Source organism: Epinephelus fuscoguttatus, linkage group LG17 (genome assembly GCF_011397635.1).
Source record: "Epinephelus fuscoguttatus linkage group LG17, E.fuscoguttatus.final_Chr_v1".
Lineage (NCBI taxonomy): Eukaryota > Metazoa > Chordata > Actinopteri > Perciformes > Serranidae > Epinephelus > Epinephelus fuscoguttatus.
This window is the reverse complement of record NC_064768.1, coordinates 1,826,140-1,970,318: the sequence shown is the minus strand read 5'-3', so window position 1 is coordinate 1,970,318 and position 144,179 is coordinate 1,826,140. Positions and strand designations below refer to the sequence as shown.

Below are 144,179 nucleotides of genomic sequence, written 5' to 3'. Positions count from 1 at the left end.
TTGTTGTTGACATGTAAACACTGTCCATTTCTCCCATTTCTCTTGTCATCGCTCCTCTTGAGTCCTTATCCTGTGGGTAAGAATTCGTACACATATATTTCTTTCACAATTTTTAGCCATTCATCTTGTGCTGGTGGTTCTGCCTTATACCATGTCTTCTTGATGGCCTTTTTACAGGCTCCCAACAAGATTTTCATCAGGTATCTGTCTTCTCTTAACACAATTCCTCCTGCCATATATACAATACCATGCATGATCTAGGTATATCATAACCCAAAATTTTAATAATAACCATATGAACATTTACCCAAAACTGCACAATTTCAGGACAGAGTCAAAATACATGAGTATGATCCATGTTTATTGCCCCACATCTTCTCCAACATGGTTGTGCTGTAGACAAGTATTTTGTTCTAAATTTTGGGTGTAATAAAGAATCTGATTATAATCTCCCAACAGTGCTCTCTTCAAGTGCGAGAGGATGTTGTAGACTATTGTGTTCTCCAAATATGCACCACCCACTTTTTACAATCTGTTCCCTCTGGGAATTACAGATGTGGCAACTGTACCCAGTGTAACGTCACACACAAAACTTCTACTTTCAATCATCCACGGACTGGCAAGTCTTTCAACATCAAGGGTGTGATTTTATGTAACACTAAAAATGTTATTTATTTGCTTAAGTGCCCGTGTGGCCTGGCATATGTCGGTAAAATTTTAATTTAATCCCCCTGAGGGAAATTCAATTTTTTCACTCCGTTGTCATTAACCCTCAGTAGCTGGTATGATGTTGCATTTGATTTTTTTCTGCTACTACTGTGTGAGCCATGTTCTCATGTTTGTCTGCATCTGTCATATCGCTGTGGGTTTGATACTTACTTGTTAGAGGCCCCTCTACAGTACATTTTTTTTTCCCTTTAATGTCACATAAGTTTCTGATGGTCTTCACCTGATGATTTCTTCATGCGATACTTAGAATGTGTGTGTGATATATTTATATTTACATTTGCACTGCAGGTCTTATACCTGCGCATATTCTCTCAAAATATTCTCTAAAAGAATTTTGTATAGTGGTATTTTGGTATTTTTGCATTGTATTGTACTTTGATCTTTTGAATTGTATCTATGCATGCATGTATTTTCCTATGCTTGTGCATAGATATATTTGAATTATATGTACATGCATTTTTTTCCTGATTTATTTTTTCACACCTGTGGTTTATCGCCTGAGTGTGTCAGGTGACCCTAAGGGGTTGTACATATGGAGGTGCGTATCCACATTCACTTCATGTCTGAAGAAGGGCAGGAGCCCGAAACGTTACATCAAATACATTCTTCAAGGAGCAGCTTCTGGTGTGCGGACTTTATCTTTTATTTCATTTTTACTCTAAATATGCAACCATTCATCTTTTGTAATATTCACACACAATTCTTTTTCCCATTTCAGCTCTACATTTAGTGTCGTGTTTCCTCTTCTCTCTAATAAACATTGATGTAGTGTAGATATTATTTTGTATTTCCTTGATTTGTAAACTCCAATTATGGTTCTAATTATTCCATTTTCATCCAAATTTACAGTAAGCGTTATTTCTCTGCCATTGTTTCGATGGTCCAGAAGCACATTTAGATTAGTTCAGTTAAGCTCAGTTTGAGTAATAGATAAGGAATAGAAAATAACCTTGCCCCCACCCAGCTAGGTTTCTCTTTCTTCTCACTTTGATTTAGTTTATTATTTTCATGCCAAATATATTTGTATGTGTATTTGTCTGTAACGCATGTTGTGTGTCTAAATAGTGATGCCGTCGTTTTGTCGGCGCTTGTGTAGTTGCAGCCTTCTCTGATCTGTGTGTGAGCTCTTTGATGTGTGTATGCCTGCATGAGTGTCTGGACACGTTGGAGTGAGTGAGAAAGTGGAGCCGTGTCTGCTGGTGAAAGCCATTGTTGCCGTCTGTTGGTCGTTGAAGACATGAAGAGGAGTTTCGGGACTGTTCCTGCCTGGTGTGCAGATCAACGCTGGCTGAGAGTCGCTAGCTAGCTAGAGCTAAGCTAGCTAGAGCTAAGCTAGCTAGCCGTCGTTGCAAAACTTTACTGTGGACTACAAACTCTGTAGCCGGCTCCTTCAACGGACAGTCACACCCCCCCTCATCTTCAGTTTCACCTGCTCCCCCTCTACACCTGGGACTTTCATCTTTCCTGGACATCATCGCTGCACGAGCTCCAACCCCTGGGCATCTGGTACCATAGCATAGGATTAGCATAGGGACTTAGCATAGTTACCTTAGGCTATTTAGTATAGGGTTTAGTTAGGATAATATTGTGTATTGTATTTCATGTGTGTCTATTCATCTAGCTTCTAATTAAAGGTACAGTTTGTTATTTCTTTATCCCTGTGTCCCTCCCCCAGTTATTTAGTAGAGTGTCCACCTTTCCAAATTACATATAATATTATACATAGAGGTATGCCGGTGGCTTTACATCGCCGTTTCTAATTGGTTTGTAGGTTTAGCAGTCATAATATTTAGTTTAGTGAGTCAAAGTAAGTATACAGTCCTTTCAGTTTAATTTAATTTCGTTGCTGTAGCATGAGCTGTAACAATTTTGGTCCTTCGAGCCGGATTCAAACCTGGTAGAGCTACTATGGCTAGCGGTGGTGGACACTCAGATAGTAAGCCTAGGTCCAATGAGACTAGGCTCCTCGAGATAGTAAGACGTCAAGAAGAAGCTGCCCTAGAGAGAGAGCGATGTCAGGAAGAGGCTGCCTTAGAGAGAGAGAGGATGCAAGCCCAAGCTATGTCACAGCAAGCTGAACGCGCCTCATTCGCAAGGCAGAATGACAGCACCGCGAGACAGTCTCTACAGTTAATGGGCGCAGTCCTACAGAACCTCACGCCATGCTCTTCAGCCCGATCTTCGAAGAGAACGTCATGTAGGACTTCGAGAGACCATTCCCTGAGTAACCAGAGCGAAATGGAGCACGATGAAGAGGAACAGGCACTGGACAGAAGGAGGGAGGAACAAAACGGAGTTAGACCACAGAATCTTCGTCTAGAAGTGCACGCGGAGGAGCAGCAAAGGCAAACAACGTTCCCACTCCTCAGTCCTGACTTTGACCAGATGAACGCCTCCACACCAGTCTCATGTCTCCCCCTACGATCCAGCAGTCGCCAGCTACAGCAGCCCCTGTGGCCAACGGTCCATCAGGACCCACACAGGTTAGTACAGCGGCACCTCCCACGAACCCCCAACCCTCACATCAGAGTAACCTGGTTCCGGTGACCCCTGTCCTGCCAACCTATCAGTCAGTACCCCCACACATGGAGGGACCCACCTTTCCTGACTTTAATGTCGAGGACAGAGCCCAATACTTGGAGCTGCGCATGTGTTTGGACTCTCTCCTTAACGACTCCCACAACGAGAAGTACAAGTACACCATCTTGCTGCGGCACGTCAAGGTTCCTAGAGCACGAGCACTGATCTCAGCCTTTGGTTGGTCAAACACCCCATACTCTGAATCCATAGAGGCCCTAGATGACCGCTACGGGCGCCCATGGGACTTCATCCTAGCAGAGACCTCAGCCATCGAGGCCCTCCCGCCGATTCGTGACAACCAAGCTTTGGATGATCTGTTCGTCAAGATGCAGTACCAAGTGGGGATGCTGAGATGTCAAGGTAAGGAAGGACTTCATGAGCTTAACAGCAGTTCCAGTGTGCAACAAATCCTGGATAAGCTCCCCCCATTCCGTCAGGAGAGATTCAGACGCCACCAGAATCGCCTCCACCCCCACAAGCCGGGGTCCTCTTTGAACGAACTTGCAACCTTCCTGCGGGAGGAGGTCCACAGCCTCAGTCTCGACACACTCCAGCCAGAACCTGCCTCCCGGGAGAAGAAAGGTAAGATGGTAAGATACGTGCTGACGTATTGCAGTAAGCGAGTTGTGTCATTTCCGGTGTTTCTGTGACAGCGTCTCTGTACTGCTCTGGTGAATTCCACTTGCCTGCTTTCTCACCTCAGTTGCTTTAACGCTGCTTTTACGTCTACTTCAAGTCATAACCCACACTGGTTCTGTTTAAGCACCTATAGCTCTCCTCCTTTCTACGACTTTCTCGCTAATCTCTTAGCTGTTGTTTGCACGCTCTTAGCCTTGTTAGCTACATTAGCTTAGCCATGGCTTCTCCTTCTCCTGCTCTTTCTTGCCCGGTGTGTCAAATGTTCAGTTATGCCTCTGCCTCCTTTAGCGACAGTGGTAATTGTAACAAGTGTAGCTTATTTGCTGCGTTGGAGGCGAGGCTTAGTGAATTAGAAGCGCGGCTCCGCACCATGGAAAACCATTCAGCAGCTGCGGTAGTTAGCCAGCCCCCTGTAGCCGGTGCGGAGCCACATAGCATAGCCTTAGCCTCTGCTAACTGTCCTCCAGTAACTCCCGTTCAGCCGGGAGGTTGGGTTACGGTTCGCCAGAAGCACAGCTCCAAGCCGAAGCCCACGGCTCACCACCAGCCTGTTCACGTTTCCAACCGCTTTTCCCCACTCAGCGACACCCGCTGAGGATAAAACTCTGGTTATTGGCAGCTCTATTCTGAGAAACGTGAAGTTAGCAACACCAGCGGCCATAGTCAAATGTATCCCTGGGGCCAGAGCGGGCGACATTGAATCAAATTTAAAGCTGCTGGCTAAAGCTAAACGTAGATTCAGTAAGATTGTTATTCACGTCGGCGGCAATGACACCCGGTTACGCCAATCGGAGGTCACTAAAATTAATATTGCTTCGGTGTGTGAATACGCAAAAACGATGTCGGACTCCGTAGTTTTCTCTGGACCCCTCCCAAATCTGACCAGTGATGACATGTTTAGCCGCATGTCATCATTTAACCGCTGGCTGTCCAGGTGGTGTCCAGCAAACGATGTGGGTTTTGTTAATAATTGGCAAACTTTCTGGGGAAAACCTGGTCTTATTAGGAGAGACGGCATTCATCCCACTTTGGATGGAGCTGCTCTCATTTCTAGGAACCTGGCAAACTTTATTAGTAATTTAAATCCCTGACAACCCAGAGTTGAGACCAGGACTCGGAGACGCAGTCCTAAACGCCTCTCTGAGCTTCTAGTTCAGTTACCCAGCCATAGTTTTAATAGTTTTATACAAACGGTGTCTGTCCCCCGACCGCCTAAATTATCTAAATCTAAAATTAAACAAAGAGGAGTTGTGCATAACAACCTCATAAAAATTAAAACCTCTTCTGTGACAGAAAGACAAAACAGGAGAATTAAATGCGGACTGTTGAATATCAGGTCTCTATCTTCTAAAGCAGTGTTAGTAAACGAATTAATATCAGATAATCATATTGATTTACTCAGTCTCACTGAAACCTGGCTGTGTCAAGATGAATATGTCAGTCTAAATGAGTCCACTCCTCCCAGTCATAATAATACCCACATTCCTCGAGGCAGCGGCCGAGGAGGGGGAGTTGCAGCCATTTTTAACTCTAGCCTGTTAATCAATCCTAAACCTAAACTAGATTATAATTCATTTGAAAGCCTCGTTCTTAGTCTTTTACACCCGACCTGGAAAACCTCGCAGCCACTTTTATTTGTTATAGTGTACCGTGCTCCTGGCCCGTATTCTGAATTTTTATCTGAATTCTCAGAGTTTTTATCCAGTTTAGTTCTTAAATCAGATAAAGTTATTATTGTAGGCGATTTTAACATTCATGTTGACGTTGATAATGACTCCCTGGCTACCGCGTTTATCTCATTATTAGACTCCATTGGCTTCAGTCAGGGTGTACATGAACCCACTCACTGTTTTAACCATACCCTCGATCTAGTTCTGACGTATGGAATTGAAATTGATAATCTAAAAGTCTTTCCACAGAATCCCTCGCTATCGGATCATTATCTGATTACTTTTGATTTCTTTTTACTCGATTACACACCACTCAGCAACAGTTACTATATTAGATGTTTATCAGATAGTGCTGTCGCAAAACTTAAGGAAAAGATTACTTCGTTAAATTCAATACCAATACCTTCAGTAACAGAGGTTTCCCGTGCCGACTTTAACCTCTCCCGAATTGATCATTTTGTTGATAGCACCGTAGGCTCGCTACGAACAACGCTCGACTCTGTAGCTCCTCTTAAAAAGAAGTTAAAAAAACAAAGAAAGTTTGCTCCTTGGTATAACTCTCAAACCCGTAAGTTAAAACAAATATCGCGAAAATTTGAAAGGAATTGGCGATTAACCAAACTGGAAGAATCTCGTTTAATCTGGACAGACAGTCTCAAAACTTATAAGAGGGGCCTCCGCAATGCCAGAGCAAACTATTACTCAGCTCTAATAGAAGACAATAAGAACAACCCCAGGTTTCTTTTCAGCACTGTAGTAAGGCTGACTGAGAGTCAAAGCTCTATTGAGCCTTGTATTCCCTTAGCCCTTAGCTGTAATGATTTTATGAGCTTTTTTAATGACAAAATTCTAACTATTAGAGGCAAAATTCATGACCTCCTGCCCTCAGATAGTACCTATCTAACCTCAAACACAGCTGTAAAATCTAATATATATTTAGATTGCTTCTCTCCAATTTCTCTTCAAGAATTGACTGCAGTGATTTCTTCATCCAAATCATCAACGTGTCTCTTAGACCCCATCCCAACTAGGCTACTTAAGGAGGTCTTTCCTTTAGTTAACACTCATATATTAGATATGATCAATATATCCTTATTAACAGGCTATGTACCACAGTCTTTTAAGATAGCTGTAATTAAACCTCTACTAAAAAGCCCACCCTGGATCCAGAGGTGTTAGCCAATTATAGACCAATATCTAATCTTCCCTTTATGTCAAAGATCCTTGAGAAAGTAGTCGACCAGCTGTGTGATTTTCTCCAGGATAATAATTTATTTGAGGAATTTCAGTCAGGATTTAGAGTACATCATAGCACTGAGACAGCTCTAGTTAAAATTACAAATGACCTTCTGATTGCTTCAGACAAAGGACTCGTCTCTGTACTTGTTTTATTAGATCTTAGTGCGGCGTTTGACACAATTGACCATCAAATTCTACTGCAGAGACTGGATCACTTAATTGGCTTAAAAGGTTCAGCACTAAGCTGGTTTAAATCTTATTTATCTGATCGTTTTCAATTTGTTGGCGTTAAAAATGAACCGCCTTACGTACTAAAGTTTGTTTTGGAGTTCCAAGGTTCTGTGCTCGGACCAATCCTGTTTACTCTATATATGCTTCCTTTAGGTAACATCATTAGAAATCACTCTATAAATTTCCATTCTTATGCGGATGATACTCAGTTGTATTTATCAATGAAGCCAGAAGAAAGCAATCAATTAACTAAACTCCATAACTGCCTTAAAGACATAAAAACTTGGATGAGCACCAATTTCCTGATGTTAAATTCAGACAAAACTGAAGTTATTGTTCTTGGCCCCAAACAACTCAGAGACTCTTTATCTGATGACATAGTTTCTCTAGATGGCATTGCTCTGGCCCCTGCCACTACCGTAAGAAACCTCGGAGTAATATTTGATCAAGATTTGTCTTTTAATTCTCATTTAAAGCAAACCTCACGGACTGCATTTTTTCATCTGTGTAATATTGCGAAAATTAGGCCTATCCTGACCTGAAAAGATGCAGAAAAATTGGTCCACGCTTTTGTTACCTCAAGGCTGGATTACTGTAACTCTCTATTATCAGGTAGCTCTAGTAAGTCCTTAAAAACTCTCCAGCTAATTCAGAATGCAGCAGCACGTGTACTAACAGGAACTAAGAAACGCGATCATATCTCTCCTGTTTTAGCTTCTCTGCACTGGTGTAAAATCCAGAATTGAATTTAAAATCCTACTGTTAACTTATAAAGCTCTAAATGGTCAAGCTCCGTCATATCTTAGAGAGCTCATAGTGCCATATTATCCCACCAGAACACTGCGCTCTGAGAACGCAGGGTTACTCGTGGTCCCTAAAGTCTCAAAAGTAGATCAGGAGCCAGAGCCTTCAGCTATCAGGCTCCTCTCCTGTGGAATCATCTTCCTGTTACGGTCCGGGAGGCAGACACCGTCTCCACATTTAAGACTAGACTTAAGACTTTCCTCTTTGATAAAGCTTATAGTTAGGGCTGGCTCAGGCTTGTCCTGTACCAGCCCCTAGTTAGGCTGACTTAGGCCTAGTCTGCCGGAGGACCCCTCTATAATACACCGGGCCCCTTCTCTCCTTCTCTCTCTCTCTCTCTCTCTCGTATCCTATTACTGCATCTAGCTAACCCGGCCATTCTGGATGTCACTAACTCGGCTTCTTCTCCGGAGCCTTTGTGCTCCACTGTCTCTCAGATTAACTAATATCACAGCGGTGCCTGGACAGCGTGACGTGTGTGGTTGTGCTGCTGCCGTGGTCCCACCAGATGCCTCCTGCTGCTGCTGCCATCATTAGTCATTAGTCATACTTCTTCTGTTATTATACACATATGATTATTGTCACACATGTATACTGCCAGGTATTAATACATACTTTCGACATATTGTACCGCAGTAACCAGAACTATAACTATAATATTATTACTTTCATTAATGTTGTTGTAAGCTACTGTCATTACCTGCATCTCTCTCTCTCTCTCTCTCTCTCTCTCTCTGTGTCATATGGATTACTGTTAATTTATTATGCTGATCTGTTCTGTACGACATCTATTGCACGTCTGTCCGTCCTGGAAGAGGGATCCCTCCTCAGTTGCTCTTCCTGAGGTTTCTACCGTTTTTTTTCCCCGTTAAAGGGTTTTTTTGGGGGAGTTTTTCCTTATCCGCTGTGAGGGTCTTAAGGACAGAGGGATGTCGTATGTTGTAAAGCCCTGTGAGGCAAATTGTGATTTGTGATATTGGGCTTTATAAATAAAATTGATTGATTGATTGATGGCTAAAGGACAACGGGGAACCGCAAGTGTAATGCACACCTCTGAAGACTCTGGGCGAGATCAACCTCAAGCTGCACTCAAGGAGAAAACCTCTAAGCAGAGTAAAGACAAGAAGAGCCCACACTGCCTCTATTGCGACAAGGATCACTGGTTCCACAGCTGTGAAGATTTTCACAAGTTGAGCACAGACCAGGTGAGGGAGTGGATTCAGACTGACCAAAGGTGCTGGAGATGTGCCTGGAAGGGACACAGATCGTCAGCGTGCACCTTGAAGAAGAAATGTAGTCTTTGTTCAGCTGTACATTGGGACGCCCTGCATGATGTCAACCAACGGACTAAGGAGAAATCGACTGATGAGTCCAAGCCTAGTACTAAAGAGTCCCAATGTCTGTATGTGGACCCAGCTAAGAGTGGCAGTTCAAAGGTTGTGCTGAAGGTAGTGGGAGTACACCTACACCATCACGGGCGGATGTTAGACACCTATGCTGTACTTGACGATGGTTCAGAGAGAACCCTGCTCCTACCTTCAGCAGCCCACCAGCTGGGTATCCAGGGCCCACGAGAAGTGCTGACCATCTGCACGATCCACAGAGATGTCAGGGAGATCGAAGGCGAGCAGGTCGCCTTCACTATCTCATCGGCTCATCATCCAGACAAACAGTATATGGTCAGTAATGTATTTACCAGTGAGCATATCGCCCTCTCACAGTACGACGACCCTATTGCACAGCTCCGGGACAAACACAGACATCTCCGCAACCTGCCAATACCACCAATCGGTGGAGCAACACCAACACTGCTGATTGGCTCTGACTACGTCGATCTCATCACCCCAGATACGGTCTACCTAGGACCCAGAGGATGTCCTGCCACAGTCAGAACCAGACTGGGATGCACCCTGCAAGGTCCGTTCCACATCTCGAACCAGAGACCAGTGCCAACCAAGTGCCTCTACAGCAAAGTGACTTCGACGGATGCGGCACTGCTCAATCACGTGAAGCGACTGTGGCAATTAGACACTCTTCCATTCAAAAATGAGAAACAAATGGTTCGGTCAAAGGAGCATAAATATGCTGTGGCCCTCCTGGAGAAGAAGACCGTCAGAGTCAACATCGGAGGTGTACAGAGGTACGCCACCCCACTACTGAGAAGGGAGGACATGCCCACTCTGCATGTCCCTAAGGAGGTGGTAAGCAATTACCTTAAGAACACCGAAAGAAGACTAGCCAGAGATCCTCACCAAGCTAAGATCTACAGGGAGGAGATCAACAAGTTGGTGACTGCTGGTTACGTGAGGAAACTCGAGAGCAACAAGGCTGGAGAGACCAAGGAGGCCTGGTACTTACCACACCATAAGGTCACCCACAATGGAAAAGACCGGGTGGTCTTCAACTGCAGTTTCCAGGTCGGCAAGCAGTGTCTCAACAGCTACCTACTACCTGGTCCCACCCTTGGGCCGTCACTCCTAGGGGTCCTCATCCGATTCCGCCAGGACCGTGTGGCCATCAGCGGAGATATTAAAGGGATGTTCCACCAGGTCCGGCTGCTGGAGGAGGACAAGCCCCTGCTGAGATTCCTCTGGAGAGATGACCCTACGGACGAACACCCATCGATCTACCAGTGGGAGGTGTTGCCCTTCAGAATTACATGTAGTCCATGTTGCACGACCTTTGCGCTACAGCGTCACATCTTGGAGAATCCAGCGGCTACATAGGAGGCCCGTCACACTGTGGAGAGATGTTTCTATGTAGACAACTGTCTACAGAGTGTCGCCACTGAAGGGGAGGCCCAGAGACTAGTGACGGAGCTGAGAGCGCTACTATCAGAAGGGGGTTTTGATCTACGCCAGTGGGCCAGTAACAACCCAGAGGTCCTTAGTCAGCTCCCTCCAGAAGCAAAGGCGGCTAGCAGCAAGACCTTGGTAGCGCAGGGTCCTGGAGAGGCACACGAGATGACCCTGGGGCTCATGTGGCACTTTAAGACCGACACTCTACATTACCAGAACACCCCCACTGAAATCCAACCAACCACCAGACGGAACATCTACCGCACCTTAGCCAGCCAGTATGACCCGTTGGGTTATATTCTGCCCTTCACTACCAGGGCCAAGGTGTTGGTATGGGAGCTATGGGCGAAAGAGCAAGGTTGGGACGATCTTATTCCCAGGAACCTAGCTCAGAAATGGAAAGAATGGGAGAAGGAGCTACCCACGCTCAGCAGGATCATCCTTCCGAGGAGCTACTTTCCTCCAACTGTCGACTTGAAGAACAGCAAGATTGATCTACATGTCTTCAGCGATGCCTCAGAAACGGCCTACGGGTCCATAGCCTACCTCCGAACCACAGATGGAGCCGGCGATATCCACGTGTCATTCGTGTTGGCGCGTTCCCGGGTTGCCCCCCGAAAACAACAATCGATTCCCCGTCTAGAGCTTTGTGCAGCACTAGTTGGCGCCCAGCTGGCCAGGATGGTTAGGGAAGAGCTCACCCTGCCACTGTGCAAGACAGTAATGTGGTCAGACTCTATGACGGTGATCGCCGGGCTCCAGTCGCAATCCTGTAGGTACAAGGTCTTTGTGGGAACACGGGTTTCTGAGATACAAGACCTGGTGGGGGCAGAGTGTTGGCGGTGTGTCGACACGGGCCGTAACCCGGCAGATGTCATCACGAGAGGGGCTACCCTTGACACCCTGTCACAGACGAACTCCTACAGCAACGGGCCTAATTTCCTTCTGCAGCCAGAGGAGGAATGGCCAAACCAGCCGCTTGCTATGGAGGCACCTGACGAGTCGGAGCTCAGACAATCAGTCTTCTGTGGACTAAGTCAAGCCCCAGCCTCTGAGGGCCCCAACCTGGACGAGTATACCTCACTGGAAGACCTGGAGAAGAAGATATTTCTCTGGCACCACAACGATCTCCCTGAAACGATGGATCTCAGTGCTGCGGACTATGCTGACGCAGAACTGCTTGTCTTACAGAGGGCTCAAATGGAATCCTTCCCTGAGGACCTCGAGTGTTTACGAAAGGGGAAGCCCGTCCCGTCTGCTAGCAGACTGCTGATGTTAGCCCCAGAACTCGATCCCCAGGGTCTGATCCGAGTGGGAGGCAGACTGCGACGGGCTACAAACCTGGATGAAGACGTGAAACACCCTATTGTCTTGGGGTACAAGCACCGAATCACTGAACTCATCATTCAGAAGTATGACAAGGCAGTATGCCACGCGGGAATGGAAAGGGTCTTCGCTGAGATCCGACAACGATACTGGATTCTCCGTGGGAGGAAGGCCGTCCGCCGGTTTCAGCAAACCTGTGCTGAGTGCCAGAAGTGGAGAGCTCAACCTGCTGGACCCAAGATGGCAGATTTACCACCCTGTCGCCTTAAAATAGGAGAAAAGGCATTTCATTCTACAGGAGTAGACTGTTTCGGACCATTCTCGGTCAAGAGAGGAAGACGGACCAAGAAACGATGGGGGATAGTCTATAAATGTATGACTACAAAAGTGGTGCACCTCGAGGTGTTGCATCACATGACTACTGACTCATTCCTGATGTCATTTCGAAGGTTCCAGTCCAGAAGAGGGACACCACGAACCCTCCTGTCAGACCAAGGGACGAACTTCCGAGGGGGAGAGACGGAGTTAAGAGAGACTTTTAGAGTCCATGGCAAAAGAACTGAAGAGCAAACTAGCCCCCAGCCAAGTACACTTTCAGTTCAACCCACCGAACACTCCTCACTTCTGAGGGACTTGGGAGGGGGAGGTGAGATCGATCAAGGCAGTGTTGTACACCATATTGGGTGCCCAGACAGTAACCGATGAGGTCTTCGCAACAGTTCTCACCGAGATTGAAGGTGTACTCAACTCGAAGCCTCTGGGCTACGTGTATACTGATGTAGCTGATGTCGATCCCGTGATGCCAAACTATCTCCTCATGGGGCGGCTGGACCCTACTCTTCCTCAGACTGTCTACTGCCTAACGGAGATGCAGGGACGGAGGATGTGGAGACATAGTCAGGTACTGGCCGACCAGTTCTGGTCCCACTTCCTTCTATACTATCTACCTTCCCTGCAAGCGAGACAGAAGTGGAACAAGGATAGAGAGCGTCTGGTCACGGGAACAGTGGTGATGATAGTCGACGATGTGTGGCCTGTGGGCTGCGTGGAGAAGATCATCCCAGGTGTAGATGGTAGAGTGAGGGCGGCGGAGGTTTCTGTTCGGGGGAAGACTTACACCAGGCTGGTGGCTCGACTGATTGAACTGCACGCATTCCCTGACTCCCTTCCTGATGACTAACAGACCTAGTCATGACTTACCTGATGAGACTCTGTACCGTCTCTATATTAGCTAGCTAATCCATGACTGGATTAGGGGGCGGCTGTTACGACGGTCCAGAAGCACATTTAGATTAGTTCAGTTAAGCTCAGTTTGAGTAATAGATAAGGAATAGAAAATAACCTTGCCCCCACCCAGCTAGGTTTCTCTTTCTTCTCACTTTGATTTAGTTTATTATTTTCATGCCAAATATATTTGTATGTATATTTGTCTGTAACGCATGTTGTGCCGTAGTTTTGTTGGCGCTTGTGTAGTTGCAGCCTTCTCTGATTTGTGTGCGAGCTCTTTGATGTGTGTATGACTGCGTGAGTGTCTGGACACGTTAGTGTGAGTGAGAGAGTGGAGCTGTGTCTGCTGGTGAAAGCCGTTGTTGCCGTCCGTTGGTCGTTGAAGACGTGAAGAGGAGTTTCGGGACTGTTCCTGCCTGGTGTGCAGATCAACGCCGGCTGAGAGTCGCTAGCTAGCTAGAGCTAAGCTAGCTAGCCTTCGTCGCACCACTTTACCGTGGACTACAAACTCTGTAGCCGGCTCCCTCGACGGACAGTCACACCCCCCCTCATCTTCAGTTTCACCTGCTCCCCCTCGACACCTGGGACTTTCATCTTTCCTGGACATCATCGCTGCACGAGCTCCAACCCCTGGGCATCTGGTACCATAGCATAGGATTAGCATAGGGACTGAGCATAGTTATCTTAGGCTATTTAGTATAGGGTTTAGTTAGGATAATATTGTGTATTGTATTTCATGTGTGTCTATTCATCTAGCTTCTAATTAAAGGTACAGTTTGTTATTTCTTTATCCCTGTGTCCCTCCCCCAGTTATTTAGTAGAGTGTCCACCTTTCCAAATTACATATAATATTATACATAGAGGTATGCCGGTGGCTTTACATCGCCGCTTCTAATTGGTTTGTAGGTTTAGCAGTCATAATATTTAGTTTAGTGAGTCAAAGTAAGAATACAGTCCTTTCAGTTTAATTTAATTTCATTATTGTAGCGTGAGCTGTAACAGCCATAGAAGTCCCTTAGTTGCAGATAAAGTGGTCCTGGTTGTTTCATGCATAGCTTTGTTTCAGCTCTTGAAAACTCATAACATTCCCATCCTTTATTATTGTGCAGGGCACTGTTATACAATTGTTAATTAATTGTTTGAACCTTTGGTTCGTCACTTAAGTTCTTTCTCTAATCTATATTTCCGTACTAGATTGAACCACAATTCTAATGTAAATCCAGTGACAGCATCCACCTACTGAAGTACATCCTTTACTGCATCTCTGTCTCCTATGAAGCTATGAATTTCCCTTCTTTGTACATATCATTCTAAATTTTTCCATTTTACTTCATAGTCCTTAGCACACCAATAAATTACTGGTCTAATTTGTGCTGCATAAAAGTAGTCTTTGAGGTTCAGCAATGCCATACCCCCTCTATACTTCCTAGTCTGTAATATCTTACTGTAGATTTGACTCTTGAGCTTTGTCCATTCCATATGTGGCGAGCGGTAGTGTGGTGGGAGATATCAAGATTTGGAGGTCCGACAACGCCACCTGGGGAATTGCACCCCAGGAAATCCTGAACTAAACTTCTAGATAGATAGCCAGAAGGTCGCACAGGTTCGTTTATACCACCGGGGCAAGACGGTTTTCAATTAAAACAAATTTTATTAACAAAAGCATTCAAAAGAAAATACTTAAAGTCACACACAGCTCAATAATAACATGAGTACTTGGGCAGGAATGGGGATAAGAACAGGGCTGGGGCTTACCAAGCGGCAGGGACAACCAAAATCGGGGAAGGGGGTCCTCAAATGAATCACCCAGTGACACTACACACACTCACATGCACTCCAAAACCAAAAAAGAAGGGAGGAATCGTGGAGAACGCACCACCACCAGGGGTTAAACTGCCGCCGTCAGCCCACAGCACCTGACAACAAAAGAGAACAAACAAAGTCAATAAAACATGCCCAAGAACTTAACAAAACTGGGGTAAACTAAATAAAGATTTACATAATTTAAATACACATAATCAACTAATTCAATAAACTAACGGAAAATAAGCACGGGACAACATAACTTCAATACAACAAATGAAACCAAAATACAAAAGTAAGTCTACTAAACTAAATTATAGATAACAAAGAAAACAGGTGAAATACATACTTAAAATATTTGGCTCATGGTCACTAGGCGGGGGTGAAACAGTTAGACCTCTAAGACAGAGCGGGCCGGGCAGCGGTCAGCCGCTCCGAACAGCAAACTTAGCCTGTTTGCCGCCGAACGGCCAACACAGAACAAAACAAACAGAACAAAATTACAAAATCCAAAATAACAACCAAACTAAAAGTAAAGAACCAAAAATAAAGGGAGCTGAAAGAGCCCAAACAAGTCAAAAATGAAAATGTAAAATAAACCAATTCCAAAGCAACTAAATCAAAATAATAATTAAATCAAAAGGAAAGAAAGCCAGAACGAGAGAGCCAGAGAGCCAGAGAGCCAGAGCAGCAGTGTGGCCCAGGGAATGATGGTTAATGGCGGGCCAAACAATTGCAGAACAACGCTGCAAAAACAAGAAAACCTGATATTTAGTAAATTAATTAAATAACTTAAAATAATCTTTTGACAAAAATCTCAAATAAATACATACCAGGCGCAGCAAACTCTTGGCAATCGGAGGATATGAGCCCCAGGACACAGCTCGAGTGCACAGCCTGAGAATTACGCACAGATATGAATCAGCTGAGCACTGAGAGACATATGAAACAAAAGCACAGATGCGTGGACTGACATACCAGAGTGGGCAAATAGTGACACACAGCGGGGCTCCAGCAGGTCACCCCATCCTCCCCAGCCCCCCAACAGTCAGCCACACTGCAAGGAGTGGAGATCGGGTCACCAAGGTGCGCATTACGCACATGTACACAAAAGGAAAGGTGGCAGGGCGCTTACCTGAGAGAGGAGATGGTGTGCTTTGATGGTGAACCAAACACAGGGCGCATGCCACACCAAGGAGCCTTCACGTTAAATAAAACACCATTCGAGCAGAAGAAAGAATGGGCGTGACCACACGCCTAGATATAAAGGTGTGCGTGGCGCTGCCCAATGATCACGATGGCTAGAAGCTGGCACAGTGCCCAATAGTGGCAGGGAGGAAAATCGCCTCCTGCTACATATACAAACCTTGAAATAACTTTGTCCTAGGCTTGAAATTGTTTCTAAGGGATATCTAATGACTGGAATAAGTAAAGGAGTCTTAGAAGTGTATTCATTTTAATAGTAACAATTCGTGAACTAAAATCCAGTGGAAGAGCAGCCCACCTCTCAATATCCTTTGTATTGTTCTGATCCACTTTGATATAATTGGCTTCATATAATTTATCTATTCCTGTTGTTATTGTTACCCCAAGGTATGACATTTTTTTAAAGCTCCAATCCAAATTATATTTTTGTCGTATAATTTTAGATGGGGGGTGGCACGGTGGTGTGGTGGTTAGCACTCTCGCCTCACAGCGAGAGGGTTGCCGGTTCGATCCCAGACGTGGGAGCCCTTCTGTGCAGTGTTTGCATGTTCTCCCCGTGTCAGCGTGGGTACTCTGCCTTCCTCCCACAGTCCAAAGACATGCAGATTGGGGACTAGGTTAATTGATAACTCTAAATTGTCCGTAGGTGTGAATGTGAGCGTGAATGGTTGTTTGTCTCTATGTGTCAGCTCTGCGATAGTCTGGCGACCTGTCCAGGGTGTACCCTGCCTTTCGCCCGATGTCAGCTGGGATAGGCTCCAGCCCCCCCCCGCGACCCTCAAGAGGATGAAGCGGTTAGAAGATGAATGAATGAATGAATGAATGAATTTTAGATGGGTAGTAATTCATTGTTAAAATTAGTGTTTTAGCAGGGGGCGCATCATGGAGTAGACGTATGAACCGCGAGGTCCCAACTTTTATACATAAATTAGGTATAATTCTTTTAAATGGTCTGATTAAGCCATCTTTTACTTTGATACTTGGGGAAGATTTCTGGAACAAAATGCCCCCCAAACCTCCTTAAACCGTGCAAGCTAGTAAGTTGGAGGCTAATGCTACTAGCAAGACAACTGTGGATGAAAACATGCTGCAAGCATTCCGCAAGATTGAAAAAGAAGTTATTCAAGAAAAGAACAACTGCCTATGAGAAGAGATAAAATGAGCCACCTCTCTGATTAGAAACAACAAACTTCGTGATCACGAAGAAGGACTGAATAGGCTGGATGTTTGCTTGGAGGCCATGGAAACACAATATACACAGTTAAACAGTGACAATAAAAAACTGCAAGCAAAAACTGATGATCTGGAAAACAGCGGAAGGCGATGCAATTTACACATAGGAGTACCTGAAGGTCTGTAAAATGGAAATACCACTGAATACATCGCCTGCCTTCTATATGACACACTTGTTTGCTCTGTACATGCTTCCTCTTGGAAACATTATCAGCAGGTTTGAAGATGTATCATATCATATGTACGCAGATGATATTCAGCTGTATTTTTCTTTTAATCCTTACAGGACCGACAGTCTGAATGTACTGCATGACTGTTTGTCTGCAATTAATGACTGGATGGTCAACAATTTCCTCCAGCTTAACGCTGCTAAGACCGAGGTCCTTATTGTCGCTCCTGACTGTACTGCTTCTAAGGTTGCTTGCTGTATTGGGTCCCTGAATTCAAATATCCACTCTAACCTGAGTTATTTTTGAGCAGGCCATGCACTTTGATAAACACATCCATGCGTTGACCCGTACATATGTCTTTAAATGGGTTTTTAATGTCCGGGCTGTCCAGGTGGGCGATCCTTACGCTGCCATGGTACTACTGTCAGGAAGTTTGTTCAACTTTGCCCATGTGAGCTGTTGCTGGGATCGAGGCAGGCGCTTTAGTTAGTTAACTTATTGTGTTCTCCTTTCTCTTCTGTTGTTGTTGACTCTCTTTATTTGTGAGTTGAATCACTGATTGCATGTACGGATTATAGTGCAGAGTACCTACATATCAAATAGGGGTGGAAATCGCCAGTTTCATCACGATGCAATATTATATCGATTCTATGGACAACAATACGATAGTTTCCGATCTTACAAAGTCTGCCATGAAACGATTTTGATTCAATATGATTCTGGGGTCTGCGATTGATATTAATTCAATTCAATTTTATTTATAAAGCCCAATATCACAAATCACAATTTGCCTCACAGGGCTTTACAGCATACGACATCCCTCTGTCCTTATGACCCTCACAGCGGATAAGGAAAAACTCCCCCCAAAAAAACCCTTTAACGGGGGAAAAAAACGGTAGAAACCTCAGGAAGAGCAACTGAGGAGGGATCCCTCTTCCAGGACGGACAGACGTGCAATAGATGTCGTACAGAACAGATCGGTATAACAAATTAACAGTAATCCACATGACACAATGAGACAGAGAAAGAGAGAGAGAGAGAGAGAGAGAGAGAGAGAGATGCAGGTAATGACAGTAGCTTACAACAACATTATTGAAAGTAATAATATTATAGTTGTAGTTCTGGCTACTGTGGTACAATATGTTGAAAGTATGTATTAATATCTGGCAGTATACAAGTGTGACAATAGTCATATGTGTATAATAACAGTAGAAGTATGACTAATGACTAATGATGGCAGCAGCAGCAGGAGGCATCTGGCAGGACCACGACAGCAGCACAACCACACACGTCACGCTGTCCAGGCACCGCTGTGATATGAGTTAATCTGAGAGACAGTGGAGCACAAAGGCTCCGGAGAAGAAGCCGAGTTAGTGACATCCAGAATGGCCGAGTTAGCAAGATGCAGTAATAGAATACGAGAGAGAGAGAGAGAGAGAGAGAGAGAGAGAGAGAGAGAGAGAGAGAGAGAAGGAGAGAGTGCCTGGTGTATTATAGGGGGGTCCTCCGGCAGACTAGGCCTAAGTCAGCCTAACTAGGGGCTGGTACAGGGCAAGCCTGCGCCAGCCCTAACTATAAGCTTTATCAAAGAGGAAAGTCTTAAGTCTAGTCTTAAATGTGGAGACGGTGTCTGCCTCCCGGACCGTAACAGGAAGATGATTCCACAGGAGAGGAGCCTGATAGCTGAAGGCTCTGGCTCCTGATCTACTTTGGAGACTTTAGGGACCACGAGTAACCCTGCGCTTCTCAGAGCGCAGAGTTCTGGTGGGATAATAAGGCACTATGAGCTCTCTAAGATATGACGGAGCTTGACCATTTAGAGCTTTATAAGTTAACAGTAGGATTTTAAATTCAATTCTGGATTTTACAGGAGCCAGTGCAGAGAAGCTAAAACAGGAGAAATATGATCTCGTTTCTTAGTTCCTGTTAGTACACGTGCTGCTGCATTCTGAATTAGCTGGAGAGTTTTTAAGGACTTACTAGAGCTACCTGATAATAGAGAGTTACAGTAATCCAGCCTTGAGGTAACAAAAGCGTGGACCAATTTTTCTGCATCTTTTCCAGTCAGGATAGGCCTAATTTTCGCAATATTACGCAGATGAAAAAATGCAGTCCGTGAGGTTTGTTTTAAATGAGAATTAAAAGACAAATCTTGATCAAATATTACTCCGAGGTTTCTTACGGTAGTGCTAGAGGCCAGAGCAATGCCATCTAGAGAAACTATGTCATCAGATAAAGAGTCTCTGAGTTGTTTGGGGCCAAGAACAATAACTTCAGTTTTGTCTGAATTTAACATCAGGAAATTGGTGCTCATCCAAGTTTTTATGTCTTTAAGGCAGTTATGGAGTTTAGTTAATTGATTACTTTCTTCTGGCTTCATCGATAAATACAACTGTGTATCATCCGCATAAGAATGGAAATTTATAGAGTGATTTCTAATGATGTTACCTAAAGGAAGCATATATAGAGTAAATAGGATTGGTCCGAGCACAGAACCTTGCGGAACTCCAAAACAAACTTTGGTACGTAAGGACGATTCATTATGAACATCAACAAACTGAAAACGATCAGATAAATAAGATTTAAACCAGCTTAGTGCAGAACCTTTTAGGCCAATTAAGTGATCCAGTCTCTGCAGTAGAATTTGATGGTCAATTGTGTCAAACGCCGCACTAAGATCTAATAAAACAAGTACAGAGACAAGTCCTTTGTCTGAAGCAATCAGAAGGTCATTTGTAATTTTAACTAGTGCTGTCTCAGTGCTATGATGCACTCTAAATCCTGACTGAAATTCCTCAAATAAATTATTATCATGGAGAAAATCACACAGCTGGTCTGCGACTACTTTCTCAAGGATCTTTGACATAAAGGGAAGATTAGATATTGGTCTATAGTTGGCTAACACCTCTGGATCCAGGGTGGGCTTTTTTAGTAGAGGTTTAATTACAGCTACCTTAAAAGACTGTGGTACATAGCCTGTTAATAAGGATATATTGATCATATCTAATATATGAGTGTTAACTAAAGGTAAGACCTCCTTAAGTAGCCTAGTTGGGATGGGGTCTAAGAGACACGTTGATGATTTCGATTGAAGAAATCAATGCGGTCAATTCTTGAAGAGAAATTGGGGAGAAGTAATCTAAATATATATTAGGTTTTACAGCTGTGTTTGAGATTAGATAGGTACTATCTGTAAACCTCAGCCTCAGGGTGGAGTCAGATGTCATCTCGATGAATTGGTCCTCTCCAGAATCACTGATGTCATCAAATTCACTCAGATTCTCAAAGAAATCAGTGTTTCCTTCATCAAGTCACCTGCCCCACATCTCGAGCTTTCGAGTGAATCCGCAGATCTTGTCTGCCAGTTGAGGGAGGTGCTTGTCTCTGCCTTGAAACTGAAGATTCAGTTCATTCAGCTTTCCAAATATATCACAGAGATAGGCCAGTTTCACTGAACTTGCTTGCAACTTCATGCATATTCTCCTCCTCCAAAAACACCCAAATTTCGTCTCTGAGCTCAAAGACGCGTGACAGCACTTTCCCTCGGGAGAGCCACCTGGCCTCGCTGTGGAACAACACAGCTGAATGTTTCGCTCCCATCTCCTGCGGAGAACAGATGAAATTGACCACACCAACAACATTGTTCAATACTTCGTTTATTTCAGGACTCATCTGTCGTGATGCAAGCGCTTCTCTGCGTATGACACAGTGCATCCATTGCGCATTTGGCGAGACTTGCTTGATTAGTGCCTGCAATCCTTTCTTTTTCCCTGCCATGGTCTGTGCACCGTCTGTGCAAACGCCCAGACAGTTCTCTCATTTCAGCCCATGTTCTGTCAGGTAACAGTCGAGAAGCTTAAAAAGTTCATCAGCTGTCGCTCTGCTTGGGACGTACTTGCAAAACAGCAAATCCTCATACAGTGACTCTGACGTGACAAAGCGAACATAAGCAATAAACAAGCAGTCTTTATTGCTATCAGTAGCCTCATCCACTTGTAAGGCGAAACGTTTGTCTTTCTGTTTTTCAGTGAGTTGTTCCTCCAGGTCATCTGAAATGTCACATATATGTCCATTGCAACTGTGTCATTGGAAAGAGCGACAGCCTTCAATTTTTCAGCGCTTGTCTCATCAAGCATAGTTGACACCATATCTAAAGCTGCGGGGAGTATGAGCTCCTCTGCTATCGTGTTTGGTTTCTTGCACTGGGCAATTCTGTATGCGACATTGTATGATGCCATTAGTGCTTTGCTGTTCACCAATGCAGCTTTAACAAAGCAATGTTCCTATTGACGATATTCATCAAGTTTTCTCTGAAAGAAGTTGAGTGGCTTATTGGCGTAACTGGGGTGTAATGTCTCTAAGTGTCTTCTTAATTTGTTGGGCCTCATACTGTCAGCTGCCAGAGTTTTCAGACATAAAAGACATACTGGTCTCTTGTCATTTCCCACTGCATTAACTGTGAACCTAAGAGCAAGATAGGCTTCGTCATATTTTCTTGACTTGTTATTTGGTTGATTACCGTCAGCTGAGCACTTTGTCTTGTTTGTGTCAGAAGCATCACCTGTTTTTCTTTTCATCCCTGTCAAATATCTCTCCATTCTGTAAACCGGCAGACTCTCTGTCTGGATGAAAGCACGGTTTGTTTATTGTTCCGCCAGAAAAAAGATTTTGAGAATCATTGCTTTAGAGGATGACACTGAGGATAATAGGGAGGATGGGAATGATGTCTTTGATTGTTGTGTTAATGCTTTTATCTTGTTGTTTACTTTGTTTTGTTAAAACACATTGAGGTTGTCTGTATTCACACCGTTAATCAAATGTGTCCCAAAATGTATCAGTACGATTCTTCATATTTCTCTCTTCTATAAATTCTTATGGTAATACCTACACCCTCAACTTTAGAAATTACTAGGAGCCATGTTAACTTTATAAGTTAACATTGCATATCTTCAAGAAACGTACTTAAAAAATATAGATCACTTTAAATTAGGAAAAAATGCATTGGACGAATGTTCCATTCTAAATTCAACTGTAAAGCGAGGGGTGCTGCAATCCTTATTCACAAATCTACTCCATTTGTGGTTTTGGACGGACGGCTGACCCAAATGGTCAGTATGTTGTTATGATTGGCTCATTATTTAAAACACTTTTAATTTTAGCAAATGTGTATGCCCCAATTGGGATGACAGCAATTTTTTCAGAAATTTTCTTCACTCATTACCAGGCATTGATACTCACCAATTAATTGTTGGTGGAAATATTAACACTGTTATGGATCCAGTGCTAGACTCAAAAAGATGCCTACCAACCTCAAAGTCCATGCTGATTTTATAGTTATATGGGGTTGTTGATGCTTGGCAATTTTTTCCCCATCAACCAGACAATATTAATTATTCTCTCTAGTACATCAAACATACTCACGAATTGATTTTTTTTTTGTTGATAACAAGCTACTATCCAATTTTAAAGCAACACAATGGAGGATTGTGCTTTTTACCTCATGGGGTCCCCCTAGAGATGAAAAACGGTATTGTCTGTTACAACTGTCGCAAAAATCTTTCTGCGTGTGCATTTGTTGACAAGCCAACGATACCGCTGAACTTCCTGAAACTGGCCATGTAATGCGCGATCATCATGTCTTCAGAACAGGTAAAGTGCCTTATAGCATTTTGTACATACATGATTAGGCCGATTGCTTTATTTATTTATTCATTTTCAAAACTCAGAAATGAGTTGCTCTCTGCATGTCAGGGCTGACCTCCTTCTCACAGCACACGCGCACACGTGCACACACACACACACACAAACTAAACAGAGTGAAGTCAGACAACAGCAGAGAGGCCACGGTGCAGATGAAGGAAATATAACTTCAAGATTACTCTAGTTGACAACAACTACGCTTGTTACTGTAAGTAAGTGCGATAAAACCTCTGCCACCGCTATTATGATTTACGATCGCAGTCGACACAAGCACATCGCGCTCGCGGTGCTAACAGCAAACTGTAAAAGACAAACTAAAATGAAAGCTGTCTGTATGCAGGCTAACACTTTGGGCTCTAGTTTCCTGGCGCAGCGCAGGGTGGTGCAGGATGGCGAACTCCGTGCAGAGCTAGTTTCGAGCAGAGCAACCCGAGGCACGCTCAGTTTGGTAGTTTGGCAGACCGAGGTGTGCTGAGATGGGTGTGGCGCCGCAGCAGGGGGAGGTGTCAACGGATCCAGCTTGGCGCAGTGACAGTTTCATGCCAAAAGGCGCGCTAAAAGCTTGCCATCTGAAACCAGGTCTACTGTCAGCACAGGTGGAGCGCAGCCGGTGTAAGCCGAAGTTTGGCTGACCGGCGGACAGTGCACACACGTCACCAAAACCTCACAGGCAGATTTCCAGAATATCAGGCACATTAACGATGCAGTAAATAGCCACAAAACCACTATTTAATGCAACTATCTGCAATCAGCACATAAATGTATCTCTATACCAACTGTCCCGTCACATCTGATGTCAGATCAAAGGGGACTGGCACCGTTTGGCACATTTGGCACGCGAAATGGAAACCCAACCTGATTTGATTAACACAGCTGCAAACTAATGAGTTCACATCCCTCTCAGCCAACCACAAACAGCCACAGCATCAGATAGGGAGTATATTTTCAGCAAAGAAACAGAGTGAGACTGTGAGAGAGAAAGAGAGAGCACGCGTGCACGCATGAGAGAAACGCAACATTGATTTACAATTGTGGTGACCTCCTCCCAGGCTACCTTTGCATCATCAGCCCGTGGAGGTCTGCTCGCAGTTCCGTATATTTGGACACTGCGAGCAGACCTCCCGGACCAAAATGTCAGTTTCCTCCTGGGAGGAGTTTGGCTGTCTGACGCTGCTGCTCTCTTGTGCCATGGAAAATTGAGTAAACTCTCATTACGCCTTCGCACGGCGCATTTAAGGGCGATGAGAGGGGCTCATTTGATTGGTGTGATGTGTGTAAAACCCACGCCACACCTTCTCTCCTCCCTCTTTCCGACTTGCACCGGTAGGAGGGACGGAGGTGGGCTAGAGGAGTAGCTGCGCCAGGGTGCACGGTGTGCCAAACTTACAAAATCCGCCTGGCCACACCCAGTTGGCGAAGCGCAGGTGCGCTGCGCCCCTGCCGCGCCCAGTCTGCGAAACTAGAGCCCTATATCTTAAAATGTACCTGAGAGAGCCGACCTGCAGACAGTGAGTCTCCCAAGTAGAGGGTAGCAGCAGTAACAGCGCCAGGTCACCATCGGTCGGGCATCCCTCCTCCTCTTTCAGCTCTCGCCAGCATGTGAAAGCCGGGCCAATATTAATCCTTGTTCGGGCTCTTGTTTTATCGCTCTCCCATTTTCTTTTCTTTGTCTCCTCAAACAATACCTTCACCTTCTTCCTTTTCTTTATTGCTTCAGCCATGACAACCACGAAAACCTCGCAGCCACTTTTATTTGTTATAGTGTACAGTGCTTCTGGCCCGTATTCTGAATTTGTATCTGAATTCTCAGAGTTTTTATCCAGTTTAGTTCTTAAATCAGATAAAGTTATTATTGTAGACGATTTTAACATTCATGCTGACGTTGATAATGACTCCCTGGCTACCGCGTTTATCTCATTATTAGACTCCACTGGCTTCAGTCAGGGTGTACATGAACCCACTCACTGTTTTAACCATACCCTCGATCTAGTTCTGACGTATGGAATTGCAATTGATATCCTATCAGTCTTTCCATAGAATCCCTCACTATCGGATCATTATTTGATTACTTTTGATTTCTTTTTACTCAATTACATGCCACTCAGCAACAGTTACTATAGTGCTGATAGTGCTGTTGCAAAATTTAAGGAAACGATTCCTCCGTCGCTAAATTTAATACCATGTCCTTCAATAACAGAGGTTTCCCGTACCGACTTTAACCTCTCCCGAATTGATCATCTTGTCGATAGCGCTGTAGGCTCGCTGCGAACAACACTCGACTCCGTAGCACCTCTTAAAAAGAAGTTAACAAAGCAAAGAAAGTTTGTTCCTTGGCATAACTCTCAAACCCATAAGTTAAAACAAATATCGCAAAAATTTGAAAGGAATTGGCGATTAACCAAACTGGAAGAATCTCGTTTAATCTGGACAGACAGTCTCAAAACTTATAAGAGGGACCTCCACAATGCCAGAGCAAACTATTACTCAGCTTTAATAGAAGAGAATAAGAACAACCTCAAGTTTCCTTTCAGCACTGTAGCCAGGCTGACTGAGAGTCAGAGCTCTATTGAGCCTTGTATTCCTTTAGCCCTTAGCAGTAATGATTTTATGAGCTTTTTTAATGACAAAATTCTAACTATTAGAGGCAAAATTCATGACCTCCTGTCCTCAGATAGTACCTATCTGCCCTCAAACACAGCTGTAAGACCTGATATATATTTAGATTGCTTCTCCCCGATTTCTCCTCAACAATTGACTGCAGTGAGTTCTTCATCCAAATCATCGACGTGTCTCTTAGACCCCATCCCAACTAGGCTACTTAAGGAGGTCTTTCCTTTAGTTAACACTCACTTATTAGACATGATCAATATATCTCTATTAACAGGCTATATACCACAGTCTTTTAAGGTAGCTGTAATTAAACCTCTACTAAAAAAGCCCACCCTGGATCCAGAGGTGTTAGCCAACTATAGACCAATATCTAATCTTCCCTTTATGTCAAAGATCCTTGAGAAAGTAGTCACAGACCAGCTGTGTGATTTTCTCCATGATAATAATTTATTTGAGGAATTTCAGTCAGGATTTAGAGTGCATCACAGCACTGAGACAGCACTAGTCAAAATTACAAATGACCTTCTATTTGCTTCAGACAAAGGACTTGTCTCTGTACTTGTTTTATTAGAGCTTAGTGCGGCATTTGACACAATTGACCATCAAATTCTGCTACAGAGACTGGAACATTTAATTGGTTTGTTTTGGAGTTCTGCAAGGTTCTGTGCTTGGACCAATCCTATTTACTCTATATATGCTTCCTTTAGGTAACATCATTAGAAATCACTCTATAAATTTCCATTGTTATGCGGATGACACTCAGTTGTATTTATCGATGAAGCCAGAAGAAAGTAATCAATTAACTAAACTCCATAACTGCCTTAAAGACATAAAAACCTGGATGAGCACCAATTTCCTGATGTTAAATTCAGACAAGGACTGGGACTCGTTAGGATTTTAACGATTGCGATTCCTTCCTGATTCCTTCTTAACGGTCCGATTCCTTACTGATTCCTCTTACCGATTCCTCTTACCGATTCCTACATTATATTCATTATACTTGCTTAAAAAAGTATATAATAAACACTAGGGATGCACCAAAATGAAAATTTGTGGCTGAAGCCGAAGCCGAATATTATTAAACCCTTGGCCGAATACCGAGTACCGAATACCGAATATCATTGTTTAGTTTTTCATTAGTTTTTGCAGGTGAACCCCCTCCAGATTAGTGTTGTCATGGTACTAAAATTGGGACCCACTGTGCGATACCAATGAAAATATCATGGTTCTGAGTAGTATCATGATACCACAGCGAAAATGAGGCAGATGTGCCTTTTGTCATTTATGAAAAGATGAAAATCACTTTTCTATAATACATCAATGATATGATACATCAATGGAATAAATTACTTATTGACTTATTCATACTTCAAAAACAGCATAAATAAGTGATTAACATAGGGGGGAATCAAAATAAAATAAATAAATTAAATAAAAATCAACCAGCCACCCTCCTCCCCTGACAGTCCCTTCATAAGTAATGAACAGTCCCTAAAGTGCGGTGAGGTTTGTGGGCCGTTACTGACACAAAGACAGAAATGTGAAAGGCTCGTTTCTCCTCTGACACATCACATACCTGTGTTCGGCTGGCTCAGCTGTTCAGGTACTTCTGGGCAATCATGACACCAAGAAGAGGATATTATTGGAGCCGACTTCTCCGTCGCCGGGTAAGCCGATGGCCACCGTATTTGACAGGAATACATTACTGTCTGTGTTTGTGACCCCCGTTCAACCCACAATCTGTGGGATTCGCCTTTCGTTTCTGCTGCTGGTTGAAATCTGTAGGCTGCTCGCACAGCGTGCTGAATGATTTAAGCCTATATTTGATTGCGTTTGATTGTGTTATCAAAACACGCCGTTATTATTCGGCCTTGCTTTTAACTTATTCCACTGAATACCGAATGTGTATTTTTTTTGCAATATTCGGCCAAATATATTTGGTTACCGAATATTCAGTGCATCCCTAATAAACACAAATGCAATCATACAAATACAAACTTTATTCTAACTTTATTCTAACTGTTGCACAGTACAATTCGATGAAAATACACATTTGTGTGTGGTGTGTATTTCAGATTTAGAGTTTGTATCATCTCCCTGAGAATATATAACAACAAAAAGTGATTCTCTGATTTCTACAGTAACACTATTACCTCAAATTAACCACAACAATGTAATAAACAATACTTATATGCATTCATGCTCGGGCACTGTTATTTACGTGACAACACCTGAACACAACACACGCACATTGGCTGTTTGTTTCTACCGCTCCCCTCGCTGGAAGTCTCGGACCTCCCGCCGCCAGCCTCCGCCTTGATTAAACGCTGCAAATTAAATAGAAGAGGGAGACAGGTATCTCCTATTTTATCTTATTTTGTTATATTTCTACCGCTCCCCTCGCTGGAAGCATCGGACCTCCCGCCGCCCGCTCCCGTCTCAAACTCAGAGGTCTCCCTCTCCGCTGAGCACCCGGCGCATGCCCGGCCTGTTAAATAGCCTGTAACCATGACAACTGTGTGACACAAACTCAGTGCTTTAGTGATTAGATAATGTCGGGCTCGGTTGGGTTCGGACAGAAATATGCAGCATGTGCCGCACTCCAATGGAAATGCACGTGACATTTTTGTTGTTGTTTTTTTTTTACAATCTAGGAATCGTTAGCAGGAACCGTTACGCCAAATGTGGTGGAAGCGGTTCCAGAACTGGAACTTTGGACCCGGTTCCAAAAAAGAACCGGATCCGGATCCCAACCCTAATTCAGACAAAACTGAAGTTATTGTTCTTGGCCCCAAACAACTCAGAGACTCTTTATCTGATGACATAGTTTCTCTAGATGGCATTGCTCTGGCCTCTAGGTAGCTCTAGTAAGTCTTTAAAAACTCTCCAGCTAATTCAGAATGCAGTGGCACGTGTACTAACAGGAACTAAGAAACAAGATCATATTTCTCCTGTTTTAGCTTCTCTGCACTGGCTCCCTGTAAAATCCAGAATTGAATTTAAAATCCTTCTGTTAATTTATAAAGCTCTAAATGGTCAGGCTCCGTCATATCTTAGAGAGCTCATAGTGCCTTATTATCCCACCAGAACACTGCGCTCTGAGAATGCAGGGTTATTCGTGGTCCCTAAAGTCTCCAAAAGTAGATCAGGAGCCAGAGCCGTCAGCTATCAGGCTCCTTTCATGTGGAATCATCTTCCTGTTGTGGTCCGGGAGGCAGACACCGTCTCCACCTTTAAGACTAGACTTAAGACTTTCCTCTTTGATAAAGCTTATAGTTAGGGCCGGCTCAGGCTTGCCTTGTACAAGCCCCTAGTTAGGCTGACTTAGGCCTAATCTGCCAGGAGACCTCCTATAATACACCTTCTCTCCTTCTCACTCTCTCTCTCTCATGTCCTGTTACTGCATCTTGCTAACTCGGCCGTAATACATGTCACTAACTCGGCTTCTTCTCTGGAGCCTTTGTGCTTCACTGTCTCGCAGGTTAACTCATATCGCAGTGGTGCCTGGATAGTGTGATGTGTGTGGTTGTGCTGCTGCCGTGGTCCTGCCAGATGCCTCCTGCTGCTGTTATCTTTAATCATACTTCTACTGTTATTATACACATATGATTATTGTCACATATGTATACTATCATATATTAATATATACTTTCAACATATTGTACCACAATAGCCAGCATTATAATTATAATATTATTACTCCGAGAACCGTCACCTTATCGTGGTGGAAGAGTTTGAGTGCCCTAATGACCCTAGGAGCTGTGTTGTCGGGGGCATTTCGCCCCTGGTAGGGTTTCCAATGGCAGATTGGTTCTGGGCGAAGGGTCAGACGAAGAACGGTTCAAAAGACCCTTCATGATGGAAAATAACAAGAGTTGGCGTACCCGGCCCGGAGGGTTACCGGGACTCCGCCCTGGAGCCAGGCCTGGGGCTGGGGCCCGTGGGCAAGCACCTGGTGGCCGGGCCTTCGCCCATGGGGTCCGGCCAGGCCTAGCCCGAACCGGCTACATGGGCTCATCCCCCTGCAGGCCCACCACCCACAGAGGGATCCAGAAGGGTTCGGTGCAGTGTGGATTGGGCAGCAGACCATGGCGGGGGCCTTGGCAGTCCGATCCTCAGCTACGGAAGTTGGCTCTTGGGACATGGAATGTCACATCTCTGGCGGGCAAGGAGCCGGAGCTTGTGGAAGAGGTTGAGTGCTACTGGCTAGATATAGTCAGCTTCACCTCGACACACAGTTCTGGCTCTGGAACCCAAGTCCTTGAGAGGGGTTGGACTCTCTCCTTTGCTGGAGTTCCTCCGGGTGAGAGGCGGAGGGCTGGGGTGGGCTTTCTGATAGCCCCCAGACTCTCTGCCTGTACGTTGGGGTTCACCCCAGTGGACGAAAGGGTTGTGTCCCTGCGCCTTCGGGTCGGGGAACGGGTCCTGACTGTTTTGTCTGCGCTTATGCGCCAAACAGCAGTTCAGAGTACCCGCCCTTTTTGGAGTCCCTGGGATGGGTGCTGGACAGTGCCCCAACCGGGGACTCCATTGTTCTGCTGGGGGAGTTCAACGCTCACATGGGCAATGACAGCAGGACCTGGAGGGGCGTGATTGGGAGGAACGGCCTGCCTGATTTGAACCCGAGTGGTGTGCAGTTATTGGACTTCTGTGCGGGTAACTAACACCATGTTCGAGCATAAGGATGTCCATTGGTGCATGTGGCATCAGGACAGCCTAGGTTGCAGGTCAATGATTGACTTTGTAGTCGTATCATTTGACCTGCGACCATATGTTTTGGACACTCGGGTGAAGAGAGGAGTAGAGCTGTCAACTGATCACCACCTGGTGGTGAGTTGGATCAGGTGGCAGGGGAGGATGCCGCGCAGACCTGGCAGGCCCAAATGAGCGGTGAGGGTCTGCTGGGAACGCCTGGCGGAAGAACCTGTCAAGATGATCTTCAACTCCCACCTCCGGGAGAGCTTCAACTGCGTCCCGAGGGCAGACGGGGACATTGAGTCCGAATGGGCCTTGTTCCGCTCTGCCATTGTTGAAGGCACAAGGCCGCTGGGACCAGTCACGGCGGTAACCAGCTGGTGGACACCAGAGGTGAGGGGAGCCGTCAGGCTGAAGAAGGAGGCCTACAGGGCATGGTTGGTCTGTGGGTCTCCAGAAGCAGCTGACGGGTACCGGCGGGCCAAGCGGAGCGCAGCAGCGGCAGTTGCGGAGGCAATAACTCAGGCGTGGGAGGAGTTCGGTGAGGCCATGGAGAAAGACTATCGAGGGCGGGTTGTCCAATTTCTGGGGCAGAAGTCGCCAAGGTAGTGAAGGAACTACGCAGCGGCGGAGCCCCGGGGGTGGACGAGATTCGCCCTGGATACCTCAAGGCTCTGGATGTTGTAGGGCTGTCTTGGCTGACACGCCTCTGCAACATTGCGTGGACATTGGGGGCAGTGCCTCTGGAGTGGCAGACCGGGGTGGTGGTCCCCATCTTCAAGAAAGGGGACCAAAGGGTGTGTTCCAACTACAGGGGGATCACACTCCTCAGTCTACCCGGTAAGGTCTACACCAGGGTGCTGGAGAAGAGGGTCTGGTCGATAATTGAACCTCGGATTGAGGAGGAGCAATGTGGTTTTCATCCTGGAAGCGGAACCGTGGACCAGCTCTTTACCCTTGCCAGGGTGCTGGAGGGGGCATGGGAGTTCGCCCAACCAGTCCACATGTGTTTTGTGGATTTGGAGAAGGCTTACAACCGTGTCCCCAGGGGCATCCTGTGGGGGGTGCTCCGGGAGTATGGGGTTGGTGGCCCTCTGCTAAGGGCCATCCAGTCCCTGTACTGAAGGAGCACCAGTCTGGTTAGCGTGGCCGGCAGTAAGTTGGACCTGTTCCCGGTGAGGGTTGGACTCCGCCAGGGCTGCCCTTTGTCACCGGTTCTGTTCATAACTTTCATGGACGCAATTTCTAGGCGCAGCCGAGTGGTGGAGGGTGTCAGGTTCAGTGACGGCCGAGTGTGAAGCAGCTGGGATGAGAATCAGCACCTCCAAGTCTGAGGCCAAGATACTTAAACCAAGGAGTTTAAGTATCTTGGGATCTTGTTTATGAGTGAGGGTAGGATGGAGCGGGAGATTGACAGGCGGATTGGGGCGGCGTCAGCAGTGATGTGGGCGCTTAACTGGTCCGTTGTGATGAAAAGGGAGCTTAGCCAGAAAGCGAAGCTCTCGATTTACTGGTCGATCTACGTTCCAACCCTCACCTATGGTCACGAGCTCTGGGTAGTGACCGAAAGAACGAGATCGCGAGTACAAGCGGCCGAAATGAGTTTCCTCCGCAGGGTGGCTGGGCTCAGCCTTAGAGATAGGGTGAGGAGCTCGGACATCCGGGAGGGACTCGGAGTAGAGCCGCTGCTCCTCCACATCGAGAGGAGCCAGTTGAGGAGGTTCGGGCATATGGTAAGGATGCCTCCCGGACGCCTCCCTTGGGAGGTGTTTTGGGCATGTCCAAGCGGGAGGAGACCTTGGGGCCGCCCCAGGACACGCTGGAGGGATTACATCGCCTGGCTGGCCTGGGAATGCCTCAGGGTTCCCTCGGAAGAGCTGACGGAGGTGGCTGGGGAGAGGACTGCCTGGGCTTCTTTGCTGAGGCTGCTGCCCCCGTGACCCGGACCCAGATAAGCGGAGGAAGACGAGTACGACGAGTACAAGTACTTTCATTAATGTCTCTCTCTCTGTCTCTCTTTCTGTCTCATTGTGTCATACAGATTACTGTTAATTTATCAGGTTGATCTGTTCTGTACGACATCTATTGCATGTCTGTCCGTCCTGGAAGAGGGGGGAGTTTTTTCTTATTTGCTGCAAGGGTCCTAAGGACAGAGGGATGTTGTATGCTGTAAAGCCCTGTGAGGCAAATTGTGATTTGTGATATTGGGCTTTATAAATAAAATTGATTGATTGAATTGATATTATACATTTCTGACCCAATAAGCTTTTTTCAAAACTTTGGCAGTATTTCAGGTTAAAAACTGAATATAAATAAGAGTGAAATACTTGCTTTTCATTTAAGGTCAAGATGGACCACTTGACCTATTTAGGCATCAAGGTCACACATTTACATAAAAAGTTCATTCATTCATTCATCTTCTAACCGCTTCATCCTCTTGAGGGTCACGGGGGGGCTGGAGCCTATCCCAGCTGACATCGGGCGAGAGGCAGGGTACCTCTTGCTGTGAGGCGAGAGTGCTAACCACTGCACCACCGTGCCGCCCCTACATAAAAAGTTATTTGAGAAAAATTTTACCCCACTTCTAGAATATCCCGAGTCAGATTTCAGAGATGAGATCATCTCCCATTTTCACTAATTGGATGTATTATTGTCATAAGATTGACTATTTTACCAAAATTCTTATATTTATTTAAATGTATTCCAGTTTGTCTACATGAAAAGTATTTTAATACACTGGAAAATGTATTTCTACATTTATTTGGAACAGCAAGCCCCCAAGGATCAAGACAATCTGGAGGGCTAGCTTTACCCAATTTATAGTTATACTACTGGACAGAGAATGTACGAAATATGCTTACTGGCTGGGTGCTTCATTTTTAGGGGTACTGACACGGCTCCATATTGAATAGTCATACTGTAGTAAAACCTCCCTGCCAGCTTTGCTTGGGTCATCTCTTCCTTTAGAATTGAACACTTAAAGTGCAATCCTGTGGTATATTATTCTCTCAGAATCTGGGTGCAATGTTGGAAAAGGTTTGGATTACATTCAGTGCCGATTCTGGCACCAGTTTACTCCAATCATATGTTTCCACCCTCTTTAATAGATTCTGCTTTTAAGATTTGGAACAGTAATGGTATACATAATTTTAAGGACTTGTAGGCATTTGCCTAATTTACTCAACTGACTCAAAAGTGTAATATTCCACAGACCCATTTCTTCCATTATTTACAAATTAGAAATTTCATGCGAAGCAGATATTCCCAGTTCCCAAATTTACCAGATGAAACACCTCTTACCTTTCTTGCATTTCACACAGCACTTAGAAAAAATTTGAACATCCACAACTCCTGCCTCCCTCTGAAGTCCCATCCCCCTCCACCTGCCACTCCACCTCCCTCCAAAGGCCTACTCCCCCCTCCTCCATTACGTCCTCATTACGTCCATGATAGACATAGGCGTTGGCAAGGTAATGTTAGATACACAGAAGAGGAGAGCGAATGTAACATTACAACCAAGAAAGTAAAATGCAGGTCCAGAGTTTTAAGACTCAACCGGAGTCAGTGATGACTGATGAGTTTTAGAATAAGGTCACAGTGCTAATGTTAGATAGTAGTGTTTATGTTACCAGTAAGTGGAACACACACAAGGAAGATAACATTAATGTTTCAGAGGCTACACTACAGTGGGCTAACGTTAGCCATTAGCAACTGGATGCTGTGTTGTCATAACGTTATGAACTGAACTGAACTTCTTTGTCATTATTATGCGCAGCACAAAAACAACATTTCACATACCCCAAGCAAAAACAAACAAAACAGACATGCATGGGGAATACAGCTTCTACAGGCTTGCCATAGCTTACTGTCAGGACTCAGGGACCAGAATTCGGGATGGCGGACCGATGGGATAGCGATATTTCGGTGTGGCAGCCTGTAACTGTTGGTTAAATGGCCCGTTCGGTTGGTATTCGGATAACTGGGGCTTTACTGGTATAATGCAATAGCACCACCCAGCGGTGAAACCCGTGTACACGAAAAAAATTACCCACTCTAAATATTTAGAGATTTTTGTACACGAACTCACCCCTACATTATACACTATTTTTGCACTAAAAACATACTGGACAGGAACTGTAACCAAATCACGGCCTGGTGCAGGTCGGTGCAAAAAAAAAAAAAAAAAAAAAAGCCTTGAGCAAATAGCCCCTCGTACTTTTAAATGCCTGGGGTCAAAATCGATTTTGTGAAATAAACGCCCGGGCTGCTATTTGGAAAAATATGATATATATATATATATATATATATATATATATATATTGTAAAAGCATTTTGTTCTGCTGCAGTAGACAGCCTGTCTAAATGATGTCTTGAAGCCTGTCTGATTGTATGTGGGGGTTTTTCTTCATATCGGCATGTTAAGCTTGTGTTTTCGGTCTCTGGAGACACTCCAATAAATTTGCCTATACAGTATTGTACCAAATTGGCCTTTGTTTTACTGTGTTTCATACACCAGACCCCTTGGTTATCTTCTAGAAATGAGCTTCTAATTAATTTATTTTCTTTATTTTCTGTGAAGTTAAACACATGACTAATGATAATTAAACGTCCGCTCGCTGTCCGTGGCGCTGAAATATGCGCTGAAATAGGTCCGATGTTTTCACTGCTCTCACCAAGTCGTGCATTACATGCAGACATGAGGTATTATGAATGTGAGAAACAGCTGTGAAAAACACACACATACTCATTTACATTACCAAGCGGGGACGCCCTCCCCCTCTCTGCTCCAACACTGACTGACAGCTGACTCCACTCATTCACAGTCACCACTGCCCCAGGGCCGCTACAATATGCTATCTACAGAGATAACACTGGCGATCTGAACCGGTCAGTGGCGAAAAAAAGCACTTTTATACGGGACGCATTTGCCCCCATTACCATTTTAGCTCGTTTCGCGGCTCAATACTGAACCAATTTTAGAACGAGTGGTACCCATGAATCATACGCACACATACACATGGGGAAATAGAGCCCAGGTTGAAAAATACCGAAGTTGTCCTTTAATTGCTAGACGCCTTATACTTACTAAGTGGAAGCTCACACATGCACAGTGGGTTGGTGATCTTATAAATTTTCTACACTTGGAGAAAATAAGGCCTACACTGGGTGGCTTTACAGGTGACATATATGAAATCACTAAAACTGTGTGATGTTTCATAATTGATTCTTACTTAGAGCAAATTACAATGTAGATTGGCTATAGACAACTGTGACTGATGAATAAATCTATTTGGATGAATGGATGTGTGTATCTTCCCATGTATACATGTATGTGTACTGTCATTTTAGTTTTGTTTTTTTTCTTCCCCGGTGGGAGTGTAAAAATGGACAACATGCAAGTGTTTGTATTTTGGTATTCCACTCTGGATATATTGCAGTTATACTGTTAAGAACAAGGAAAATAAAATAAATGAAATAAAAAAAGTCTTTTTCAGTCTTCATTTTGGTGAATAATAAAATAAACTCAGTTGTTTTTACTTGATAAATACAACACAGATGGGCTCTGAGAAGCTCTTGGTACGGCTTGTGTGTATGGACAGAGAAGTACCAGAACCAGAACAATGATTCAGCCTTATAGTGTGTTTCACACGTCATAAAGATTTGTTCACTATTGGAGTCTGAACATCTACCAGGTCCAGTGTTTTAGCCCTCAGACACCCTGGAGCATTCTTACATGCCTGCATGCAAACAATGAAGGATTCTGAGATGTGTCAAAATACCTAACTGTGACCGTGGATTTATCATACACCTTCACAGTTGTTCTTATTCATGACGATATTCACACCATGACAGACATTAAGTAATATTTTTGCAGGCTGCCATTTTTGAAAATCTTTGTTGTCCGCTGTTGGCAATGGCTTGGCTATTTAAAAATGGCAAGTTTGTGCACCATGTTGGGCTACTGACAGTCATCTCTGACCAGCTAGTGTTATGCAGTGTTTTAACTCCACCCCCTAGTATCAGCTAAGCTCACTAGGAACCTGGACTGAGGTTGTACCAATAAAAGTCCCAGGTCACAGATACCATCCACAATTTTTCTTGATGGCAGATACAGAAAAATAAGTGTTCCAAGTTAGTTGAATTGAATTGAACCACGCTGTACCATGCTGTGGGAATGAGGCTTTACTGCAGAATGAGGTGTGCACGTGAAGAGCAAAAACCTGACAGACCAAGCTAAAGGCACCAAAGTTCTGCCAGCTACAATACAAAGCATTCTGGGAAGTATGCCAAATAGCTAACAATGCCTTTCTTGTTCACTTGTTACACAGTGCAATCAGTTTAGTAAATACTTGGCAGGAAAGAATCATTCCTTCAACTTCCTTGAACCAACATATCTTTAAGTAGTGGAAATGAGTTTCATTCCAATGAGTGGGCAAGGACTCTATCAACGGAACATGTTGTGTGATCAGTACTGTGTTTTGTGTGTGTGTGTGTGTGTGTGTTCAACATCCTGGATTGGTGGCTCCACACAGCATACTGAAAGCCTTTTCCTGTTGCCAAGTTACTGAGGCTCAACAGAGACTATTGTCCTGTGGAATGAGCTCCACAAAGAGCGTGGCTCAAGATGATTGGTCAGGACTTTAAACCAACATCCTCGTCTCTGTGGACATCAAATGAGACTGCAGAAAACAAAAACATACATAAATTCATTTATCATGACCTGACTTTATTATAAAAGAGGTTTTGGGATCATGTCATGTCAGCTTGTCTTTGTAGGATATAGCTGTTAAGTAAAATGAAATATTTTTTGCCATTTTTAAGACCCGACAGTTTTGGTGTATTAGTCCTAGAAGTGGACTTCATGGATCAGATGGATTTGCTGATTCGAATCACTTTGTTCAGTTCAGTTCAAAAATTTTTTGTCACACACTATGGGCCGGATCTACTAAAGGTTTGCGTGTATAAAAACGTGTGCAAAGTCATTGCACATGCAAAAAAATGCACAAACTGATTTACTAACAGTGCGCACTAAGGGTTGTGTCTTTCAAAGGTGCAAAATAGCGCGTCTGCATCCAGTTAGAACGTTTGCTGCAATGAATATGCAATATGGGGCGTTTACACGTATGTGCTAGGAGGAGAAAATGTAAATATATTTAGCACACGCAAAGTGATTTATCAAACCTGAAAGCAATTTTGCAAATAGAAACTGCATCTATATTTAACACGTGTCAAAGGGAAGTGCAAATGGTTTGTATGCGTAATTGCGCACACAGGGCTGCTGTTATTGTTGCAAGAAGGAGACATTCAAATGATGAAAGAAGATGCAGAGAACGCATTTTTCACCCTTGTGTGAATATTTTTGGAATGAATGAGGAAACAGTCATTAAAACATATCACCTATCCAGGATTGCCATTTTGGAGCTGTTGGAGGATTTGGAGCCAGCCACGAGAAGGAGTCACGCAACACCTGCAATGACAAAACTCCAAAAATCTGGGTCATTCCAGCATACAGTAGCTATTGCAACTGGGATCTCCCAATCCCGTTTTTCAGATGTGTTGTCTGAAGTCCTAAATGCCATGTTGCACCGGATGGCCAGGTTTATTAGGTTTCTGCGTACTCGGCCCTCCTTGAATGAGACCAAACAAGGCTTCTTTGTAGTAGCTGGATTTCCCAGAGTTATAGGAGCGATTGACTGCACTCATGTGCAGCTTGTGCCCCCCGCAGACACTGAGCATGTGTACAGAAATTGCAAACACACGCATTCATTGAATGTGCAATTTGTGATGCCAAAGGCATCATTACCAACGTTGTGTACGGCATACATTTTAGGACATCCTCAGGTGTCAGGCTTCAGCGTCAGACCTTAGATGAAGAGGCATAAGGTCTAAGGAAAACCTCTGTCAGACGTCACACTAAATGGCCTCAGAAAAAAAGTCATCAGACCAAATGGCGTCAGAAAAAAAGACGTCAGACCAAAAGGCATCAGAAAAAAAGTCGTCAGAATAAACGGCCTCAGAAAAAAGTCATCGGACCAAAAGGTATCAGAAAAAAGTTGTCAGACCAAAAGGCATCAGAAAAAAAGTTGTCAGACTAAACGGCCTCAGAAAAAAGTTGTCAGAACAAAAGGCATCAGAAAAAAAGTTGTCAGACTAAACGGCCTCGGAAAAAAGTAATCAGACCAAAAGCATCAGAAAAGAAGACGTCAGACCAAAAGGCATCAGAAAAAAGTTGGCAGACTAAAAGGCATCAGAAAAAAAGTCATGGAGGCTGTTTAGTGTAACGTCTGACAGGGGTTTTTCTGAAACCTTATGCCTTTTCATCTAAGGTCTGACGCTTAAGCCTGACACCTGAGGATGTCCTAAAATGTATGCCGTAGTTGTGGCAAAATATCCTGGGTCAGTACACGATTCTTTTATTCTGAGAAACAGTTTTCTGTTTTCCAAGTTGCAAGATGGCGAGTTTGCAGATGGCTGGCTTGTAGGTGAGTCAATTTGTAAAATCCTTTGTAAAATAATTACATTAAAAACAAGAGCTATATTGTGAATATTGTGGAGCGCACCTTTGGAATCCTGAAGAGCAGGTTCCGTTGTTTGGATCGCACTGGAGGAGCACTGCTGTACAGGCCAGAAAAAGTGGCCCAGATTGTAGTGACCTGCTGCATGCTACATAACATCGCCAAGCCAAGCAAAGTCAGGTTTCTTTGCTGTAGCTCATTTAAGTGTAAACTGGACTCATCTACCAACACCTCTAATTCCATAGGGTTGAATTTCACTTTGCGCTTTCTCTCCAAACTCGCCATGCTGCAAACCATGAAACACGCAAAACCCTCATTTAAATAGGGTGTCTCCAACACGTTTGCACCTGTTGTCATTTACGCAAAATTCTAGATTATGCAGGCAAATTAGTACACGCAAATTGGGATCTTAGTAGATCCGGCCCTATGTAGTTTCTTTACATTTCTCCTAGGCTAAGCAGTCTAATCACTGTTCACAGGCATGTCAGCATTCACAACAGTAAGGGAACACATCATTATTTTTTTTTTTGTAATTCAAGTCTTTATTTGTTTTATCTTTGGTGTTTGACAGTGCAACATTTTACACTGTGAGACATTTCTTGTTATACACACTACATGTACCATCAGTGGCATAGAAAAACAAAAACAAAATAAAAATTCAGTATAAATAAAACCACTCGTTTTAAGGACATGTTGACAGTTACATAACTAGGAAGAATATCCATACAGCAGATTATAATGTTGGATACACTCAGAGGAAGGTATTCATGCTGCAGGCTCATCAGGCAGTGTGATGTGAGTCCAGAACAAGTCCCAGATTAGTGCCTTATTCTTGTTTCTATTGTTCATCCTGTTGAGCACAAGTTTGTATGAAGCTGTTTTTATCATAATGTTTACCCATTCTTTTAGTTCAGGGTGTTTGGGTGTTTTCCACAGTTCCACAGACAAGTATTGTCCTGGCAGCCATTGTAATCCCTGCCATGATTACAGAGAATTCTCCACAGGGCTGGTATGGGTTAGCGACTCATACTGGCAGGACCCAGCGCTGGTCAGCGTTTCTGAGTCCACCCATCATTGCTATGAAACCTCAAGGAAGAAAATACCCCCAGGGTCTGCGAGAGCGGGGGCGCAAGATGACCCATTACGGACGGATCTTACGGTGACAGACCATGGAATGGAACTGACAATGAATAGAACAACCAGCACTGCAACTGATGAACCATCAACACTGGCAGGTGTGGTGTAAAAAGACAGTTCCTGATCAAGTAGAATGGTTATATTGCATAGGTGATTAAGAAAACAAGATTATGTGACTATCATATAACCATGTTTAATGCATAAGTTTTATAATACTGAGTGTGGTGTATCTATATGTGTTCAAATATTGATATACACGTCAAAGTATTCATAATATACGCTCACATTGTATCCATATACTAAAGCACATACGCATTCAAGTGTAACCTATCATGCTTTGTGTAATGATAACACACACACATACTCAAATGTTTGTATTATCTGATACACATTAAAGGTTCATATTGCATGACAGCACATAAGGGCACAAGGGGCTGCATAAAGAAAGTCCCTAAAATTCACATGTTTTTTAAAAATAAAGTGAAAGTGAATCCGGAGCTAAGGGTGGGAAATTTGGGGAACTCCAGGCTCAAAGCGAAAGTATTACACCATTAAAAATGGGCCTGCTCATGATTGGACAAAAAGAAAAAGGTATCCACCAATAGGATTGGGTTAAAATGGGATGGATTGGCAAAAAGAGGTGGAGACACTGCTCAGTCTCCACCAGCATAAAAGGAGGTGCATTGAGAAGTGGTTTTCAGTCCAGCTCCGGGGCTTGACTCAATGAGTTGTATGTGTTAAGCTTGTGAACACATTAAACTCGATTGCATCGGACTTTGCCTGTCTCCAGTGTTTTCTTGAGTGCTGATTAGTTGATTCCATGGTAGCAGCCTGACATTTGAGGACAATTGAGAAGCATTGTTGAGGACAAGGTCGGGAGCCTACAGGCCCACTTCCAGGCACCGATTTTTGCCCCTTCACAGGAAAAAAGCTGCAGAGCTGCATTTGTGGCTGGTCAAAGTTTACAACAGAGAGGGGCCTCAAACAACATCAAGGCTTAAAGAAATGCGTTAGCAAACTTAACAAGGGGCCTTGCATTGACCAATACTTCCTAAGAAGTAGGCCAAATCAGTCGAATGAAGCCTGGAGGCAGGACAACCTCCACAGTCCTCAGGGTATCAGCACCTTGTATGAAGTTCACTATTGCATGGACCCTCCAGCAGTCTCCAGCCTGGACCTTCGCCAGCCACAGCCAGTAGCAGTCTCCAGCCCAGAGCCTAGCCAGCCACAGACAACACCATGTTCCAGGCCAGAGCCCAGCCAGCCACAGTCAGCAGCAGTCTCAGCCCAGAGCCCAGCCAGCTGCAGCCAATACCAAACTCCAGCTCAGAGCCCAGCCTGCAACATCCAGCAACAGTCTCCAACACTGAGCCCAGACAGCCGCTGCCAGCACCAGAGAGGAAGATGGAAGGAAGAAAACCTCGTATCCTGTGGCCCAAATCCAATCAGAAGAGGGAGTGGGAAACCATTGATTCAGACCTGGTTCTCCTACTAGAACAACAGAAGGGTCCAGTTGAAAGAAAGCTGGAGTACATGGGAGCCATTATTTACAGCTATGGTGCTGAGAGGTTTGGGACAACGGACAAGAATCAGAGGCAGCAGAAAGGCTTTTCAATCCAGCCGAAGTCCAGGAGGCAGCGGGAAATTGATAGGTTGGTGAAAGAAAGAAGACAATTGAGAAAGCAGTGGAGGAAGGCCACAGAGATGGAGAGAGTGGGACTTGATGCTCTACAGGCCGAAATAAAGCAGCGACTGACAAAGCTGCGAAGATCAGAGCACCTCAGACAGCAACGCAAGAGGAAAGCACGGACAAGGACTCTCTTCTACAGCAATCCCTACAGCTTTGTCAAAGGCCTTTTTGACCGAGAGAAGGGTGGGAGCCTCAAAGTGCCCATGAAAGACCTGGAGGAGCACCTGAGGAAAACTTACTCCGATGTTCTGAGGCATGACCCAGTTACCATTCCGAACGACATGCCACCAATTCATGCACCCGAACACCAAATGGACATAAGGCCCCCCACATGGAGTGAGGTGGAGAAGACCGTGAAGCAGGCAAGATCGGCATCAGCCCCTGGGCCCAATGGTATCCCGTATAGGCTCTATAAGAACACCGCCGGAGTCCTTAAACACCTCTGGAAGCTGATGAAGGTAGCATGGCAGAAGGGAGTGATACCGAAGGCGTGGCGAAGAGCCGGAGGCATCCTGATCCCCAGAGAGAAGGACTCTTCATCCATCAGCTGGTTTCGCCAGATCAGCCTGCTGAATGTAGAGGGAAAGATCTTCTTTAGTGTCCTGGCACAAAGGCTCTCTACATTCCTGCAAAGCAACAACTTTGTGGATACATCGGTGCAGAAAGCTGGGATCCAGGACTTCTCTGGATGTCTGGAGTATGCCAATATTATTTGGCAACAGATACAAACTGCCACAAAGGAACGGAGAGACCTGCATGTAGTTTTCTTAGACCTCGCCAATGCTTTTGGCTCGGTCCCTCACAAGTTCTTGTGGACGGCGTTCAGCTACTTCGGCGTCCCAAACCACATCACAGGATTGGTCAAGAGCTACTTTCGGAATCTCCAGTTCTGTGTAACAGCTGAGTACAACACCACCAGCTGGCAGCATCTGGAAATCGGCATCATGGCAGGCTGCACAATTTCCCCTCTGGCATTCGTCATGGCAATGGAGCTGATCATACGGGCATCTCGCTGGGTTGTGGGAGGTGAAAGGACCAAGAGTGGCCTGAGTCTGCCACCAATTAGAGCATACATGGACGACATGACCATCATTACAACAACAAAACCATGTACTAGACGCTTGCTGCAGAAACTCCAAGAAAACATCCAGTGGGCACGAATGGAGTTCAAGCCAAGCAAATCTCGCAGCATCTCCGTTGTTAAAGGCCAACTAACAGGCGTGCGATTCCACATCAATGATGAACCAATACCAACAGTCCTAGAGAAGCCCATTAACAGTCTTGGACGATGGTATAATGCAGACCTCAGAGACACCCAGCAACTTGAACAACTCCGGCAGGACACAGCTAACAGCCTCAGGCAGATCAACAACACTGCAATACCAGGGAAACTGAAAGTCTGGTGCTTCCAGTTTGGGCTGCTACCCAGACTCCTGTGGCCGTTGACCATGTATGAGGTCTCAATAACCCATGCCAACCGACTGGAAAGGCTGGTGAACTCACATGTGCGAAAGTGGCTCGGACTCCCCAAATGCTTCAGCAGCATCGGACTCTACAGCGACCGAGCCCTTTCACTACCAATCTCTAGCCTGGTTGAAGAGTTCAAGTGTGCCAAGGTGAGGCTAGACATGTCCCTCACCGATTCCTGGGACCCAGTAGTGAGAGGCGCTGCTCCTAGCAACAAGGAAGAAGTGGACCCCAGCCACAGCTGTGCAACAGGCCAAATCTGCTCTCCTCCATTGTGACGTAGTGGGCCACGTCCAACAAGGCAGAGGAGGCTTTGGCCTTGGAACTGTAACACCTCTCTGGCAAAAGACACCTGCAACCGAACGTCGAACCATGGTGGTAGAGGAGGTGCGCCGACAGGAGGAAGCAGCCAGACGTTCCAAAGCCGTAGCACAGGCCACACAGGGTCGCTGGATGAAATGGGAGGGCGGTGAGAAGAGGAAACTCACATGGAGCGAACTCTGGGGCATGGAATGCAACAGGTTGAGCTTCATCGTCCGAGCTACGTACGACGTGCTGCCCTCTCCCACAAACCTGCAGCTTTGGCTTGGAAAAGACCCATCCTGCCCCCTGTGTACGACCCCAGCAACGCTCAAACACATCCTGGTTGGCTGTAGGACCAGCCTCACTCCAGGCAGATACACTTGGAGACACAACCAGGTCCTCAGGTGTCTAGCTGACAAACTTGAGTGTAAGAGGGTATTCATCAACGCCCAACCCTTCAACAACCAGGATGCGCGCCGACACCCACCATCGTTTATTAGGGAGGGAGACAAGCTGAGGACCCACCCCTCAACCTCTGATCTGGGCCCACTGAATGCAGCCAGGGACTGGCAGTTCAGAGTCGACTTGGATCAGAGGCTCATTTTCCCCCCGGAGATTGCGACGACCGCCCTGCGACCAGACCTCGTCCTTTGGTCTAATTCCTCCCAGCTTGTTTACATCATTGAACTGACAGTCCCCTGGGGGGACGCCATGGAAGAAGCGTATGAGCGCAAGAGGCTGCGGTACTCCATCTTAGCAGCTGAGGCAGAGGACAGAGGCTGGAAAGTAAAGGTGCGCCCGGTGGAGGTGGGATGCAGGGGCTTTGTAGCCAGTACAACAGCAAAGCTCCTTAGGGAGGTTGGAGTCAGGGGACAGGCTTACAGACAGGCCATTAAAGAGCTGGTCAACGCTGCTGAGAGTCATTGGCTGTGGTTGAAGAGAAACGACACCATCTGGGCCGCTAAGCCAAACTGTTAACCCCCGGACACACACCCAGGCTTGATCAACCTATGGTGGGCCTGCCTCAGTGGAGGGTGTCTTGTGTTAAATGGCCCAAACACCCATCGATGCTGAGGTACACAACTGACGATGTGTCCCGGCGGTAAAGCCTCATAGCAGCCATCTTTCAAGAACTTCCCATGAATTAGAAGTGGTGCTACAAGAGGAATTGCAACATCTAGTCCTTTCAACAAACTTGATATGTTGTGTATTTGGCTTCTGTCCCCTAATAGGCATAATCTGGGTGATAATGGTACGTCACTTCCCAGCCAGTTGCTCAAATTGTCCACAACTGTCTTCCAGAAAGGTTGAATGACAGGGCACTCCCAGATGCAGTGTAACAGAGTAGCTATGTCTTTCTGACATTTCCAACACAGGTTATTATTTGTTATACCTGCTCTGTTGAGTCTTTGTGGTGTCCAGTAATACCTGTGTGTTATTTTGTATTGTGTAAATTTTCCTTTAGCTTCCCTAATGTATTTCCCATTGTTAGATATAATTCTCAGCCATTCCTCGTCACTCATCAGGCATCCCAGGTCTTTCTCCCATATTGTTTTCAGGCTCTGACAGCCATCGCTGAGTAGTTGGTTGGTTGTTCTATATAATATAGAGGCTCGGTGGCACTCAGCAGGTAACATGAGATAGTTCATGATGTGGTTTCCATCCTTGTACTGACTCCCTCAAGATTGTATTTTCTTTTTACGTCAGAGAATGACATGAACACCCCTTTTTCATTTAAGTCAGCAATATGACATAATCCATTAAGGTGCCATTCCTTCCAATATACTGATGTCTTTCCAATGCTGATCATGGGGTTATGCCACAGAGAAGAATATATTTGTTTACAATGTGATAATTTCTGCATTTTATGTATTCTGGTCCAGATCTCTTTGGAGTGAGACATAACAGGATTCAGTACATTATGTGAGGACTGAGATAATATATCAATAGGAGTAAAAGGAGATGACAGCTTATTTTCAATTGTAACCCACTCTATCTTTATTCCAGTGTTTGGCTAGTTTGACCTTTTCAAAGGAGACATAGTATAATCTTGGGTCTGGCAACCCCAGACCTCCTTTGTCCCTAGGAGAGCACATTTTACTTAAAAACGGTAACACTTTATATTAAGGTACTGTAATAAGTGTTAATTAATTCTTAATAAGCACAAATTAACAGTTAATGAGCACTTATAAGATGGTATTAGATGCTTATTAACATTAATAAGACTATGTAAGTGTTTATTACAGCATCACTGACAGTTATTATTGCTTATAGGAGCATTATAAGCACTTAATAGAAACTTTGGTAACAGTTTATAAACCTATACTAAATATTAATAAGATGTCTATTTACATTTATTATGATTTATAAGGGTTAATTACAGAATAATAATCACATTTATTACTGGTTTATAAGACACTATAAAACCCTATAAGATGAAATTAATAAGGTGTTTATTAACATTAGTAAGACCTAATGAGTGTTAATAATATTATACAACACATTTATTATTGGCTTATAAGATATTATTGGGTACTAGAACATCCTTAAGAGTTTACAGACAATTTATCAGTATTAACAAGATGTTTATTAACATTAATGAGACTATAAGAAGTTTATATAAATGCCATATTATGGTTAATAAATGCTTAATTATGCACTTATTAATAGTAAATAATGATCCTTTGTCGCTACCAGATCTAAAGTGGGAACAGTGGTGTATAAAGGTTAATAAATTAATATGCACTTATTAACAGCTCATAATGCATCTTTGCAGCTACTGGATCTAAAGTGGGAACAGTGTCTTGTTGACATTCATAAACCCTTCATTATGCACTCACTGAAGTTGATAATTCTAGGTTGTCACAGAAGCCATCGATTAGTTTATCTTTCACTTTGTGGAAGTCACCACCATCCACTTGTTTCCTGTTGAGTTTTACACCAGAGAAGGTGTTTCTGGGAAAAGGTCCCACTTCATCCAGGAACTGCTTCAGATGCTGACCTGGGACTGTCTGAAATACAGAAGAAAAAAACCTTCACTGTCACGATTGCTAAACATACACCGTAGCATATTAATTCCTCTCTAGGGAGTTTATTTTGTTTACCTGCATGGGTACAAGACACCATCTGCAATGTGAGCCCATCCCTCTGAAAGAAAAGGCTCAGAATTAAACCCATGAACATATTTAATCTAACTTGCCTTGTTTTTAATCCACAGCCTAGTACTGAATTATTCTCATAATGGTTTCACAAGAGTGATAATAAAACACTTACACACTGAGTCTGATATAAACTTCAATTGCCAAAATGTATGAAATGCTCCTTTAACCTTACTGACGGAGAGGAATGAAGTCAGGCTATGGCGTTAGCATATCAGCAGGAGTTAGCATGAACATAACACAGCCTATATCCATTAACCTGCTCAACATAACGAACAGCTCATCGATGCTCCTAACACATTCACTCTGCTCATCCTGCTTCACACATTTATTATCAGTCTTGTATCTCAACCATATGCATCTTCACACACATTTCACTCACTTTAACTCACACAGAACGTTATTAGCGACGCACTTAGGTACCGAAGCTATTTCTAGTGGCACCCTCCACAAGCCGCGACACACACACACACACACACACACACACACACACACACACATATATAAATATTAAATCTAAATCTAAATCTAAATATGAAAGCTAAATCTAAATCTAAATCTAAATGTTAAATCTAAACACTAAATCTAAATCTTAAATCTAAATCTAAATCTAAATCTAAATGTTAAATCTAAATCTAAATCTAAATCTAAATGTTAAATGTTAAATCTAAATGTTCTGGGTGAAACTAAATATTTAGCTAATATTTAGTTTGTTCAATCATTGTGTTTATAGACCTTATAAACATCAGATTAGTCTAAACGGTGATATAGTGACGTGAAAAATGTGAGATATTCATATATATATATATATATATGTAGCTAAAGTCTGCTGGTTTTCTACCCGGAAATATTTATTAACAACAAGGCGATTCCTTCCGAAGGGACATTAACAATTCAAAATACATGTCAAATAAAATTTCTCCAAACATGTTTCTTGTTATTTTAGGTAGTTATTATCACGCTAGTGTATGTTCAAGGGTTCATTTCCCCCGATAAGTTGGTTTTAATTCGTTATTTGATTCTATAAACACAGTCTGACCATCTCAAGCTTTTATTTTGGTACTTCCGGTGACCAGCAGTGTGAATTTGCATATTAGCTAAATATTTAGTTTCACCCAGAACATTTAGATTTAACATTTACCATTTAGATTTAGCATTTAGATTTAGATTTAATATTTAGATTTAATATTTAGATTTAACATTTAGATTTATATTTAGCATTTAGATTTAACATTTAGATTTAGATTTAAGATTTAGATTTAGATTTAGCATTTAGATTTGACATTTAGATTTAGATTTAGATTTAAATTTAATATTTAGATTTAACATTTAACATTTAGGTGCCACATTTAATATTTAGATTTAACTATTTAATATATTTCTAAGTTAACAAATATTGCTGTAAATGTGGTAAAAGGTGACGTCAAAAAATTTACAAAACTTTTTTAAACATTGTTTGAAGCTAAATGTGGCAAAATGTTGATGTTATTTTCAGTGTGAGCCACTTTACAAACGGCACCCCATACTCTGGGTGTTCATTATACTCAGCTTACTTGTAGGAAATTTAGAAACATGACTGGCTGCTAGTTCAAGCATGACCTTCATCTCTGTAGCTAAAGTTGCTAGCCTAATTATTACTGACTGAATGAACCGAGTACACCTCTTCTGATTAACTGCTCCGTCATTATCATAAACATCAAAATTTAGAACACACAGTCACAGTTTATAACTTTGTAAGGCCATCATGTACATGATTAGCTGAGTTGCTAGTGTTAGCTATCTAGAACTAGAACTAGCTAAAAATCAACAAGCTAGCCTATAGCCTACTTTAACAAACTAACTTTCCACAGGGGCAGCAACAGATGAAATATTGTCTTCAGAGTCCCGAAGCCAAGTGCCGCATCCTACTCCAACTGGAGCGGCACTGGAGGAGCTTGCATCAGTTTTTTCAACCATCTCAACATTGCTAGGTTCTGTGCTCTCATGAGGAGTGGTGATCATAGGTGGCGAGTGGCACCCAGTGTGACCGTCATGCAGTGAGTTGAGTGAATATCCCAGGATGCATTTTGCACAGTTTGACGATAGCCTTCACTAGTTCTTAACTTTCTGTTTAAACGATTAAAAGTAACGTCACAATTATGTCTAGATGTGATGACTTTGCAAATAACACGAATTTCAAAACATAATTGACATGCTTCGCTCTGAAGAGGTGACACTTCAAATAGCCGATTAGATGCGTTATGGACTGTATCGATAGAGAAAGTACTGCAGGCAACAGCTGAGAGAGGGAGAGGGTGGAAACAAGAAGGGGTTCCGTGTGTGTGTGTGTGTGTGTGCATGCGCGCGCGTGTGGAGCCAGATCAGGCAAGAGTACTGACAAAGAGCATGGATACCAAGAGGCGAAGCTCAATAGAACGCCCCATAGCAACAGACTCGCAGACCCGCTTGCATACAAAAACACACAGACAAACTGAAGTATATCGCTGTTAATTATGCTTACAATGCTACTCACCTCGTGATAGCTTGGTCACAGCTGCTTTTTCACATTTTTGTAAAGCAAAATATAGACTTTAAAAAAAACAAAACGAAGAAAAACGGCCTAGATGGCATCTCTACATATTACATCCACTTATCAATATTTTAACTCAAAATACATTAATGGCGACATCACATAGTCAGGAATAAAGATTTATTTACAGTTTGTACAGTAAGGGGACAGTAATAATATATAGGCTATTTTAATATGATATATTTTAATGCTAAAGCAGTAATCAGTTCTGATATAAATGGTCCAAGAGGCCATATATATAGCTGTATATATACACTTATATATATATACAGTATATGTATATATATATATGTATATATATATATACATATATACATATTTATATGTATAAGTGTTATCTTCCCTCCAAAACTGGCATATTAAATTGAAATTAAAACACCTCAGGAGTTCTCACCTGTCAGGATCCTTTGGGAAATGGTGGAAGGCCAGGTGCGGGGTGTTCCACTGATAGTTGTTGCAGTTAATTGCACTACACTGTTTTCTTTTACTTTTTTTCTGCTCTCCTTGACATCTTGCATGTTGACTGGGCGCAACAGTCCAAGCTCAACAGTCCAAAATGGCAGCAGCGTTACCGCAGCGCCCCTAGTGGCTGTTGACAAAAATTCAATGGAGCTTCGCCTCTTGGTATCCATGCTCTTTGGTACCCAGCTGCAGACAAGATGGCGGACAAGGGCGCCGCCATATATCCAGAGATATTGGATAAAGCGAGATACCCCACTCAGCTCACTTCCTGATTCAGTGACGTCAGCGCCACGCCCCCGTAGGAGACTTGCGGCAGCTCTGAATGTATTGTCGTCAATGAGAAAAATGAACGTGATCACAATTTATGGTCAATTCTTTCGCCCTATAGTCACTAAAGTAAATATTGGGTTCATTTTCCACAAGCCACACATCTTACCAACATTCTGACACTAAAGCTGCATTTTTCATCCGCACAGATCAAGAGAAAGTTAACTTTGTTTGAGCCCTGTCCGTCTCAGAAAACAAGTTCTCGCGAGATCTCGTGATCTTGATAAACAAGCGGTAAACTCAGGCGCAAAATCACAGTTAGCTTACAAACTGTTATTTACCTCTAGTAATAAATAAAAAATGCCCAAGCTTTGTTGGTTTGAGGGAGAACAGGCTCTGATTGGAGGGAGAGCTAACCACGCCCACTTAGGAGACAGGAAGAGTAACCGTTTTCTTAACATTGGATAAGCCTACGGTGGGGTGTCTCCTTTATCCAATATCTCTGATATATCCAATCCATACCGGAAGTCCATACCGGAAGTTAATCTTATTCGTGTCTATGATACTGGAAGTCCATACCGGAAGTTGCATACATACCGGAAGTCCATACCAAAAGTCAGTTTTTGTTTTGTTTTTTTTCCCCCAGAAGTCGTTTTTTAAGTCTGTTTTTTTATAGTATATATTTTAGCAATACATTTACAAACTTTGAAGCAGTCAACAATTATAAACAGCCTATATATATATATATAGCTATATATTATAAAATAAATAATAATAATATTAATAACAACAATAATACATTTATTTCAACAATTATTTTAAATACAATCATGTTTTGTTTGAAATAACATTGACCTTAACAAGTTAAACCTACAAAAATTGCAGAAAAAAAGCAAACACATGAATTTTAGTTGGGTTAATTTTTAACAAAGATTAAATAAGGTGAGCACTTTCATTTCTTGGGCTACAGTTGCAACATGCAGATTACTATCAGGTCATTCAAAACAACTGAAAACCATGGACACAACAAATGTCATACTTACTCTTACATCAATATGGTTAATTGTAACTATTTAACTATTAAATGAACATAATAATTAGATTGTCATATTGTCAGATGTATTGTATTATATTTCAGGAACACATGTAAACACAATATTACACTATTGTACTAGCAATATAAAGAAGACTTGGAGTTCTCTCTCTTTTTGTGAACAAGTTTTTATTCCAGATATCCATATCAATCTCAAAAGTAGAAAAAAAGGAAAAACAGTAAAATAATTTATTTATTTGATCTATAAAATGTAAGAAAATGGTATAAAATGTCAACCACTGTTCCACAAATCACAAGATCCCAAGATGCAGCCTAAAATGTTTTGTTTTGTCCCAAACAAATATCATTAAACATTACTGTTAAATGTAGAAGTATATGATCTCAAACACATACTTCTCATCAACATACCACGGAAATGAACTGCATTTTCCATATGGTTTTTCAGGTGCCTCTGGATCGCGCTCTCATTTTTGGTTTTAAATTTGGGGCAGAGAGGACACCCACACTCGGATGGTGAAAGGGTTGTGTGCCCCAAACTGGCTTCATCACTCAAAATAGAGGGGTGCATCTGAAAAAAAGAGAAGTCAATCAACATTGATACTGGAAAACATACTGAACATCAACCATATTTTACCGATATAAAGGACTCATGGTGGAGGAGGCACTACAGCTATTTATGTATCCACATGTGCATGTGTATTAGTGCTCTGCATTACTAAAACATAATACAAATGTATTTTTTGCAGACACCCGGGGCTATGTATACGTTATTTATCTGACCCGGTTAACCCTCGGGGTCGCTCATGTTGTATACCAGGAGACAGCTCTCGTTACTGTTTTTAGAATATCTCCGGGACAAAAAAGATGTATAGAACTTGACTGAGCAGTGCAGGGTTGAGGTTATACAAGCATTAATACACAAGGAGACCGGGTCCATGTCATTGGTTCGACAGCCCATTGGTTCGACATCCCATTAGTCCTGCTGTCTCGCGGCAGGTGTATGGTGCGCCGCGACCGGCTTGAGGCGGAGCAGGCTCACGGCTTATGTGTTTGTCACTTTCTTTTTCATTTTAACCCACACCATGATCTTTTCCTGACCCTAACCAAGTGGTTTTTGTGCCTAAACCTAACCAGACCTTAACCACAGCGCATCAGGATGATTTCAGAACGGACTTTGGAACAATGAATTTAATATGGTCGGAACAATGGGATGTCGAACCAATGGGCAGTTCCCAGAAGACCAGGCAAACCAAAAATTGGGGAAAAAAATGGCTTGTGTTCAGTGAGTGTGTGCATAGATGTTTTACACCACAACACACCAAAAAGCAGAGGAACACATATTAACCCCGCTGCAAACTACACATCGAAACTAACCAACACATCAAGCGAGGGCAGTAATAATCTCTGACCAACATTAACACTGTTTACACACAGACATTGATGAAAGGGAGCACAACAGACCATGAGCAGCTAACGTTAAGTTAATACCAATCATGCCCTTGTTTTTACACAAAAAATGTAGCTAAATCCACCATCCAGTGGTAGTAATTTGTGCATGCCGAGATTCCCCACAAAGACGTCCCCCTAATGATTTGATATATTACGTAGAATTGCATCTCAGAGAACATAACACACGTGTTAAAATATAATGAAGATGATGGCGCGTATAAACGCAGCGGCTTGTCACTCTATGCTAGTGCTAGCTACTAGCTAGTTCTGCTAGTTTTTTTTTGCTGTCCTGGAATTGTCCCAGACACATCATCTTTGTGTCCCTGTTAAGCGAATGCTTGAAGAACTCAACTGGAATCTCAATGCAGAAGAGACAAATCTTTTATTCTGAATGGTACAAAAACTTAGCAGGGGCTGGGGGAAGGGTCCGTGGAGGAGGAGGTGAAACTGTCCGCAGGGGAAAAAAAGGAACAAAAACAGGGGCTGAGGCGTGTGGCTGAGCGTGGCTGACTGGAGGAATGAGATGGCAGGGCACTAGGGAAAAACAGAAAAAGAAACAGGTTAGCACAGGCAAATCTTCCAAAGTCCGTGATCCAAAATGCTGAAGTCCAACATCCAAAAGTAGTCAAGAGAGAGAGAGAGCAAGAGTTGACAGGCTTGATCTGGGACACATGGAATGTGGGATGAATTCTCATATTGTTCGGCAGGTTGAGTCTGACAGCTGATGGATTTACAATCTTGTCAATGGTGAATGGGCCGATATACCGGGGTGCTAATTTCCGGGACTCCACTTGCAGAGGGATATTCTTGGTAGATAACCAGACAGACTGACCTGGGGTATACTGAGGGGAGGGACGGCGGCGGCGAGGAGTTAACAAGTGAGTTGTGTGAGTATTCGGCCCAGGGTAACTGTTCGCTCCAGGACTGAGGGTGTGTTTCTGTGAGACAGCGTAGAGTGTTCTCTAAACATTGGTTAGCTCTCTCGGACTGACCATTAGTTTGAGGGTGAAAACCAGAGGAGAGACTGGATGTAGCACCAACTGCTTTGCAGAATGCCTGCCAAACTTGGGAAATGAATTGTGGACCTCTATCAGTGACTATATCAGTTGGGATGCCATGGAGTCTGACCACATGCTGAACCAGAAGATCCACGGTTTCTGATGGATGGTAACTTGTTTAGAGGAATGAAGTGGGCTGCCTTGGAAAACCTGTCAACTATGGTGAGTATGGTGGTTTTACCTTTAGATGGTGGTAAACCGGTGATGAAGTCCATAGAGATGTGTGACCAGGGGCGGCTTGGAATGGGCAGGGGTTGCAGTAATCCTGGGGGGGCTTGGTGAGAGGATTTACTCCGTGCACAAGTGGGGCAAGCAGCCACAAACTCCCGTGTGTCCTTCTCCATGTTGGGCACCAGAAATGTTGGCGGATAAAGGCCGTGGTTCGATTGGCTCCAGGATGACAGGTGAGTCTTGATGAATGTCCCCACTGCAGGACCTGAGAACGGGCAGACACAGGAACATACAGTAAGCCAGGAGGGCCGTTACCTGGATCTGGTTCTGCCTCCTGTGCATCCCTCACCGCCCTTTCTACTCCCCACGTGAGCTGGCCAATCACCCGTCCAGGTGGGAGGATGGTATCTGGGGGCACTTGGGTCTCTTCCACAGAGAACTGGCGTGACAGCGCATCCGGCTTGGCATTCCTTGAGCCTGGGCGAAAAGTCAGACAGAAATTAAACCTGCTGAAAAACATCGCCCACCTGGCTTGACGGGAGTTAAGTCTCTTAGCAGACTGGATGTAGGCAAGGTTCTTATGGTCTGTCCAAACTATGAATGGAACCTCAGCTCCCTCCAACCAGTGCCTCCATTCCTCCAGGGCCAGCTTCACCGCGAGGAGCTCTCGATTACAAACATCATAGTTCTTTTCTGCAGGAGACAGACGACGAGAGAAAAAGGCACAGGGATGCAGACGTTTCTCAGGACCCACATATTGTGACAAGACAGCCCCGACCCCAGAATCAGAAGCATCTACCTCTACAATAAATTGCTTGGAGGGGTCGGGCTGTACCAAAACTGGAGCGCTGGTGAAAAGACATTTTAGTTTGTGAAATGCCATGTCAGCCTCAGGTGACCAGCAAAATCTCACATTGACAGAGGTGAGTCTGGTGAGTGGAGAGGCTACCTTACTGTAGTCCCTAATGAAACGCGTCTGTAGAAGTTAGCGAACCCCAGAAAGCTGAAGCTCCTTCCGGGACCGTGGGATGGGCCAGTCCTCCACTGCGCTGATCTTGGCTGGGTCTGCTTGCAGCTGCCCACTCTGAATCACATAACCGAGAAAGCGACACTTTCTTGACATGGAACTCACATTTTTCAGATTTCACAAAGAGTTTGTTCTCCAACAGGCGTGTCAATACCTTTCTGACGTGTAAAACATGATCCTCTTCTGTCTGGGAGAAAATGAGGATGTCGTCCAAGTACACAAAGACAAACAGGTTCAGAAAGTCTCTTAACACATCATTTATGAGAGCTTGGAATACGGCTGGGGCATTTGTGAGCCCAAAAGGCATTACCAGGTACTCAAAGTGACCTAAAGGAGTGTTGAAAGCCGTTTTCCACTCATCCCCCTCGCGAATGCGAACGAGATGGTATGCATTTCTGAGGTCCAGTTTGGAAAATATTTTGGCTCCTACCAGTGGTTCGAATGCAGAGTCAATCAACGGAAGTGGGTACTTATTTTTAACTGTGATATTGTTAAGGCCTCTGAAATCAACACATGGTCGGAGTGTTTTGTCTTTCTTTTCAACAAAGAAAAAACCTGCCCCTAGAGGTGAAGTGCTGGGTCGGATTATCCCTGCTGCTAGAGAGTCTGAGATGTAAGACTGCATGGGTTCTCTTTCAGGTCTAGACAGATTGTACAATCTACTAGTAGGTAATGGTGCACCAGATAATAAGTCGATGGAACAATCATAAGGACGATGTGGGGGCAGTGAAAGAGCCTTTTCTTTATTGAACACTTCTTTCAAATCGTGATATACTGTGGGGACATGACTCAGGTCGACACTGGGGGACTCAGGCTTCTCTGCGCTGTTGGCACCACCTGTAGGAGGCAAAGCAGATTGCAGACATGAAGAATGACAGTTGGCACTCCAAGACTCGACTCTGCCGTGTTTCCAGTCAATTTGTGGGTTGTGAAGGATTAACCAGGGGAAACCAAGCACTACTGGTGAGTGTAGGTCTGAGATTATCTTGAACTGTATGTATTCATGATGATTTCCAGAAATGAGAAGGTGTACAGGGGATGATTGGTGGGTTACCTGAGCGAAGCACTTCCCATTCAGAGCTATGGCAGGGATGGCCCTCTTTAGCGGTAGCATCTCACATCCAAGCTGAAGGGCAAAACCATGGTCGATTAAATTGTCCTCGGCCCCAGAGTCGATGAGAGCTGCCACTGAACAACTCTGGCTTCCTACAGACAGGACACTTTGCAGCTGGAGCCGAGGAGCTTGAGGGGTTTTAGGAGAGGGAGAGGGAGAGGCAGGGCTCGCCAGGACCGCCACTTTCACTGGCGAGCCGGATCTTTTGGCCGGACAGGACAGGCTGCACGAAAATGCCCCTTCTGAGAGCAGTACATGCACTCACCAGCTTGGAACCGTCGGAGGCGCTCTTGCTCGGTTAACTTGGTCCTACCCAACTGCATCGGCTCCTCCTCTGCAGCCCGGGCTGGTGGCTGCGAACCTGGACCTGTAGACTGTGGCGGTCGGGCAGGAAGTGGTGAAGATCTGGAGTTCACAGCAGGGACAGAGAAACGGGAGGACCTCTCTCGTTGTCGCTCCCTGAAACGATTATCCAATTTAATGGCGAGGGAAACCAATGAGTGCAGATCACTAGGCTCATCTCTGGCAGCTAGCTCATCTTTGATTTGGTCACTCAATCCTTTAGAAAAAACGGCTTGTAAGGCTGGTTCATTCCACTGGGAATCGGCAGCCAGAGTCCAAAAATCTACTGCGTAATCTGACACAGTGCGATTACCTTGTCTTAATTTCATTAGCCGGTTAGAAGCATTACCTTCACGGCAAGGATGATCAAATACCTCCCGAAATTGGGTCTCAAAATCCTTGTAGTAAATGGACTCAAAATCAGTCACTGAACTGATTGCCTCTGCCCAAGCCAGCGCTTTGCCTCTTAAAAGCCCCAGAACATAATGGATCTTAGATAGCTCAGAAGCAAAAGAAATTGGTCGTTGGGCAAAAATTAATCGACACTGGAGCAAAAAACCACGACACAAATCCAAATCCCCAGAAAAAGGTTCAGGGTCACTCACGTGAGTCTCTCGAGGAGTGGTGGTAGTGGGCCTGGACTCCAAATCCAAAGAAGTCTTCACAGTGGCTGCAAGGGCAGAAACTTGACGAGTTAACTCACTTACTTGAGTGGTCAGGACATGGCTGCTCTCCATCAGCACCCGTACAGACTGCTCATGTTGGTTAAGCACTGCACCTTGACTGGTTAACGCTTGTTTTAACGCTTCTGCGGATTCCATGCTTTTGGCCAGTTCGTTCTGTTAAGCGAATGCTTGAAGAACTCAACTGGAATCTCAATGCAGAAGAGACAAATCTTTTATTCTGAATGGTACAAAAACTTAGCAGGGGCTGGGGGAAGGGTCCGTGGAGGAGGAGGTGAAACTGTCCGCAGGGGAAAAAAAGGAACAAAAACAGGGCTGAGGCGTGTGGCTGAACGTGGCTGACTGGAGGAATGAGATGGCAGGGCACTAGGGAAAAACAGAAAAAGAAACAGGTTAGCACAGGCAAATCTTCCAAAGTCCGTGATCCAAAATGCTGAAGTCCAACATCCAAAAGTAGTCAAAAGTAGTCAAGACGAAATGTATTCAAAAATGTTTCAAAAAGAGCCTAGAGGGTTACCACATGTGGTCAAACAACGAACTGGCGAAGAATGGTGAGAAGAGCCAGGCTTTTGTGCTGCAGTGATGAGGGTAGATGCCAGACAGGTGTGCTGATGATAGAGGCCGAGCAGGTGTGCAGTGAACAGGAGACCGAAGGAAGCCACGCCCAGCCAAGGGCAGGGGAAACCAACTGGGTGGAGAGCTGAAGGGAGCAAGAAGAGACAAAACAAAAACAGGGCAAACAGACACCTAACAGTCCCAGTAGCAATTTTTATAGTCCCTGGGATGTCAGGACACCGTTAGTTTCGAGCCCTGAGAGCATATTAATAGTTTATTAACTTTTATACGAAAATGTTCCCACTTTAGATCCGGTAGCTGCAAAGGATCATTATTAACTATTAATAACACCTTATTAATTTAATCTGATAGGGTCTTATGGTGTTTTATAAACCAGTAATAAATGTGGGTATTATTCTATAATTAACCCTTATAAATCATAATTGATGTAAATAAACATCTTATTAATATTTAGGATAGCTTTATAAACTGTATATCAAGTTTCTATTAAGTGCTTATAATGCTCCTATATGCAATAATAACTGTGTTAATTATGCTGTAATTAACACTTATATAGTCTTATTAATGGTAATAAACCTCTTATTCTGTCTTATAAGTGCTCATTAACTGTTAATTGGTGCTTATTAAGCATTAATTAACGCTTATTACAGTACCTTAATATAAAGTGTTACCAAAAAAAACCCAAGAAAACAACTGGAATCACCACCCCGTTGTTGTATGCCTCCACACACCAGTCAAATCTCTTTTAAAACTCAAAACCTTGTAAGCACAAGAGTTAGCATGTGGGAATTAGCATAAGAATAAATAAGCATAAGAGAATCACCACCTTAATGTGGTGGAGGGGTTTGCGTGTCCCTACTCACAAGCCCAGACTGATTGTGCTGTGTTGGGGTTCTCCCCGGAGAACGAGAGGGTTGCCTTGATGCGACTGCGGGTCGCAAAGAGAAGGTCTCTGACTGTTTGTGTGTACGCACCGAACAGCAGTGCAGAGTACCCGGCCTTCTTGGGAGTCTCTTGGCGGCGTCCTGCAAGGGGTGCTGGCTCGGGACTCCATAGTTCTCCTGGGGGACTTCAACACTCACATGGACAGTGACGGAGAAACCTGGAGGGGGGTGACTGGGAGGAACGGCCTGCCTGATCTGAACCTGAGTGGTGTTTTGTTATTGGACTTCTGGGTGGCTGTGGCTCAGAGGTAGAGCGGGTCATCCACCAATCGAACGATCAGTGGTTTGATCCCCAGCTCCTCCAGTCTGCATGTCGAAGTATCCTTGAGCAAGATACTGAACCCCAAATTGCTCAATTGTTCCATCGGTGTGTGAGCGTGTTAAAACTGAGTAGCAGGTGGCACCTGGGGGGGACATGACCCCCCTCCAGTAAAGCTGTCCCCCCCAGAATAATTTGAGACACAATTAATGATTTTTGAACAATGCAGTAGTATTTATTGAAAGCACATTGTAAGCGGTGCTCATTACAATCGTGCAATAATGTGCTATTTAAATCCCCCCCTCCCATTCCTAGTAGTGGTATATCCCACACTCTTTCCAACAGGCGGGGCTAGTACTTGGCAGCAGTAGCAGTGTGTGGCTGGACTCGGCTGCCCACATCGCGCATCGCGGGGTAAGATGTACACTCACACAGACACAGTTTCACTTACACAAGTTACAACACATCCCATTTACTGTTACAACAAGCCCCAGGCCCAGGCTGATAATATAAACTGTCTACAGCATTTCTCCTGCATTGTTCAAAAGCCTACTCAATTATGAGTGCTACTAACCTAAAAGCTAATGATTAAGCTCAGAGTTTAGTGATAGTCAGAGAGGACAAGAGAGAAAGAAGAGGGAGAGGACAGGACAAGAGCAGTCAGTGGCAGAGTGGCTCGTAGCCAATGGGTACCTGTCTGGCTCTCCACCTGTCAGTGAAACAAACATGAAAGACGTGCAGTTTAACCAACGAGGAGTGGTCATTACGCGCGACTATTACGCACGGTTGTGAGGTGCGCAGCGGCAGATCTCACAGCACACTGTTTATAAACCAGTTTACTAGTTTAATTGCAGGAAATGTTTAGTTGTTAAGCCATTTCTCATAAGCACAGACATTCACTGTATATCCACTTTTCTACATGTCGCTGCTGCTGGCTTGAGTCTTGGCTCTCTCGTTATCAATAACTTGCAATGCTTAGATAAATGTTGTAAGTCCAAAAAAAGTAATTTATTTCTAACAGGTCAATAAAACAGGTTTCAAAATTCAAAGTACCTTGTAAACAAACGAAATATTCAGTATTACACATTTTCTTTGGTTGCTTTTATTTCAAACATTTTTTTTTTTATGATTTATGATAAGTTATGATTTCACTGCTGGTAAAAAAACGAACATGCTGACAGCTCAACACTGCAAGACAGGTTTCAAAGGAGAATAAGAGAGATAGAGAGAGAGAGAGAAAGAGAGACAGAGACAGAGAGAGAGAGATCAAGTGGGCGTGTAAATAGCATAATCTGATATCTTTCATCTGGAAAAAGGTAGTTATCTGATTATGAGAAATCTGATAAACAAACTTAGATTTTTGCCTGATAATTACTTTATTCATTGCATGTGTACATGTTAATTTGATTTCAATCATTTTGTTTTAAATCTGGACATGTGCAGGTGGACTCAGCCAGTGCTAAGAAAGGTCCTATGCCTGCCTGTTGGAGAGATAGAAAAGATTAAAGCATCAAATTGCGGTAAAAGATGCTGTATAAAAGACAGGCTACAACTTTTTTTCCTTGTCCCCCCCCTGAAATTATTCTCTAAAATTTTACTGTTTATTGTCCCCCCAACTAGCCACACACTGGCCCCGGCCACCAGTGTGTGGATGGGTGAATGTGACTCGTAGTGTAAAAAGCACTTTGAGTGGTCAGATGACTAGAGAGGCGCTATACAAATGCAGGTCCATCCATTTACCATTCTGTGGGAGTCATGGACTATCTATAGACGTGGACGTGCTGACGTATTGCGGTAAGCGTGTTGCGTCATTTCCGGTGTGTTCTGTGAGAACGTCTCTGTGCTGCTCTAGCAAATTCTACTAGCTTTCTTTCCGTTTTTATCCTTACTTCAGTTGCTTAACATCTAATTCAAGTCTTAACCCATACTAGTTCTGTTTAAGCACTTATAGCTATCCTCCTTTTTATGACTTTCTTGCTAATCTCTTAGCTGTTGTTTGCATGTTATTAGCCTTGTTAGTTACATTAGCTTAATAGTTAGCGATGGCTTCTCCTTCTCCTGCTCTTTCTTGCTCGGTGTGCCAGATGTTTAGTTATGCCTCTGCCTCCTTTAGCGACAGTGGTAACTGCAATAAGTGTAGTTTATTTGCTGCATTGGAGGCGATGCTCAGTGAATTAGAAACGCGGCTCTGCACCATGGAAAATCACTCAGTAGCTGTGGTAGTTAGCCAGCCCCCTGTAGCCGGTACGGAGCCACATAGCATAGCCTCTGCTAGCGGTCCCCTGGTAACCCCAGCGTAGGAGAAGCGTAGCTCCAAGCCGAAGCCCACGGTTCACCACCAGCCTGTTCATGTTTCTAACTGCTTTTCCCCACTCAGCGACACACCCGCTGAGGAGAAAACTCTGATCATTGGCAGCTCTATTCTGAGGAACGTGAAGTTAGCAACACCAGCGGCCATAGTCAATTTTTTCCCTGGGGCCAGAGCGGGCGACATTGAATCAAATTTAAAACTGCTGGCTAAAGCTAAACGTAGATTTAGTAAGATCGTTATTCACGGTGGCGGTAATGTCACCGGGTTACACCAATCGGAGGTCACTAAAATTAACGTTGCCTCGGTGTGTGAATGTGCAAAAACTATGTCGGACTCCGTAGTTTTCTCTGGACCCCTCCCAAATCTGACCACTGATGACATGTTTAGCCACGTCATCATTTAATCGCTGGCTGTCCAGGTGGTGTCCAGCAAACAATGTGGGTTTCATTAATCATTGGCAAACCTTCTGGGGAAAACCTGGTCTTATTAGGAGAGACGGCATTCATCCCACTTTGGATGGAGCTGCTCTCATATCTAGGAACCTGGCCAAGTTTATTAGTAATTCAAAACCCTGAAAACCCAGAGTTGAGACCAGGACTCAGAGTTGCAGTCCTACATGCTTCTCTGAGCTTGTAGTGCAGTTACCCACCCATAGTTTTATACAAACGGTGTCTGTCCCCCGACCACCTAAATGATCAAAATCTAAAATTAAACAAAGAGGAGTTGTGCATAACAACCTCATGAAAATTAAAACCTCTTCTGTGACAGAAAGACAAAACAAGCAGTGTTAGTAAACAAATTAATGTCAGATAATCATATTGATTTACTCAGCCTCACTGAAACCTTGCTGTGTCAAGATGAATTTGTCAGTCTAAATGAATCTACTCCTCCCAGTCATAATAATACCCACATTCTTCGAGGCAGCGGCCGAGGAGGGGGAGTTGCAGCCATTTTTAACTCTTGTCTGTTAATCAGCCCTAAACCTAAACTAGATTATAATTCATTTGAAAGCCTTGTTCTTAGTCTTTTACGTCCGACCTGGAAAACATCGCAGCCACTTTTATTTGTTATAGTGTACCGTGCTTCAGGCCCGTATTCTGAATTTGTATCTGAATTCTCAGAGTTCTTAAATCAGATAAAGTTATTATTGGAGGCGATTATAACATTCATGTTGACGTTGATAATGACTCCCTGGCTATCGTGTTTATCTCATTATTAGACTCCATTGGCTTCAGTCAGGGTGTACATGAACCCTTAACCATACCCTCGATCTAGTTCTGACGTATGGAATTGCAGTTGATAACCTAACAGTCTTTCCACAGAATCCCTCGCTATCGGATTATTATTTAGTTACTTTTGATTTCTTTTCACTCGATTACATGCCACTCAGCAACAGTTACTATACTAGATGTTTATCAGATAGTGCTGTCGCAAAATTTGAGGAAATGATTCCTCCGTTGCTAAATTTAATACCATGTCTTTCAGTAACAGAGGTTTCCTGTACTGACTTTAACCTCTCCCAAATTGATCATCTTGTCGATAGCACCATAGGCTCGCTGTGAACAACACTCGACTCCGTAGCACCTCTTAAAAAGAAGTTAACAAAGCAAAGAAAGTTTGCTCCTTGGTATAACTGTCAAACCTATGAGTTAAAACAAATATCGCAAAAATTTGAAAGGAACTGGCGATTAACCAAACTGGAAGAATCTCGTTTAGTCTGGGCAGACAGTCTCAAAACGTACAAGAGGGGCCTCTGCAATGCCAGAGCAAACTATTACTCAGTTTTAATAGAAGAAAATAAGAACAACCCCAGGTTTCTTTTCAACACTGTAGCCAGGCTGACTGAGAGTCACAGTTCTATTGAGCCTTGAATTCCTTATAGCCCTTAGCAGTAATGTTTTTATGAGCTTTTATAATGACAAAATTCTAACTATTAGAGACAAAATTCATGACCTCCTGTCCTCAGATAGTACCTATCTGCCCTCAAACACAGCTGTGAGACCTAATTAGATTGCTTCACCCAGATTTCTCATCAACAATTGACCGCAATGATTTCTTCATCTAAATCATCAACATGTCTCTTAGACCCCATCCCAATGAGGCTACTTAAAGCTATAGTTGGTAATCCTGTTCAGAAACACTTTTTGTTATACAGGGTGAAATGGTCCTTCTATCCTGAGAGTAGTCAATACATAACGTGTTCAGAAAAAGGGATGAAAAAATCCGACCTCTGTGGCAGCTGCAGGCCTGTAAAAACTCTGACCAATCCCTGCCATTCGGTGCGAATGGAAAGAACCAGTCAGATGCCTTCATGTCTCGTCCTGCCCGAGCCCCCCTTCTGTCCCTCCCTACCTCCTCCCTGCATGCACTCATCACGTGTCACCGTTGCCAGAAATATTCAGCTCACTCCTCAGCAGAAATACTGAGTTAGCAGGAGTTTGCTGAACAATGGCAGAGAAAATGCAGCCAAATGTATCACTTCACTTGTAACGGCTCACCCCGCTAAACAGGCTGAGAAAAGAAAGTCGGAGGCAGAAAAGGCTGCGACGAAAAAGGCTTTGGATAAAGCGAGAGCACAAACCAGACGTCAACATCGGTGCAGCTTTTGAATGGTGGAGACAACTGAGGGAGCTGAAGGGCCTGAAAAGTGATGCAGAGGTTGCTGTCTTTCTGTTGGACAGATAATTATTTGTTTGCTTTGGGGGGATTTGTTATTTTACTCAGCTCTCCTCTGCCCTGCTGACTCCTACCCACTGCAGGATGTGCGCTCAAGTTTGTGGAGCCGTGGCTTTGGACGGAGCACTGACGGGAGGGGGAGGAGAGGATGGAGCTTACAGGAGGTGCCGCTTTCAAATCTTGCTAGCTCTCCTGTTAATAGAGATATATTGATCAAGTCTAATAAGTGAGGGCCAACTGGGTGTGGCCAGACGGATTTTGTCCCAGCGGCCTCACGGCTCACCGCCACCTCCGAGGCCCTCTATCGCCATACATGAGCGCTCCTCTCTCCACAAGACTCTCCGCTCCATAACGCTGTTTACACCAGCACCGCAGCGCGCTCCCGCCCCCCCCCTCTCGCTTCTGGTGAAGTCTCCTCCACTGACCGCTTCTCCCACCTCATCCAGCCATGAGACCCCACATTCAGCATCCCCTCGCCCCCTTTTTCCTCCGACTACTTTAATCATTGGGGACTCAATTACATGACACATCCGCTTTTTTAATGCCGTAACGCATTGTTTCCCCGGAGCCACAGTCCCTGTCATCCTGCAAAAACTCCCAGATCTGCTGAACACATTGCCGTCCTCCATCCACAGCATTATTGTTCACGTTGGAATAAATGATTCATCACTTCGACACTCTGAGGTGACCAAATCACAGTTCAGACAACTCCTAAAGTTCCTAACCAGCACCGGCAAATCCATCTTCATCAGTGGACTGCTCTCTTCTCATGGCTGTGGGATAGAAAAGTTCAGCAGAGTCCTCCAGCTCCACACCTGTCTCCAGTCTGTCTGCAGGGCACTCAGTGTGGGCTTCATAGATAACTTGTTCTGGAATCGCCAATCCTTGTTAAAACCCGACGGTATCCATCCAAACAGACTCAGTAGACAGGCAACTACATGCTAAAAGCTAACCTGCAGCACATTGTCCAGTCATACCCACCTGACTGACTGTTTACTCACCTCACCCACTCACACACACAAGTCCCTCCCTCTTCTTCTACTGTGCCTTCTCAGTGTACCACTGTCTCTGTCTACTCCCCTACAGGCCCCTGCTGTCACTGCACCCCTCTCCTGCTGCTTTCCCCATTGCGACCATTCTAACTGTCAGACCCTTCCGCCCTCAGTCCACTTTCAAAGTTGTAAATAAAAATAATCTCTCCTACATAAAACTGAGTGCCCCTGTCTCCTCATCCCACAAGCATGACAACACCAAAAAACAACACCAAGGGTCAGCTCATACAGGATCTTATCACGGACCATAACTTTGATTTTCTCTGTTTAAGCGAAACGTGGCAACCGCCCAATGATTTTATTCCACTCAACGATTCCACTCCCCCCGGATTTATTTACAGCTGTCGACCGCGTGACTCTGGCAGGGGAGGAGGTCTCGCGATGCTCTACCGTGAGAAGTGGAAAGTCCTGCCAGTTTCTACCCCTGCCTATCACACATTTGAGTCCATCACCTCACAGTTATCTGGCCCCATCCCCACCATCGTTGCCACCGTGTACCGTCCCCCTAAACCAAATAAGGAGTTTTTAAATGACTTTGCTCAATTCCTGACACATCTTTCCACACTCTCTCCAAACATACAACTCCTGGGAGACTTCTATATCCACATGGACAATACCAGCAACGCTCTCACCAGAAATTTTACATCTTGCATTGACAGTTTTTGGACTCCATCAACTCATCAACTTCCCAACACACTTAAAAGGACATACTCTCGATTTAATATGCTGTTCTGGTCTCTCTCCTGTCGACTGTAAGGCAATTCCCCTCCCCTTTTCCGATCACATGTTAGTTTCCTTCAATGCCAACCTTGCACTTTCCAAAATCAATCTCCCACGCACTATTTCTTTCTGTAATATTAAGGACATTAATTTGGACATTCTCTCTTCTGGCATTAGCTCCCTCCCCAACGCAGACAGCTTTTCCACCCCTGATGAACTGGTACTCCATTACAACAACAGTCTTCATAATCTCCTGGACTATCTTGCCCCACTTAAAACCATGGTTCACTACCGCTCTCAGACAACTTAAATCCAAAGGACGCCAACTGGAACGCCTCTACAATAAGACTGGTCTCACTGTGCACACGGAAATATATCACAACCACATTCTCCACTACAAGGACTGCATCTCTCAGGCTAAATCCACCTATTACTCTGGTTTAATCAACTCAAACGATGGCAACTCAAGGACCCTGTTTTCACTCCTCAGTAACATTACTCAACCCCCGGACTCATTTCCACCACAGATGTACTCTACTGCCTTTTGTAATACCCTTCTATCCTTTTTTACTGCTAAAATTAATAACATCCATCAGCAACTTGCTCCCAGCTCCTCTCACAATTCATCTTCCCTATTTCCCCCTGTGTCCCCTTCCCAGTCACTCTTAGTATTTGCTCTACCTTCCGTTTTCGAAACCACTGGTCTGATCAAAAAATCCAAATCATCAACCTGCCAATTAGACCCCCTTCCAACTGCTCTTGTTAAAGCCACCGTTTCCTCTTTGGCCCCTCTCATCACGCACATAATCCATTCTTCCCTCACCACTGGAATTGTTCCCTCACCCCTTAAAACAGCTGCTGTCACCCCAATACTCAAGAAACCTGGCGCAGATCCCAATAACCACAATAACCTCCGTCCCATCTCCAATCTTCCATTTCTCTCAAAGATACTAGAAAAAACTGTTGCCTCTCAGCTCCATTCCCACCTTTCCCGCAATAATCTTTTTGATCAATTCCAGTCCAGTTTCCGCCCTCTCCACAGTACTGAAACGGCACTACTCAAAATCACCAACGATCTCCTCCTGGCAGCTAATTCCGGTCTCCTATCCATCCTCATCCTGCTTGACCTGAGTGCGGCCTTCGACACCACCTCACACACCACCCTCCTGGACACACTCCTCTCTATTGGCATCACACATACCCCCCTCAACTGGTTCAAATCCTACCTCTCTGGCCGCACTCAGTTCATCCAACTCAGATCATTCACATCACATCCACTCCCAGTCACCACAGGCGTGCCCCAGGGCTCTGTCCTGGGGCCCCTCCTATTCATCATTTACTTACTCCCCCTTGGCTACATCTTCCGGAAACATCACATCCACTTCCACTGCTACACGGATGACACCCAGCTCCATATTTCCACCAAACCCGACTCCACCCTACCACCTTCCTCCCTCACTGACTGCCTCCTTGAAATAAAATCCTGGTTTTCATCCAACTTCCTCAAATTAAACAGCGACAAAACAGAAATTCTACTCATTGGCACCAAAACCACCCTATCCAAATCCCCCAGTTTCACAATATCTATTGACAACTCTAACATTTCTCCTTCCCCACAGGTCAAGAGTCTGGGTGTCATCTTCGACAGCACACTTTCTTACACTTCTCATAACAACCACATAACCCAGTCAGCTTACTTCCATCTCCGCAACATCAACCGCCTCCGCCCCTCTCTCACACCTCACACAGCTGCCATTCTGGTCCACAGTCTCGTCACCTCCCGGCTTGACTACTGCAACTCCCTCCTGTTCGGCCTTCCACAAAAAATTCTCCATAAACTACAACTGGTATAGAATTCAGCAGCTCGCATTATCACGAGGACTCCATCCACTCACCGCATCAGGCCGGTCCTCCAGCAGCTCCACTGGCTCCCTATCACACACTGTATCCAATACAAGATTTTACTGCTCACCTTCAAGGCCATTCACAACCTAGCCCCTCCATACCTGTCTGATCTCCTCCACATTGCCACACCCGTTTGCACACTCAGATCCTCTTCCTCCATCCACCTCTCCGTTCCCCCCGCCTGCCTGGCTACCATGGGGAGCAGAGCATTCAGCTGCTCTGCTCCACAGCTCTGGAATTCACTCCCCCTTGACCTCCGCAACACCACATCTGTCAATCTGTTCAAATCCAAACTCAAAACACATCTGTTCAGACTTGCCCATTCCACCTGATCATATGCATTACACTGTCTTACTGTCTTCCCCTCTATTTTAATGTATTGTATGATGTGTTATGATGTTTTGTATGCTGTGTTTTATCTTTGCTGTAAGGCGACCTTGAGTGGCTTGAAAGGTGCCCTAACAAATAAAATGTATTATTATTATTATTAGTAGTAGTAGTAGTAGTAGTAGTATTAAGATCATATTTCTCCTGTTTTTGCTTCTCTGCACTGGCTCCCTGTAAGATCCAGAATTGAATTTAAAATCCTACTGTTAACTTATAAAGCTCTAAATGGTCAGGCTCCGTCATATCTTAGAGAGCTCATAGTGCCATATTATCCCACCAGAACACTGCGCTCTGAGAATGCAGGGTTACTCGTGGTCCCTAAAGTCTCCAAAAGTAGATCAGGAGCCAGAGCCTTCAGCTATCAGGCTCCTCTCCTGTGGAATCATCTTCCTGTTGCAGTCCGGGAGGCAGACACCATCTCCACATTTAAGACTAGACTTCAATCAACCAATTCAATCAATTTTATTTATAAAGCCCAATATCACAAATCACAATTTGCCTCACAGGGCTTAACAGCATACGACATCCCTCTGTCCTTAAGACCCTCACAGCGGATAAGGAAAAACTCCCCAAAAAAACCCCTTTAACGGGGAAAAAAAATGGTAGAAACCTCAGGAAGAGCAACTGAGGAGGGATCCCTCTTCCAGGACGGACAGACGTGCAATAGATGTCGTACAGAACAGATCAACATGATAAATTAACAGTAATCCATATGACACAGAGAGAGAGAGAGAGAGAGAGAGATGCAGGTAATGACAGAATGGCCGGGTTAGCTAGATGCAGCAATAGGATACGAGAGAGAGAGAGAAGGAGAGAAGGTGCCCGGTGTATTATAGGGGGGTCCTCCGGCAGACTAGGCCTAAGTCAGCCTAACTAGGGGCTGGTACAGGGCAAGCCTGAGCCAGCCCTAACTATAAGCTTTATCAAAGAGGAAAGTCTTAAGTCTAGTCTTAAATGTGGAGACGGTGTCTGCCTCCCGGACCGTAACAGGAAGATGATTCCACAGGAGAGGAGCCTGATAGCTAAAGGCTCTGGCTCCTGATCTACTTTTGGAGACTTTAGGGACCACGAGTAACCCTGCGTTCTCAGAGCGCAGTGTTCTGGTGGGATAATATGGTACTATGAGCTCTCTAAGATATGACGGAGCTTGACCATTTAGAGCTTTATAAGTTAACAGTAGGATTTTAAATTCAATTCTGGATTTTACAGGGAGCCAGTGCAGAGGTCCCTGTGTGACCAAAGTGAAAGCTGTGTCAGCATACTTGGTGTGAAGTCAAACACATTCTCAGTGGGTGTTGGCCTCCGCCAAGGTTGTCCCTTGTCACCAATCCTGTTTGTGATTTTCATGGACAGGATCTCAAGCCGCAGCCAGGGGGTGGAAGGGGTCTGGTTTGGGGACTTCAGAATTGCATCTCTGCTTTTCGCAGACAATGCGGTTCTGTTGGCTCAATCACACCGTGACCTCCAGCATGCACTGGGGCGGTGTGCAGCTGAGCGTGAAGCAGTTGGGATGAGAGTCAGCACCTCCAAGTCTGAGGCCATGGTTCTCTGCCAGAAACCGGTAGATTTCCCTCTCTGGGTTGGGGGAAAGTTACTGCCTCAAGCGAGGGAATTCAAGTATCTTGGGGTCTTGTTCATGAGTGAGGGTAGAATGAAGCGTGAGATGGATAAGCGCGTCGGTGTGGCTTCTGCAATGATGCAGGCGCTGTGCTGGTCCGTCACGGTAAAGAGGGAGCTGAGCTGGAATGCGAAGCTTTCCATCTACGTCCCAACCCTCACCTATGGCTCTGGGTAGTGACCGAAAGAATGAGATTGCGGATACAAGCGGCGAAAGGGGTCATTGGGGTGGCTGGGCTCAGCCTTAGAGATAGGGTGAGGAGCTCGGACATCCGGAGGGAGCTCGGAGTAGAGCCACTGCTCCTTCACGTCGAAAGGGGTCATTTGAGGTGGTTCGGGCATCTGACTAGGATGCCTCCTGGGTGCCTCCCGCTGAAGGTGTCCCGGGCACGTCCCACTGGTAGGAGGCCCCAGGGTAGACCCAGAGCACGCTGGAGGGATTACATATCTTGTCTGGCCTGGGAACGCCTTGGTGTCCCCCAGGAGGAGCTGGAAAGCATTGCTTGGCTTGCTACCCTCATAACCCGGCCCTGAGATAAGCAGAAAAACGGATGGATTCTTGAGTTACGGCTAAAAACATATTTTGTGACTGACCTTGACCTTTGACCTCCGACCACCAAATTCTAATCAGTTTATTCCTCAGTCCAAGTGGACATTTGTATCAAATTTGAAGAAATTCCCTTCAGGTGTTCTTGAGATACTGCGTTCATGAGAGAGGGATGGACGGACAACCTGAAAATACGGCTACGGCTAAGGCATAAAAAGATGCATTTCAAATGTAAACTGATTCAAAATGGCTAACTTCCTGTTAGGTACAGGGCATGGTGCCAAGAGTCTTTCGGTAGGCGCTGGTCTGGAGATTTCATGTGCCTTTTGTGAGTTTTGAAACTCACAAAATTTGACACGTGCATCAGAAGTAGTGAAAATTACATGGACATTCAGCAGCTGATTACATTTCTTTATAATCTCAGCACTGATTGTGTTAATTGTGTTGAGATGCGTCAGTTTTGGGTAATAGAGATGATACAGTTACCCTTGCTTTGGGGTATTCCTCTCTACCTTTTCTTACCTCCTGCCACAGTGCTGTAAGTCCAGATCCCTCTTCCATCAGTGTTTTATTGTGGTTTACAGTACAAAGGCTCAGACAGGTGGTTTACACAGTCAAAACAGCAGCTCTCATACAGTAGCTCATATCTGCAGTAGAGTCACACACACACACACACACACACACACACACACACACACACACACACACACAGTATTTATACTTTCAAAATAATGTAGTCATATCAATATGCAGAGTAGCAGTTGACATCATTGCATTCAATGGGGCTGACAAAGAAACAACAACCAAAGGAATAAAACAGTGTTCAGGGTCAACATCAGGCAGGCTGCAAAAATACTTCTGGAATATACAGCAGACTCCTGTAGACAATATTGCCTCTTTTTACACACACAAGTGCTCAGTGTACTAACTGTATATGTTCATACACTTTTCTTATGCAGAGCTGTCACACTCGAGGCAACAGATGTGCTCTTCCTTCAAAAATAACCACTTGTTTTCAGAACACACTTCACTCTTGAAAAACCAAGCACATCATAATAACAGCATGGCTGCAACTGTCAGTGGAAACACTTAAGTCAGTGTTGTATTTACAGTTAAGGCCCAGAGAAAGTCCATAGAGGTGGAGAGGTGAGAAGGGCTGAAGCTGGTGCTGTCTCACAGGAAAGCACTGGGGTTGGCTCGGGGGTCCTTCTGGTTCCTATAGCGATATGTAAGCCACACTCCCAGAATCTGACAAAAGGACACAATAACCGTCAGATACTGAGAGAAAAACAATAACATCTGCTCATCTTTGTGTGAAAAAAACAGATCCTTTGAGAAGACCCAAACCCGCAGTGAACATATCCCACACTAACAAGTACTGTGTGTGTATCACAGAACTCAGGTGTTGTCCAAAAACTATTAAACACACATCAGTGAACCACACTGTTGCACTGAGTGACAAGCTCCTTCATTACCATGAAATACTGTAGTTATATGGGAGTCAATACACTGTCCCTCTACCCGAAATATTTAGCATCAAGCACCAAGTGTGGATTCATCCGCTGCTAAAAAATAATCCCTAACAAATGCACTATTTCCTCTTATTAGAATAAAATTTGTTTAACTAGAATTAACGCCCCGCATTTGTATGCCTCAGTGCACCAGTCAAGTATTTCCTACAGTTTACATATATGTCTGTGTAAACATGGATACTTTGCACACATCTTCCCCCCAGCAGCTCAGAGGATCTATAAAATCAGAGCAGTTTCAAGATTAGAGTCACCAATTTATAATCTGACCAAACGTCTCTCTTTCTGTTCCTGAGATATGATGTCGAGTCATGGCCAGAAAAGTGTTTTATACAGAACATTAAGATGTCACACTGAAGCTGACCTTTGACCTTTTAGATATAAAATGTCATCATTTTATCATTAGACCTTTGTGTGAAGTCTTGTCATAATGAGCGTAAGAATTCTTGAGTTACAGCCAATAACATGTTTTGTGTCAAAAGTCAAGGTCACAGTGACCTTGACCTTTGACCTTCTACCGCAAAATTTTAGGTAGTTTATTCTCTAGTCCAAATGAACATTTGTGCCAAATTTGAAGAAATTCCTTCAAGGTGTTCTTGAGACTTCACATTCACGAGAATTAGATGGATGCAAGGTCACACTGATCTTGACCTTTGACTACCAAAATCTAATCAGTACATCATTGAGTTTAAGGGGACTTTTGTGCCAAATTTGAAGAAATTCCATTAAGGCAGTCTTGAGTTATCTTATTCACAAGAAGGGGATGGATGTACAAACATACATATGTACAGACAGACAGCCTGAAAACATAATGTCTCTGGCTACTGCTATCGCCGGCGTGGAGGCATAAAAACTACAGTGGCCAGCTGTTTTGGGAAATTACAGATGTTTCTTAAAAAAGGAATCACTATGCAAGTATGGTGTTTTTTAAGATAGATGTCTTTAGTAGGAACCAATAGGCTTTGAGAGCCACAGACAGAGTATGAAAGTTAGAAATCATCACAAGATGTGCATGGTTGGTTTGGGTTCAAACAAGGGATTTGTTGACAACAGAAAAATGTAGAATTTCACATGTTAACATGTTGCATAGAACAGCAGCCTTGCTTTAAACAGTTCATAAGACAAGGTAAAAGTTATCCCGAGAAAAATTACTGTGCAGCAGATTACATTGTTAGTACAGAATGATCATGATCAATCAATCAATCAATTTTATTTATAAAGCTCAATATCACAAATCACAATTTGCCTCACAGGGCTTTACAGCATACGACATCCCTCTGTCCTTATGACCCTCGCAGCAGATAAGGAAACACTCCCCAAAAAAACCCCTTTAACGGGGAAAAAAAACGGTAGAAACCTCAGGAAGAGCAACTGAGGAGGGATCGCTCTTCCAGGATGGACAGACGTGCAATAGATGTCGTACAGAACAGATCAGCATAATAAATTAACAGTAATCCGTATGACACAATGAGACAGAGAGAGAGAGAGAGAGAGAGAGAGAGAGAGAGATGCAGGACAGACAGTAATGACAGTAGCTTACAACAACATTATTGAAAGTAATAATATTATAGTTATAGTTCTGGCTACTGTGGTACAATATGTTGAAAGTATGTATTAATATCTGGCAGTATACATGTGTGACAATAGTCGTATGTGTATAATAACAGTAGAAGTATGACTAATGACTAATGATGGCAGCAGCAGCAGGAGGCATCTGGCAGGACCACGGCAGCAGCACAACCACACACGTCACGCTGTCCAGGCACCGCTGCGTTATGAGTTAATCTGAGAGACAGTGGAGCACAAAGGCTCCGGAGAAGAAGCTGAGTTAGTGACATCCAGAATGGCCGAGTTAGCAAGATGCAGTCAATCAATCAATCAATCAATTTTATTTATAAAGCCCAATATCACAAATCACAATTTGCCTCACAGGGCTTTACAGCATACGACATCCCTCTGTCCTTAAGACCCTCACAGCGGATAAGGAAAAACTCCCCAAAAAAACCCCTTTGACGGGAAAAAAAAACGGTAGAAACCTCAGGAAGAGCAACTGAGGAGGGATCCCTCTTCCAGGACGGACAGACGTGCAATAGATGTCGTACAGAACAGATCAGCATAATAAATTAACAGTAATCCATATGACACAGAGAGAGAGAGAGAGAGAGAGAGAGAGAGAGAGAGAGAGAGAGAGATGCAGGTAATGACAGTAGCTTACAACAACATTAATGAAAGTAATAATATTATAGTTATGGTTCTGGTTACTGCGGTACAATATGTTGAAAGTATGTATTAATACCTGGCAGTATACATGTGTGACAATAATCATATGTGTATAATAACAGAAGAAGTATGACTAATGACTAATGATGGCAGCAGCAGCAGGAGGCATCTGGCAGGACCACGGCAGCAGCACAACCACACACGTCACGCTGTCCAGGCACCGCTGTGATATGAGTTAATCTGAGAGACAGTGGAGCACAAAGGCTCCGGAGAAGAAGCCGAGTTAGTGACATCCAGAATGGCCGAGTTAGCAAGATGCAGTAATAGAATACGAGAGAGAGAGTGAGAGAGACAGAGAGAGAGAGAGAGAGAGAGAGACGGAGAGACGGGGCCCGGTGTATTATAGGGGGGTCCTCCGGCAGACTAGGCCTAAGTCAGCCTAACTAGGGGCTGGTACAGGGCAAGCCTGAGCCAGCCCTAACTATAAGCTTTATCAAAGAGGAAAGTCTTAAGTCTAGTCTTAAATGTGGAGACGGTGTCTGCCTCCCGGACCGTAACAGGAAGATGATTCCACAGGAGAGGAGCCTGATAGCTAAAGGCTCTGGCTCCTGATCTACTTTTGGAGACTTTAGGGACCACGAGTAACCCTGCGTTCTCAGAGCGCAGTGTTCTGGTGGGATAATATGGCACTATGAGCTCTCTAAGATATGACGGAGCTTGACCATTTAGAGCTTTATAAGTTAACAGTAGGATTTTAAATTCAATTCTGGATTTTACAGGGAGCCAGTGCAGAGAAGCTAAAACAGGAGAGATATGATCGCGTTTCTTAGTTCCTGTTAGTACACGTGCTGCTGCATTCTGAATTAGCTGGAGAGTTTTTAAGGACTTACTAGAGCTACCTGATAATAGAGAGTTACAGTAATCCAGCCTTGAGGTAACAAAAGCGTGGACCAATTTTTCTGCATCTTTTCGGGTCAGGATAGGCCTAATTTTCGCAATATTACGCAGATGAAAAAATGCAGTCCGTGAGGTTTGCAGTAATAGAATACGAGAGAGAGAGAGAGAGAGAGAGAACTCATCACTCTCTCACTTAGAGACAACTCATCACTCTCTCACTTAGAGAGAGAGACCGGATGGCAGCGTGAGACCGCGAGACCACTGTGGGATTTTGAGATTCAACATGGCGGCGCTTAGCTGCTAGATTAGATATCAACAAACTAGCCAAATAAATATAATTACCTAACGGGTGACAACTCCAGCCTGCACCATCAGCCAGAGTGGAGGACCTAGAAGAGTTTATCGATCAATACTACTACGAGTGCGTCATGGAGGGTCCTGCCGACAACCCCAATAAGAGGAAGAAGACCGACTCAGCCACCGACACACAAGACTTGTTATCCTCCGAATTTAGCGTCTTGGAATCCATCAACAAGAAGCTAGAAGTGCTCGGTATGCTTCACCAGGAGATAAAAGACTTGAAGGTAAGCTTGGAGTTCACTTACCAGCAGATTAGCGACCTGCAGCAAAACAACGCTGAACTCCGCTCCACCTTAGCGGCGGTCGCTTCAGATGTAGATCTCAAAAAGGAAAATAAACTCCTTAAGGAAACTGTCCTCGACGTGCAGTCCAGAAGCATGAGAGACAATTTAATCATTTCTGGCATCCCGGAGAGCACACCAGACAACCCAGAAGTCCAGGTAAAAAAGTTCATGGTGACGGCCCTCAAGATCCCGACAGAGACTGTAAACAACATCACCTTTCACCGCGTCCACAGCCTCGGACCCCGAGGAGGCCAGCGTCCTCGTCCGATCATCGCCAAATTCGAACATTATCAGCAGAAAATGCTCGTTAAGAGTAAAGGACGAGAGCTAAAAGGCACGCCGTTTGGTATGAGCGATCAGTTCCCCAGGAAATCAACGAGGCGTAAAGTGTTATATCCCATTTTAAAAGAGCACAGGCAGAAGGGAAATAGGACCTCTCTTGTTGTCGACAAATTATACATAGATGGGCAGCTATTCCGCCACTCTACCACCACCCCATGGCTCTTCTAAGTGAGATAAGTGCCCCTAAAACCACAAAACAAAGCAGAACCATAGCTTAATTGTATCATAAAAGGAATAAAAAAAAAACAAAAAACAAAAAACAAAAGATGTGTGTATACATGTATATATATATTGGGGCTGCACTATTCTTGAAATAAATAAATAAATAAATAAATATATGTATGTATATTTCATTCAAAATGGTACTCTGACACATTTCTCCTGCAATAGATAATTAAGCATTCCTGCGATTGCAATGCAATTAATCATGCGGCCCTGGTATATATGTATGTATATATGTATATATGTAGATGTATATGTATGTACATGTGGTTATGTGGATCCCCATCCCTCTCACTCACTCCCCCTCCCTAACCTCACACACAAATACACTCCATGTAACCCCTTTGTCTTTTCAGGTTTGTAAATACTTCAAGGCACAGGCGCTTCTGGTTGTTGAACATGCTTGTATTCTAATGCTCTGCTCCATAACTCTACGGTGCTTCACCATGACACATCGGTTGACTGTAATACATACACTTAACAATTACACATACTCATGCAAAATCCACACAGATAGAAACTCACTTAGAAACACACACAGATCATTCTCCATACCCACACACAGTATGATAAAACCCCCACTTTGTCAATGTCACACCTAAACTTGATTTCCTGGAATGTACATGGCATCCGCTCACAGGCGAAAAAAATTAAAGTGATGGACTTTGTCACAAGATTGAAAACAGATATTTTCTCCTACAAGAAACCCACTTGCTAAAGTCAGAAGAAAAATCTCTTAAAGATCCAAATTTTAATCAAATTTTTTCATCCTGCTATAACAACAGACAAAGAGGTGTCTCTATCATGGTCCACAAGAGACTACCATTTACTTTAAACAGCACAGTAACAAACCCAGAAGGCCGTTACATCATTATTCAGGCAACAATCTTTAACAAATTATATACAATCGTTAATCTGTATGCCCCTAATAATGATGATCCAGCCTTCTTTCACACAATCTTCTCTTTACTATCTAACCTATCAGACAGCTCGACAACTATAATAGGAGGAGACTTTAACACAGTCCTAAATGGTTCATTAGACCGATCTAGCAACTCAGCACACACAAAGCAATCACAATCGGCTAAGGTAATACAGGAATATATGGATGATTTTGGGCTTGGCGATGGCTGGAGACTCAAATACCCATCGAAGAGTGAATATACTTTCTTCTCTCCTGTGCATCGCTCATTTTCAAGAATTGACTTTTTTCTCTTAAACAACTCCATCTCACAAAAAATTACCACAAAAATACACCCGATCATTATCAGCGACCATGCACCAATATCACTCAATCTGCAAATAGAAACCATCCATAAACGGCCCCCAACATGGCGCTTTAATATCTCTTTACTTAAAGACCCAGACTTTGACAAAATGGTGAGACGGGAGTGGGCAAACTTTCTTGAAGACAATGACTCTCCAACTTTATCTCCATCTTTAATATGGGAAACTGGGAAGGCAGTAATCAGAGGAAAAATTATATCATACTCCTCCTACAAGAAGATACAGGAATTGCAAGCAGAAAAAACATTGAGGAAAAAATTAAACAACTAACACAGGAATATGCAAACAATCCAAGTGATCAAGTATGGACCCAATTACAGTGTACAAAATCGCAACTGGACAATATTCTATCAAAGAAAACTGAATTTATCATACAGCAACTAAGATATAATAATTTTGAACACAGTAACAAATCAGGAAAATTTTTGGCTAATCAGCTCCAATGCAATAAAGAAAAATCTCTGATACCAACAATCCAGGGCCGTCCGAAATTATACACAATCTCCTCAGGAGATCAATCAGATTTTCTATTCTTTCTACCATAACTTATATTCAACAGTAAACAATCCAAACCCAGAAGATATTCAGGCTTTTCTCGATAACCTAAATTTACCTCAGTTATCCACGGAACACAGAAATATGTTAGACGCCCCCCTGACTATTAATGACCTGCAGAATGCATTAGACAAAATGCCAACAGGTAAGGCTCCAGGTCCAGACGGCTTTCCTGCTGAATTTATAAAACATTTCTGGACAATATTAGCACCACTTTTCATCAGGACAGTGACAGAGATCAAAAAGAACGGAGGTATAAGACCTCACATGAATACAGCAGCAATCAAATTATTACTTAAGCCAAACAAAGACCCCACACTTCCTTCTAACTACCGTCCTCTATCACTAATTAACAGTGATATCAAAATTATCTCAAAGGCACTCGCTTCTAGACTGGAGAAAATAATCGCATCAATAATTCATAATGATCAAACGGGCTTCATTAATGGCAGACACTCAAGCAATAATGTCAGAAGAGTTCTTAATCTGATAAGTAAAGCACAACGCGTTAATACAAAAGCAATTATTTTGTCACTTGATGCAGAAAAAGCCTTCGACAAGGTCAACTGGTCCTTCCTATTCGCCACCCTGAGTGGATTTGGCTTTGGAGAGTCATTTATCCAGTGGGTTTCAGCCTTATACAATTCCCCTAAGGCCACAGTCACCACCAACGGGATCACATCTAAAAGCTTCATTTTGCAGAGAGGAACCAGACAAGGGTGCCTCTCGCCTCTACTGTTTGCAATATTCATCGAACCATTGGCTATAGCAGTCCGTCAGAACAGCAAGATCATAGGTATCCATTCCACCCATTCAGAACATAAAATTAATCTATATGCAGACGACATTTTACTTTATCTACAAGAACCGAAATCGTCTTTACATGAAGTATTTAATCTCATAACACATTTCTCGAAACTTTCGGACTACTCCATCAACTGGTCCAAATCGACAATAATGCCAATAACGGAGAACTCTTGGAATCCTGCAGACCAAAAATTTTCTCTCCCTGTGGGCAACATAAGATATCTAGGCATAAATATTTCACCCAAACTATCAGACCTGGTCCACCTGAACTTCAGCCCGCTGCTAGATAAGATCTGTGGTGACCTGAAGCGCTGGAATAATCTTCCCATCTCCCTCCTGGGACGAATAGCCACAGTTAAAATGAAAATTCTACCCCAAATTAACTATCTTTTTTCCATGATTCCATTCACACCCACATCAAAATGGTTCCTGTCATTAGATTCTGCAATTACAAAATTCTACTCAAAGAACAAGACAGCAAAAATTAGCCTAAGCACCCTTCAGAAAAACAAATTGGAAGGGGATTAGACGCTCCTAACTTTAAACATTACTATTTAGCTAACCAGCTACAATATCTATTGAAATGGTTATATCCTAACGAAAACTACAACTCCTGGCTCGAATTAGAACAGGCGGACTGCAACAATATAAGACTCTCTGACCTCCCGTTTATCACCACTACACTCAGACGTCATAACTGTTTTAAGAACCCAATGATTGCTTCCACCCTATCAGCCTGGTGGAAAACACTAGAAATCACAAACTCTCCGATAGAACCTTGCTTGCTCTCTCCAATTTGGCACAACCCGGATTTTGAAATTGACAAAAGACCTCTCCATTTTAGCACATGGGAGATGAAGGGAGTAACTCATCTCCATCACCTTTTCCAAGACAATATACTTATGACATACACAAACTTATTTCAAACTTTTGAAATAAGAAATGGCAATTTTCTACAATATTTACAATTGATAAAAACAATCAAGAGGAGAATTCCAGCGCCTCAGGACACTTTGCAGCCACCAGAATTTGCCAAACATATTACAAAGCTTTCTCCGAGCAATAAGAAGAACCTCTCTAAGATTTATAAATTACTGTCAAAGACCAGTTCTATACATTTACCAACTTTAAAATGGGAAAAAGACCTGGGTGTATCACCGGACCCTGACTTCTGGACTCAGATATGCAAAAATACATTTAAGATGACAAGACACACTAATATACAACTTATCCAATTTAAAGTACTCCACAGAACACACATCACCCAACAAAAGATGAATAGAATGGGCTTTAGTCAATCTGACACATGCACTCAGTGTACTCAGAACACTGCAGACACCTACTTTCATGCACTCTGGTTATGTTCACCCGTCCAGCACTTCTGGTCTACAGTCACTCAAAAACTCTCCTCCATTTTGGACTGCAGGATCCCATTATCTCCCAACCTGTGCTTAATTGGTGACCTGATGACAATTGACCTCCCAAACAGCCACTGCAACTCTCTTCTTGTAGCCATCGCCAAGAAAACAATCCTAGTCAACTGGAAAGATAAACAGACCCTCAACATCAAACATTGGCTGAATCTCCTTGTAGAACATATTTCGCTGGAGAAAATATCTGCTGGCCACAGAAACCAATTAACATACTTTACAGAAAAATGGTCACCATTTATTCACTCACTAAACGTGTCTGTATAGTGCCACTCAGCCTGTGAGCATATGCCACCTGTACATATAAATATTACAACTCAAGAAAGACTGTTGTGTAATATGTAACGTGTTTTTGTTAATGATGTAACCCCTAATCCCTCTATCTCTCTCACCACAATATACCACAGCGGTTCATCAGAACTCAAGGTCTTAAGCATGTGTTAGGTGCACCTTCTTCCCTTTGAATCCGGGCCTGCTCCCTAGCTCTGTGGGGGATTGCGGGGCCGGGCGGTTTCCCCTGGGAGCGGATGTGTCTGGACTGCTCGCCCTGTGTGCCTGGGGGGGGCGGGGTCTCCTCGTGCTCCCTGGGCCTGGGGCGGCGTGCCCGGTCCCCCCTGGGGGGCTGTTTCCGCCCCTGGTGGTGCGGGGTGGGTGGGCTCCTCCTCCCCCCCCCCCGCTCCGCTCCCGCCCTTCCCCTCCCTCCTCCCTCCCCCCTCTCCCCATCCCTCCCTGCTCCTCTCTCCCGACCTCGGGGGGGCCCGGGGGCCGCCCCTGGGGTGGGGGGCCGGGCGGGGGGGGGGGGTGCGGCCCGCGGGGGGTGTTCTGGTGCTGCGCAGTGTGGGCCTGCCCGTTGGTGTGCGGCCGCCGGTGGGGGGCGGGTCGGATGGGCTGGGGGTCCGGCCTTGGGTCTGTGGCGGTCTGGGGGTACTGGCGGGGTTGCGGGTTGGTCTGTGCTCCTGCGCGTCGGGGTTCGGGAGGGCTGGGGGTGCCGTCGTCCGTGCACCCTGGTGGTGCGCCTTGCCCTTCTGCTGGGGCCGATTTGCGCGGTGTGGCCCAGGTCGGGACCACTGCGGGGCCTGCCACTGCAGTTGCCAGTGGGCGGGGTTAGGTGGGGCCCGTTGGGTTTCCTGGGGCCCGCCTGGCCCGCTGTCCATGGGTGCTGGGGCCTCGCGCTGGGGTCTGGTTGGTGCCACCTGCTAGTCCCTCCCATCCATTCCTCCGGCCCTCGGGCCGGGCCTACACTGGCCTGGCCTCCTAAACCACATTTAGTTCACTCACCACACATTGCACAGTTTTAATGCACCACATACACTCACTCTTCGAGGTGCGGACCACGGATGGATTGGGGGGCTACATGATGGGGCAGGCTATGGGACAGTGGTGTCCGGTAGCCCTCCATGCTGCCCCCCGGCCCATCCTTATCTGCTCTCCAATTTTAAAGCACCACATACACCTACATTTTGGGGGACAGATGGGAACAGGTTCCAGGTGCCTTATGGCTGCACGGGCTGCAGGACAGCAGTGGGCTGTAGCCATCAGCCTTGCCCCACCTGTCTCCTATGTCCTCAATTTTAATGCACCACATCACACTTATGGGCACTCACATTCACATTCACGGTGTAGGGTTAATGTTTCTCCGTCAGGATCGGAGAATCATAGTAAGAGGGGTGGTGGGTTTACACACACTGTAGACATGGCATGGCTAGTGGGGCCCGGCCCTCCTGGGCTGAGGTTGAAGCCAGGAGCCCATTTACATCATGGTGGTTTGGCTGGATTCCCGGTGTCCGGGGTCCCGCGGCCCGTGGCGGGTGGGCCGGGTGGCGCCCTGGGGGCTCTGTGGGTTCCTGCCGGGGTTCTGCCTCCTGACCGGCTGTGGTTTATGGGCCCTCTGCTAGGGGGTCCCGATGGGGGATTGACTGCTCGTGGCGGTCCGCTCTCTCGTGTGTTGGTGAGGGGCCAATCCAGGGGGGTTCGGGCGGGTGGCCCTTCGCGGTCCCCTGGTTCCCGATGCGCCGGGGACATATGCCTTGCAGTACCACCGCCTCCTTGCCTCCCTCGTCCGCCCGGGCCTGGGTGGGCTCTCATTACTGTCCGGTCCGGCGTCTGCTGGTGGCCGGCGCCTGGTGCGGGCCTGTCCGGTGCGGTGCTGGTTCTCTCCCCGGGGGCGGTGCCGGGCCCCCGCGCCTGGCTCCTTGGGTTGGGGGTGGTCCCTGGGTGCATCCGTGGGTGGGGGGTGGGGGTGGGGGCGGGCGGGTGGTGGTTGGGGGTGGTGGGGGCGGTCCGCGTCGGGCGGTGGGTGGGCGGGCCCTCCTGCCCCGCCTGTCTGGGGTGTGTCTCTGGCTCTCTGGGGGTGCCGGCCTTCGCCGCCCTGGGTCCTTGGGCCTGTGTGGTGTCCTGCTGCCTCTGCGGCTCCCTGGTCTTGGGGTCTGGGCGCTCCTGCGTTCTTGGGATGCCATACCGCCCCCCTTCCCCCGCAGGGCTGGCCCTGGACCCTGGTGATGGTTTTCATAAACACATTGGGAGGGTTCAAATACACGCATGCATGTTCAATACTTCAGCTCCGTGACGCATCGCAAAGAACCGATGGGATCACTCCAAAGGGGCCCACTTGTGTCTCAGACCTACCACACCGCGCTGGCAACTCTTCTCTGCAATCGGGCTTTCCCCCTCCACCAAGACTCTCACATTTTTGGTGTTCAGTATAGACTTCTCTTTTGTTTTTGTTTTTCAGTACAGTATAGTAGACATGTATATGTTTATTTTTGATAATCTGCATGAAGCACAACCACCTCAAGGCCACAATACATCAGCTACACTGCCTGTTTCTCCCCTGTTTTTTTTCTTTCTTTCATTTGTTTGTTCATTTGTTTGTTTTTCCTCCTTCTTCTCTGCATGCACTGTCACTATATAACTCAGGACTTAAGCACCCACCCCCTCCCCCTTGCTTGTTTCCTTACTTTCCCCCTGACACACTTTGGTGTATCATGGCCCTCTCTGACTCATATTAGGAAGTTTTTCCAATAAAGGCTGTTAGGCTAGTCTCCAGGGAGGGTGGGTGATGGTCACAACCACGCATTATGGGTATAAAATACTTGACTGCAAGATTAACAGTGCATCAAGCTTACACCCTTTAGTGGCACTAAGCTATGAAGACCAATGCAGACAAGTATTAAAAAAAAAAAAAAAAAAAAAAAAAAAGAGAGAGAGAGAGAGAGAGAAAGAGAGAGAGAGAGAGAGAGAGTGAAAAGGAGAGAAGGTGCCCGGTGTATTATAGGGGGGTCCGCCTAACTAGGGGCTGGTACAGGGCAAGCCTGAGCCAGCCCTAACTATAAGCTTTATCAAAGAGGAAAGTCTTAAGTCTAGTCTTAAATGTGAAGACGGTGTCTGCCTCCCAGACCATAACAGGAAGATGATTCCACAGGAGAGGAGCCTGATAGCTGAAGGCTCTAGCTCCTGATCTACTTTTGGAGACTATAGGGACCACGAGTAACCCTGTGTTCTCAGAGCGCAGTGTTCTGGTGGAATAATATGGCACTATGAGCTCTCTAAGATATGACGGAGCTTGACCATTTAGAGCTTTATAAGTTAACAGTAGGATTTTAAATTCAATTCTGGATTTTACAGGGAGCCAGTGCAGAGAAGCTAAAACAGGAGAGATATGATCGCGTTTCTTAGTTCCTGTTAGTACACGTGCTGCTGCATTCTGAATTAGCTGGAGAGTTTTTAAGGACTTACTAGAGCTACCTGATAATAGAGAGTTACAGTAATCCAGCCTTGAGGTAACAAAAGCGTGGACCAATTTTTCTGCATCTTTTCGGGTCAGGATAGGCCTAATTTTCGCAATATTACGCAGATGAAAAAATGCAGTCCGTGAGGTTTGTTTTAAATGAGAATTAAAAGACAAATCTTGATCAAATATTGCTCCGAGGTTTCTTACGGTAGTGCTAGAGGCCAGAGCAATGCCATCTAGAGAAACTATGTCATCAGATAAAGAGTCTCTGAGTTGTTTGGGGCCAAGAACAATAACTTCAGTTTTGTCTGAATTTAACATCAGGAAATTGGTGCTCATCCAAGTTTTTATGTCTTTAAGGCAATTATGGAGTTTAGTTAATTGATTACTTTCTTCTGGCTTCATCGATAAATACAACTGAATATCATCTGCATAACAATGGAAATTTATAGAGTGATTTCTAACGATGTTACCTAAAGGAAGCATATATAGAGTAAATAGGACTGGTCCGAGCACAGAACCTTGCGGAACTCCAAAACAAACTTTGGTACATAAGGATGATTCATTATGAACGTCAACAAACTGAAAACGATCAGATAAATAAGATTTAAACCAGCTCAGTGCAGAACCTTTTAGGCCAATTAAGTGATCCAGTCTCTGCAGTAGAATTTGATGGTCAGCTGTGTCAAACGCCGCACTAAGATCTAATAAAACAAGTACAGAGACAAGTCCCTTGTCTGAAGCAATCAGAAGGTCATTTGTAATTTTAACTAGTGCTGTCTCAGTGCTATGATGCACTCTAATGTCCATAATATTGTACATTATCTCACCGAGTCGATTTTAAGAAATTGAGCTGTAATATATACAACTACTTACTACTACTATTTCTACTACTACTACTACTACAGTGACAACAGTAGAATTCCTGGGCTCGTAGTGGTTCTCATTCAGTACGTTTACATGACATCAGAGAAGTGGATTTATTGTGTTACTCCAACTAAAACCAGACTTTTAAAATACATGTAAACATGTTAGTCTGACTGAAATCGCCCTAAGTGAAATTTCTCAAAGTCGGACAAACACATCTAGATAATGTGATTGGGAGCTGAATTACTCCTGTATGTATACAGTCAATCAGACCCAAACTGGCAGAGGTGCTCTGTACATGCTCCACAGTTTCTGGCCCCGGGCTTTACCTCAGAAGTTGAAAGCAATAAATGCATAACACAAGAAAAACATGGTAAAATCTACATCCAGAGCCATAATCTTTTGGTACCAGTTTCCCACTAGCTAACAATAGCTAACTTGTTTGCTGATTGTTTGATCTGTGACGTAATAGGTCAACCAGAAAAAGTGCCAAAACTAACAAGCTCACAGGAGGTATATTGCTACCTATCGTAGCAGTTGGACATACTTGGGTCAATAAATCTATCTCTCTCCCGTGTTTGTATACTGGGACAAGAACAGTAGTCCAATTAATTGGCCTAGCTATAATCATAGCTCCACTTATCTGTGCATGTAAATGTACCGACTGTTAGCCTTGGGGTTTAATAATACGGGAAGGCCATTTTATTTACTGATGAGTGTCACAATAACAAACTATAACTTCATGTGCCATGGCTCAGCACTCTCTAAACCATTTGATCCTTTGCAAAAATCTCATTCAATCAATCAATCAAACTTTATTTGTATAGCACTTTTCATACATTAAAAATGCAGCACAAAGTGCTTCACAGAATAAAAACAAACAAAAATAATACATACATATTGAAAACTCGCCCCTCCCTCCCCCACATATAAACATACACACACACACACACACACACACACACACACACACACACAGTCAATATAGTCAATAACATGGCTGGGCACTGAGGAACCAGGTGAGGAAAGAACCACCTATGGGGAGCCATCCACACTGAGAGGCGCTGCAGCCCACAGCCACAGGAAGCGCCGCCACAGAGACCACCCCGACCAGACAGACCGGGGTGAACTCCACACATGGTGTGGAGATTAGGAAAAATTAAAGAGTTAAAGATTAAAATAATATTAATAATAATAATAAATAAATAAATAAATAAATAAATTAAGATTTAGAGACTAAAATCCATAATGATTTAAAAATAAATAATTTAAAAGCATTAGAAAGTAAAAACATATAATAGAAGAATTAAAAGAGTAAAAGAAATCAGTTAAAAGCTAAATTAAAAAGGTGAGTCTTGAGCCTTTTAAAAACATCAACAGTCTCTGCAGTCCTGATGCTCTCCGGCAGGCTGTTCCATAAGTGAGGGCCATAGTGGCTGAATGCAGCCTCCCCGTGGGTTTTTGTTCTAACTCTTGGAACAATTAAAAGGCCGGTGGCGGAGGACCTCAGGATCCGCGAGGGTTGATATGATAAAAGCAGGTCAGATAAATAAGATGGCCCAAGACCGTTAAGACATTTAAAAACTAATAAAAGAACCTTAAAATTGATCCTGAAACACACAGGGAGCCAATGCAGCGATTGTAAAACTGGTGAAATGTGCTCCCGCCCTCTGGTCCTCGTCAGCACTGGTGCGGCTGAGTTTTGGAGTAGCTGCAGATTAGAGATAGTATTTTTCGGAAGACCAGACAGCAGGGCATTACAGTAATCTAAATGACAAGAGATAAAAGCATGCATCAGCACCTCCGTGTTAGCCTGAGAGAGAAACGGGCGGACTCTGGCTATATTCTTAAGATGATAAAAACCTGTCTTTGTTACATTTTTGATGTGTGGAATAAAGCTAAGCTCAGAGTCAAAAATGACGCCCAGGTTCTGTACACACTGTGAAGGTTTAAAATCTTGTAGTTTAGGTAAAAGTTTCTCTCTCTGGCCTTCAGGACCAATAATTAAAACCTCTGTTTTGTCCTGGTTGAGCTGTAGGAAATTCACTGCCATCCATGACTTGATATCTAAAATGCAGTTAAAAAGGGTATCAATCATCAGGAGACACGGTGATGTACAGCTGTGTGTCATCTGCGTAACTGTGGAAGCTGATGCCGTTCTTCCTGATGACGTCCCCAAGGGGAAGCATGTATAGATTAAAAAGAATTGGACCTAAAATTGACCCTTGGGGCACCCCACACCTAATTTCATGCGTTCTGGAGGAATATGTATCCATACTTACAAAGAAACAACGATCTGTGAGATAAGAGCTGAACCAGTTAAAAACAGTACCAGAGAGGCCCACCAGGTTTCTGAGTCTATTTAATAAAATGTGGTGATCTACTGTATCAAAGGCGGCGCTTAGATCCAGTAGTACCAAGACTGTGAGTTTTTGTGAATCAACATTCAACCTGATATCATTTCAAATTTTTTAAAGGGCTGTCTCGGTACTGTGGTTCATCCTAAAACCAGATTGATATTTCTCTAAAATACTTTTTTTTTTTACGTTTCTTTTTAAAAAATCATTTACTTGATTAAAAACCAGTTTTTCTAAAATCTTACTTAAAAACGGTAAGTTGGATACAGGTCGGTAATTATTAAAAATGTTGGGATCTAAATTACTCTTCTTCAGAAGGGGCTTCACCACCGCTGTTTTGAAGGCGGCGGGGAAGACACCCGTCTGAAGAGAGTAATTCACTATATTTAAAATCTGTTCCTCAAAGAATCCATAGAATGTCTTTAAAAGTGATGTGGGAATTGGATCTAAAAGGCAAGTTGTTGGGTTTACCTGGGAGAAAACTCGACCAAGTGTCCTTGCATCAACCAGGACAAAACTCTCCAGTGTTTCCTCAGGTAAAAGCAATGATCCAGGTGTGTTAAAAATTACATTCCGTTGGGATAAAAGACTGGACCTGATATCATCGATTTTACTTCTGAAGTGGTCTGCAAAGTCCTCGCAGAGGGCATCTGTTGATATGTTGGATGGTTTATTAAAATTGGTGCTGGTTAAAAGATCGAAGGTGGAGAAAAGAAATTTGGGGTTGTTTTTATGATTGGAAATGAGTTTTGAAAGTGGGATATTCTTGCCTGTTTGACTGTTTTATTGTAGGTTTTGAGTTGTTCGCGTAATATTTCAAAATGAACTGTCAATTTGGTTTTTCTCCACCTCCTCTCTGCACTCCTGCATTTTCTTTTCAGTCTTATGATGTTATCATTTCTCCACGGGGGTGTAGGTTTTGTTTTTCTGATTTTGGTTAAAAGTGGAGCCACTGAGTCAAGTGTTGACTTTAATTTACTGTTAAAATTGTCCACAATAAAATCACAAGGTGCAGGTAAAATTTCAGCAGGAGTGCTCTGTAAAATCTCGATAAAATTTGCAGCCACTTCAGAAGTTAGGTAGCGTTTCCTCAACGTTCTCACCGGGGCCTCCTGATGGCTAAAACTGGTGATGTTAACAGAGAACACACCAGTGGACAGGCCATAGGTTATGACCAGGTCCAGGGTGTGTCCTCTGTTGTGAGTCGGCTGTGTGACGTGCTGTTTAAAATCCATGCAGGTTAAAAGGTTTAAAAATTCTCTGGACATTGGATCCGAGGTATTATCAACATGTAAATTAAAATCACCAGTTATTAAAATTCTGTTATAGGTGGTGTGTATGATTGTTAATAGTTCTGAAAAAAAAGTGCTAAAAGAGGTGGAATGGTGGGGTGGTCTGTAGACTGTGATACAAAGAATAGGAGGGCTGCCAAAAACAAAGGCATGATACTCAAATGATGAGTAGCTGTTAAAAGAAACTTCAGTAGAGTGCAGTGACTTTTTAGTGACTGAAGCAGTTCCGCCTCCTTTTTTTACCCCCCCTAGTAGAAAATAAAAAATTAAAATTTGGTGGGCAGGCCTTGGTGAGAACAACAGGTGCGTCAGTGCCAAGCCATGTTTCTGTTAAAAGAATACTGTCCAACTTGTTATCTAAAATCAGGTCATTTATGATAAAAGTTTTATTTAAAAAGAGAGCACACGTTCAGCATGGCCAGGTTAATGTCTGTGCCGAACGTGCACTCATCATCACAATGTGGTGAGTGTGGAGCAGGTGTGAGGGGAACTAAGTTTTTGGGGTTGCTATTGGTCCATGGTGAAGTTGTTTTGTTAAATCTGTTTGAAATTCTGACTGGGATGGATGTGGATGTGGGAGTGGGTTGGGGGTGAACCAAAGAGGAAACCAGGGGGGTGTGTGCTTCCAATGTACGTCAGTCACATGGGGCACACTGAACAGCGTGCTGAATGTTAGCCAGTAACATGCGGCTGCCCAGCCTGCTCGGGTGAAGCCCGTCAGCCCTGAAAAAAGAGGACCGGTTCCAAAATAAGTTAAAATTGTCGATAAAAGTGAATCCACAGGTGCTACAGGCAGCCTGGACCCATGAATTGAGGGAGAGTAACCGACTGAAGCGTTCTGCCCCGCGGGACAGTGTTGGCAGGGGACCGCTGATAAAGACCGACTTACCACAGTTTTTTAAAAGGTTAAAAAGAGCAACAAAATCCATTTTTGTCTGCTCTGATTGCTGGCGGGCCGTGTCATTTGAGCCCAAATGGAAAATCAGCCGATTTATGGAGGAAGGGAGTGAATGAAGCAGTTCTGGAAGTTTGTCAACGATGACCGGTGTTTTGGATTTACTCGCGACCCTGTTAACTGGCGACCTTCAGCCGAATGCGTCTGTGGTTGTCGTAGTGACAACAGCTGTTTTCAACCAGGAAGAGAACACGTAGCTGTCCTCGCGAAGGCCTCTTTATTCAGTTTTTCAGAAGACTATCAAAACATAGCCGACCTGATCCGCCTTTGGACTCTTGTTGGAGGAACCCAGTCACGGACCGACACTCAGTCGCGGTTTGAATCACACTTGTTATGACGGAATGTTGAAAACAGGAAGAGACCAAGTTGCTTTTCCTGTAAATCTAACTCCTATCTCGAATAAATTTTCTAAATAGGCCTACACAGTTTCGTCTCTGGTGCCTGCCTAAATAAACATGTGCCAAACCGCGACTGAGTGTCGGTCTGTGACTGGGTTCCTCCAACAAGAGTCCAAAGACGGATCAGGTCGGCTATGTTTTGATATTCTTCTGAAAAACTGAATAAAGAGGCCTTCGCGAGGACAGCTACGTGTTCTCTTCATGGTTGAAAACAGCTGTTGTCACTACAACAACCACAGATGCATTCGGCTGAAGGTCGCCAGTTAACAGGGTCGCGAGTAAATCCGAAAGACGCGGATCCATCCGCGCAGGGCGCTGCAGGTGTACCACCGGCCGGCCGAGAGGGAGCCACAGCACCGTTAGACGCCGAGGCCGACTCCTCCAAGCGGGGAGCGGCTGGAACAGCACCGGCCGGCGGGGAAGGAACCGCAGCGGCAACGTCTGCAGTGCCAGCGTCTGGATCTCCGTCCGATGCCAGGGCGCTGTAGCGGTTTGACGCCAGGGCCACACTGCCCGCGGAAGCGCAGCGCACCGAAATTCTCGCGCGCGCCGGAGCACCTCCGTTCACATCAGACGCGCATTTCTCCACGCCGTCGACAAGCGATTCTGCTCCCAGCTCTTGTTTTTCACTGCCTGGCTTGTCAGATTCGCTCGCGGCTCGCGCAGAAAATAGACCAGACGCCGAACTGATCGCTGCAAATCGTGAGCCTGCCGCGGAGCTTCCCGGCGCGGCGCGGCCAGTATGGACGGCACAGTCGGTTAACATGGGCGCCGAAAGGAAACTGCCTTCTCTTCTCGGCGCTTCGAGGCTATTCGCAGCGCTTCCGCGGGCGGTGTGGCCCTAGCGTGACAGGCTGAGGCGCGGAGGTGAGGCAGCACAGCCAGGGCCTCTTTTACCCCTGCCGACCACCTCCACCCAAGACCACCGGCGACTCGGTGTTGAGCTGGAGGACGGTGGAGGCCAAGCGCTGGGATCCCAGTGCAGCGTGTCCTGGAGGGCCGCCGTGAGTGAGGCGATCTGGAGCAACTGTTCATGAGCCACCTCCTGGAGGGCGGTCAGCATGGAGGATTTGATGTTTAGCTCACCAGAGAGCCGGCGAATGTCTTCTTTCAGGTCAGAAATCTTTTTGTTTGCTTTTACAAGCTGGGGGTCCACATCGGCGTGCATGGATGTAGCCATATATAGGCTATGCTGGCGGAAACTTTCCCACCTGTCAAGCAGGCCATGTCTGGCTGTTAAAACCCCTAATGCTTGGACATCCAGTGATTAAAATAACGTCCGATTAAATGAGATAAATAAAAACAAAAATAAAAACAACTGATGTCCAAGCAGATAGCTTAAAAGTCACTCCAGAGCTAAAATAAATAAGTTTAAAATCGTGGGTTAGGGAGAGCACAGACAGGCAGCTACAGACGCCGACACATGCGCAAAGGAATCCCTCCAGTTTTCCCTCCAAAACCATTATGTTTACCATTATCATTATGTTTACTGGATAATTTTGTTATTGCCATTTTAACTTAATTTAATCAAATCAAGGAATCTGATACACATCTATGGCCAGCTAATGATGACATGGAAACATTTAGAAAGTCTACCCTATTTAAAATGTAATCATTACAATGTGGATAAATTAAGCATTTTGACCATTATATTGTTGTAAGCTATTAACATTACTGTCTGTCCTGCATCTCTCTCTGTCTCTGTCTCCCCTTCTGTCTCATTGTGTCATACAGATTACCGTTAATGTATTATGTTGATCTGTTCTGTACGTCATCTATTGCATGTCTGTCATCCTGGAAAAGGGTCCCTCCTCAGTTGCTCTCCCTGAGGTTTCTACCATTTTTTCACCTGTTAAAGGGAGTTTTCCTTATCTGCTGCGAGGGTCCTGAGGACAGAGGAATGTTGTATGCTGTAAAGCCCTGTGAGGCAAATTGTGATTTGTGATATTGGGCTTTATACATAAAATTGATTGAATTGAAAATTGACTACTGAACATTTGCAGTTGCAATGCCCAGCTGCAGTACACATCTGTTATGTCATCCTGCTGCAGTTAGTTTTTCTGCCACAGTTTCTCAGCACCACCCTTTTCCTTTCACTTTTGATACCCACAATCTCTTGACAGATCAGGTCAAAGTAGGTCAGTCTTCATTACTGTACATTACATTACTGGTCAGTCCACTACTGTAGAGATGGCTGTGAATAAAAAGTGTGTATGTTTGAATGTGGAGACAGCCTGCAGGTAGCAGCACACAGCTGTCAGCTCAGCCTGCAGCAAGGCTCAGTACTGTACTGTACCTACCACCCAGACGTCGCGCTAGACTTTTTCGTCGCTGGTCATTTTGACCGACAGGATCATAAAAATCCGGTCATAATCTATTTTTACCGGTCATTTTAATTTTCCTTTAACATATTCAAAGATATGTCGTTTTCATTTGTTAGTTTAATAAATCCAACAAGCAAGTTATAAAGTGGGCATTAATAAGGACATGAACGAAATAATGAACAGACATCACACCCGTGCCATTCTGGACACACTGGACGCGGAACCGAAGCGCAGCGCCCGCGCAGTAGCGGAGGCAGTTTTCAATCGGCGCCCATGTTAACCTATCTGACTGTCCACACAGGCCGCTGAGCAGGGCGGAGTGCCCGCGGAGGCAGCGTTTCAGTTCGGTGTCTGGTCTATTTTTCACGCGAGCAGTAAAATACTGTGTTTATAATTTAAAATAACACAACAGTGCATAGCCTAACACATTTTTCAATACCCTAATCACTTCATTACAGTTTTAATTTTGTGTCACCGAGCCTACAGACATAACTACATAAATAAAATGGTGTTGTGCTGTACAAGGATTTATAACAAAAGCCTACACTTTATCCATAAACTTTTGGGCCTACATGTAACAATCAAAGCCTGAGACCAGCTCTGCTGGTCAGCACCCCAGCTGACCAGCAGAGGTCCCCTGAAATACACAGCTCCCATTGGGTGAAATCCGCCACGGCCAACCCCGCACCGGTGACGTCACGCCGGGGTATATCATCACAGAGCGTACCTGAGGGAAACGCTTCTGGCTGTGATCCTCATAGCTAATAGAAGTACCCATAACTGTTCCTAAAGCTTAGCAACTCGTCCCACGTGGCGAACGCTTTAGAAAGAGTTATTACTGTGCACAGTTAGACGCGTTTTAGGCCTACGGATTTCCCTCGCTGGTCGAGCTGATCTCCTCTCCTCTCCCTCACTCTGTGCGCTGAGGAACACAGAATAGCCCGGTACGAGACCACGGATTGACCCTCTCACCCGGATGCCCGCGGATGCGAAGTTTGGTAGATAACAAGGACTGCCTGCTTCAAGAAGAAGGACAAGGACCCCCTTCTTTCCCCGAGTGATTCCCCGCTACGAGCCGGAATTAACTCGCCTCGTCAGAGACTTGCCCCCTCGCCGAGGACCCGTTAGCCGCTGTGAGCCGCTAACCACTTCACCTCTGCCGTAACAAAGGACGCACGAGGAACGACCGACACATCACTCCACCTTCTGCAACAGTAAGAGGCTTTAGCTCTGGGCAGATAGTAGTTAGTGTGTGTTTCTTTTAAGTTTGTAAGGGCTTGTTGATACGGACCGCCGCGTCCAATTTTGGCTGCATTGATATTGTAAAAATATTGCCTGTGTTGCTGCTGTCTGTTATTCTCCTGCCCGTTTGTGTCTGCTTGCTTATGTCGCAGTGATCCGACCTCGTCGGACCGCTATTGTGTCGCCCCGCACGCGGGATTGATCAGTACTTCGGTTGTGTTGGTTCAATGTCCAGATTCACGCCGCTCACCAGCTGAGCCGAGCGCGTCTCTGCGTAACACAGACGGGTTACTGCATCTCAATACCGCCTGCGTGACCACACTCCTGAGTGCTTCCCTTTCTCTCTTCCTCTCTTCCACTAACCTACACTTGGAGCCGAGCAATTCGAACTTCCCTCTCTACCGGCTCCCCTCCTTTTTCTGTGTCGCGTGCTTTCTTGGCGAGCCGCCATTGCGTGACGTAGCTTGCTGCGTCACAGCCGCCATCTTGCTACGCTCACACGCCTCTCTCTCCCTCACACACACACACACACACACACACACACACACACACACACACACACACATTCTCGCTCACTCACCCACTTTCTCCCACACCCTCATACACACACACACACACACACACACACACACACCCTTCTTGATGCTTGCTGGTTGATTCGGTAATGTTTTATAGTTGATAGGGTTTATAGAGCAATGTTGATGTTGGTTGTAAATTAATGTCATCAGTGTGAATAAACCCTGTTATACTGCAAAGAGAAGTTGCTTTGGTTTTTCATTGTATACTGTGATGAAGCTGGTTGACAAAGTCAGTGCCTGAGCTCCACTCCTTCCTGTTCATCTTATAGTTGCTGATATCTCCCTAGAATTAGCTTCCTAAGTGAACACTCTTGAGACTGAATTTACGTCTGATCATTGGTCCGGTTTTCCCGGTGGTGCCCCGCTGTAAGCTAATTCGATTATTATGCTTATATAATAATTAATTAATTATTAATTAATCAAATATTTTAATAATCCATAATTAATATTAATAATTATGAATTATTGCCAATGATCATATTTTAGCTCCTCCTCTTCCCAACAATGGTCAATAACAATATGCCCAGTATTTATCCAATACACTCAATACATGGATATGCAATGACAAACTGTAATTAGCTAACTTATTACTTATAAAAAAATGATTAAAATATGGACTTACCCATGTTTAAAATGACCTGTTGAAGCGAAAAACGAGTACTGACGGGAACAGACGATTGGAGTCGATGTTTAACCGGCGTGGAGAGCACAGGAGAAATGCGCTGCCTGTGTGGACAGTCAACTTCCGCGGCACTACGCGTCTGGTGTGTCCAGGGTTCAACAACGCTAGGCCTACATGAAGCAGATGAGTGACTTTTTCTGTGCAGTGTGAAAACAGTAGCCACTGGCTGTGCACTCCGCCGCCATGTGGGCAGGGTTGGTAATTCACACCGGTCAAAATGACCGACGGCCTTCGGATTTTCCGGTCATTGTTGTAAAAAAACGGTCAATGACAGGGAATATCCGGTTAACACGACCCCTGCTACCACCATCAATTTTCAATTATATTTATGCACCCCAATACCACAATCACAATTTACCTCAGAGGGCTTTACAACATACAACATGCCTCTGTCCTTGAACCCTCACACAGGATATGGAAAAACTCCTGCCCCCAAAAAACCCAATCTGCTGTTACTGCTGCTACTGTTACTATTGTTATTACTATTATTACTGTAGTTACAGCTGCAACTATGACTAACATTACTACAAATACTACTATTGCTAATAGTTATATCGATTTTATAGCTAAACAGTTACAGCATCTTGCAAAGATGCAGTGTTGTAGTTCTAATGGCTCACTTCAGTGAAGCTGAAAAAGAGTCCGATTCCTCCTACAAAACGAAGAACCTCTCCAGCATGTTCCTGGATCTTATTTGCACAGGGCAAACAGGAGTGGTTGGGGAAACAAGCCTGCAGAACAACACGAGACACAACACTTGCTTCAGACAAATGCAAAATGCTTCAGACAGCAGGGTTAGAGGCTTTCATGGTTTCTCATTGAACTTTACTGCTACCATTCAAATGATTCAATCCTAACAAACCATCAGTCTGTTTTAACATGCTGAAATGTAACAGGGGTCAGGAAACATTTAATTCATCCAAACTCACAGCGTCACAGCTGATGTTGGGATCCACCTGTTTGAAGCCACAGCAGTTGAGGCTCTTCTCCACATCCCTCTGAGTGCTCTGAGAGTTATTCCAGCCCACCTCCAGCAGGCGATCCTGCAGCAGCAGGCACAGGAAAAAAAACATGAAGCTTTACTCTTCATTTAACAGCATTTTCATATTTACTCTGGGGCTTGTGTGTAAATCACTTAATCAGTTACAGCAGTAGTAGTAGTAGCAGCACTGCTTGTATCTTTGTAAAATAAATTGTTCTATTTGTCATTAATTCTATACACAAATTATGCTTTAAAGTGCATGGGTGCATCAACATAAGTACAATTAACACAATATGTATATAGTATATAGGGGCAGTATGGTAGTGCACTGGTTAGCGCTATTGCTTTAAGAGGGTTCTGGAAATATGTATTCAACGTATCAGCATTTTTTTCATTAACACTCTGAGAAATGGCTCTGCATGACCTTAAAAATCCCACACCCACAGTGTAGTTTGGAGGTTGGGGGAATCATGGTATGGGGCTGTTTCTCTCATCATGGTACCAGTAGAATCCAAATTATCACAGCCAAGATGACTGGAGTTGTGTACCAAGAGTTTCTTAAGAAGAATCTGTTGCCATCCACCAGGACAGTGAGGATGAGACACAGCAGGACCTTTCAGCAGGACAAAGATCCAAAACATACTGCAAAGGAGTATCTCCGGTGGTTCCAGAGGAAGAAAATAAAGATGTTGGAATGTCCCAGTCAATCACCAGACTGAAACCTAATATAACATTTTTGGAAGCAGCTAAAGATCAAGATTCACCAGCTGGTCCCTCTCAATCTTCTAGATTCTGTGTGGATGAATGGACCTAAATATCATCTAAACCCTGTGACAAATTCATTTCTTCATACAGGAAGCATCTTAAAAGCTACCGTGTGGATGAATGGACCTAAATATCATCTAAACCCTGTGACAGATTCATTTCTTCATACAGGAAGCATCTTAAAAGCTACCATTGCAAACAAACGCCTTGCCACCAATTCTTAAATACGTTTCAGTTGGCACGTTCAATACTATTTTACTGTGTTATTCTACTTTATTGTTCATAACTTTTATATGGATTAAAATGTTACAATTTCTTTATCTGTATAATTTTGCTGTGTTAATATCAGTGCCTGGTGTAAATTTCATGTGAATAGCTCCGTTGGAAAATATATATATATATACAGTACAGGCCAAAAGTTTGGACACACCTTCTCATTCAATGCGTTTTCTTTATTTTCATGACTATTTACATTGTAGATTCTCACTGAAGGCATCAAAACTATGAATGAACACATGTGGAGTTATGTACTTAACAAAAGGTGAAATAACTGAAAACATGTTTTATATTCTAGTTTCTTCAAAATAGCCACCCTTTGCTCTGATTACTGCTTTGCACACTCTTGGCATTCTCTCCATGAGCTTCAAGAGGTAGTCACCTGAAATGGTTTCCCAACAGTCTTGAAGGAGTTCACACCTGTGAAGTGGAAACCATTTCAGGTGACTACCTCTTGAAGCTCATGGAGAGAATGCCAAGAGTGTGCAAAGCAGTAATCAGAGCAAAGGGTGGCTATTTTGAAGAAACTAGAATATAAAACATGTTTTCAGTTATTTCACCCTTTTTTGATACATAACTCCACATGTGTTCATTCATAGTTTTGATGCCTTCAGTGAGAATCTACAATGTAAATAGTCATGAAAATAAAGAAAACGCATTGAATGAGAAGGTGTGTCCAAACTTTTGGCCTGTACTGTATATATAGTACTACTTTAACGTTCAGCATGAGTAGTTGTTGCTTATTATTATTGTTATTATTATTACTAATAATAATAATAATGATAATAATAAAGTGTTAATTTGTATAACACATGGTTACAAAGTGCTTTACAAAGTGCATAAAATTAAGACAACAATAAGATTACAATCATAAGAACAATGTTTAAGGCTGAGAAAGATAATGTGTACACAGGGAAAAAATGAAACAAAAGGATATAAAACACAAAAGTTACAGATCAGGCATTAAAATAAAAAGCTTTCCTATAAAATTATGTTTTAAGCAATGATTTGAAAAATAGTTATTGTGCTCGCAAGCCTAATCTCCTCAGGGAGAGAACTGTTCTTCCACTTTGAGCTTGACTGTGCAGAATAATGTCTGAGCAGAGTTTGACACTAGAAGGCTGTGTTCACATTCATCTGTTGAAAAGGTTACATTTCTCACACCTGAACGTAGCTGCAGGATTTATGACATCAATAGTCATTTTGAAGCCAATCACAGTCCAGTATGCAGCTGATACAAGAGTGATGGAGAAACTTGAACAATAAGTGCACAATAATAGGTTGTCAATTTTTCAACAAGGGACAAGGAGTAGATGTGATTATCAATTTAACTTTTTTCTGGAAAACACAAGTCAGACACAAATTATAAATCAAAGGAGAATCTTTATACTGTCCTACAACATGTCTGGACTGGATCATTGATAAATACAGGCCCTGAGTATAAGTAAAATAAATATATTAAATTACAAATTTACACATTTAGTAGACTTCTGCCAGCACTCCTCTCTTGCTTTATTTGTAGCAACAGTGCTGCTTTTTGCTTTTTTTAAATTCTTCATAGGGGGAAGTAGGCTGCATGCAATCAATTCATTGTGTGTCACTGAATGGGAACACACAGAGAGCCTGATGAAGGAACCTTTAACGAGGAAAGCTAATATTCATTGCAATGGTGCCCATTACCTATAACTTGTGATTTAGGGTTGGTCAAGCCAGCTAGGGCATGGAAGCCTGGATCTTTCAAACTTGCTTTGTGGATACAGCCCTCAGGCTGTGTTTGAGGAGGGAGATAAGCATTTTTTTGCTAGTCAGTGAGCTGTGCAGTGTACTTTTGGGGACATTTCGGTCCCCAGATTTTGCTGCAGAGTGAGTGCTCATGACATTCACGTTGCTCTTTGGTACAGCTGGAGACATGATGCAGATGGGCACAGATGAGGAGAAACTTTCCACCCTAAGGCTCCAAGATAACGTTATGTTCTCTCTTCTGCTTAGAACTTCACAGCTTACAGATACTTAATATGATACAGTCTCTGGCTTTTCTTTGATATCTAGTGTTGGCAAAAAATGTTGTTGCACATTTTCAATCCGTCGTTAGCTCTGTTATCTTGTTTACTAAATTACATGAGTGCTGCTGTCACAATGTCCCGCTAAACCCCATTCAAACTAAAAATTTTATATGAAAAAAACAAAACAAAACAAAAAAAGTCAAATATTCATATGACACCACTGAATCTAAATTAAACTGAAATAATTTTGAGTCGGGTATAGCCCAAAGTACACCCCTATACATTTTCTATGGGACACAAGCCAATTACCTCACAAAGCATTGAGGGATAGCATGCAATGCTTGACTGTCCAGCAGTGCAAAAAAAAGCCACTTTCTAGGTTGCCTAGGGTTGTACACATGCTGCATTGTTTGCGCCCTCTAATCCATTGTTTTTAATGTAGATGCATAGCAGGCGTGCTGAAATGCCAGAGAGACGCCAGAGCTTTGCACACGTTCTCAAGCTTTTTTTTTTTTTTTTTTTTGCATCTTGAGATAAAAGTGAGTTCAACTTTTGGAATGCAGCAGCACACACTGCATGTCATGTGACAATAGGTCATCCAGAAAAAGGGCCAATACTAACAAGCTCACAGGAGGTATATTGTGACCTATCGTAGCAGAGTTGGACATACTTGGGTCAATAAATCTATCTCTCTCCCGTGTTTGTATACTGGGACAAGTACAGTACACAAATGACATATGACAATCACAAATGACATATGTCTTTTCCTTCTTCTGTGCTATAATCATAGCACAAATGACATATGACAATCACAAATGACATATGTCTTTTCCTTCTTCAGTAAATCAGTCAGTGTGATAAATATGGAGGAGAAGATGATTGTTTTAGTCCAGGGCTACGCACAGCTTTACATCTTTCCCATGGACAATATTTTAGGCAGTGCCTGGAAGAAGATCAGCTCTGCACTTAGGATTTCATGTAGGCTGGTGCTTGTTATCGTTGCTTAGTAACTTCAGACGCAACCTGCCTCTGTCCTCTTGAAAGTCGGCACAGAATAGGCACAACAGTTGCACACAGTGCCCAACCTTGTGTTTCCAGGCACTTAATGATGGCCCCTAACAGTGACAAACAAGATTCACAGCAAATGTGCGTAAATACTGAACATAAAGCAATTTTTAGAGGTGGTACGGTGGTGTATATAAAGTCAAGGAATGAGGGATGGATTTGCCCGAATTTTAGGTAAGGAAGTTGTGCTATGTAAATATGTGCTTGCACTATACATCCGACCACTCAAAGCGCTTTTTACACTACGAGTCACATTCACCCATTCACACACACATTCATACACTGGTAGCTGAGGCTACCATAAAAGGTGCCACTTGCTACTCAGTTTTTAACACACTCACACCGATGGAAGCATCATGGGGAGCAATTTGGGGTTCAGTATCTTGCTCAAGGATACTTCGACATGCAGACTGGAGGAGCTGGGGATCAAACTGCGGATCTTCCAATTGGTGGACAACCCGCTCTACCTCTGAGCCACAGCAGCCCAACACAGCCACAGCCGCCCATTGACCATGTTTGCAACTATCCTGAGGCTTTATGACTCCAGCTCACAAATAGATAAACTAGAATTACTGCATCATGTTTGCATGCCTCTGCGAACCACTCAACTTTCACTCACAGTTTATATCCATGTCTATGAAAACATGGATGCTTAATACACAGAAAATCTATGCAATCAGCACAGTTTAAACATTAGAGTCACCAATTAAGTATTTGACCAAATGTCTCCTCTTCTGTTCCTGAGATATAACATTTACTAATGGCAAGAAAAGTGTTTTTACAAACCATTATGATGTCACAGTGAATTTGACCTTTAACCTTTTGGATTCAAAATGTCATCACTTCATCATATTATCCTGTCAGACATTTGTATGAAATGTTGTCATAATTAGTGTATACATTTTTTACGTATGGCCAAAAACATGTTACAATAAGGTCACACTGACCTTGACCTTTGATGATCAACCACCAAATTGTAATCAGTTCATTCTTGAGTACAAGTGGACGTTTGTGCCAAATTTGACTTAAGTCCTTCAAGATGTTCTTGAGATATTGCATTCACAAAATGACACGGACGTAAGGTCACAGTGACCTTGACCTTTGACCACCAAATGCTAATCAGTTGTTGAGTACAAGTGAAGGTTTTCACCAAATTTGAAGAAATTCCTACAGTGTGTTCTTGAGATATATAACGTTCACAAAAATGAGATAGACAGGCTTACAGTGACCTTTGACCATCAAAATCTCATCAGTTCATCCTTGAATCCAAATGAATGTTTGTGCCAAATTTAAAGAAATTCCCCCAAGGTGTTCTTAAGCTATCGTGTTCTCAAGAATGGGACAGGCGTATGAACAGATGGACATACAAACAGACGTACAGATGTACAACCTGAAAATATAATGCCTACGGCCACCGCTATTGCTGGCAGGGAGGCATAAAAAGGAGAGGTGTTTTAAGATCACTTAGAGGCTGTGCTGTGAACACACACAAACATGTGGTTAATGAGTATTGCTAGCTAGTTAGCTGCTAGTTAATGTTTGCACAGTTGGTACATGCTGTTTGAGGCCAATAAACATTGACTACAAAAACAATTAAGTGACCAAATTTGCGTGGCCCAATAATGTGAGGTGAAAATTCCCTTTGTGTCCAGTATAAACACACTTACACAACTGCATTACACTGTGTAAGCTACTGTTGGTGTAGACATTGGTATGTCCAGTACAAAACAGTTGTTCCAAGTTGGCCAGTTATCATTGTACATACATAAACACACAATCAAACAACAGCAAGGTAAGATGGATTTTCCTCCTAAAAGCTGTTTTAATGAAGAAAGTGAAGATTTGTATGTTACCTGTTGCTCTCTGTTGATGGCCAAACAGGCAGCGGAGACAGAGAACTGCACAATAAACACCATGAACAGGATGATCATGTACTGAGCGTCACTGTCAAGGAGCAAAAACAGACACATCATCCATAGTACAAATAACACAGCCAGTGTTACTAAACCATGGCATTGAAAGTTGACTCTTTACATCAGTAGAATAGTTTGTAAGGCTGATATTGAGCTGCATGCACTGTCTCTGCATGACCGACCACAGTGTGAAATACGATGCTGCTCTGGGTCTTATTGCACATGCATAAATGAGTGGGAATACATTTCCCAAACACTGAGGTGAAGAGAAGCATAGGTAGATTAAAAAACATCATAAGTCATAAACCTGACATGCAAATCCATTACCAAGACAGTTTTCAGATCTTTATAATATATCCATGCTATTCATGTACATAATCTAAAGTATTTATGATGCTGAAATTAAGTCATTGTCAGATTTTTTGAGTTCAAATATTTTATACATTTTTTACAACATAAATCAGCAAACAAACATTCATTCACTTTTCTGACACCGCTTGTCCTGTTACAGGGTGGTGGGTGTGCTGGAGCCTGGGGTAAGAGGCGGGGTACACTCTGGAGAGGTCGGCAGACTATCACAGTGCTGACACATAGAGACAGACAACCATTCACACCTATATTTAGAGTCACCAATTAACCTGCATGTCTTTGGATTGTGGTAGGAAGCCGGAGCGCCAGGAGAAAACCCAGGCTGACACAGGGAGAACATGCAAAGTCCGCACAGAAGAGCCCCGGCTGGCCGGTGGATCCAAACCCAGAACCCTGTTACTATGAGGCAACAATGCTAACCACTGCACCACCTTACCGCCCTAAATCAGCAAACAAAAATCCAAGTCTAAATCTGTCAAGTGGCACAACTGTCTGCAGGCTGTGTGCAAAAACTGCTGCAACATGTTTCATTTACACACAGAATTCTGGAGCTCGAGTCCCAAATGTTGTCTCAAAAGCCAAGGTATTTTAAAAATACCTTGAACTTTGGAACTTTGAGTCACTGTGATAATATATTATTCATCCTACTATGCTAAGTTGAGTAAATGTTTTTCTGATGGCCTTATATTCAATTCAGAGTACTGAAGACCACATTTCCTTGGCATTCTTCAGGGTCATTGATTTTCAGTTAGAACAGCCCAGACTGTCAATGAAAGGATTCCAATGTGGCAGATTTGTCTAGGGGTGTAAAGTTCCGGTTGGTTGGTTGATTGTTTGGTTGTTATGTTCTTGTCTGACCAAATTCTTATTGGTTGGTCAGTTGCTGGTGTTACTTTAATAAGGCTGTGTGTCCATCAAAGATTTCTTTACCTGGCTAAAAATGAGAGTTGTTGTTGTTCAGCACTTCTATTTGTCCTCTGTGATGGTTGGTCTTTGCTGTGTTTGTCCCGCCCCCTCTCCACTGTGATCCAACTGCTGGTGATAGTGACAAGTGCAACATTTTACCCAAAGTTAAACATTTTCAACTGATTTTTAATCGGAAAACTGATAAATAATCACAGAAGACATTCAGTGTTGGATTTATCATTTTGGATTTATTTTAGTCTCCAAAAAGACTGCACAGTTCAAGGCTTGATTATATAGCTGGTGAAAGGGATACAATCACACTGGAGACACAGTTGGAGCAGCACGATGTAAACGTTATATGACATCATTAACCCCAGAGTTACTTTCTATAGTGTCCAGTATGTCAGATTTATCTAATCAGTTTCGCAAGCAGATCAAGTGTTAAATGTGCACCATTTATTTTCGGACATTATAACATTGGAGATCACATATAGACCCCAGGGTACATTTTTTGTATGTGGGAACTGTGTAAATATGCAATTTGTGGTAGATTTTGTTTTGTTGTACTAGTAATATGTTATGCAGAATCTTTGGTAACACTTTATAATAAGGTACACAAAATTAGAGTAGTTACTGAGGAACTAATGAGGAACTAAAGAGGAACGAATGAGTAGTTACTGAGGAACTAAGCTACACAAAATTAGAGTAGTTACTGAGGAACTAATGAGGAACTAAAGAGGAACGAATGAGTAGTTACTGAGGAACTAAGCTACACAAAATTAGAGTAGTTACTGAGGAACTAATGAGGAACTAATGAGGAACGAATGAGTAGGTACTGAGGAACTAAGCTACACAAAATTAAAGTAGTTACTGAGAAACTAATGAGGAACTAATGAGGAACTAACGAGTAGTTACTGAGGAACTAATGAGGAACTAATGATGAACTTACTCTTAGTTAATGGTCAGTTCTTCATTAACTCATGATCAAATTTCATAGAGGAGTTAATCAAGACTTAATGATTAGGGAACTAATTACTTCATCAGTACAGAATCATTACTCAATAACCTGTCCATTAGTTAACTTTTTTATGTCCTAAAGTAAAGTGACACATAATGAGTAGTCTTTCATTACTTCATCATCATCTTTACAATTAGTTCCTTTAAAAAAAATCACAGACAGCAGGATTCTTCAGAAGAGTTTTATTTATTATTTTCAGACCACATACACATTAATATGACCATCCATGCTATTCTGTACGATGATGCCTGAAGGTGCTGACACACCAAACTGACATCAAAGAACTAGTGGCAACGAAAGCCAACTGTTGCATCGTCTACGTCGCCTCACATCGCCCTATGTCAGTTGCATTTGAACACACTACAAAGACTACATCTGACTTATCGCTGCGGCTCGTTTACCGACAGGGTTAAAGCTTCACACATCCGTGGGAAAAAGTGTATATTTAAAGATCGATCTCAGATTTTACGAATCGATATCAGGTCATTCCAGTGAAGATTGATTTGAATCAGATAAATCAATTATTTTAACCCAGCCCTAGTGTGTGCATTGGGGCTGTCGCCAGATCCGCAATTCAGCCTAGTTTATGCTCGACGCAGTCACGAGCATGCGAGGTTTGCGTGCCACAAATAACGTAAATGCACACCTGGCGACAGCCGTGCACGCTGGCACTTCACTAGGTTGCACACCTCCAGGATTTTTAAACTTTTTGAAGCCGCGTAGTGTCGCTCAGTTCAAAATGGATGAATTTGAGGGAAGACTAGCATTGCAACTCTTCATCTACAGCCCGCATTGGCTTCACAAACAAAAAACTCCACTCTGGGATTTCCAAATAACATATCACAGTTCAATTCAGTTCAATCCATACAGTTCGCTAAACAAAAGAAAACTCCACCCCAGGTTTTCCTGTAAACAAGGAAGTAAAGAAAATCCACTGTTCACTCTGACTCAGTTCAGTTTCAAAACAAATCAGCCCGGTCCGAAGGTACTAAATAAGGAATAATGAAACGAAAAGTAACCCCCCGGCTTTTGCGAACTCACGGGACCGTGAGTGAATGCCGTAATGCTCCGGCGTTGTTTCGGGCGTGGAGGCTCCGTAGGATCCCTTGATATCCGTGGCGGGGAATCTGAGGTGAGGCTGGTGGCTGGATGGATGATAGTCCACAAGGAAGCGCACCTATTTCGCGGACTTGGAGCGGTGTAAAGTGCCGTGGTAGGCCGAATGCGCAGAGGACTTCTGGCTCATTACTCACTCGCCAGCATCTCTCGCGATACTGCCAGGAGCGGCATAATGTAGGGGCTGGTCTACCTGGGCTCAGCTGATCAGAGTCATCCCACTGGCCAATAGCACTGGTGGGTGTGTCTGGAGGTGAGCAAGCCATCAGCTGATAACCACCGTCTTATAAAAAAAATATATTTATAAAATATACAGGATCGCCACAAGGTGTAATTGAAGCTTTACGTCATTTGTGGCGCACAAACCTTGCACACTTGCGACTGCATCAAGCAATAAAAGACTTCGACCAGCCTCACTGTCCAGCTCAGGTACACCATCCACACCCCTGAAACTGCCATGCTGTACAGAGGTAGGCGACATACTCATATCCATTGAACAAAAATTCTCCGGACTCAACAGAATCGCACTCATAGAAGTACTACACCGTGAATTTCAAGCACTCCGCCAAAGCCTTGAATACACTCAGGACCAGATCGACACACTCACGCAGGAAAACAAACCCCTACAACACACTGTCAACAAACTCACCACCCAGTTCACCTCTGTCACTGCTGAACACAAAGCCATGAAAGAGACAATCCTGGACTTACAAACACGCAGCATGAGGGACAATCTAGTTTTCACCGGCATTCCAGAAACAACCTGCAAACGACCTGAAAAAAACAGTTAAGGACTTCATGATCCAACAACTCAAACTGCCCACTAAAACCGTCAACAACATCATCTTCCACTGAGTTCATCTTATGAGTCAGAAAAACACCACCAACAACTGTACCCGTCTGATCGTCGTCAAATTTGAACATTACAAACAAAACCAACTGGTACAACGTCAGGGCAGGCTGCTGGAAGAACGGACTATGGACTCAATAATCAATACCCCAGAGAAATAATGCAACACCGCAGACAACTTCACCCCATTCGAAGAAAAAAAACGTGCAACAAGGAAATAAGGCAGTCATCACCGTGGAAAGACTTTACATAGATGGACAGTTACCCCCTGGCTCTTCTAAACACTCCATCCCCCTGCAAATGCTCTCTGACTCTTTCCCTTTGACACATGAACACTCTCACACACACGGTCTTACATGCACATGCGCATAGGCACGCACCCATGCACGCACGCACGCACGCACACACACACACACACACACACACACACACGCATACACACCGGTCTGCTGATCCATCTCCACCTTATTTTCCGCATTCCCACCAGTTTGAACAATGCTTTTTTTGGTTTTCTTTTTTGTTTGTTTTGTTTTCTTTGTTTTTGTCTTTTTTGTTTTTCAATATCTCAATATTTTACTTTGTCTTAATTTTTATTGTATGTACAGTATCTGTCTAATTTTGTAAAATTTCTTCTGACTGCTTCTATGTCCTGCACTTGTCTTTTCTTGTAATCACTGCATTACACAATACAAAAAGAAGAAAAAAAAAGATATGCATCAAACTGCATCAACACCCTAAAAATACAGGACTGAAACACCAAACACATATAAAAGAAAATAAATTTATACAGAAAAGTGACAGTGTTTCAGAGTTCCCCCTTAATTTCTCAAGTGAGGCTTTCAAACCCTGATAACAGCCATAGCATGACCAGTGTAAAGGATACAAAGAAGAGCAGGACCTGGTGATGCTTCATGGCCCCAATGAGGCCAGCCAGGGCCACAAAGAAGAGGAAGACGCCAACACCAATGATACCTCCCACCACCTGGAAACTGGAGACCAGACCGAACCACTTCCCCCATGCTGCGATGCCGATCATCAGCAGGCTCACCATCTGCAGGACAGACACACACAGACTGTATAAAAGAAGTCGACGTAGCAACTGGTTTGTGACTATGATTTTGAAGCCTTGAGTTTGGCACTTTGCTCTTTAGACCTGGTTTTCTTGACCATATTTAGAAGAGAGGGTAGAGCTGTGGAAGAGGGCTGGATTTGACTGAGAACCTGAAGTCACCACCATGGTAACAACTTGTCAATCACAAGGTGGCAACACTTTAAAGCATAACCTGGTTCATCATCTCTTTTACTCTGAAATGGGGCCACAGTTTACAAAATCACTCCTATCACTTTTTTTTATGTGCTTGCTCCAGAGTAGAGTTGGGCAATCTTGTCCATATCCTAACGTCATATTGCCATCTAGTGAAATCGCAGATGAATGATGTCATCGCCGGGGGGGGCGCGACTGCGGTCGCGGTCATTACGCGTCGCCGTGGCAAGGAGAGAAGACAAGAAGAGTAGATGGCGCTGGTGTCGAGTTGACGAAGCTTTATAAAAGCCTCGTTCAGCCTCGATCTTGATACAGTGTGGGAGAAATAAACATTATTTCAGGTTGGCTTTTTGTTTATAAAGGCACATGGAAGTGGCAAAACAATTTGGTGTCTGTCTCCGCTCGTGCCAGGGCAGCTGGTGAACTAGTGTGATTTTACACCAGACTAGCTCACTTTGTTAGGCTTAATGGTAAGTTATTTACTAGGTTAGGCTGGCTGTATTGTGGTGTTTTAATAGTGGTTCAATTTCACAACAGTGACAAAGAATGCTGAGGCTTACCGTTACCTGGCTGTCCATGAAGCCAGATCAGGGCGCTCACTTTGTGTGCGTTAACTGACTGTAACAAAGTAAGACACACATTTAATTTTGAATTGATACCATGGGCCAAATTTAAATTAAAAGAAAGGAAAAAACAGTCTTGCTTAAAGAGCACTTATCCATTCAGGGGCCAAAAGGGCAGGGTCTTAGCACCATTTGGGGTCTATCTGTGCACATGCCTGAAATCAAGTGAAAAGAGGGGTCTCTCACGGTCCGGTTTCTCACGGACTTGAATACAGTCAGACTTCTTATTGCAACCTGTTTTCAACCAGGGAAATAGCACCCTGCTGGCCATAAGAAAGAATGTGCAGTGACTTGCAAATGTTTGGGCACCGCCGGTAAATATTTCATTTACTGTGAATAGTTAAGTAAGTAGAAGATGAACTGATCTCCAAAAGGCATGAAGTTAAAGATGTAACATGCTTTTCAACATTTTAACCAAGATTACTGTATCAATTTTTGTGTTGTACAATTTAAGACTGAAAAAAAGGAAAGGAGCACCGTGCAAAAGTTTGGCCACCCCAAGACATTTGCACTGTCAGCCAACTTTTACCAGGGTCTCAGACCTTAATTAGCTTGTTAGGGCTATGGCTTGTTTACAGTCACTGTTAGGAAAGGCCAGGTGATGCAAATTTCAAAGTTTTACAAATATTCTGACTCCTGGGACTCCTTGTCCCAACAGTCAGCAGCCATGCGCTCCTCTAAACAGCTACCTAGTACTCTGAAAACTAAAGTGGCGGTCAAGTTGAGGTCTGGAAGACCAAGAAAACTTGCAAAGAGAGCTGGTCATAGGATTGTTAGAAAGGCAAATTAAAACCCCCGTTTGACTGCAAAAGACCTATAAGAAGATTTATCAGACTCTGGAGTGGCAGTGCACTGTTCTACTATGTAGTGACACCTGCACAAATATGACCTTTATGGAAGAGTTATCAGAGGAGAACCTTTCCTGTGTTCTTACAACAAAAACCAGCCTCAGAAGTTTGCAAAGGAACATGAAAACAAGCCTGATGCTTTTTGAAAACAAGTCAAATTCCCACTTGTCCAAATGTTAAAGATGGTGGTGGATTGATCATGCTTTGGGCTTTTATTGTAGCCAGAGGCACGGGGAACATTTCACAGGTGGAGGGAAGAATGGATTCTGTTAAATTCCCGCAAATTCTGAAAGTAAACATCACACCATCTACAAAAAGCTGAAGACGAAGAGAGGATGGCTTCTACAGCAGGAAATTATCCTAAACACACCTTGACATCCACAATGGACTAACTCATGAGGACCAAGCTAAAGGTTTTGCCATGGCCCTCACAGTCCCCCAACCTAAACATCATTAAAAATCTGTGGATAGACCTTAAAAGAGCAGTACATGCAAGACAGCCCTAGAATCTCACAGAGCTAGGAGTTTTTTGCAGGAAGAATCGGTGAAAATTCCCCAAACAAGAATTGAAAAACTTACAAAAAACATTCAGAAGTTATGATACTTGCCAAACTGGGTGCTACTAAGTGATGACCATGCAGGGTGCCTAAACTTTTGCTTCAGGCCATTTTCCTTTTTTGTTAATTTGAAATTGTAAATGACTGAAATTAATTGAACTTTCTTCAATTTCTTAAAACACTGAAGAAATGTGTCATCTTTAACTTCATGCCTTTTGAAAATCAGTTCATCCTCTACTTGCTCAACAATTCACAGTAAACAGAAATTTGATCAGGGGTGCCCAGACTTTTGCATGCAGCTGTAGGCTTGAAGCTAAATTTACTTTACATTACTTTTATAAAAATAACTTTTTCTCATTATTTGCTTAAACCGTCATTACATCCACAAAATGGCAGCAGAGGGAGGTTGATGCTGTCTTCCTCTAAAACCTTTGGTTAGTAATCAAACTGAAGGGACTCCAGTGATGGTTCAGTGGAATACCTTGCAGAATTTTCCTATAAAACAATGTATAGGCTCATACAAGAGTAATACATCTCAATCATCACTTATGATCCACTGTCAGTGTGTGGTGGTGTATTTATCTGCAGAGATTCTGCCTTCAGCCTTAATTTTCTTTTTTTCTTCTTATTTTTTGTGTTAGGTATTGCTGCGGTACAGCACGCAAAACGAAAATATAGCGAATCTGGGGTTGGCTTTCACTTTCACTTTTGTTAGTGATAATGTTTTGTTGGGACCTGACCTCATAACAGGCAATTTTAGTGTCAAAATGGCTATTGGAAATAAATAATAATAATTATTAATAATTATTATTAATTATGTTTAAATAATGTGACTTAATTCACATTAAAGGGAAATTTTGGTTTATTTCAACCTGTCTCCTATCGTCCTAAATTTGTTTCAAGTCACTAGTGACATAGAAATAATAGTTAGCATGTTAGCCATTAGCCAAGATACAGCCATAGCGTCAGACCTGTTAAAACGTAATTGAACGGGCATCCTTTCAAGTGCAAAGTCAGTCCACTAAACAAGCTTTTTCTCCACAAAGACCGCCTCATATCATTAGGATAAATGTCAGAGAACATATAGAAAACGACATGTAAACGTGTTGTCTTACCTTACCGGTGTGGTGCCATGTTTGTTGTTTACCATTTAACTAAGGCTGCAACCAGTCCCATTCCTTGCAACAGAGGTATTCCTCTTCTGTGGGCACTGGGGTACAGCATTCACAGGTAACGTTACACCACCGATCTCCAGAGCTAAAGCCTTCCAGTAGCCATTCCTCCTCTGTCGTCCTCTACCTGTTGTGCCTCTCTCTTTCTCTCCTCCTCCATTCTTCAATTTCAGGAAGCTCTTCGTCAGTGTATTCTGGCTCAAATAAATAAGGGGGCTATCAGACTCTGCAAAATCAAATTCCTCCTCCACAAAGTCGAAGTCTGGCAAAAAGTCATCCATTATTCTAAAAATCTTTCATAAAATAAATGAATGAACCTTTCAGGCTACTGTCCGGTTCTGCCTTGCAGTTGCTGCGGCTTGTTCTTGCGAGATTTCAGGCACGGTATGAGATCACTGCTTGTTCTCGCAATATTTCGGCCGCGCTTTGGGAAGCAGAGGTAAATGGTAAACACACCGTAAGGTAAGACAACAACTCTGAAGACCACCTAAATGTGGAATGTATATAGGCTTTCCACATCGAGAGGCGATGGCCGCCCTTATTTATTTGAGCCAGAATACACTGACGAAGAGCTTCCTGAAATTGAAGAATGGAGGAGGAGAGAGAGAGAGGCACAACAGGTAACGTTCGAGGACAACAGAGGAGGAATGGCTGCTGGAAGGCTTTAGCTCTGGAGATTGGTGGTGTAACGTTACCTGTGAATGCTGTACCCCAATGCCCACAGAAGAGGAATACCTCTGTTGCAAGGAATGGGACCGGTTGCAGCCTTAGCTAAATGGTAAACAACAAACATGGCACCACATCGGTAAGGTAAGACAACACGTTTACATGTCGTTTTCTATATGTTCTCTGACATTTATCCTAATGATATGAGGCGGTCTTTGTGGAGAAAAGCTTGTTTATTGGTCTAACTTCGCACTTGAAGGGATGCCCATTCAATTACGTTTTAACAGGTCTGACGCTACGGCTGTATCTTGGCTAACGGCTAACATGCTAACTATTATTTCTATGTCACTAGTGACTTGAAACAAATTTAGGACGATAGGAGATGGGTTGAAATAAACCGAAATTTCCCTTTAAATCACCCCGTGGGGCTCCATTCCCGAAAAGGGAAAAATTATTAATATAATTAATAATATCAGTCTCATAAAATACACTAAACTATCAATTTGGAACTCTGATTACTAGTTAAATTGATAACTTTAACCAAAGTCGCCAAATTAATAGGAGAGGTTAAAGGATTTCCGAGTTCTTGACATAGCAGAGGTTGACGATTCATTCACTCTTGTGCAATATTAAACAGACAGCAGGTATGATTCCAAATGTATTTATTCATGATGAAAGCAAAGCAACAAAACACACACATTCTAACTAGCTAACTATATACAAGCATTGGTGTGTATATTTGTGTGTGGGTGTGGGTGTGTCCGAGGGGCAAAAGGTGTATGTGTGAAACAAAGGCTGTTTGGCCTACAAAACAAAATGGCTGATGACAGAAAATGAGGTTTGCCTGACCGTATGCCCAGTTAGGACAAAGACAAAGGAGATGAAGCAACAACCTTGAGTCTCCTCTCGGAGAGTAGCTCTGTTGAAAGCCAATTTGTAAGTGAGTCTATGTGTATGCAATATGTGTTGCAAACAGGTTTGGGTTAGTACAGAGGATATTTAGTTGCATGCAAGACTGCGTGACGCATTGGCAAACTAACATCACGTCAGTAAAGTCATGTCAGTAAAGGGAGACCAGGTGAGGAAGAGGGCACTTCCTGTTTAGGTTACGAAGACATGTGAATGATTAAATAAAGTTCGAGCACAAGCTCAGGGTTCACAAGACAAAGTCTCGTCATTTTAAAGATGAAGGCGGCAGTAGCTCAGTCCATAGGGACTTGGCTTGGGAACCAGAGGGTCACCGGTTCAAAATATGGAGCATGGACTGGTAGCTGGAGAGGTGCCAGTTCACCTGCCTTGAGCAAGGCACCGAATCCACCAACAGCTTGGGGTGCTTGTCCATGGGCAGCCCCCTCACCCTGACATCTCTCCATTTAATGCATGTAAAAGGTCCTATTTGTGCTTGTGTGTGTATTTCGGGCCCATGTGTATGTATATGACAAACGGAGTGAAAACATTGAATTTCCCCCTTGGGGAGTATATAAAATCAAAAATTAAAAAATTTAATGATAAATGAGGGCGGCACGGTGGTGTGGTGGTTAGCACTCTCGCCTCACAGCAAGAGGGTTGCCGGTTCGATCCTGGGCGTGGGAGCCCTTCTGTGCGGAGTTTGCATGTTCTCCCCGTGTCAGCGTGGGTTCTCTCCGGGCACTCCGGCTTCCTCCCACAGTCCAAAGACATGCAGATTGGGGACTAGGTTAATTGGTAACTCTAAATTGTCCGTAGGTGTGAATGTGAGCGTGAATGGTTGTTTGTCTCTATGTGTCAGCCCTGCGATAGTCTGGCGACCTGTCCAGGGTGTACCCTGCCTCTCGCCCGATGTAGCTGGGATAGGCTCCAGCCCCCCCGCGACCCTCAAGAGGATGAAGCGGTTAGAAGATGAATGAATGAATGAATGAATGATAAATGAACAACACATGGTACCCGGAGTGACAGACATGTCAAGAAACAGTTTTGCTCAAGAAACTGGTGGGAAATGTGGACAGCAACTGGCAGTCTTTCAAACAACAGTTTGAACTGTACACAGCTGCCACTGGACTGGACATTGAATCCGATGCCAGGAGAATTGCGTTGCTACTCACAGTAGCGGATCCTCAAGCCATTGAAGTCCTCAATACATTCGAGTTTGCAGCACCTGATGACAGACAAAAGTATGACAAAGTTATCCAAAAGTTCCAGGCACACTGCTCGCTGCAGAACACCGTGTATGAAAGGTACGTGTTCCGCTCGCGGATGCAACAGCCAGAAGAGACTTTTGATAGCTTTGTGACTGATTTGAAACTGAAAGCACAGTCATGTGATTGTGGAGATCTGAGAGATTCTATGACCCGTGATCAAATTGTGTCTGGAATCCATGATAAGTGGACCAGGGAACGGCTGCTAAGAGATGCTAAACTAAATCTTGAGGAGGCAGAGAGACTGTGCCATGCTAGTGAGTAAGCCCAGCAGCATGCAAAAACATTCAGGGCTCCAGTTTCGCAGACCAGGCGAGGCGGGGGCGCAGCGCACCTGCGCTTTGCCAACTGGGTGTGGCCAGGCGGATTTTGCAAGTTTGGCACACCGTGCGAGATAACCACAATTGTAAATCAATGTTGCGTTTCTCTCGTGCGCGTGCGCGCGCTCTCTCTTTCTCTCTCACAGTCTCACTCTGTTTCTTTTCTTTTGACTTTTCTAAGGTGACAGATGCTGAATATATACACCCTATCTGATGCTGTGGCTGTTTGTGGTTGGCTGAGAGGGATGTGAACACATTATTTTGCAGCTGTGTTAATCAAATCAGGTTGGGTTTCCATTACGCGTGCCAAACGTGCCAAACGGTGCCAATCCCCTTTGATCTGACATCAGATGTGACGGGACAGTCGATATAGAGATACATTTATGTGCTGATTGCAGATATTTGCATTGAATAGTGTTTTTTTAGTTATTCATTGCATTGTTAATGTGCCTGACATTCTGGAAACCTGCCTGTGAGGTTTTGGTGACGTGTGCGCACTGTCCGCCGGTCAGCCAAACTTCGGCTTACACCGGCTGCGCTCCGCCTGCGCTGACAGTAGACCTGGTTTCAGCTGGCGAGCTTTTAGCACACCTTCGGCGAAGCCTTTTGGCACGAAACTGTCACTGTGCCAAGCTGCATCTGTCGAAACCTCCCCCTGCTGCGCCGCCACACCCATCTCAGCACACATCGGTCTGCCAAACTACCAAACTAAGCGTGCCTCGGGTTGCGCTGCTCGAAACTAGCTCTGCGCAGGGTTCACCACCCTGCGCTGCGCCGGGAAACTAGAGCCCTCAATGAAACTGGTGTCACTGCAGTAAATGATGAAAAAGTGCAAAAGTGGCTGTTGTTAAAAACAAGATGAAAAGGGAAACGCCACAAAAGAAAAACAAAGATGATGTGACATATTCCTGCAAACAATGTGGTGGCAGAAATGAGCCCCGGCAGTGCCCTGTGTATGGCAAAAGATGCTCAAAATGTAATGGAAAAAATCATTTTGCAAAACAATGTCTATCTAAAGGCAAGCCCAAATCAGTGTGGCTAGTTGAAGAGACTGATCTAAGTGGGACTTTCTTTGTGAGCATGGTGTGATGATTTTGGTTCCTGTGGTATGTTTTTGTATTTGCTCTCTCTCCCTCCCCTCTTTGCTGTTCTGCAGTGCATATGTGTGTCAGGAGGTGTGGCTGGCTTCTCCTGCAGCAGCAGATGAGGCACACCTGTCTTCACTCACCTCATCTTCCTGTCTACAAAAGCCTGGTCTTCACTCCACTATGCTGCCAGATAATTCCGTCATGTTCAGTAGAGCTCTGTGTTCTTACATTTTGTATCTTGTGATCAACTTGTTGCATAGCCGTAATTTTGCTGCCTGTTCTTCTAGTGTTGCTAGAGTTCTTTTGAACTTACCTGTGTTTTTTTCCTGTTGTGCTCAGGTCGTCCTTTGTGCCTCACTGTGTGCCTGAGTTTTTTCAATCCATCCTTCGGTGAATATTGTACGAGTCAGCCAGCTCCCTGCCTCCACTGCCTGCTCTTTTGTTTTTTCTTGTTATTAATAAACCTTTTTTTTTTGTTACTTACCTGCATCAGTATCTGCTTTGGGGTCCAAACAAAACCGGAACTTAACAGAATTATCTGGCCACCATGGACCCCGCAGATACTGAGAGGATCAAGCAGGCAATATCCTCTCAAGGAGCTCTTGTAGGGCAGCACGAACAAGCCCTACGGGAGATTGTGGACACTCTTTGCAACCTTACCACCAGTGTGACTCAGCTTGGCGGCCGCATGGACCAAGTCTCCACTCATTTCACCACACTGACAGCTCCAGTCCTCGCTCCGGCTCCTCCAGCTCCTCCAGCTCCTCAAGCTCCTCAAGCTCCAGCTCTTCCAGACACCCAGCCCAGCCACCCCCATGAACCCTTCATCCCCACACCTGTCAGGTATTCGGGAGAGTTAGGGTCATGCCGTCAGTTCCTTCACCAGTGTTCTCTTGTGTTTGATCAGCAGCCATTAACATATTCAACTGATAAATCTAAAACTGCTTTTATTATGAGCTTGTTAATTAAGAAGGCATCAGCTTGGGCGGTGGCTATGGCTAACAGTAACTCACCCATTAGTCAATCTTTTCAGTCATTTACTGCTGAGATGCTGAGAGTTTTTGACCATCTGCTACAGGGTAAGGAGGCCAGTAACCGGCTTCTTTCCTTACGTCAGGGCTCAGATTCTGTTTCTAGTTACTCCTTTGATTTCCGCATTCTTGCAGCCGAGAGCGGGTGGGATGAGAAAGCCTTACAAGGGGTGTTCCTTCGTGGGTTAAGTGAGGAGTTAAAGGATGAGCTAGCTGCTCGGGATGAAACCTCCTCCTTAGAAGAGTTAATTTCCTTGGCCATTCGCTTAGATAACCGCCTCCGTGAGAGACGTAGGGAGAGAACAGGCAGGCAGAGTTTCCCTTTTCCCTTCTCGAAGCCCAAGTCTCCCTGGCAGCCAGCACCATCTGCGTCTCTGGAGCCACCTTCCTGCAGTGTTTCTCCGCCTACGGCCTCATCACATCTCAGCAGCGAGGAGCCCATGCAGCTGGGGAGGCACCAGAGGCTCTGCATTTACTGTGGCCAGGCTGGCCACATCCTAGCCAACTGTCCCGTTCTGCCAAAAGAGCAGGCTCATCAGCCACAGGGGGGGCGCTGGTGAGCAATGCATCTGTCGTTTCACCCCCCTCCAATCGCATTCAGCTTAAGGGTACTGTGTCATGGTCACAAGTTTCTCTACCTCTCCAAGTCTTTGTTGATTCTGGTGCAGACGACAATTTTATTGACTTTGATTTTGTTTTGCAGTCTAACTTACCCACAGAGCCCCTTCCAGAACCCAAGGACGTTTTTGCCCTCGACGGAAAGCTTCTCACCCGTGTCACTCACCATACTGCCCCAGTTTCACTGTTACTTTCTGGTAATCATCATGAGACTCTTTCACTCTCCATCATTTCATCGCCCACTTACCCGCTAGTGTTAGGTCTCCCTTGGCTTAAGCTCCACAATCCACACATAGATTGGTCTACCTCATCCATCACCAATTGGAGTCTGTTTTGTCACTCACATTGCTTACACTCTGCCATCCCCACCACTGCCACCATCACACCAGTTCCACCCAAGCCTGTCGACCTCACCTCTGTCCCTTTTGAGTATCACGACCTCCAGGAGGTTTTTAACAAGGATCGTGCTTTGTCTCTACCACCTCAAAGGCCTTATGATTGTACCATTGACTTGCTCCCTGGCGCCCTCTTACCTTCCAGCAAACTGTATAATCTCTCCAGGCCCGAAAAGGAGGCCATGGAGACTTACATAACTGACTCCCTTGCTGCTGGAATCATTCGTCCCTCTTCCTCACCATTGGGGGCGGGGTTTTTCTTTGTTGACAAGAAGGACAAGACTCTACGCCCCTGTATTGACTTCAGGGGCTTGAATGACATAACTGTTAAAAACAAATATCCCCTTCCACTCATTGACTCAGCCTTCGGTCCCCTCCACCAGGCCACTGTCTTTTCCAAGTTGGACCTCCGCAATGCCTACCACCTGGTGAGAATAAAGGAGGGGGATGAGTGGAAGACTGCCTTAACACTCCTCTGGGTCATTTTGAGTACCTTGTAATGCCTTTTGGATTAACCAATGCACCAGCAGTTTTTCAGGCACTCATTAATGATGTCCTGCGTGACATGCTCAACAGATTTGTGTTTGTTTATTTAGACGACATCTTGATTTTCTCTCGCTCACTCCAAGAACATGTCCAGCATGTTAGATTGGTGCTGCAAAGATTGTTAGAGAACAGACTCTATGTTAAAGCTGAGAAGTGTGAATTTCATGTTTCATCTGTTAGTTTTCTGGGTTTTGTGGTGGAGAAAGGGCAGATCAAGACCGACCCTGCCAAGGTTCAGGCAGTGGCCGAATGGCCCACTCCTACAACTAGAAAGCAACTTCAGAGGTTTCTGGGTTTGCAAATTTTTACCACCGGTTTATCCGTGATTATAGTCGAATTGCTACTCCACTAACCAAACTTACTTCTGTGAAATCTCCCTTTGTGTGGTCACCTGCAGCCGAAGCTGCATTTGTGAAGTTAAAGTGCATGTTTTCTTCTGCCCTGTGTTGTCTAACCCTGATCCTGCAGCTCAGTTTGTGGTAGAGGTTGATGCCTCGGACTCTGGTGTTGGGGCGGTCCTCTCCCAGCGCTCCACCTCAGACCAGAAGCTGCATCCCTGCGCATTCTTCTCCCGCCGACTCACCCCGGCGGAAAAGAATTATGATGTGGGGAACCGAGAACTGCTGGCGGTAGTTTTAGCCCTTCAAGAATAGAGGCACTGGCTGGAGGGCTCTACTCACCCATTTGTGGTATGGACTGATCATAAGAACCTGTCTTACCTCTGTTCCGCCCGCAGGCTCAAGTCACGCCAGGCTCGGTGGGCCCTGTTCCTGGGCCGGTTCAACTTCACACTCACCTACCGGCCGGGATCCAGGAATGTCAAGCCTGATGCCTTGTCACGTCAGTTCGCCCCTCCAGTTGAGGAGTCATCTGAGGAAACCATCCTGCCATCTTCCTGTGTGGTGGGAGCAGCCAGGTGGGAGATTGAAGGGGTGGTCCAGGAGGCCCAAGAGGATCATCCGGCTCCCGAGGATTGTCCACCGGACTGGCTGTTCGTGCCTCCGTCTGCCAGATCTCCAGTGCTCCAGTGGGGACACGGCTCCAAGGTTGCTTGCCATCCAGGTTTTCATCGGACCCTGGCCCTTCTTCAGCAGCGCTTCTGGTGGCCCTCCATGTCCACTGATACGAGGGAGTACGTCTCCACCTGCTCTGTGTGTGCTTGCAGGAAGGCATCTCACCGTGCCCCCGCTGGCCTTCTTCGCCCCCTTCCCATTCCTCACTGACCTTGGTCTCACATCGCCGTGGATTTTGTCACAGGCCTGCCTCCATCGGAGGGTAACACCACTATCTTAACTATAGTTGACCATTTTTCCAAGGCTGTGCACTTCATTCCCCTGCCTAAACTACCTTCTGCTCTCGAGACTGCTGCTCTGCTCATCCAGCATGTCTTCAGACTTCATGGCATTCCGCAGGACATAGTGTCAGACAGAGGTCCACAGTTCTCCTCCCGGGTATGGAGAGCCTTTTGCCAGGCACTGGGGGCGTTGGCCAGCCTGTCGTCGGGTTACCACCCACAGACTAACAATCGGACGGAGCGGGCGAATCAGGACCTGGAAGCAGCCCTTTGTTGTGTCACCTCTCATCACCCGGTTTCACCCTTCCCACCTTCCCTGGGTTGAATATGCCCACAACTCCCTAGTTTGCTCCGCCACAGGTATGTCTCCATTCATGGATTCTAATGGTTTCCAACCCCCGCTGTTCCCAGCCCAGGAGACGGACGTGGCAGTTCCCTCGGTGCTGGGGCATCTCCGGCGTGCCCGCCGAGTCTGGCGTGAAGCCCGGGCAGCTCTCATCCGCACTGCTGCTCGGAACCAGAGACTGGCAGACCACCACCACACTCCAGCCCCAGATTACCAGCCTGGTCAGAAGGTCTGGTTATCCTCCTGTGACCTCCCACTTCAAACCAAATCCCGGAAACTGGCACCTTGGTACATTGGCCCATTTGAAATTGATCACATTATTAATCCCAGTGTGGTTAAGCTAAAGCTGCCTCCCTCCTTGAATGTCCACCCATCGTTTCACGTGTCACTCCTTAAGCCAGTTTCCATCAGTCCTCTGAGCCCTCCGGCCGAACCCCTTCCACCCCCCCCCGATCATTGACAACCATCCTGCATTCACCGTCCAGCGGTTGTTGGATGTATGTAGGCGGGGCCGGGGCTTCCAGTATTTGGTAGATTGGGAGGGGTATGAGCCAGAGGAGCGTTCATGGATCTCTCGCTCCCTCATTTTGGACCCTGATCTCCTCAGAGACTTTTACACCCAGTACCCGGACAAGCCTGGTAGGCCACCAAGAGGCGTCCCTTGAGGGGGGGGGTTACTGTGATGATTTTGGTTCCTGTGGTATGTTTTTGTGTTTGCTCTCTCTCCCTCCCCTCTTTTCTGTTCTGCAGTGCATGTGTGTGTCAGGTGGTGTGGCTGGCTTCTCCTGCAGCAGCAGATGAGTCACACCTGTCTTCACTCACCTCATCTTCCTGTCTACAAAAGCCTGGTCTTCACTCCACTATGCTGCCAGATAATTCCGTCATGTTCGGTAGAGCTCTGTGTTCTTACATTTTGTATCTTGTGATCAACTTGTTGCATAGCCGTATTTTTGCTGCCTGTTCTTCTAGTGTTGCTAGAGTTCTTTTGAACTTACCTGTGTTTTTTTCCTGTTGTGCTCAGGTCGTCCTTTGTGCCTCACTGTGTGCCTGAGTTTTTTCAATCCATCCTTCGGTGAATATTGTACGAGTCAGCCAGCTCCCTGCCTCCACTGCCTGCTCTTTTGTTTTTTCTTGTTATTAATAAACCTTTTTTGTTACTTACCTGCATCAGTATCTGCTTTGGGGTCCAAACAAAACCGGAACTTAACACATGGTGTCATGTGACAATGCAGAAACTGAGCACAATGACACAGAAGAAAATGACAGGCACTCAGACAATGAAGACACATGGATTTTGTCACTTCCAATAAATGGAGCTATCGTAGCACTAAGGATTGACACAGGTGCACAAGCAAACCTGATCAACATGACAGAAATCAATGCTATCAAGGAAAATCCCAAAATAATCAAGAAAAGAGTGCCACTAAAAGACTACAATGGAAAAGACATAGAAAGCAGAGTGATGGGGCTGATAACCTTTATTGGAAAGTTCATACCACACCTGTCAGTGAGAACGTCAGCGAGAGAGCTACTTCATGATTCCACAGAATTCAAGTGGACAGAGAGAAATGAACAATAGTGGAATGCTTTAAAAACCACACTGGCGACTGCCCCCGTGCTTGCATATTATGATCCAACCAAGAAACTGAAGATTTCAACAGAAGTTTCAAAGAACAGGCTGGGAGCTGTCTTGCTGCAAGTTGAAAGAGATGGTTGGAAGCCAGTTGCTTATGCTTCCAGATCCATGACTAAGACTGAAACAAGATATGCTCAAATTGAGAGAGAATGTCTTGGACTGGCTTATGGACTGGAAATATTTCATTGCTATGTCTATGGTCTTCCCACCTTCACAGTCGAGACATATCATCGTCTTCTCAACGATGTCGCCAAGGATTCAGCGCCTCATGAAAATGTAAAGGTATGACTTTGAGTTGATATACATACCAGGCAAGCACCTAGTGTTAGCAGATGCACTATCACAAGCTCCAGAGATGAATAACAAATGAGTGAAGAGACAGCTAAAGATAAGGAGCTACAAACAGTGATAAAACACATCCAGAGTGGCTAGCCCAAGGGGTCCTGTCCAAAATATTATCACATCAGATCAGAGCTAAGTGTGGCAAATGGACTGTTGTTGAGAGACAATAGGATTATAATTCCACACAGCCTGAGACTGGAGATACTTTAGAGACTACATGAGGGACACTGTTAGTATGCATTTTTACATCTTCAGTGACCAATGGATACTAGATCAAAGAACTCCTGAGAATCATGATGTCAGAAATGCTAGATGGACAAGTTAGACTAATTTTAGCTGGCCGAAGGCCAAGTTAAATTTGGCAAAGCACCATGTAGGTAACAGCACATGTGCTACTATCCTAGTATATAAGCTGTGTCTCTTTCTGTTTATGTATCACACATAGCTTCTGCATGTAGCCAATGTTGAGCCGAGCTCGTAATAAACGTGCATTAAGAAAGAAGTCCGTGATCGACCTCATCCTTGCATTCTCCAGATCATCACAGAAACACCTACTCTCAATGGCGTCACAAAACATCAAGGTGCACTTTTAAAGGTAAGCAGAATTTTTTCTTCATCTTTCATATATGGAGCTTTTCTGCTTACCTTTAAGGCGCACCTAAAAAGTACCTGAGTAGTTCTGTGGATGATTCTGAGAAATTACTTGCATTACTTATAACTGATTTATTCTGAAAGGCTCTGTACTGCTGTGTATCAGCATTGCCACATGGGCATGCTCACCAAATAGGCAGATACGTGATGTTCCGTGTATTGTGGTGTGACTGGTGGAAATTGTTACCTTGAACAGACGGACTGCTTGGCGGCCAGAGTACTTTGATAACTTTTTGCGATAACGAGTAACCTAACGCGTTAGTTTGCTGTTTGAGTAATCAAATACTTGAGTACATTTTCAAACAAGCCATCAGTTACTTCCATTACTTTTAGAACGCTGGTCCTTCAGCTCCAAAACAGCAACGACTGTCTTTTGGTTCTAATAACGGAGATAACGTTAAACCTGTCAGTCCGAAAGAAGTCATGAAGCTTGTGGCTCGCTACATGGTAGAAGAAATGCTGCCATTGTCTACGGTGGAGTCTAAAAAAAGGTGGAGGAGGACTCGCTGACAGACAGGTCAGACTCAGGAGTTGCATTATGCCTGGTACACACTACACGACTTTTCTTCCCGTTTTGAAAGTCACGACGTCACATTACACGATTGTGGAGTTATAAACTCGTGCCGTGACTTGGCCAACAGACATGACACACTACACGATGGTACTCACCAATTATCCCCGGTTGTCTTTCAAGGCGTGTGTGATGTCATCAGGTTATTCTTGTCCTATTTTTATTACTTTTACTATTATTTGAGTCACTGTGTCTGTTCATGTGCCAGCCGAAATGTTGTTGTAGTCACCTAAAAGCATCAGCAGATGGCAGGAGCTCCATTTGAAGTACCGTATGTAAACATTTAAGCTACTGTATCCTCCACAACCAAGTTCCTACAAATGTTTCAGAATAAAAGCCCATTTAGAAAATGGAGGGATTCTCTCAGCCGAGGTTATAAGGGCTTTTAATTTGAAAGAAATTCAGGAAGTGTTGAGTTTGAAATGACGGTGCAATGTGTTAACTTTATAAAAGACAACGGGAGAGGATAAAAAGTAAATATATAAAGATACAGAGGGATTAATAAATGACGGACCGTCTATAATGTAGTCTGTTTCAAATGAAGCTGGTAGCCTCTGCAGTCTCTCTGTAAGGATGTAACATTGTTTGCTAGCTTGATGCTAATGACAGTACTCAGCAGGTTGAAAAAGTGCCTCTGCTGTTTCACACCATCATTTCCCCCTTTTACTCTGTGTGGTAGTATCCCTAGAGGAAATATTAAAAACGCTGGGGTGTTGTCATACAGTTGTCTATGGCAGCAGATTGTTCTGTGTTTCTACTGGTCAAAGTGATGGCTGTGATGGGAGAATTGGATCTCAGTGAAGGGCAAGTTGTCCATAACTTTAATTTTGGAGACAAAAAATGTAGGCTTAGTGCCCTGTGGTCCATTGCCCAATAGGAAATGTAGAATACTCAAAAGTACTTTAAAAGTGCTTGAGTTACTTTTCTCAGGGAGTAACGTTGGAAGTACTTTAAAAGTACTTGAGTTACTTTACTCAGGGAGTAACAAAGTAAAGTAACTGGTTACTTTTTTAAAAAGTAACGCAGTAAAGTACACTGATTACTTTTAAAGTAACCCTTACCCAACTCTGGTCTCGATCGATTGAGCAGCATTGACACATAGCAGACTTAAGCCTAGTCCATGAAATTAAAACAACACAAATTATTCATTTATGTTTAAATTGTTAATTCCTGTTTACGAACAATTTATGAACGAGTTCTTCCTCAATATGCGAATGCATGTATATTTGTGTTATTAACATATGAAGTTTAACCATGGGACATAAAGGGAGTAAAGCATCACAATGTAAAACAATACAAATTAAGAACAGATCAGAGCAGGACTTACCAAAAAAGGAGCATAATGATATGAAAAAATTACTGAAAATGAACCCCCATTTGAAGAATATCCCAACCAAAGCCCTTGAGCAGATGACACAGGGAGAATGGATGCAAACTAAACTAGGATTTTATAATGTTGAACCCTTTCTAATATATCTGAGTGGACAGACAATAGATATCCTAGAGATGGAAGTTTAGCTAAATCCAAATTAGATGGAATTCGTGAATATTTGATTGACAATACTGCAGTTCCAAATCCAAACTGGGACAAAAGTTATATGTGTGATGTATTTTGAGTCTGGGAACTGATGAGTGAACAGTGGCCGGGTAATGTACAGAAGATAGAAAAGAAAAAGATTAAAAAGTTGTCTTTCATGACACAAGAGACAGTGAAACCTGAACCAACACACACTGCTGTCCAGCATGCCACTCTTTATCAATCTCTCCCTACACTCACTGAGCCTCCTGCATATGAATCAGATGAGAAATATGATTGTTTACTGGCTTATTCCAGCATGAGGCATGCAAAGACGAAATCTAGTAGAGATATTGTCAAAATTATTCCCACACTTATGTTTCCTGATGTTGATAATATATCTGTACAAATTAAGGTTTGGCAAAAGCAGTGTACTCAAGCCTGGCTGCAAAATTGTCAGAAAGCTTTTGATTCTTTAGAAAGAAAATACAAGACAGATAAAGATCAACTTTTTGCTGAACAGATTAAATATGTTATGAAATGCATGGGAAGAGAATTTGAAAGAATACTGGATTTAATATAAAAGGGACATGATGTTGAATTGAATGCAATGTCTAAAGTTATGACTGATAGTTTTCAATCAGCGACCAAACGTTATCAAAGGGATAATAACGTGAAATTGGACTTTAATGCGCCAACAGAAAAAAAACACACACAGGCCATAATTTCGAGCATATCTAAACTAGATGTGGAAAAGTACATGATCTGATTACCTGTCTACTGAATGAACAAAGCAAAGCGGACGAAACAGACATAAAGTTTATGACACCGTTAGTAACCTTCGATGATGGAGTAATGGATAAACCATTGACTCATAGAAATATCATGTATCACACAAGATGCTCCTTCACCTTTAAATAACCCACACAGATTTATAAACTGGTGGAGATCGGCACTACTCCACAGTTCATTGTCTGGAAAGGATGTACGCTACATTTTAACTACCCTAATGCCCAATATTAAAGTAGAGACATTGGTTGATGAATGTGATACTCTTAGTTATGAATATGATGGTCCGATAGAAGATGAAACGTGTAAACAAAAAATATCCCTGGTTGGATCGAACTCATAAGGAAACTCACTTGACACAACTGACAGAATTTTTGAAAAAGAATGCAGCACATGATAGAGACATATCTCAAGTTTTAAATTGTAAACGCAAACCTAATGAACAAATGTATGAATATGCATCCAGATTTAAGAGATACTGGAAGGAACAAGCTAAACTAGAAAAAGAAGAGGAAGAGTATCCATTTTTTATATCAATGTTTTTAAATGGTCTAGATCAAATGCTGCTCACACTTTAAAGTTATCCACACGTGAAATTTATTCACTTAGTCCAAATGCATTGCTAAAGAAGATAAGAGAATTAGATGCTGTCGGATTGTTACAATAGTCAAATCTAAATTTCAAGGGTCAGAAAGCACGTCTGAGATGGATGATAACAACACTGTGCTTTTTCAACAAATCCCACCGAGAGGTAGGGACAGAAATAGGATGTACGGGAGCCCAGGTCAAAGTGAGGCCCCCACACCTAAAATAGGCTACAGCTGCCCCTCCCAAAGAAGTTGAGGTTTTAGTCGAGGAAAAAGGAGCCGCAGACCCATGGTAGACATAGACAGGTGTCACTATTGCTTAAGAGCAGGACACTGGGCTAGAGATTGTATAATAAAGAGGCAGGAGGAATATCAAATGACGGGTGGACTTCAAAGGCAACCTTATGCTCATGTACAACCTAGAGCTTCATTTACCTCTCAGACTAACGTACAACAGGCCACATTAGGTAATGATCAACAATCTCAATTACCTACTGAAAATAGACCAGTAAATATGTTATGGAAATAAATAGGGATACCGACAGGGGGACATGGATGGTAACATCAAACTCATAATTAATGCTCCACAATTTGACATTTCTAATAAACCTGCAGAAATACCACAATTAAGTTTACAAATTTCAGGAAAAAGAATTCCATTTCTAGTGGACACTGGAGCAACTATTTCACGCTTAAGACAAAAAGATTTAAAATGTCCTTTGAGTAAAACATTTGTCCAGTCTGTCGGTATTAGTGGTGTCCCACAAACTGAATTCTTATCTATCCCATTACAAGTGGATCTGGAAGACATAAAATTACAGCATTCATTTGTGGTGAGCACAACATCTCCCATGTCCTTACTGGGACGTGATTTGTTGAGTAAACTTAATGCAACCATTTCTTGCTCATCTGACGGGATTGAGCTTCTTATTCCTGCAAATACAATGTATCAACTATTTTGTCACACAATGGGCGTGTCTCATTAGTCTACCTCCATTTTGACAAATGTCGATTTTTTTATCCAAGTTATTTAACATGGAAGGACTTAAGAAATTGGCCTCATGTCATGCTGCTGCTGCTAAAATGTTAAACATGAAACTGGTCGATCCACCATTTTCTAATAAACAAACTGACTAAATTGAAATGTAAGAAATTCCCCAGTGCCTTTATATATCGCCACATGGGCTCTTTTTATTATGGAAAAACACTTCTGAAGACACTGAACCTTTTGTTTGTACTGTTCACACAGATTTCATAGACATTGTACCTTTGCTAGAATCTCATAAAGTTTATCTTCATAGGATTCCAGATAATAAGGATCAAAATAAAAATGACATTATCTGGTCATATGGACTTGAACCGTCACATTTTTTCATCAAAATCTTCCAAAATGATAATAAACCACATCTTCACGTCAAAAAGATTACCGATATTTCATTTAAACCTCCCTCGATATTAGCTTTGGTTCCCACAGAATTATGGGCATTGCATGCTAATCATGTAGGACTGTTGAATGTTACACCCTACCAAGCTAAAATTAACCCTAATAAATATCCGGTGTATGTGAAGCAATATCCTTTGTCCAAAGAAAAGGAGGATGGAATTCGACCAGTTATTGAAAGCTTGTTACAGCAAGGCGTAATTGTCAAGTGGTGATCACAAAATAACACTCCTACAGATCCAATTTTAAAACCCGGATCAAATAAATATCGATTCACACAGGATTTAAGGAAGGTTAATGAGGCAGTCTTTCCCATAGCTCCACTTGTACCTGATACAAACTCCATCTTAGCAGCGCTGCCAGCAGACTCCAAATATTATACACTATTGGATCTTTGTTCGGCGTATTTTTCAATTCCAGTACATGAGGACACACAAGACTTGTTTGCCTTTACTTATAAGAATGAACAATATGTGTGGCGCAGATTACCAATGGGCTTTGTTGATTGTGCCGCTGTGTATTCTGCTGCAGTTAATATGCACCTGGCTCAATTAACCTTACCCAGACCGTCAACGCAATTACAGTATGTGGACGACATCCTGGTGGCTTCACCGACAGAGTCTGATTGTATTGAAGACTCTCTTGCCCTCCTGACATACCTCGCTACTGGCGGACACAGAGCGTCCCTTGCTAAACTCCAATTTTGTCAACCATCTGTCAACTACCTGGGATGTGTGCTAAAAGATGGCTGCTGGTACCTATCACCAGAAAGAGTGGAGGCAATCAAAGACATCAAAAGACCTCAAACAAAGACAGAACTCTTATCCTTTTTGGGTCTTGTGAATTATTGTCGAGCATGGCTTGCAGAATATGCAACGTATGACTCCATTTTGCGAAAAGCAACTGTAAAGGGCACGTTGGACAATGTTCAGTGGACTGATGAAATGAAACAAGCTTTTCGCCACATCAAATACCTCCTCTGCACCGCACCAGCTTTGAGACTGCCAGACTACAAACTGCTCTTTCACCTTTACGTTGCAAAAAATTGACTTGATGCTTCTGCTGTTTTGGCTCCGACGCATGGTGACAGGTTAAGACCAGTGGCATTACTCCAAATCTTTACCATTGATTGTTCAAGGCATGGTCCCATGTTTGCGAGCTGTCGCAGCTGCTATAATGGTGGAAAAATCACAAACCATAGTTTTAGGACATCCATTGACGCTTCAAACGACACGCACTATTAACATCATTCTTCTTAACATAACCACACAACATATGACAAGTCCACGGCGAAGTAATTCTGAACATATTTTAACAGGTACCCAAAATCTCACTATTTCAACAACTCATATGAATCCCGCTATTCATTTGAAATCATTATTGCATGGTGGAGAACAAGAAAATGAAGACTGTACACATGATTGTATGGAATTGATAAATTCTACGTCAAGCATAAGAACTGATTTACAACAAACGCCGATAGAAAATTGTAACTTTATTTTATATTGTGACGGATCCTCCATGCGCCCTGATGATAAAACTACATTAATCAGGTTATGCAATTGTGGATGACCAAGATCAATGTGTGGAAGCCTACAGACTACCAGTGATAGATAGCATTATCTAGGGCATGTTTAATTGCAGAAGATAAAGCAGTCACCATTTATACAGATTCCAAATATGCTTTTTCAGTTGCGCATGATTTTAGCAAAATATGGGAAAATCAGGGTTTCGTTACAACTGCAGGAAAACCCATTCAACATGCTGAGTTAGTAAAAAACTTACTGTCAGCCATGATGTTACCAGCCCGAATTACTATAGAAAAATGCACAGCACATTCAAAAGCAAACTCAGACGTAGCAAAAGGCAACAACTTAGCTGATCAATATGCTAAAGAAGCAGCCATAAACACCCCATTTCCACCTTGGTTGGATAATATGGTGGTTGCCGTACAAATTTCTGACCCACCTTTTACTATAAATGATTTGAGTAATTTTCAGAAGCAAACTCCTGAAGCTGAAATAAGACTTTGGCAGAAAAAAGAATGCTACAAAGATGTTGATGGTCGATGGAAATTTAGAGATAAATGCATAGTTTTACCCAAATTGGCATATGATTCTCTTATCTCCTACGTACATGATGCAACACATGTTAATTACAAGGCAGTGACAGACTACATTTCGAGATTGTTTTTTGCAATAGGGTTGGAAAAACAAGTCAGAAGATTTATTCAATTCAATTCAATTCAATTTTATTTATAAAGCCCAATATCACAAATCACAATTTGCCTCACAGGGCTTTACAGCATACGGCATCCCTCTGTCCTTATGACCCTCGCAGCGGAAAAGGAAAAACTCCCCAAAAAAACCCCTTTAACGGGGAAAAAAAAACGGTAGAAACCTCAGGAAGAGCAACTGAGGAGGGATCCCTCTTCCAGGACGGACAGACGTGCAATAGATGTCGTACAGAACAGATCAGCATAACAAATTAACAGTAATCCACATGACACAATGAGACTGAGAAAGAGAGAGAGAGAGAGAGAGAGATGCAGGTAATGACAGTAGCTTACAACAACATTATTGAAAGTAATAATATTATAGTTATAGTTCTGGCTACTGTGGTACAATATGTTGAAAGTATGTATTAATATCTGGCAGTATACATGTGTGACAATAGTCATATGTGTATAATAACAGTAGAAGTATGACTAATGACTAATGATGGCAGCAGCAGGAGGCATCTGGCAGGACCACGACAGCAGCACAACCACACACGTCACGCTGTCCAGGCACCGCTGCGATATGAGTTAATCTGAGAGACAGTGGAGCACAAAGGCTCCGGAGAAGAAGCCGAGTTAGTGACATCCAGAATAGCCGAGTTAGCAAGATGCAGTAATAGAATACGAGAGAGAGAGAGAGAGAGAGAGAGAGAGAAGGAGAGAAGGTGCCCGGTGTATTATAGGGGGTCCTCCGGCAGACTAGGCCTAAGTCAGCCTAACTAGGGGCTGGTACAGGGCAAGCCTGAGCCAGCCCTAACTATAAGCTTTATCAAAGAGGAAAGTCTTAAGTCTAGTCTTAAATGTGAAGACAGTGTCTGCCTCCCGGACCGTAACAGGAAGATGATTCCACAGGAGAGGAGCCTGATAGCTAAAGGCTCTGGCTCCTGATCTACTTTTGGAGACTTTAGGGACCACGAGTAACCCTGCGTTCTCAGAGCGCAGAGTTCTGGTGGGATAATAAGGCACTATGAGCTCTCTAAGATATGACGGAGCTTGACCATTTAGAGCTTTATAAGTTAACAGTAGGATTTTAAATTCAGTTCTGGATTTCACAGGAAGCCAGTGCAGAGAAGCTATAACAGGAGAAATATGATCTCGTTTCTTAGTTCCTGTTAGTACACGTGCTGCTGCATTCTGAATTAGCTGGAGAGTTTTTAAGGACTTACTAGAGCTACCTGAAAATAGAGAGTTACAGTAATCCAGCCTTGAGGTAACAAAAGCGTGGACCAATTTTTCTGCATCTTTTCGGGTCAGGATAGGCCTAATTTTCGCAATATTACGCAGATGAAAAAATGTAGTCCGTGAGGTTTGTTTTAAATGAGAATTAAAAGACAAATCTTGATCAAATATTACCCCGAGGTTTCTTACGGTAGTGCTAGAGGCCAGAGCAATGCCATCTAGAGAAACTATATCATCTGATAAAGAGTCTCTGAGTTGTTTGGGGCCAAGAACAATAACTTCAGTTTTGTCTGAATTTAACATCAGGAAATTGGTGCTCATGTCTTTAAGGCAGTTATGGAGTTTAGTTAATTGATTACTTTCTTCTGGCTTCATCGATAAATACAACTGTGTATCATCCGCATAACAATGGAAATTTATAGAGTGATTTCTAATGATGTTACCTAAAGGAAGCATATATAGAGTAAATAGGATTGGTCCGAGCACAGAACCTTGCGGAACTCCAAAACAAACTTTGGTACGTAAGGACGATTCATTATGAATGTGAACAAACTGAAAACGATCAGATAAATAAGATTTAAACCAGCTCAGTGCAGAACCTTTTAGGCCAATTAAGTGATCCAGTCTCTGCAGTAGAATTTGATGGTCAATTGTGTCAAACGCCGCACCAGTGGTGTTACCAGGATGTCAGGTGTGGGTGGGCATTAGTCTTACCGGGGGGGCAAAAAAAAGTGCTACAATGCTCAAGTAGGTCGAAATCCAGCGTAGGGCTACTGCACCTTAAAACATGTTTTGTTTTCTCCTTAATTGAGATAACTGTTGTTGTGATTTGGGCTAAACAAATAAAAGTTGATTTGATTTTATTTGACTTAGAACACATCCTTAACTGAACAGTATGGACAATTTTTTTTTTTTTTGTTTTTGTTTTTGTTTTTTTTTTTAATTTGAAAGAGGAGGTAACAGCACAAACAAAGGTTAAAACTTAGAACACATCCATAAATGAACAGTATGGACATGCAGGTGACAATGTTTTTTTTTTTTTTTTTTGTTTTGGTTTTTTTTAAGGTGAAAGAGGAGGTAACAACACAAACAAAGGTTAAAACTTAGAACATATCCATAACTGAACAGTACGGACATGCAGGTGACAAACAAAGGTTAACTTAGAACACAATAAGATGTGCAGGTAATAAGGCACAGGTTAGGTTATCCTTATCCTCTGGGATATCCTTGTTATCCCAGACACCATCTACAGGACAAGTCTGCGGCTGCTCTTGGCAAATTCTGTCACAAATCTATTCATGTCAAGATTCCTTGTAATTTCTTTCTCATGGGCCAAAATGACTAAATCTCTCTTCCGTGAATGCAGCATTGTTCTGCGGAGAGGAGTGAGAATGCGGGTTAATGTTGAAAAAGAGCTTTCACATCAGTTGGCAGTTTATCCATTAACATTGGTCTTGCAACCACAATTTCATTTTGCAGGCTCAGGCTACTTTGCTCTGTGCGTGCAAGCACCTGAAGTGGCTTCAGGAGGTGGGGGTCAAGGAAAGCGGCTGTCTTAGGAAGGAGAGAGGATGTGGCTTTCATTAAGTCAACATTCTTTTGAGAGAATCTTGTCTCCATCTCAACAATGGCCCTGTCCAGAATGTTGAACATTGCCCTTTTAAAGGCCAGGTTAGGGTGAGTTTGAGCATCAGCTCCGCCATGTCCTAATGTGGATGAAACTATGGCACCATCAAGCTGTGAGCTAACTATCCGTCTCCTTTTAGGTGGATTGGTACTTCCACACTGAGAGAAATGCTCCTCCCAGAAGGAATCACTTCTCATCTCCTTCAATGTGCCCAGTGAAGCTGTCACAACCTCACATGCAGTGCACAGATCCACAGTTTGTGACTGTAGGATTGAGTTTGCTGATGTCAGTGCACCAAGCACATGAAGGAGGAATTTTGCAGTTGCAAAGAAGCTCTGCCTCTCAAGCTGGGCCAGGAGACCACTTGCCTCTGTACAAATGTCCAAGGGTGCAGTGTCATCCTCTGCCACTTCAGACAGGAGTCTCCTGATGATGTCCTCGTTGTTCACAATGGACTTAGTGACCTCATAGTGACTGGTCCAGCGAATTTCCAGCAATCTTTTCAGTGTTGGTGCATTGTATGTGTGTGTAACATAATGTTTATGACAAAATGCTTTCAGTGAGCTGGACCAATCAAAACCTCTTAGCTGAAGGCTCAGCTTGCATTGCATGAATAACTGCCAAATGCAGCTGGTGATTGAAGCAGTGAACATAAGGAATGTCCCTGCTAAGCTTTTGTTGAAGGAGGGCCTGCACCCCACCCCTCACTCCAGACATGACCGCAGCACCATCATAGCATTGAGACACTATGTTATCAGCATTATATGACAGGTCAGAAAGATGAGAGAGCAGTTGGGTGCTCACATATTCAGCATCAAGCTGACCCAGTTCCACCAAGCCGATCAGGTGCTCTTCTGGGATAGAGTCACGGACAAATCTTAGCACAATGGATTAATTTTCAATGATGCAGCGGTCCCTGGTGCCGTCACTTTTGACACAGAACCCTGGAGAGTCAGAGTTTTCATATCTGGTCCTGATATCATCCAACACCATTTTTGCCAATGTTGCAATTATTTCATTTTGAATGACATTTGATGTGTATTTAGCGTTATCAGGGATGCATTTTGTGATGTCAGCAAGTTTGGGATCTTTTTTCAGTGTATAATCAAAGAGCTTATTCACCAGTCCCTCCTCATCCCCACCCTCATGATAGTGCCCACGCAGAGCAAGCTCATTAATTGTGAGAAACTGAATGACTTCACCCATGCTTTTCACATAGTACCTGTTCTTTTCAACTTGGGTTTGACCCAGCAGATGCGCAATAGTGTCACCAGTCTCTGACCGCTGCTTATGCTCCTGCCATGCCATCATAGCTCTGGTATGTGCGGTGCCTGATGCATGTTTGAAAAAGCCTCCGTCTTTTTCAAGTGCTTTTTTACAATTTTTGTATCCACGCATGGTAAATATGTCCTCGCGGTCTTTATTGGAGCTAAATTTGCAACAAGCAAAACAAAAACTGGCATCGCGCATCACAGAGTATTCCAGCCATGGTCGGGTTTGGTACCAGGCTGCATTAAAGCACCTTAATGTTTTCCCAAACGGCCGTCTGGGGTACGTATTCAGAATAGGTTGTGATGGGCGATCCAAGTTTAAGTCTGGAGGAGCACACACAGCAGGGCCAGAGTCAGAGGACTGGATGGGAAGAACAGGAGGGACGCTTTCAGACGCCGCCGGCAGAGGGACAGAGCTGCCACCGGGACATGATGCGTCTGCCGGCCGCACATCACCGGGCGTGGAAGCTGCTTGCTTCTTTATGAGCCACCTATGCATCTCTCTTTCTGGCAGTATGTGCTTATTTGACTGAGAGGAGCTACCCGCCAAAGGCAGGTAACTGCTAAGTCTTGCTAACACGTAGCACAACACACAACAGAGGACACGACACACAGATGACAGACAAAAAGTACAAGATGAGTGAGATGAATGATAATAGTCCGGTACGAGAGGCAAAAGTAGGAGACGGTGGTAGTGCTAGGGCAAATAGATCGCTGACGTGACTGAAACTAGATGGCGAGGCAGACGAGTAATAAATGAAGAGCAGCAGGACAAACGTCAAGTACTGTCTGAACTACTGACGGTGTCTGCGAGTTGCGCTTTGGCACATGCGCGATTCATTCGCACCCTGGACGCCGAGGGGTTAACATCTCCCTGCTGGGAGGGGCTGCTCCGTGGGGACTGAGCTGACAGTGTGTGCTGTAGGACGCGGTAGAGTCCACGGCAGTGTCCGCTGACATCACAGTACTATATGAATGGGATACCATACGCGGTGCCCAGACTGCCGTCAGTACTACATCCAGTTTTCCTTGGGTGGGCAGAGCGTGTCCGTGGGTGGGCACTGCCCACCCCTGCCCCCCCCGGTAACGCCCCCGCGCCGCACTAAGATCTAATAAAACAAGTACAGAGACAAGTCCTTTGTCTGAAGCAATCAGAAGGTCATTTGTAATTTTAACTAGTGCTGTCTCAGTGCTATGATGCACTCTAAATCCTGACTGAAATTCCTCAAATAGATTATTGTCATGGAGAAAATCACACAGCTGGTCTGCGACTACTTTCTCAAGGATCTTTGACATAAAGGGAAGATTAGATATTGGTCTATAGTTGGCTAACACCTCTGGATCCAGGGTGGGCTTTTTTAGTAGAGGTTTAATTACAGCTACCTTAAAAGACTGTGGTACATAGCCTGTTAATAAGGATATATTGATCATATCTAATATATGAGTGTTAACTAAAGGAAAGACCTCCTTAAGTAGCCTAGTTGGGATGGGGTCTAAGAGACACGTTGATGATTTAGATGAAGAAATCAATGCAGTCAATTCTTGAAGAGAAATTGGGGAGAAGCAATCTAAATATATATTAGGTTTTACAGCTGTGTTTGAGGTTAGATAGGTACTATCTGAGGGCAGGAGGTCATGAATTTTGCCTCTAATAGTTAGAATTTTGTCATTAAAAAAGCTCATAAAATCATTACTGCTAAGGGCTAAAGGAATACAAGGCTCAATAGAGCTCTGACTCTCAGTCAGCCTGGCTACAGTGCTGAAAAGAAACCTGGGGTTGTTCTTATTGTCTTCTATTAATGCTGAGTAATAGTTTGCTCTGGCATTGCGGAGGCCCTCTTATAAGTTTTGAGACTGTCTGTCCAGATTAAACGAGATTCTTCCAGTTTGGTTAATCGCCAATTCCTTTCAAATTTTCGCGATATTTGTTTTAACTTACGGGTTTGAGAGTTATACCAAGGAGCGAACTTTCTTTGCTTTTTTAACTTCATTTTAAGAGGAGCTACAGAGTCAAGTGTTGTTCGCAGCAAGCCTACAGCGCTATCGACAAAATGATCAAAGTTGGTACGGCAAACCTCTGTTACTGAGGGACTTGGTATTGAATTTAATGACGTTTAATGACGAGTAATCTTTTCCTTAAATTTTGCGACAGCACTATCTGATAAACATCTAGTATAGTAACTGTTGCTGAGTGGCGTGTAATCGAGTAAAAAGAAATCAAAAGTAATCAGATAATGATCCGATAGCGAGGGATTCTGTGGAAAGACTTTTAGATTATCAATTTCAATTCCATACGTCTGAACTAGATCGAGGGTATGGTTAAAACAATGAGTAGGTTCATGTACACCCTGACTGAAGCCAATGGAGTCTAATAATGAGATAAACGCAGTAGCCAGGGAGTCATTATCAACGTCGACATGAATGTTAAAATCACCTACAATAATAACTTTATCTGATTTAAGAACTAAACTGGATAAAAACTCTGAGAATTCAGATACAAATTCAGAATACGGGCCAGGAGCACGGTACACTATAACAAATAAAAGTGGCTGCGAGGTTTTCCAGGTCGGATGTAAAAGACTAAGAACGAGGCTTTCAAATGAATTATAATCTAGTTTAGGTTTAGGGCTGATTAACAGGCTAGAGTTAAAAATGGCTGCAACTCCCCCTCCTCGGCCGCTGCCTCGAGGAATGTGGGTATTATTATGACTGGGAGGAGTGGACTCATTTAGACTGACATATTCATCTTGACACAGCCAGGTTTCAGTGAGACTGAGTAAATCAATATGATTATCTGATATTAATTCGTTTACTAACACTGCTTTAGACGATAGAGACCTGATATTTAACAGTCCGCATTTAATTCTCCTGTTTTGTCTTTCTGTCACAGAAGAGGTTTTAATTTTTATGAGGTTGTTATGCACAACTCCTCTTTGTTTAATTTTAGATTTCAATAATTTATATGGTCGGGGGACAGACACCGTTTGTATAAAACTATGAAAACTATGGCTGGGTAACTGAACTAGAAGCTCAGAGAGGCGTATAGGACTGCGACTCTGAGTCCTGGTCTCAACTCTGGGTTGTCAGGGATTTAAATTACTAATAAAGTTTGCCAGGTTCCTAGAAATGAGAGCAGCTCCATCCAAAGTGGGATGAATGCCGTCTCTCCTAATAAGACCAGGTTTTCCCCAGAAAGTTTGCCAATTATTAACGAAACCCGCATCGTTTGCTGGACACCACCTGGACAGCCAGCGATTAAATGATGACATGCGGCTAAACATGTCATCACTGGTCAGATTTGGGAGGGTCCAGAGAAAACTACGAGTCCGACATCGTTTTTGCATATTCACACACCGAGGCAATATTAATTTTAGTGACCTCCGATTGGCGTGACCGGGTGTCATTGACGCCGACGTGAATAACAATCTTACTGAATCTACGTTTAGCTTTAGCCAGCAGTTTTAAATTAGATTCGATGTCGCCCGCTCTGGCCCCAGGGATACATTTGACTATGGCCGCTGGTGTTGCTAACTTCACGTTTCTCAGAATAGAGCTGCCAATAACCAGAGTTTTATCCTCAGCGGGTGTGTCGCTGAGTGGGGAAAAGCGGTTGGAAACGTGAACAGGCTGGTGGTGAGCCGTGGGCTTCGGCTTGAAGCTGTGCTTCTGGCGAAACATAACCCAACCTCCCAGCTGAACGGGAGTTACCGGAGGACAGTTAGCAGAGGCTAAGGCTATGCTATGTGGCTCCGCACCGGCTACAGGGGGCTGGCTAACTACCGCAGCTACTGAATGGTTTTCCATGGTGCGGAGCCATGTTTCTAATTCACTAAGCCTCGCCTCCAACGCAGCAAATAAGCTACACTTATTACAATTACCACTGTCGCTAAAGGAGGCAGAGGCATAACTGAACATTTGGCACACCGAGCAAGAAAGAGCAGAGGGAGAAGCCATCGCTAACTGTAAAGCTAATGTAGCTACCAAGGCTAGTAACGTGCAAACAACAGCTAAGAGATTAGCGAGAAAGTCATAGAAAGGAGGAGAGCTATAAGTGCTTAAACAGAACTAGTGTGGGTTAAGACTTGAAGTAGACGTTAAAGCAACGTTAAAGCAACTGAAGTGGGAAAACAGGCTACTAGAATTCGCCAGAGCAGTACAGAGATGCTGTCAAAGAAACACCGGAAATGACATAACTCGCTTACCGCAATACGTCAGCACGTCAGAGATGTTTGATCTGTGCCCGTTGTAATCCATGTGTAAATCCGCCTAAACACGACCATTTGCCCAAACCTGAAAGACCTTTTCAGTCATTGCAAATAGATTTTACGCATATGCCAAATGTAAAGGTTATTCATATCTTTTGGTAATGTGGATAGATTTTCCAAATGGCCTGAAGCATTTCCTACTAGGAAAGAAAATGCACAAACAGTAGTCAAATGCTTAATGGAACATATTATTCCAAGGTATGGGATACCTTTAGGCATTGATTCAGATAATGGTACACCCTTTACATCTCAAGTAACTAGGCAATTGGCCTTAGCTTTGGGAATAAATTGGACTTTTGACATCACATATCACCCACAGAGCCTTGGACAAGTAGAACGTACAAATAGGACAATAAAAGACAAACTGATGAAAATTCATCAATCTAGACAAATGAATTGGCTTAAAGTATTACCTCTAACTCTCTTGTCAATTAGAGCAATGCCTAACACCACTACCGGTGTGTCACCACATGAAGTACTAATGGCCCGTCCCTCTCTTTTAGGGGCACAGTTGAACATGAAACCAGCCATGGACTTAACCCAATTACAAGAAATGCAACATACTTATGTTAAACATTTATTGTCCCTTGTGTCAGCAGGTGGTAGATTCTCTTCCCTCCCCAGCTGATAAGCCCACACACGCTTTTCAACCAGGAGACTACATTTTGGTTCGCAGCCTAAAAGCCACAGAAGGAGAACTGCGCTACGGCCCACCGATGCAAGTCCTACTGATGACCAGAACGGCGATCAAGGTCAAGGGCCAGCCACAATGGATTCATGCCACCAGAGCCAAGGCCGCATCATCTCAGAATGTAGTATCAACATCAATCTCGGATTGAGAGAAGTATCACCATCATTTAAAGGAAGATGTGCACTGTGTGTCTTAAATGATGTAATTTATGTTGTGGAACCAGTTGAATTCCTTCTAAATCACACAAATTCAGAGATCTAAAAGAGACCTATCTGAAGTCACGGGATACATACATCTAAAAAAACATGAGTTCAGTGGATTTGTCAAGCCAATACTATGCCTTATCAAATGATCATCAGATCTTTACACACTCCCAACTAGTCTTTAAATCTAAATTTTGGAATACAGAGTTACAGTATGCTAACCATTATCTCATAGCACTTACACGACATGACCTGGCGTTAGTGGCTAATGCAACAATTTTAGGCTTTCAATCTATTAATGAGCTTGCGTTGTTGCGTCAATTTGCCATTGATAATCGTGTTGCATTAGATGCATTGACAGCTTCCCAAGGAGGAGTGTGCGCCATTGTGGGAGAGGGATGTTGCACATATCTGCCATCTGAATCCGAAGGGCTGGGTAATTTAACTGTTGCAATTAAGAACCTTAAAGGGATCCAAAAAGGCATTGTAAATACCAATAGAGACGCACAAACCACTGGAGGCTATTTAAATCAAAGGCCATTCATAAATATTTCTTGCGTTGTCTCGGAGCACTACGTGGACTCACGTCTTTGGAATACCCCAGGTCTGAAGCATGCTATCGAAAGCGTCCGCGATGGCTTGGCTGGTGTGTGAGCCCGGAACGGCTTTGCATGTAGTGTGACTTGATGGCGAGTGAACTGCACATCAATCAAGACATTGGGCAGACACTGCTCATCCAAATGTCTGTTGTAAAACTGAAGGCTGAAACTCCATGCACCAGGCCACTAATGTGTTTTTTTACCTCCTCAAACACTTTAAGCAGCATAACATCCATGATGTAGGGGCGGCTAGGAATCTCATAACGTGGCTCAAGTGTACCGAGTAGATGGCAAAATTCCACATCTTCTACAACCGACAGTGGCTGGTCATCCAGAGCAATAAAATGAGTTAGAGCCTCTGTTATTTTAACTGCCCGTGGATTGTCTCTTGCCGTATTTGCTCGCTTTTCCAAAATTCTGTGTACTCAGGGTTATGATGGGTCTTCAGATGTTTTATCAAGTTGCTGGTATTAAACGACGTACTCCCCTTTCCTCCCCTGGACACCTTAGCAGCACATAACTTGCAGTCTGCCCTGCTTCTGTCATCGTCCCTTATCTTGAAATATGTCCACACTGCTGACATGATGCGTGCTTGCTATTGCCGCCAGTCTTACTCGCTCCTAGTCCTAATACGCTGACTCTGGCTCGATATCTCCCCCTAGAGACGAATCTGATAAAAGTGGTATCGGAGTGTGGCATCGACAAATTTTTGCGAGTACGAATACGTGTACTATATGAGAGCAGTATCAGCCCCATACCCATGCCAGTATCAGTATTAGAACCCTGCGCTGGAGCCCGAGGCCCGAGGGGCCCAACGGCCCGATAGCCCGAGGGCTGGGCTTCGGGCCAATTACCACATCATTACCTCGGACACGGGCCGGGCTTTTTTTTTTAACCTGCCAATTAGAGAGGTGTGTGTTTGTTTTTAACGGCAACACTTGAACGCAGCAGCCGATGTGCCTCTCCCTCTCCGCTGCACGGCGGAAGGATGACGCGGTTATTCGGCAAACCACCGTTTGTTACTGAACAGTACAGGTTACTGTTGGCCGTAACCACGCCAAAACAACCACAAAACAAGGACTTTGCTGTAACGTTAAATCGAACCATGCACTGCTGCTCTCTCCTCCAGCTCGCTCCACACAAACAAGCACGCGCACTCACACAGCCCTCATCCTCGCACCCCGCTCACAGAACATTGACGTTACAACAGAACATTCACTGCAGGGTCGCTACAATATTTTACTGATCCCATTCATAAACATTGTGATAAGGTTTGTTTTGTTCGTGTTTGTAGCTTAGGCTTGGATAGACGTGTTTATTTGTTAATAATATAATAATATAAGACCTGCCACCTACAATTTGCAATATCAGGCGCTGCAGTTCCATCACGCACAGTCACTTCAAAAAACAAAATAATCAATTAAACAGCCCCGAAAATGCTTCAAACACTTTTCTAAATAATCTTAATATTGAAAGGAAACGAAATATACCCACTTATGCCATTAAAAGTGCTTAGATAAGGTTGGAGGTCTATAACTGCACATATAGACCTCCGACCTTATCTGGGTATATTTCGTTTCCTTTCAATATTAAGATTATTTAGAAAAGTGTCTGAAGCATTTTGGGGGTTGTTTAATTGATTATTTTGTTTTTGAAGTAACTGTGCGCAATGCAACTGCAACAGTGCGCAGTAACAGTTGACAATTTTCACTAAATAGGAGAATACAGTCATTAAGTTCAATAAATTCATATTTAACTTTATCCTTTCAATCAAAATATAATGAATATAGCTTAATATCATGCTAGAAACCCCAATTAAACTATTATAATGTCTGCAACATTAACAGCCTACATGTTGTTATGGGAGGTTTAAAAAAAAAAAAAAAATCGGGCTTTTTTTCGGGTTCGGGCATGAGAATTCTGAAAACCTGTCGGGCTGGGGCTCCACCCCCTCGGGCCAGGGTCGGGCCCGGCCCAGATAATAGGCCCGTGCAGGGCACTATCCCTAATTATTACTAGTGGTAATAATCACGTGTAACGAGTTCAATGTTAAAGTTCAATTACTCCTGTTGAGGTAGTTCTGCATGTAGTTTGTAGTTCCGATGTTTTTATTTTGATAGTTGAGCACAGAAGCAGTGGCTGTGCAAAGAGGTGCAACTGACTGGGTGGGTGGGTGTGTTTAAGTGTGACAATGAATAAAGCAGCTGTTTCATTTAAATGGCAGAGCCTCTGTGTTTATTCCTTGGGTTATTGCAGTTTCATGCACATAGAATAACTTCGTTTTTAAATGCACTGTCGTAGCTTGTGATTTTTCAAGTTGTTTTAGTACATATGATAGTTTGGGTCAAAATCCAATAATTTTAAAGCGACAGTACAATATTCTTTCATTTCCCATCTGACAACACTAAGGTGGCAGCCTACACTGAGTTAAAGACACCCAAGGAGGATCCTTTTGAGATACTATGGTGGGGGAAGGGGCATGCTAAAATGTTTCCTAATGTGACAGTGATTGAATGTTCTCGCCATCCCGGCATCATCAGGGGTGCAGGTCGGGTTGCGGGCCTTATATAAATGGGTGTGGGCGGGTGTGGCTTTGACTTGGATTTAATAGCCCCCTTTCACACCAACATTTCCAGGAACTTTTATTACCAGGAATTTATGTACCTGGGTAAAAGAATTCCTGGTAATCTGTGGTCTGCGTTTCCACCGCACCTCAAAGTTGCGGGAAAATTTAGGCCTATTCAAATCAGGCTGATGACATAGATGATTCGGCGTGTGCCCTGTATTTGGCTCTGCCAGCTTGGCTGGTTACATGCTGGTGTAATAGAGTTAGGGCTGTTTGTCTCAGCCAGCAGCTAAGTTTAAAAGCATTTTAAGATAAGTGTCAAACTAAGTTAGTCTACATACAGACAGCTGTCATCTGAGCTTATTAGTAGGCCTAACAATTTGCTATCAGCCGAACTAGCGTGTTGTCCTTGTGTAAGACATAACGTTAGTGTCAGTGGATGAGAGACTGGGGAGCATATTGAATATCACTGTCTGCATGTTTACATGTTCATGCTTGCTGAACACATGTATTGATAAAGTATTGGCTTCTTACTCGCTAAGGTTTAATGTCACTTACAGTAACGAGTGTAGCTGCCGACAACTTATGAGAGTGTGAGTTATCGTCACTTTGTTTTCCGCTCGGCTGTTCCGGTTACCCTGTTGTGTAGGCGTGTGTGTGTGGATGTGAGTGTATGTGCAGGAGTTCAGCACAAAAGAACCGATACTGTTAGCGCTTATCAATACTACGGTCTTTGATAATTTAGCCACGGGGCTAATTAAATACCTGGTTTAGGTACCCATCCTTAATCAAAATACAAACGAAGTGAAGCTTGTAGAAATTAACTAAAGTTTGCAACGTCCGTGCCAGGAAGTGCGGAATGCTGCAAGTGTGTGTGTTCCACCAATCAGCGTTCTTCATTAAACAGCCTCACCCCTCAAGAATTCCAGGTAACTGAAAATTCCTATCCCCCTAGTAGGTACTTTTTTTCAGGGAAAGTTTGATGTTGAGGGATAGTTTTTTCCGCGGGTAATTTTGGTGGAAACGTGCCAAGGTTTACCAAAATCCCGGGTAATGATAGGCTAAAAGTTCCTGCGGTGTAAAAGGGGCTAATGACTAATGAATGAATTGATAATGAATGAGCTTTACAGGTATGGGCAGGTGCAGGCTTTCAAAAATTGATCTGTGTATGACTTTGTCCTCAGGCTGACACCATTTTAAGTTGAGTTAATGCTATCATTACATAACTATAGATTCTTTTTAACACAAAATGCCCTCTTTGTGTTTCTCCAGACAATGTTGTCTTGCTCAGCTGCAATGGAGAGATGGTAACACGAGAAAGAACGTTGTAATAAAAACACAGCAGCTTGCAAAAATATCGGAAATCCCACATTAGCTTCAACTAACTTTACAAAGCATTTTTGCATAAAAGGAGATCTGTGGATTGTATCCTCCATCTCTGGCATTGATATTGCTTTATGAGGGGATCTCTTCACAGCCTGTGTGGAATAATTACAGCAGCCAGTAACTCTGTTAATGCACATATGAGCATATAAGCACTTGAAAAAATGTGAACTTATCCTGTATTATGACACTATAGCAGTTTAGTATTGCTTTGGTATTAGGCTTTCAAGAAGTTGCTGCAGACTGATAACACCAATTACATCGTTATGACATCATCAATTATTTTCCATTCAAATCTCCAAATCAGCAGAAAACACAATACAACTGTTTTTACAGGCTCAGTAGTAGTCTCCACCTATAAAATCGGCGGAGTGACCCTCTAAAATGATTGCAAGGATCCATATCCAGGGAGAGATTTTGTATTATGATAAAATAGTAGAATTGTGTTGGAACCTGCAGCAGTCATACACCCACCTATAGTTAAGGCTGAGAAAGGAGCGATGAGCTATCTGAGGTTGCAGGCAAACACACAAAGACAGGACGTCCTCTGCAATGCCATAAACAGCGACGGGAAGAAATAACATTTGAAGCTTAAAAGCTGGATTGGACAATAGGCCAACAAAAAAAGACAACAGGCTGCTTTTTAAGACAGTGTTCTTTCTGAATCATTTGTAATGATGGATACACTTAGTGTGTAATATCACCGTGAATAATTCATTAAAGCAGCGTCTGACCGCATCAGTGTGCCGTTTACAGTAAGACGTTTCCTTTATTGTATCTACAGGACGGATAAAACACTGTGTCTGTTGATAAAAGCGGGAGTATAATAATCCATATGGTACATTCTGCAGTTGTGGGTACTCACAACATAGAGGATGTTGAGCGCGCACAGGGATTGTTTGGAACAGGTGAATCCAGCACAGCCCATCTTGATCAGTGAACAACAGAATAAATCCTTAAATAAGTGATCAAATAAAAAAATATTTGGGCTTAAGCAAGAAAATCCAGACAAATAAAACCCCCGCAGGAACAGACGGTCGCTTGGCAGGAGGGTCGAACCTGGATAGACCGAAGCTGGATGCGTCAGTTACAAACAATACAACCGGAGTGTAGAGGAAGTTAGGTCAACCCTTCAAAATAAATGTATGTCATGTGTCACAGTGGAGGTAACAGTTTAGATATTAGCTTGAAGTAGGCTAGTTTCAACACTTAGACATGGTGGGTATTTTTAACTGATTATAAACTATTGAATTTAATAGTTTATCTGATAAACTCTATTTAGATGTTAACTACTCTCTGACTACTAAGTGAATAAATGAGGAAGAAGACAAAATACTTTATTAATCCTTGTGGGGAAATTCAGTTTTTTGCTCTGCTGTCATCTACACACAGGCCTGAAATACACACATGCACAAACAGGACCTATGCACTAAATGGGGACATAGCTTGGACAGGCGCCCCGAGCAGTTGGGGGTTCAGTGCCTTGCTCTAAGGCACCTTGGCAGTGTCCAAGAGGCAAACTGGCAACTCTCCAGCTGCCAGACCATGCTCCACATTTCGGAGCTTGAACCAGTGACCTACTGGTTCCCAACTCAAGTCCCTATGTACTGTAGGCCTGTTTAGTTTCCTGATGTATGTCTTTCCTGACAGACTGGATGTCATCCAACATTGATAAACATATCTAAGTTAATCTATAGACATAAAAAGAGAATTATGATGACTGATATGAATTTGAAGAGTATCAACCTAAATACACAAAAACAAAATCTTCCATAAACGTACAGTGTTGCTTCAAGGCAACATTTCAACTTTATTCAATTACTTACATAAATACAGTTCATTTAACAATACAAAATTAAACTTTACTTGTCTATTTTTGAAAATCAGATTTTTTTTTCCA

General features: G+C 43.8%; 1 protein-coding gene across 5 annotated transcripts; it reads right to left on the bottom strand.

Moving 5' to 3' along the window:
* Nucleotides 1-51,505: 51,505 nt before the first annotated feature.
* tspan13b (tetraspanin 13b) lies at nt 51,506-143,371 on the bottom strand. Of its 5 annotated transcripts, none has more exons than XR_007451418.1 (7): nt 143,145-143,371; nt 106,626-106,793; nt 101,424-101,504; nt 95,409-95,522; nt 95,100-95,210; nt 70,644-71,369; nt 51,506-51,851 (listed from the first exon to the last, which is right to left on the bottom strand). XR_007451418.1 is itself a non-coding variant. In XM_049601662.1 (6 exons), exons 1-6 carry the CDS (start codon nt 143,205-143,207, stop codon nt 71,295-71,297), a joined length of 612 nt encoding a protein of 203 aa, XP_049457619.1. In that variant the 5' UTR covers nt 143,208-143,371; the 3' UTR covers nt 69,194-71,294. The 5 variants fall into 5 exon arrangements, 2 of the variants coding, with proteins under 2 accessions (XP_049457619.1, XP_049457620.1); XR_007451417.1 differs by lacking the exon at nt 51,506-51,851 and adding an exon at nt 69,194-70,104; XR_007451419.1 differs by lacking the exon at nt 51,506-51,851 and having other exon boundaries at nt 69,194-70,768; nt 71,232-71,369.
* Nucleotides 143,372-144,179: the final 808 nt, after the last annotated feature.

What these genes read in the sequence shown, in the direction of transcription:
- tspan13b (XM_049601662.1), bottom strand. Translation starts at nt 143,207, where the DNA reads ATGGGCTGTGCTGGATTCACCTGTTCCAAACAATCCCTGTGCGCGCTC. An exon ending in CCAACATCAGCTGTGACGCT is followed by an intron (nt 95,211 to 95,408) that starts GTGAGTTTGGAT and finishes GTTGTTCTGCAG; the next exon opens with GCTTGTTTCCCCAACCACTC. An exon ending in TCTTTTTCAGCTTCACTGAA is followed by an intron (nt 71,370 to 95,099) that starts GTGAGCCATTAG and finishes TCCTTTTGTCAG; the next exon opens with ATTCTGGGAGTGTGGCTTAC.